Raw genomic sequence first — 144,179 nt, forward strand, 5'->3', positions numbered from 1 at the left:
AGTGTTCTGTTAATTCATCTCACAGAGTTACATCTGTGTTTCGTAGATCTCTTTGCTAGCCTTATTTCTGTGGAATATGAGAACAGATATTTCGGATCCCTTTGGAGACTATAGGGCCAAAGGAAATATCCTCCGATAACAAAGAGAAAGAAGCTTTCTGAGAAACTTCTTTGTGTTCTGTGAAATCATCTCACAGAGTTACAGCTTTCCCCTCAAAAAGCCTTTCGCTAAGACAGTTCCTGTGGAATTGGCAAAGTGATATTTGGAAGCCCATAGAGGGCTATGGTGAAAAAGGAAATATCCTCAGATGAAATCTGGAAAGAAGCTTTCTGAGAAACTGCTTAGTGTTCTGTTAATTCATCTCACAGAGTTACATCTGTGTTTCGTAGATCTCTTTGCTAGCCTTATTTCTGTGGAATCTGAGAACAGATATTTCGGATCCCTTTGGAGACTATAGGGCCAAAGGAAATATCCTCCGATAAAAAAGAGAAAGAAGCTTTCTGAGAAACTTCTTTGTGTTCTGGGAAATCATCTCACAGAGTTACAGCTTTCCCCTCCAGAAGCCTTTCGCTAAGACAGTTCCTGTGGAATTGGCAAAGTGATATTTGGAAGCCCATAAAGGGCTATGGTGAAAAAGGAAATATCCTCAGATGAAATCTGGAAAGAAGCTTTCTGAGAAACTGCTTAGTGTTCTGTTAATTCATCTCACAGAGTTACATCGGTATTTCGTGTATCTCTTCGCTAGCCTTTTTTCTGTGGAATCTGAGAACAGATATTTCGGATCCCTTTGGAGAATATAGGGCCAAAGGAAATATCCTCCGATAACAAAGAGAAAGAAGCTTTCTGAGAAACTTCTTTGTGTTCTGTGAAATCATCTCACAGAGTTACAGCTTTCCCCTCAAGAAGCCTTTCGCTAAGACAGTTCCTGTGGAATTCGCAAAGTGATATTTGGAAGCCCATAGAGGGCTAGAGTGAAAAAGGAAATATCCTCAGATGAAATCTGGAAAGAAGCTTTCTGAGAAACTGCTTAGTGTTCTGTTAATACATCTCACAGAGTTACATCTGTATTTCGTGGATCTCTTTGCTAGCCTTATTTCCGTGGAATCTGAGAACAGATATTTCGGTTCCATTTGGAGACTATAGGGCCAAAGGAAATATCCTCCGATAACAAAGAGAAAGAAGCTTTCTGAGAAACTTCTTTGTGTTCTGTGAAATCATCTCACAGAGTTACAGCTTTCCCCTCAAGAAGCCTTTCGCTAAGACAGTTCTTGTGGAATTGGCAAAGTGATATTTGGAAGCCCATAGAGGGCTATGGTGAAAAAGGAAACATCCTCAGATGAAATCTGGAAAGAAGCTTTCTGAGAAACTGCTTAGTGTTCTGTTAATTCATCTCACAGAGTTACATCTGTATTTCGTGGATCTCTTTGCTAGCCTTATTTCTGTGGAATCTGAGAACAGATATTTCGGATCCCTTTGGAGACTCTAGGGCCAAAGGAAATATCCTCCGATAACAAAGAGAAAGAAGCTTTCTGAGAAAATTCTTTGTGTTCTGGGAAATCATCTCACAGAGTTACAGCTTTCCCCTCCAGAAGCCTTTCGCTAAGACAGTTCCTGTGGAATTGGCAAAGTGATATTTGGAAGCCCATAAAGGGCTATGGTGAAAAAGGAAATATCCTCAGATGAAATCTGGAAAGAAGCTTTCTGAGAAACTGCTTAGTGTTCCGTTAATTCATCTCACAGAGTTACATCGGTATTTCGTGTATCTCTTTGCTAGCCTTATTTCTGTGGAATCTGAGAACAGATATTTCGGATCCCTTTGGAGACTATAGGGCCAAAGGAAATATCCTCCGATAACAAAGAGAAAGAAGCTTTCTGAGAAACTGCTTTGTGTTCTGTATAATCATCTCACAGAGTTACAGCTTTCCCCTCAAGAAGCCTTTCGCTAAGACAGTTCCTGTGGAATTCGCAAAGTGATATTTGGAAGCCCATAGAGGGCTAGGGTGAAAAAGGAAATATCCTCAGATGAAATCTGGAAAGAAGCTTTCTGAGAAACTGCTTAGTGTTCTGTTAATTCATCTCAAAGAGTTACATCTGTATTTCGTGGATCTCTTTGTTAGCCTTATTTCCGTGGAATCTGAGAACAGATATTTCGGTTCCATTTGGAGACTATAGGGCCAAAGGAAATATCCTCCGATAACAAAGAGAAAGAAGCTTTCTGAGAAACTTCTTTGTGTTCTGTGAAATCATCTCACAGAGTTACAGCTTTCCCCTCAAGAAGCCTTTCGCTAAGACAGTTCTTGTGGAATTGGCAAAGTGATATTTGGAAGCCCATAGAGGGCTATGGTGAAAAAGGAAGCATCCTCAGATGAAATCTGGAAAGAAGCTTTCTGAGAAACTGCTTAGTGTTCTGTTAATTCATCTCACAGAGTTACATCTGTATTTCGTGTATCTCTTTGCTAGCCTTATTTCTGTGGAATCTGAGAACAGATATTTCGGATCCCTTTGGAGACTATAGGGCCAAAGGAAATATCCTCCGATAACAAAGAGAAAGAAGCTTTCTGAGAAACTTCTTTGTGTTCTGGGAAATCATCTCACAGTGTTACAGCTTTCCCCTCCAGAAGCCTTTCGCTAAGACACTTCCTGTGGAATTGGCAAAGTGATATTTGGAAGCCCATAAAGGGCTATGGTGAAAAAGGAAATATCCTCAGATGAAATCTGGAAAGAAGCTTTCTGAGAAACTGCTTAGTGTTCTGTTAATTCATCTCACAGAGTTACATCTGTATTTCGTGGATCTCTTTGCTAGCCTTATTTCTGTGGAATCTGAGAACAGATATTTCGGATCCCTTTGGAGACTATCGGGCCAAAGGAAATATCCTCCGATAACAAAGAGAAAGAACTTTCTGAGAAACTTCTTTGTGTTCTGTGAAATCATCTCACAGAGTTACAGCTTCCCCTCAAGAAGCCTTTCGCTAAGACAGTTCTTGTGGAATTGGCAAAGTGATATTTGGAAGCCCATAGAGGGCTATGGTGAAAAAGGAAATATCCTCAGATGAAATCTGGAAAGAAGATTTGTGAGAAACTGCTTAGTGTTCTGTTAATTCATCTCACAGAATTACATCTGTATTTCGTGGATCTCTTTGCTAGCTTTATTTCTGTGGAATCTGAGAACAGATATTTCGGATCCCTTTGGAGACTATAGGGCCAAAGGAAATATCCTCCGATAACAAAGAGAAAGAAGCTTTCTGAGAAACTTCTTTGTGTTCTGTGAAATCATCTCACCGAGTTAGAGCTTTCCCCTCAAGAAGCCTTTCGCTAAGACAGTTCCTGTGGAATTGGCAAAGTGATATTTGGAAACCCATAGAGGGCTATGGTGAAAAAGGAAATATCCTCAGATGAAATCTGGAAATAAGCTTTGTGAGAAACTGCTTAGTGTTCTGTTAATTCAACTCACAGAGTTACATCTGTATTTCGTGGATCTCTTTGCTAGCTTTATTTCTGTGGAATCTGAGAACAGATATTTCGGATCCCTTTGGAGACTATAGGGCCAAAGGAAATATCCTCCGATAACAAAGAGAAAGAAGCTTTCTGAGAAACTTCTTTGTGTTCTGTGAAATCATCTCACAGAGTTACAGCTTTCCCCTCAAGAAGCCTTTCGCTAAGACAGTTCCTGTGGAATTGGCAAAGTGATATTTGGAAACCCATAGAGGGCTATGGTGAAAAAGGAAATATCCTCAGATGAAATCTGGAAAGAAGCTTTGTGAGAAACTGCTTAGTGTTCTGTTAAATCATCTCACAGAGTTACATCTGTATTTCGTGGATCTCTTTGCTAGCCTTATTTCTGTGGAATCTGAGAACAGATATTTCGGATCCCTTTGGAGACAATAGGGCCGAAGGAAATATCCTAGGATAACAAAGAGAAAGAAGCTTTCTGAGAAACTTCTTTGTGTTCTGTGAAATCATCTCACAGAGTTACAGCTTTACCCTCAAAAAGCCTTTCGCTAAGACAGTTCCTGTGGAATTGGCAAAGTGATATTTGGAAGCCCATAGAGGTCTATGGTGAAAAAGGAAATATCCTCAGACGAAATATGGAAAGAAGATTTCTGAGAAACTGCTTAGTGTTCTGTTAATTCATCTCACAGAGTTACATCTGTATATCGTGGATCTCTTTGCTAGCTTTATTTCTGTGGAATCTGAGAAAAGATATTTCGGTTCCCTTTGGAGACTATAGGGCCAAAGGAAATATCCTCCGATAACAAAGAGAAAGAAGCTTTTTGAGAAACTTCTTTGTGTTCTGTGAAATCATCTTACAGAGTTACAGCTTTCCCCTCAAGAAGCCTTTTGCGTAGGCAGTTCTTGTGGAATTGGCAAAGTGATATTTGGAAGCCCGTAGAGGGCTATGGTGAAAAAGGAAATATCCTCAGATGAAATCTGGAAAGAAGCTTTCTGAGAAACTTCTTAGTGTTCTCTTAATTCATCTCACAGAGTTACATCTGTATTTCGTGGATCTCTTTGCTAGCCTTATTTTGTGGAAGATGAGAACAGATATTTCGGATCCCTTTGGAGACTATAGGGCCAAAGGAAGTTTCCTCGGATAACAAAGAGAAAGAAGCTTTCTGAGAAACTTCTTTGTGTTCTGTGAAATCATCTCACAGAGTTACAACTTTCCCCTCAAGAATCCTTTCGCTAAGGCAGTTCTTGTGGAATTGGCAAAGTGATATTTGGAAGCCCATAGACGGCAATGGTGAAAAAGGAAATATCCTCAAATGAAATCTGGAAAGAAGCTTTGTGAGAAACTGCTTAGTGTTCTGTTAATTCATCTCACAGAGTTACATCTTTATTTCGTGGATCTCTTTGCTAGCTTTATTTCTGGGGAATCAGAGAACAGATATTTCGGATCCCTTTGGAGACTATACGGCAAAAGGAAATATCCTCCGATAACAAAGAGAAAGAAGCTTTCTGAGAAACTTCTTTGTGTTCTGGGAAATCATCTCACAGAGTTACAGCTTTCCCCTCAAGAAGCCTTTCGCTAAGACAGTTCCTGTGGAATTGGCAAAGTGATATTTGGAAGCCCATAGACGGCTATGGTGAAAAAGGAAATATCCTCAGATGAAATCTGGAAAGAAGCTTTGTGAGAAACTGCTTAGTGTTCTGTTAATTCATCTCACAGAGTTACATCTGTATTTCGTGGATCTCTTTGCTAGCCTTATTTCTGTGGAATCTGAGAACAGATATTTAGGATCCCTTTCATACTATATGGCCAAAGGAAATTTCATCTGATAACAAAGAGAAAGAAGCTTTCTGAGAAACTTCTTTGTGTTCTGTGAAATCATCTCACAGAGTTACAGCTTTCCCCTCAAGAAGCCTTTCGCTAAGACAGTTCCTGTGAAATTGCAAAGTGATATTTGGAAGCCCATAGAGGGCTATGGTGAAAAAGGAAATATCCTCAGATGAAATCTGGAAAGAAGCTTTCTGAGAAACTGCTTAGTGTTCTGTTAATTCATCTCACAGAGTTACATCTGTATTTCGTGGATCTCTTTGCTAGCCTTATTTCTGTGGAATCTGAGAACAGATATTTCGGATACCTTTGGAGACTATAGGGCCAAAGGAAATATCCTCCGATAACAAAGAGAAAGAAGCTTTCTGAGAAACTACTTTGATTTCTGTGAAATCATCTCAAAGAGTTAGAGCTTTCCCCTCAAGAAGCCTTTCGCTAAGACAGTTCTTGTGGAATTGGCAAAGTGATATTTGGAAGCCCTTAGAGGGCTAGGGTGAAAAAGGAAATATCCTCAGATGAAATCTGGAAAGAAGCTTTCTGAGAAACTGCTTAGTGTTCTGTTAATTCATCTCACAGAGTTACATCTGTATTTCGTGGATCTCTTTGCTAGCCTTATTTCTGTGGAATCTGAGAACAGATATTTCGGATCCCTTTGGAGACTATCGGGCCAAAGGAAATATCCTCCGATAACAAAGAGAAAGAAGCTTTCTGAGAAACTTCTATGTGTTCTGTGAAATCATCTCACAGAGTTACAGCTTTCCCCTCAAGAAGCCTTTCGCTAAGACAGTTCCTGTGGAATTGGCAAAGTGATATTTGGAAACCCATTGAGGGCTATGGTGAAAAAGGAAATATCCTCAGATGAAATCTGGAAAGAAGCTTTGTGAGAAACTGCTTAGTGTTCTGTTAATTCAACTCACAGAGTTACATCTGTATTTCGTGGATCTCTTTGCTAGCTTTATTTCTGTGGAATCTGAGAACAGATATTTCGGATCCCTTTGGAGACTATAGGGCCAAAGGAAATATCCTCCGATAACAAAGAGAAAGAAGCTTTCTGAGAAACTTCTTTGTGTTCTGTGAAATCATCTCACAGAGTTACAGCTTTCCCCTCAAGAAGCCTTTCGCTAAGACAGTTCCTGTGGAATTGGCAAAGTGATATTTGGAAACCCATAGAGGGCTATGGTGAAAAAGGAAATATCCTCAGATGAAATCTGGAAAGAAGCTTTGTGAGAAACTGCTTAGTGTTCTGTTAAATTATCTCACAGAGTTACATCTGTATTTCGTGGATCTCTTTGCTAGCCTTATTTCTTTGGAATCTGAGAACAGATATTTCGGATCCCTTTGGAGACAATAGGGCCGAAGGAAATATCCTAGGATAACAAAGAGAAAGAAGCTTTCTGAGAAACTTCTTTGTGTTCTGTGAAATCATCTCACAGAGTTACAGCTTTACCCTCAAAAAGCCTTTCGCTAAGACAGTTCCTGTGGAATTGGCAAAGTGATATTTGGAAGCCCATAGAGGTCTATGGTGAAAAAGGAAATATCCTCAGACGAAATATGGAAAGAAGCTTTCTGAGAAACTGCTTAGTGTTCTGTTAATTCATCTCACAGAGTTACATCTGTATATCGTGGATCTCTTTGCTAGCTTTATTTCTGTGGAATCTGAGAAAAGATATTTCGGTTCCCTTTGGAGACTATAGGGCCAAAGGAAATATCCTCCGATAACAAAGAGAAAGAAGCTTTTTGAGAAACTTCTTTGTGTTCTGTGAAATCATCTCACAGAGTTACAGCTTTCCCCTCAAGAAGCCTTTTGCGTAGGCAGTTCTTGTGGAATTGGCAAAGTGATATTTGGAAGCCCGTAGAGGGCTATGGTGAAAAAGGAAATATCCTCAGATGAAATCTGGAAAGAAGCTTTCTGAGAAACTGCTTAGTGTTCTCTTAATTCATCTCACAGAGTTACATCTGTATTTCGTGGATCTCTTTGCTAGCCTTATTTCTGTGGAATCTGAGAACAGATATTTCGGATCCCTTTGGAGACTATCGGGCCAAAGGAAATATCCTCCGATAACAAAGAGAAAGAACTTTCTGAGAAACTTCTTTGTGTTCTGTGAAATCATCTCACAGAGTTACAGCTTTCCCCTCAAGAAGCCTTTCGCTAAGACAGTTCTTGTGGAATTGGCAAAGTGATATTTGGAAGCCCATAGAGGGCTATGGTGAAAAAGGAAATATCCTCAGATGAAATCTGGAAAGAAGCTTTGTGAGAAACTGCTTAGTGTTCTGTTAATTCATCTCACAGAGTTACATCTGTATTTCGTGGATCTCTTGGTAGCTTTATTTCTGTGGAATCTGAGAACAGATATTTCGGATCCCTTTGGAGACTATAGGGCCAAAGGAAATATCCTCCGATAACAAAGAGAAAGAAGCTTTCTGAGAAACTTCTTTGTGTTCTGTGAAATCATCTCACAGAGTTACAGCTTTCCCCTCAAGAAGCCTTTCGCTAAGACAGTTCCTGTGGAATTGGCAAAGTGATATTTGGAAACCCAGAGAGGGCTATGGTGAAAAAGGAAATATCCTCAGATGAAATCTGGAAAGAAGCTTTCTGAGAAACTGCTTAGTGTTCTGTTAATTCATCTCACAGAGTTACATCTGTATTTCGTGGATCTCTTTGCTAGCCTTATTTCTGTGGAATCTGAGAACAGATATTTCGGATCCCTTTGGAGACTATAGGGCCAAAGGAAATATCTTCCGATAACAAAGAGAAAGAAGCTTTCTGAGAAACTTCATTGTGTTCTGTGAAATCATCTCACAGAGTTAGAGCTTTCCCCTCAAGAAGCCTTTCGCTAAGACAGTTCTTGTGGAATTGGCAAAGTGATATTTGGAAGCCCATAGAGGGCTATGGTGAAAAAGGAAATATCCTCAGATGAAATCTGGAAAGAAGCTTTGTGAGAAACTGCTTAGTGTTCTGTTAAATCATCTCACAGAGTTACATCTGTATTTCGTGGATCTCTTTGCTAGCCTTATTTCTGTGGAATCTGAGAACAGATATTTCGGATCCCTTTGGAGACAATAGGGCCGAAGGAAATATCCTAGGATAACAAAGAGAAAGAAGCTTTCTGAGAAACTTCTTTGTGTTCTGTGAAATCATCTCACAGAGTTACAGCTTTACCCTCAAAAAGCCTTTCGCTAAGACAGTTCCTGTGGAATTGGCAAAGTGATATTTGGAAGCCCATAGAGGTCTATGGTGAAAAAGGAAATATCCTCAGACGAAATATGGAAAGAAGCTTTCTGAGAAACTGCTTAGTGTTCTGTTAATTCATCTCACAGAGTTACATCTGTATATCGTGGATCTCTTTGCTAGCTTTATTTCTGTGGAATCTGAGAAAAGATATTTCGGTTCCCTTTGGAGACTATAGGGCCAAAGGAAATATCCTCCGATAACAAAGAGAAAGAAGCTTTTTGAGAAACTTCTTTGTGTTCTTTGAAATCATCTCACAGAGATACAGCTTTCCCCTCAAGAAGCCTTTTGCGTAGGCAGTTCTTGTGGAATTGGCAAAGTGATATTTGGAAGCCCGTAGAGGGCTATGGTGAAAAAGGAAATATCCTCAGATGAAATCTGGAAAGAAGCTTTCTGAGAAACTGCTTAGTGTTCTCTTAATTCATCTCACAGAGTTACATCTGTATTTCGTGGATCTCTTTGCTAGCCTTATTTCTGTGGAATCTGAGAACAGATATTTCGGATCCCTTTGGAGACTATCGGGCCAAAGGAAATATCCTCCGATAACAAAGAGAAAGAACTTTCTGAGAAACTTCTTTGTGTTCTGTGAAATCATCTCACAGAGTTACAGCTTTCCCCTCAAGAAGCCTTTCGCTAAGACAGTTCTTGTGGAATTGGCAAAGTGATATTTGGAAGCCCATAGAGGGCTATGGTGAAAAAGGAAATATCCTCAGATGAAATCTGGAAAGAAGCTTTGTGAGAAACTGCTTAGTGTTCTGTTAATTCATCTCACAGAGTTACATCTGTATTTCGTGGATCTCTTGGTAGCTTTATTTCTGTGGAATCTGAGAACAGATATTTCGGATCCCTTTGGAGACTATAGGGCCAAAGGAAATATCCTCCGATAACAAAGAGAAAGAAGCTTTCTGAGAAACTTCTTTGTGTTCTGTGAAATCATCTCACAGAGTTACAGCTTTCCCCTGAAGAAGCCTTTCGCTAAGACAGTTCCTGTGGAATTGGCAAAGTGATATTTGGAAACCCAGAGAGGGCTATGGTGAAAAAGGAAATATCCTCAGATGAAATCTGGAAAGAAGCTTTCTGAGAAACTGCTTAGTGTTCTGTTAATTCATCTCACAGAGTTACATCTGTATTTCGTGGATCTCTTTGCTAGCCTTATTTCTGTGGAATCTGAGAACAGATATTTCGGATCCCTTTGGAGACTATAGGGCCAAAGGAAATATCTTCCGATAACAAAGAGAAAGAAGCTTTCTGAGAAACTTCATTGTGTTCTGTGAAATCATCTCACAGAGTTAGAGCTTTCCCCTCAAGAAGCCTTTCGCTAAGACAGTTCTTGTGGAATTGGCAAAGTGATATTTGGAAGCCCATAGAGGGCTATGGTGAAAAAGGAAATATCCTCAGATGAAATCTGGAAATAAGCTTTGTGAGAAACTGTTTAGTGTTCTGTTAATTCAACTCACAGAGTTACATCTGTATTTCGTGGATCCCTTTGCTAGCTTTATTTCTGTGGAATCTGAGAACAGATATTTCGGATCCCTTTTAGACTATATGGCCAAAGGAAATATCATCTGATAACAAAGAGAAAGAAGCTTTCTGAGAAACTTCTTTGTGTTCTCTGAAATCATCTCACAGAGTTACAGCTTTCCCCTCAAGAAGCCTTTCGCTAAGACAGTTCCTGTGGAATTGGCAAAGTGATATTGGGAAGCCCATAGAGGGCTATGGTGAAAAAGGAAATATCCTCAGATGAAATCTGGAAAGAAGCTTTCTGAGAAACTGCTTAGTGTTCTGTTAATTCATCTCACAGAGTTACATCTGTATTTCGTGGATCTCTTTGCTAGCCTTATTTCTGTGGAATCTGAGAACAGATATTTCGGATACCTTTGGAGACTATAGGGCCAAAGGAAATATCCTCCGATAACAAAGAGAAAGAAGCTTTCTGAGAAACTACTTTGATTTCTGTGAAATCATCTCAAAGAGTTACAGCTTTCCCCTCAAGAACCCTTTCGCTAAGACAGTTCTTGTGGAATTGGCAAAGTGATATTTGGAAGCCCTTAGAGGGCTAGGGTGAAAAAGGAAATATCCTCAGATGAAATCTGGAAAGAAGCTTTCTGAGAAACTGCTTAGTGTTCTGTTAATTCATCTCACAGAGTTACATCTGTATATCGTGGATCTCTTTGCTAGCCTTATTTCTGTGCAATCTGAGAACAGATATTTCGGATCCCTTGGGAGACTATCGGGCCAAAGGAAATATCCTCCGATAACAAAGAGAAAGAACTTTCTGAGAAACTTCTTTGTGTTCTGTGAAATCATCTCACAGAGTTACAGCTTTCCCCTCAAGAAGCCTTTCGCTAAGACAGTTCTTGTGGAATTGGCAAAGTGATATTTGGAAGCCCATAGAGGGCTATGGTGAAAAAGGAAATATCCTCAGATGAAATCTGGAAAGAAGCTTTGTGAGAAACTGCTTAGTGTTCTGTTAATTCATCTCACAGAGTTACATCTGTATTTCGTGGATCTTTTGGTAGCTTTATTTCTGTGGAATCTGAGAACAGATATTTCGGATCCCTTTGGAGACTATAGGGCCAAAGGAAATATCCTCCGATAACAAAGAGAAAGAAGCTTTCTGAGAAACTTCTTTGTGTTCTGTGAAATCATCTCACAGAGTTACAGCTTTCCCCTCAAGAAGCCTTTCGCTAAGACAGTTCCTGTGGAATTGGCAAAGTGATATTTGGAAACCCAGAGAGTTCTATGGTGAAAAAGGAAATATCCTCAGATGAAATCTGGAAAGAAGCTTTCTGAGAAACTGCTTAGTGTTCTGTTAATTCATCTCACAGAGTTACATCTGTATTTCGTGGATCTCTTTGCTAGCCTTATTTCTGTGGAATCTGAGAACAGATATTTCGGATCCCTTTGGAGACTATAGGGCCAAAGGAAATATCTTCCGATAACAAAGAGAAAGAAGCTTTCTGAGAAACTTCATTGTGTTCTGTGAAATCATCTCACAGAGTTAGAGCTTTCCCCTCAAGAAGCCTTTCGCTAAGACAGTTCTTGTGGAATTGGCAAAGTGATATTTGGAAGCCCATAGAGGGCTATGGTGAAAAAAAAATATCCTCAGATGAAATCTGGAAATAAGCTTTGTGAGAAACTGCTTAGTGTTCTGTTAATTCAACTCACAGAGTTACATCTGTATTTCGTGGATCCCTTTGCTAGCTTTATTTCTGTGGAATCTGAGAACAGATATTTCGGATCCCTTTGGAGACTATAGGGCCAAAGGAAATATCCTCCGATAACAAAGAGAAAGAAGCTTTCTGAGAAACTTCTATGTGTTCTGTGAAATCATCTCACAGAGTTACAGCTTTCCCCTCAAGAAGCCTTTCGCTAAGACAGTTCCTGTGGAATTGGCAAAGTGATATTTGGAAACCCATAGAGGGCTATGGTGAAAAAGGAAATATCCTCAGATGAAATCTGGAAAGAAGCTTTGTGAGAAACTGCTTAGTGTTCTGTTAATTCATCTCACAGAGTTACATCTGTATTTCGTGGATCTCTTTGCTAGCCTTATTTCTGTGGAATCTGAGAACAGATATTTCGGATCCCTTTGGAGACAATAGGGCCGAAGGAAATATCCTCGGATAACAAAGAGAAAGAAGCTTTCTGAGAAACTTCTTTGTGTTCTGTGAAATCATCTCACAGAGTTACAGCTTTACCCTCAAAAAGCCTTTCGCTAAGACAGTTCCTGTGGAATTGGCAAAGTGATATTTGGAAGCCCATAGAGGGCTAGGGTGAAAAAGGAAATATCCTCAGATGAAATCTGGAAAGAAGCTTTCTGAGAAACTGCTTAATGTTCTGTTAATTCATCTCACAGAGTTACATCTGTATTTCGTGGATCTCTTTGCTAGCCTTATTTCCGTGGAATCTGAGAACAGATATTTCGATTCCATTTGGAGACTATAGGGCCAATGGAAATATCCTCCGATAACAAAGAGAAAGAAGCTTTCTGAGAAACTTCTTTGTGTTCTGTGAAATCATCTCACAGAGTTACAGCTTTCCTCTCAAGAAGGCTTTCGCTAAGACAGTTCTTGTGGAATTGGCAAAGTGATATTTGGAAGCCCATAGAGGGCTATGGTGAAAAAGGAAACATCCTCAGATGAAATCTGGAAAGAAGCTTTCTGAGAAACTGCTTAGTGTTCTGTTAATTCATCTCACAGAGTTACATCTGTATTTCGTGGATCTCTTTGCTAGCCTTATTTCTGTGGAATCTGAGAACAGATATTTCGGATCCCTTTGGAGACTATAGGGCCAAAGGAAATATCCTCCGATAACAAAGAGAAAGAAGCTTTCTGAGAAACTTCTTTGTGTTCTGGGAAATCATCTCACAGAGTTACAGCTTTCCCCTCCAGAAGCCTTTCGCTAAGACAGTTCCTGTAGAATTGGCAAAGTGATATTTGGAAGCCCATAAAGGGCTATGGTGAAAAAGGAAATATCCTCAGATGAAATCTGGAAAGAAGCTTTCTGAGAAACTGCTTAGTGTTCTGTTATTTCATCTCACAGAGTTACATCGGTATTTCGTGTATCTCTTTGCTAGCCTTATTTCTGTGGAATCTGAGAACAGATATTTCGGATCCCTTTGGAGAATATAGGGCCAAAGGAAATATCCTCCGATAACAAAGAGAAAGAAGCTTTCTGAGAAACTGCTTTGTGTTCTGTGAAATCATCTCACAGAGTTACAGCTTTTCCCTCAAGAAGCCTTTCGCTAAGACAGTTCCTGTGGAATTGGCAAAGTGATATTTGGAAGCCCATAGAGGGCTAGCGTGAAAAAGGAAATATCCTCAGATGAAATCTGGAAAGAAGCTTTCTGAGAAACTGCTTAGTGTTCTGTTAATTCATCTCTCAGAGTTACATCTTTATTTCGTGGATCTCTTTGCTAGCCTTATTTCTGTGGAATCTGAGAACAGATATTTCGGTTCCCTTTGGAGACTATAGGGCCAAAGGAAATATCCTCCGATGACAAAGAGAAAGAAGCTTTCTGAGAAACTTCTTTGTGTTCTGTGAAATCATCTCACAGAGTTACAGCTTTCCCCTCAAGAAGCCTTTCGCTAAGACAGTTCTTGTGGAATTGGAAGGTGATATTTGGAAGCCCTTAGAGGGCTATGGTGAAAAAGGAAATATCCTCAGATGAAATCTGGAAAGAAGCTTTCTGAGAAACTGCTTAGTGTTCTGTTAATTCATCTCACAGAGTTACATCTGTATTTCGTGGATCTCTTTGCTAGCCTTATTTCTGTGGAATCTGAGAACAGATATTTCGGATCCCTTTGGAGACTATCGGGCCAAAGGAAATATCCTCCGATAACAAAGAGAAAGAACTTTCTGAGAAACTTCTTTGTGTTCTGTGAAATCATCTCACAGAGTTACAGCTTTCCCCTCAAGAAGCCTTTCGCTAAGACAGTTCTTGTGGAATTGGCAAAGTGATATTTGGAAGCCCATAGAGGGCTATGGTGAAAAAGGAAATATCCTCAGATGAAATCTGGAAAGAAGCTTTGTGAGAAACTGCTTAGTGTTCTGTTAATTCATCTCACAGAGTTACATCTGTATTTCGTGGATCTCTTTGCTAGCTTTATTTCTGGGGAATCTGAGAACAGATATTTCGGACCCCTTTGGAGACTATACGGCAAAAGGAAATATCCTCCGATAACAAAGAGAAAGAAGCTTTCTGAGAAACTTCTTTGTGTTCTGGGAAATCATCTCACAGAGTTACAGATTTCCCCTCAAGAAGCCTTTCGCTAAGACAGTTCCTGTGGAATTGCAAAGTGATATTTGGAAGCCCATAGAGGGCTATGGTGAAAAAGGAAATATCCTCAGATGAAATCTGGAAAGAAGCTTTCTGAGAAACTGCTTAGTGTTCTGTTAATTCATCTCACAGAGTTACATCTGTATTTCGTGGATCTCTTTGCTAGCCTTATTTCTGTGGAATCTGAGAACAGATATTTCGGATACCTTTGGAGACTATAGGGCCAAAGGAAATATCCTCCGATAACAAAGAGAAAGAAGCTTTCTGAGAAACTTCTTTGATTTCTGTGAAATCATCTCACAGAGTTACAGCTTTCCCCTCAAGAAGCCTTTCGCTAAGACAGTTCTTGTGGAATTGGCAAAGTGATATTTGGAAGCCCTTAGAGGGCTAGGGTGAAAAAGGAAATATCCTCAGCTGAAATCTGGAAAGAAGCTTTCTGAGAAACTGCTTAGTGTTCTGTTAATTCATCTCACAGAGTTACATCTGCATTTCGTGGATCTCTTTGCTAGCCTTATCTCTGTGGAATCTGAGAACAGATATTTCGGATCCCTTTGGAGACAATAGGGCGGAAGGAAATATCCTAGGATAACAAAGAGAAAGAAGCTTTCTGAGAAACTTCTTTGTGTTCTGTGAAATCATCTCACAGAGTTACAGCTTTACCCTCAAAAAGCCTTTCGCTAAGACAGTTCCTGTGGAATTGGCAAAGTGATATTTGGAAGCCCATAGAGGTCTATGGTGAAAAAGGAAATATCCTCAGACGAAATATGGAAAGAAGCTTTGTGAGAAACTGCTTAGTGTTCTGTTAATTCATCTCACAGAGTTACATCTGTATTTCGTGGATCTCTTTGCTAGCTTTATTTCTGTGGAATCTGAGAAAAGATATTTCGGTTCCCTTTGGAGACTATGGGGCCAAAGGAAATATCCTCCGACAACAAAGAGAAAGAAGCTTTTTGAGAAACTTCTTTGTGTTCTGTGAAATCATCTCACAGAGTTACAGCTTTCCCCTCAAGAAGCCTTTTGCTTAGGCAGTTCTTGTGGAATTGGCAAAGTGATATTTGGAAGCCCTTAGAGGGCTATGGTGAAAAAGGAAATATCCTCAGATGATATCTGGAAAGAAGCTTTCTGAGAAACTGCTTAGTGTTCTCTTAATTCATCTCACAGAGTTACATCTGTATTTCGTGGATCTCTTTGCTAGCCTTATTTTGTGGAATCTGAGAACAGATATTTCGGATCCCTTTGGAGACTATAGGGCCAAAGGAAGTATCCTCGGATAACAAAGAGAAAGAAGCTTTCTAGAAACTTCTTTGTGTTCTGTGAAATCCTCTCACAGAGTTACAGCTTTCCCCTCAAGAATCCTTTCGCTAAGACAGTTCTTGTGGAATTGGCAAAGTGATATTTGGAAGCCCATAGAGGGCTATGGTGAAAAAGGAAATATCCTCAAATGAAATCTGGAAAGAATCTTTGTGAGAAACTGCTTAGTGTTCTGTTAATTCATCTATCAGAGTTACATCTTTATTTCGTGGATCTCTTTGCTAGCTTTATTTCTGGGGAATCAGAGAACAGATATTTCGGATCCCTTTGGAGACTATACGGCAAAAGGAAATACCCTCCGATAACAAAGAGAAAGAAGCTTTCTGAGAAACTTCTTTGTGTTCTGGGAAATCATCTCACAGAGTTACAGCTTTCCCTTCCAGAAGCCTTTCGCTAAGACAGTTCCTGTGGAATTGGCAAAGTGATATTTGGAAGCCCATTGACGGCTATGGTGAAAAAGGAAATATCCTCAGATGAAATCTGGAAAGAAACTTTATGAGAAACTGCTTAGTGTTCTGTTAATTCATCTCACAGAGTTACATCTGTATTTCGTGGATCTCTTTGCTAGCCTTATTTCTGTGGAATCTGAGAACAGATATTTCGGATCCCTTTCAGACTATATGGCCAAAGGAAATATCATCTGATAACAAAGAGAAAGAAGCTTTCTGAGAAACTTCTTTGTGTTCTGTGAAATCATCTCACAGAGTTACAGCTTTCCCCTCAAGAAGCCTTTCGCTAAGACAGTTCCTGTGGAATTGCAAAGCGATATTTGGAAGCCCATAGAGGGCTATGGTGAAAAAGGAAATATCCTCAGATGAAATCTGGAAAGAAGCTTTCTGAGAAACTGCTTAGTGTTCTGTTAATTCATCTCACAGAGTTACATCTGTATTTCGTGGATCTCTTTGCTAGCCTTATTTCTGTGGAATCTGAGATCAGATATTTCGGATACATTTGGAGACTATAGGGCCAAAGGAAATATCCTCCGATAACAAAGAGAAAGAAGCTTTCGGAGAAACTTCTTTGTGTTCTGTGAAATCATCTCACAGAGTTACAGCTTTCCCCTCAAGAAGCCTTTCGCTAAGACAGTTCTTGTGGAATTGGCAAAGTGATATTTGGAAGCCCTTAGAGGGCTAGGGTGAAAAAGGAAATATCCTCAGATGAAATCTGGAAAGAAGCTTTGTGTGAAACTGCTTAGTGTTCTGTTAATTCATCTAACAAAGTTACATCTGTATTTCGTGGATCTCTTTGCTAGCTTTATTTCTGTGGAATCCGAGAACAGATATTTCGGATCCCTTTGGAGACTATAGGGCCAAAGGAAATATCCTCCGATAACAAAGAGAAAGAAGCTTTCTGAGAAACTTCTTTGTGTTCTGTGAAATCATCTCACAGAGTTACAGCTTTCCCCTCAAGAAGCCTTTCGCTAAGACAGTTCCTGTGGAATTGGCAAAGTGATATTTGGAAGCCCATAGAGGGCTATGGTGAAAAAGGAAATATCCTCAGATGAAATCTGGAAAGAAGCTTTCTGAGAAACTGCTTAGTGTTCTGTTAATTCAGCTCACAGAGTTACATCTGTATTTCGTGGATCTCTTTGCTAGCCTTATTTCTGTGGAATCTGAGAACAGATATTTCGGATCCCTTTGGAGACTATAGGGCCAAAGGAAATATCCTCCGATAACAAAGAGAAAGAAGCTTTCTGAGAAACTTCTTTGTGTTCTGTGAAATCATCTCACAGAGTTACAGCTTTCCCCTCAAGAAGCCTTTCGCTAAGACAGTTCCTGTGGAATTGGCAAAGTGATATTTGGAAACCCATAGAGGGCTATGGTGAAAAAGGAAATATCCTCAGATGAAATCTGGAAAGAAGCTTTCTGAGAAACTGCTTAGTGTTCTGTTAATTCATCTCACAGAGTTACATCTGTATTTCGTGGATCTCTTTGCTAGCCTTATTTCTGTGGAATCTGAGAACAGATATTTCGGATCCCTTTGGAGACTATAGGGCCAAAGGAAATATCTTCCGATAACAAAGAGAAAGAAGCTTTCTGAGAAACTTCATTGTGTTCTGTGAAATCATCTCACAGAGTTAGAGCTTTCCCCTCAAGAAGCCTTTCGCTAAGACAGTTCTTGTGGAATTGGCAAAGTGATATTTGGAAGCCCATAGAGGGCTATGGTGAAAAAGGAAATATCCTCAGATGAAATCTGGAAATAAGCTTTGTGAGAAACTGCTTAGTGTTCTGTTAATTCAACTCACAGAGTTACATCTGTATTTCGTGGATCCCTTTGCTAGCTTTATTTCTGTGGAATCTGAGAACAGATATTTCGGATCCCTTTGGAGACTATAGGGCCAAAGGAAATATCCTCCGATAACAAAGAGAAAGAAGCTTTCTGAGAAACTTCTTTGTGTTCTGTGAAATCATCTCACAGAGTTACAGCTTTCCCCTCAAGAAGCCTTTCGCTAAGACAGTTCCTGTGGAATTGGCAAAGTGATATTTGGAAACCCATAGAGGGCTATGGTGAAAAAGGAAATATCCTCAGATGAAATCTGGAAAGAAGCTTTGTGAGAAACTGCTTAGTGTTCTGTTAATTCATCTCACAGAGTTACATCTGTATTTCGTGGATCTCTTTGCTAGCCTTATTTCTGTGGAATCTGAGAACAGATATTTCGGATCCCTTTGGAGACAATAGGGCCGAAGGAAATATCCTAGGATAACAAAGAGAAAGAAGCTTTCTGAGAAACTTCTTTGTGTTCTGTGAAATCATCTCACAGAGTTACAGCTTTACCCTCAAAAAGCCTTTCGCTAAGACAGTTCCTGTGGAATTGGCAAAGTGATATTTGGAAGCCCATAGAGGGCTAGGGTGAAAAAGGAAATATCCTCAGATGAAATCTGGAAAGAAGCTTTCTGAGAAACTGCTTAATGTTCTGTTAATTCATCTCAAAGAGTTACATCTGTATTTCGTGGATCTCTTTGCTAGCCTTATTTCCGTGGAATCTGAGAACAGATATTTCGATTCCATTTGGAGACTATAGGGCCAAAGGAAATATCCTCCGATAACAAAGAGAAAGAAGCTTTCTGAGAAACTTCTTTGTGTTCTGTGAAATCATCTCACAGAGTTACAGCTTTCCTCTCAAGAAGCCTTTCGCTAAGACAGTTCTTGTGGAACTGGCAAAGTGATATTTGGAAGCCCATAGAGGGCTATGGTGAAAAAGGAAACATCCTCAGATGAAATCTGGAAAGAAGCTTTCTGAGAAACTGCTTAGTGTTCTGTTATTTCATCTCACAGAGTTACATCGGTATTTCGTGTATCTCTTTGCTAGCCTTATTTCTGTGGAATCTGAGAACAGATATTTCGGATCCCTTTGGAGAATATAGGGCCAAAGGAAATATCCTCCGATAACAAAGAGAAAGAAGCTTTCTGAGAAACTGCTTTGTGTTCTGTGAAATCATCTCACAGAGTTACAGCTTTTCCCTCAAGAAGCCTTTCGCTAAGACAGTTCCTGTGGAATTGGCAAAGTGATATTTGGAAGCCCATAGAGGGCTAGCGTGAAAAAGGAAATATCCTCAGATGAAATCTGGAAAGAAGCTTTCTGAGAAACTGCTTAGTGTTCTGTTAATTCATCTCACAGAGTTACATCTTTATTTCGTGGATCTCTTTGCTAGCCTTATTTCTGTGGAATCTGAGAACAGATATTTCGGTTCCCTTTGGAGACTATAGGGCCAAAGGAAATATCCTCCGATAACAAAGATAAAGAACTTTCTGAGAAACTTCTTTGTGTTCTGTGAAATCATCTCACAGAGTTACAGCTTTCCCCTCAAGAAGCCTTTCGCTAAGACAGTTCTTGTGTAATTGGCAAAGTGATATTTGGAAGCCCATAGAGGGCTATGGTGAAAAAGGAAATATCCTCAGATGAAATCTGGAAATAAGCTTTGTGAGAAACTGCTTAGTGTTCTGTTAATTCATCTCACAGAGTTACATCTGTATTTCGTGGATCTCTTTGCTAGCTTTATTTCTGGGGAATCTGAGAACAGATGTTTCGGATCCCTTTGGAGACTATACGGCAAAAGGAAATATTCTCCGATAACAAAGAGAAAGAAGCTTTCTGAGAAACTTCTTTGTGTTCTGGGAAATCATCTCACAGAGTTACAGATTTCCCCTCAAGAAGCCTTTCGCTAAGACAGTTCTTGTGGAATTGGCAAAGTGATATTTGGAAGCCCATAGAGGGCTATGGTGAAAAAGGAAATATCCTCAGATGAAATCTGGAAAGAAGCTTTGTGAGAAACTGCTTAGTGTTCTGTTAATTCAACTCACAGAGTTACATCTGTATTTCGTGGATCTCTTTGCTAGCTTTATTTCTGTGGAATCTGAGAACAGATATTTCGGATCCCTTTGGAGACTATAGGGCCAAAGGAAATATCCTCCGATAAAAAAGAGAAAGAAGCTTTCTGTGAAACTTCTTTGTGTTCTGTGAAATCATCTCACAGAGTTACAGCTTTCCCCTCAAGAAGCCTTTCGCTAAGACAGTTCCTGTGGAATTGGCAAAGTGATATTTGGAAGCCCATAGAGGGCTATGGTGAAAAAGGAAATATCCTCAGATGAAATTTGGAAAGAAGCTTTGTGAGAAACTGCTTAGTGTTCTGTTAATTCATCTCACAGAGTTATATCTGTATTTCGTGGATCTCTTTGCTAGCCTTATTTCTGTGGAATCTGAGAACAGATATTTCGGATCCCTTTGGAGACTATAGGGCCAAAGGAAATATCCTCCGATAACAAAGACAAAGAAGCTTTCTGAGAAACTTGTTTGATTTCTGTGAAATCATCTCACAGAGTTACAGCTTTCCCCTCAAGAAGCCTTTCGCTAAGACAGTTCTTGTGGAATTGGCAAAGTGATATTTGGAAGCCCATAGAGGGCTATGGTGAAAAAGGAAATATCCTCAGATGAAATCTGGAAAGAAGCTTTCTGAGAAACTGCTTAGTGTTCTGTTAATTCATCTCACAGAGTTACATCTGTATTTGGTGTATCTCTTTGCTGGCCTTATTTCTGTGGAATCTGAGAACAGATATTTCGGTTCGCTTTGGAGACTATAGGGCTAAAGTAAATATCCTCGGATAAAAAAGAGAAAGAAGCTTTCTGAGAAACTTCCTTGTGTTCTGTGAAATCCTCTCACAGAGTTACAGCTTTCCAATCAAGAAGCCTTTCGCTAAGACAGTTCTTGTGGAATTGGCAAAGTGATATTTGGAAGCCCATAGAGGGCTCTGGTGAAAAAGGAAATATCCTCAGATGAAACCTGGAAATAAGCTTTTTGAGAAACTGCTTAGTGTTCTGTTAATTCAACTCACAGAGTTACATCTGTATTTCTTGGATCTCTTTGCTAGCTTTATTTCTGTGGAATCTGAGAACAGATATTTCGGATCCCTTTGGAGACTATAGGGCCAAAGGAAATATCCTCCGATAACAAAGAGAAAGAAGCTTTCTGAGAAACTTCTTTGTGTTCTGTGAAATCATCTCACAGAGTTACAGCTTTCCTCTCAAAAAGCCTATCGCTAAGACAGTTCCTGTGGAATTGGCAAAGTGATATTTGGAAGCCCATAGAGGGCTAGGGTCAAAAAGGAAATATCCTCAGATGAAATCTGGAAAGAAGCTTTCTGAGGAACTGCTAAGCGTTCTGTTAATTCATCTCACAGAGTTACATCGGTATTTCGTGGGTCTCTTTTCTAGCCTTATTTCTGTGAAATCTGAGAACAGATATTTCGGATTCCTTTGGAGACTATCGGGCCAAAGGAAATATCCTCCGATAACAAAGAGAAACAAGCTTTCTGAGAAACTTCCTTGTGTTCTGTGAAATCATCTCACAGAGTTACAGCTTTCTCCTCAAGAAGCCTTTCGCTAAGACAGTTCTTGTGGAATTGGCAAAGTGATATTTGGGAGCCCATAGAGGGCTATGGTGAAAAAGGAAATATCCTCAGATGAAATCTGGAAAGAAGCTTTCTGAGAAAATGCTTAGTGTTCTGATAATGCATCTCACAGAGTTACATCTGTATTTCGTTGATCTCTTTGCTAGCCTTATTTCTGTGGAATCTGAGAACAGATATTTCGGATCCCTTTGGAGACTATAGGGCCAAAGGAAATATCCTCCGATAACAAAGAGAAAGAAGCTTTCTGAGAAACTTCTTTGTGTTCTGTGAAATCATCTCACAGAGTTACAGCTTTCCCCTCAAGAAGCCTTTCGCTAAGACAGTTCTTGTGGAATTGGCAAAGTGATATTTGGAAGCCCAAAGAGGGCTATGGTGAAAAAGGAAATATCCTCAGATGAAATCTGGAAAGAAGCTTTCTGAGAAACTGCTTAGTGTTCTGTTAATTCATCTCACAGAGTTACATCTGTATTTCGTGGATCTCTTTGCTAGCCTTATTTCTGTGGAAACTGAGAACAGATATTTCGGATCACTTTGGATACTATAGGGCCAAAGGAAATATCCACCGATAACAAAGAGAAAGAAGCTGTCTGAGAAACTTCTTTGTGTTCTGTGAAATCATCTCACAGAGTTACAGCTCTCCCCTCAAGAAGCCTTTCACTAAGACAGTTCTTGTGGAATTGGCAAAGTGATATTTGGAAGCCCATAGAGGTCTATGGTGAAAAAGGAACTATCCTCAGATGAAATCTGGAAAGAAGCTTTCTGAGAAACTGCTTAGTGTTCTGTTAATTCAGCTCACAGAGTTACATCTGTATTTCGTGGATCTCTTTGCTAGCCTTATTTCTGTGGAATCTGAGAACAGATATTTCGGATCCCTTTGGAGACTATAGGGCCAAAGGAAATATCCTCCGATGACAAAGAGAAAGAAGCTTTCTGAGAAACTTCTTTGTGTTCTGTGAAATCACCTCACAGAGTTACAGCTTTCCCCTCAAAAAGCCTTTCGCTAAGACAGTTCTTGTGGAATTGGCAAAGTGATTTTTGGAAGCCCAAGGAGGGCTATGGTGAAAAAGGAAATATCCTCAGATGAAATCTGGAAAGAAGCTTTCTGAGAAACTGCTTAGTGTTCTGTTAATTCATCTCACAGAGTTACATCTGTATTTCGTGGATCTCTTTGCTAGCCTTATTTCTGTGGAATCTGAGAAAAGATATTTCGGTTCCCTTTGGAGACTATAGGGCCAAAGGAAATATACTCCGATAACAAAGAGAAAGAAGCTTTCTGATAAACTTCTTTGTGTTCTGTGAAATCATCTCACAGAGTTACAGCTTTCCCCTCAAGAAGCCTTTCGCTAAGACAGTTCTTGTGGAATTGGCAAAGTGATATTTGGAAGCCCATGGAGGGCTATGGTGAAAAAGGAAATATCCTCAAATGAAATCTGGAAAGAAGCTTTCTGAGAAACTGCTTAGTGTTCTGTTAATTCATCTCACAGAGTTACATCTGTATTTCGTTGATCTCTTTGCTACCTTTATTTCTGTGGAATCTGAGAACAGATATTTCGGATCCCTTTGGAGTCTATACGGCCAAAGGAAATATCCTCCGATAACAAAGAGAAAGAAGCTTTCAGAGAAACTTCTTTGTGTTCTGTGAAATCATCTCACAGAGTTACAGATTTCTCCTCAAGAAGCCTTTCGCTAAGACAGTTCTTGTGGAATTGGCAAAGTGATATTTGGAAGCCCATAGAGGGCTATGGTGAAAAAGGAAATATCCTCAAATGAAATCTGGAAAGAAGCTTTCTGAGAAACTGCTTGGTGTTCTGTTAATTCATCTCACAGAGTTACATCTGTATTTCTTGGATCTCTTTGCTACCTTTATTTCTGTGGAATCTGAAAACAGATATTTCGGATCCCTTTGGAGACTATAGGGCCAAAGAAAATATCCTCCGATAACAAAGAGAAAGAAGCTTTCTGAGAAACTTCTTTGTGTTCTGTGAAATCATCTCACAGAGTTACAGCTTTCCCCTCAAGAAGCCTTTCGCTAAGACAGTTCCTGTGGAATTGGCAAAGTGATATTTGGAAGCCCATAGAGGGCTATGGTGAAAAAGGAAATATCCTCAGATGAAATCTGGAAAGAAGCTTTCTGAGAAACTGCTTAGTGTTCTGTTAATTCATCTCACAGAGTTACATCTGTATTTCGTGGATCTCTTTGCTAGCCTTATTTCTGTGGAATCTGAGAACAGATATTTCGGATCCCTTTGGAGACTATAGGGCCAAAGGAAATATCTTCCGATAACAAAGAGAAAGAAGCTTTCTGAGAAACTTCATTGTGTTCTGTGAAATCATCTCACAGAGTTAGAGCTTTCCCCTCAAGAAGCCTTTCGCTAAGACAGTTCTTGTGGAATTGGCAAAGTGATATTTGGAAGCCCATAGAGGGCTATGGTGAAAAAGGAAATATCCTCAGATGAAATCTGGAAATAAGCTTTGTGAGAAACTGTTTAGTGTTCTGTTAATTCAACTCACAGAGTTACATCTGTATTTCGTGGATCCCTTTGCTAGCTTTATTTCTGTGGAATCTGAGAACTGATATTTCGGATCCCTTTTAGACTATATGGCCAAAGGAAATATCATCTGATAACAAAGAGAAAGAAGCTTTCTGAGAAACTTCTTTGTGTTCTCTGAAATCATCTCACAGAGTTACAGCTTTCCCCTCAAGAAGCCTTTCGCTAAGACAGTTCCTGTGGAATTGCAAAGTGATATTTGGAAGCCCATAGAGGGCTATGGTGAAAAAGGAAATATCCTCAGATGAAATCTGGAAAGAAGCTTTCTGAGAAACTGCTTAGTGTTCTGTTAATTCATCTCACAGAGTTACATCTGTATTTCGTGGATCTCTTTGCTAGCCTTATTTCTGTGGAATCTGAGAACAGATATTTCGGATACCTTTGGAGACTATAGGGCCAAAGGAAATATCCTCCGATAACAAAGAGAAAGAAGCTTTCTGAGAAACTACTTTGATTTCTGTGAAATCATCTCAAAGAGTTACAGCTTTCCCCTCAAGAACCCTTTCGCCTAGACAGTTCTTGTGGAATTGGCAAAGTGATATTTGGAAGCCCTTAGAGGGCTAGGGTGAAAAAGGAAATATCCTCAGATGAAATCTGGAAAGAAGCTTTCTGAGAAACTGCTTAGTGTTCTGTTAATTCATCTCACAGAGTTACATCTGTATATCGTGGATCTCTTTGCTAGCCTTATTTCTGTGCAATCTGAGAACAGATATTTCGGATCCCTTTGGAGACTATCGGGCCAAAGGAAATATCCTCCGATAACAAAGAGAAAGAACTTTCTGAGAAACTTCTTTGTGTTCTGTGAAATCATCTCACAGAGTTACAGCTTTCCCCTCAAGAAGCCTTTCGCTAAGACAGTTCTTGTGGAATTGGCAAAGTGATATTTGGAAGCCCATAGAGGGCTATGGTGAAAAAGGAAATATCCTCAGATGAAATCTGGAAAGAAGCTTTGTGAGAAACTGCTTAGTGTTCTGTTAATTCATCTCACAGAGTTACATCTGTATTTCGTGGATCTCTTGGTAGCTTTATTTCTGTGGAATCTGAGAACAGATATTTCGGATCCCTTTGGAGACTATAGGGCCAAAGGAAATATCCTCCGATAACAAAGAGAAAGAAGCTTTCTGAGAAACTTCTTTGTGTTCTGTGAAATCATCTCACAGAGTTACAGCTTTCCCCTCAAGAAGCCTTTCGCTAAGACAGTTCCTGTGGAATTGGCAAAGTGATATTTGGAAACCCAGAGAGTTCTATGGTGAAAAAGGAAATATCCTCAGATGAAATCTGGAAAGAAGCTTTCTGAGAAACTGCTTAGTGTTCTGTTAATTCATCTCACAGAGTTACATCTGTATTTCGTGGATCTCTTTGCTAGCCTTATTTCTGTGGAATCTGAGAACAGATATTTCGGATCCCTTTGGAGACTATAGGGCCAAAGGAAATATCTTCCGATAACAAAGAGAAAGAAGCTTTCTGAGAAACTTCATTGTGTTCTGTGAAATCATCTCACAGAGTTAGAGCTTTCCCCTCAAGAAGCCTTTCGCTAAGACAGTTCTTGTGGAATTGGCAAAGTGATATTTGGAAGCCCATAGAGGGCTATGGTGAAAAAAAAATATCCTCAGATGAAATCTGGAAATAAGCTTTGTGAGAAACTGCTTAGTGTTCTGTTAATTCAACTCACAGAGTTACATCTGTATTTCGTGGATCCCTTTGCTAGCTTTATTTCTGTGGAATCTGAGAACAGATATTTCGGATCCCTTTGGAGACTATAGGGCCAAAGGAAATATCCTCCGATAACAAAGAGAAAGAAGCTTTCTGAGAAACTTCTATGTGTTCTGTGAAATCATCTCACAGAGTTACAGCTTTCCCCTCAAGAAGCCTTTCGCTAAGACAGTTCCTGTGGAATTGGCAAAGTGATATTTGGAAACCCATAGAGGGCTATGGTGAAAAAGGAAATATCCTCAGATGAAATCTGGAAAGAAGCTTTGTGAGAAACTGCTTAGTGTTCTGTTAATTCATCTCACAGAGTTACATCTGTATTTCGTGGATCTCTTTGCTAGCCTTATTTCTGTGGAATCTGAGAACAGATATTTCGGATCCCTTTGGAGACAATAGGGCCGAAGGAAATATCCTCGGATAACAAAGAGAAAGAAGCTTTCTGAGAAACTTCTTTGTGTTCTCTGAAATCATCTCACAGAGTTACAGCTTTCCCCTCAAGAAGCCTTTCGCTAAGACAGTTCCTGTGGAATTGGCAAAGTGATATTTGGAAGCCCATAGAGGGCTAGGGTGAAAAAGGAAATATCCTCAGATGAAATCTGGAAAGAAGCTTTCTGAGAAACTGCTTAATGTTCTGTTAATTCATCTCACAGAGTTACATCTGTATTTCGTGGATCTCTTTGCTAGCCTTATTTCCGTGGAATCTGAGAACAGATATTTCGATTCCATTTGGAGACTATAGGGCCAATGGAAATATCCTCCGATAACAAAGAGAAAGAAGCTTTCTGAGAAACTTCTTTGTGTTCTGTGAAATCATCTCACAGAGTTACAGCTTTCCTCTCAAGAAGGCTTTCGCTAAGACAGTTCTTGTGGAATTGGCAAAGTGATATTTGGAAGCCCATAGAGGGCTATGGTGAAAAAGGAAACATCCTCAGATGAAATCTGGAAAGAAGCTTTCTGAGAAACTGCTTAGTGTTCTGTTAATTCATCTCACAGAGTTACATCTGTATTTCGTGGATCTCTTTGCTAGCCTTATTTCTGTGGAATCTGAGAACAGATATTTCGGATCCCTTTGGAGACTATAGGGCCAAAGGAAATATCCTCCGATAACAAAGAGAAAGAAGCTTTCTGAGAAACTTCTTTGTGTTCTGGGAAATCATCTCACAGAGTTACAGCTTTCCCCTCCAGAAGCCTTTCGCTAAGACAGTTCCTGTAGAATTGGCAAAGTGATATTTGGAAGCCCATAAAGGGCTATGGTGAAAAAGGAAATATCCTCAGATGAAATCTGGAAAGAAGCTTTCTGAGAAACTGCTTAGTGTTCTGTTATTTCATCTCACAGAGTTACATCGGTATTTCGTGTATCTCTTTGCTAGCCTTATTTCTGTGGAATCTGAGAACAGATATTTCGGATCCCTTTGGAGAATATAGGGCCAAAGGAAATATCCTCCGATAACAAAGAGAAAGAAGCTTTCTGAGAAACTTCTTTGTGTTCTGTGAAATCATCTCACAGAGTTACAGCTTTCCCCTCAAGAAGCCTTTCGCTAAGACAGTTCTTGTGGAATTGGAAGGTGATATTTGGAAGCCCTTAGAGGGCTATGGTGAAAAAGGAAATATCCTCAGATGAAATCTGGAAAGAAGCTTTCTGAGAAACTGCTTAGTGTTCTGTTAATTCATCTCACAGAGTTACATCTGTATTTCGTGGATCTCTTTGCTAGCCTTATTTCTGTGGAATCTGAGAACAGATATTTCGGATCCCTTTGGAGACTATCGGGCCAAAGGAAATATCCTCCGATAACAAAGAGAAAGAACTTTCTGAGAAACTTCTTTGTGTTCTGTGAAATCATCTCACAGAGTTACAGCTTTCCCCTCAAGAAGCCTTTCGCTAAGACAGTTCTTGTGGAATTGGCAAAGTGATATTTGGAAGCCCATAGAGGGCTATGGTGAAAAAGGAAATATCCTCAGATGAAATCTGGAAAGAAGCTTTGTGAGAAACTGCTTAGTGTTCTGTTAATTCATCTCACAGAGTTACATCTGTATTTCGTGGATCTCTTTGCTAGATTTATTTCTGGGGAATCTGAGAACAGATATTTCGGACCCCTTTGGAGACTATACGGCAAAAGGAAATATCCTCCGATAACAAAGAGAAAGAAGCTTTCTGAGAAACTTCTTTGTGTTCTGGGAAATCATCTCACAGAGTTACAGATTTCCCCTCAAGAAGCCTTTCGCTAAGACAGTTCCTGTGGAATTGCAAAGTGATATTTGGAAGCCCATAGAGGGCTATGGTGAAAAAGGAAATATCCTCAGATGAAATCTGGAAAGAAGCTTTCTGAGAAACTGCTTAGTGTTCTGTTAATTCATCTCACAGAGTTACATCTGTATTTCGTGGATCTCTTTGCTAGCCTTATTTCTGTGGAATCTGAGAACAGATATTTCGGATACCTTTGGAGACTATAGGGCCAAAGGAAATATCCTCCGATAACAAAGAGAAAGAAGCTTTCTGAGAAACTTCTTTGATTTCTGTGAAATCATCTCACAGAGTTACAGCTTTCCCCTCAAGAAGCCTTTCGCTAAGACAGTTCTTGTGGAATTGGCAAAGTGATATTTGGAAGCCCTTAGAGGGCTAGGGTGAAAAAGGAAATATCCTCAGCTGAAATCTGGAAAGAAGCTTTCTGAGAAACTGCTTAGTGTTCTGTTAATTCATCTCACAGAGTTACATCTGCATTTCGTGGATCTCTTTGCTAGCCTTATCTCTGTGGAATCTGAGAACAGATATTTCGGATCCCTTTGGAGACAATAGGGCGGAAGGAAATATCCTAGGATAACAAAGAGAAAGAAGCTTTCTGAGAAACTTCTTTGTGTTCTGTGAAATCATCTCACAGAGTTACAGCTTTACCCTCAAAAAGCCTTTCGCTAAGACAGTTCCTGTGGAATTGGCAAAGTGATATTTGGAAGCCCATAGAGGTCTATGGTGAAAAAGGAAATATCCTCAGACGAAATATGGAAAGAAGCTTTGTGAGAAACTGCTTAGTGTTCTGTTTATTCATCTCACAGAGTTACATCTGTATTTCGTGGATCTCTTTGCTAGCTTTATTTCTGTGGAATCTGAGAAAAGATATTTCGGTTCCCTTTGGAGACTATGGGGCCAAAGGAAATATCCTCCGACAACAAAGAGAAAGAAGCTTTTTGAGAAACTTCTTTGTGTTCTGTGAAATCATCTCACAGAGTTACAGCTTTCCCCTCAAGAAGCCTTTTGCTTAGGCAGTTCTTGTGGAATTGGCAAAGTGATATTTGGAAGCCCTTAGAGGGCTATGGTGAAAAAGGAAATATCCTCAGATGATATCTGGAAAGAAGCTTTCTGAGAAACTGCTTAGTGTTCTCTTAATTCATCTCACAGAGTTACATCTGTATTTCGTGGATCTCTTTGCTAGCCTTATTTTGTGGAATCTGAGAACAGATATTTCGGATCCCTTTGGAGACTATAGGGCCAAAGGAAATATCCTCGGATAACAAAGAGAAAGAAGCTTTCTAGAAACTTCTTTGTGTTCTGTGAAATCCTCTCACAGAGTTACAGCTTTCCCCTCAAGAATCCTTTCGCTAAGACAGTTCTTGTGGAATTGGCAAAGTGATATTTGGAAGCCCATAGAGGGCTATGGTGAAAAAGGAAATATCCTCAAATGAAATCTGGAAAGAATCTTTGTGAGAAACTGCTTAGTGTTCTGTTAATTCATCTATCAGAGTTACATCTTTATTTCGTGGATCTCTTTGCTAGCTTTATTTCTGGGGAATCAGAGAACAGATATTTCGGATCCCTTTGGAGACTATACGGCAAAAGGAAATACCCTCCGATAACAAAGAGAAAGAAGCTTTCTGAGAAACTTCTTTGTGTTCTGGGAAATCATCTCACAGAGTTACAGCTTTCCCCTCCAGAAGCCTTTCGCTAAGACAGTTCCTGTGGAATTGGCAAAGTGATATTTGGAAGCCCATTGACGGCTATGGTGAAAAAGGAAATATCCTCAGATGAAATCTGGAAAGAAACTTTTTGAGAAACTGCTTAGTGTTCTGTTAATTCATCTCACAGAGTTACATCTGTATTTCGTGGATCTCTTTGCTAGCCTTATTTCTGTGGAATCTGAGAACAGATATTTCGGATCCCTTTCAGACTATATGGCCAAAGGAAATATCATCTGATAACAAAGAGAAAGAAGCTTTCTGAGAAACTTCTTTGTGTTCTGTGAAATCATCTCACAGAGTTACAGCTTTCCCCTCAAGAAGCCTTTCGCTAAGACAGTTCCTGTGGAATTGCAAAGCGATATTTGGAAGCCCATAGAGGGCTATGGTGAAAAAGGAAATATCCTCAGATGAAATCTGGAAAGAAGCTTTCTGAGAAACTGCTTAGTGTTCTGTTAATTCATCTCACAGAGTTACATCTGTATTTCGTGGATCTCTTTGCTAGCCTTATTTCTGTGGAATCTGAGATCAGATATTTCGGATACATTTGGAGACTATAGGGCCAAAGGAAATATCCTCCGATAACAAAGAGAAAGAAGCTTTCGGAGAAACTTCTTTGTGTTCTGTGAAATCATCTCACAGAGTTACAGCTTTCCCCTCAAGAAGCCTTTCGCTAAGACAGTTCTTGTGGAATTGGCAAAGTGATATTTGGAAGCCCTTAGAGGGCTAGCGTGAAAAAGGAAATATCCTCAGATGAAATCTGGAAAGAAGCTTTGTGAGAAACTGCTTAGTGTTCTGTTAATTCATCTAACAAAGTTACATCTGTATTTCGTGGATCTCTTTGCTAGCTTTATTTCTGTGGAATCCGAGAACAGATATTTCGGATCCCTTTGGAGACTATAGGGCCAAAGGAAATATCCTCCGATAACAAAGAGAAAGAAGCTTTCTGAGAAACTTCTTTGTGTTCTGTGAAATCATCTCACAGAGTTACAGCTTTCCCCTCAAGAAGCCTTTCGCTAAGACAGTTCCTGTGGAATTGGCAAAGTGATATTTGGAAGCCCATAGAGGGCTATGGTGAAAAAGGAAATATCCTCAGATGAAATCTGGAAAGAAGCTTTGTGAGAAACTGCTTAGTGTTCTGTTAATTCATCTCACAGAGTTACATCTGTATTTCGTGGATCTCTTTGCTAGCCTTATTTCTGTGGAATCTGAGAACAGATATTTCGGATCCCTTTGGAGACAATAGGGCCGAAGGAAATATCCTAGGATAACAAAGAGAAAGAAGCTTTCTGAGAAACTTCTTTGTGTTCTGTGAAATCATCTCACAGAGTTACAGCTTTACCCTCAAAAAGCCTTTCGCTAAGACAGTTCCTGTGGAATTGGCAAAGTGATATTTGGAAGCCCATAGAGGTCTATGGTGAAAAAGGAAATATCCTCAGATGAAATCAGGAAAGAAGCTTTCTGAGAAACTGCTTAGTGTTCTGTTAATTCATCTCACAGAGTTACATCTGTATTTCGTGGATCTCTTTGCTAGCTTTATTTCTGTGGAATCTGAGAAAAGATATTTCGGTTCCCTTTGGAGACTATAGGGCCAAAGGAAATATCCTCCGATAACAAAGAGAAAGAAGCTTTTTGAGAAACTTCTTTGTGTTCTGTGAAATCATCTCACATAGTTACAGCTTTCCCCTCAAGAAGCCTTTCGCTAAGACAGTTCCTGTGGAATTGCAAAGTGATATTTTGAAGCCCATAGAGGGCTATGGTGAAAAAGGAAATATCCTCAGATGAAATCTGGAAAGAAGCTTTCTGAGAAACTGCTTAGTGTTCTGTTAATTCATCTCACAGAGTTACATCTGTATTTCATGGATCTATTTGCTAGCCTTATTTCTGTGGAATCTGAGAACAGATATTTCGGATCCCTTTGGAGACTATAGGGCCAAAGGAAATATCCTCCGATAACAAAGAGAAAGAAGCTTTCTGAGAAACTTCTTTGTGTTCTGTGAAATCATCTCACAGAGTTACAGCTTTCCCCTCAAGAAGCCTTTCGCTAAGACAGTTCCTGTGGAATTGGCAAAGTGATATTTGGAAACCCATAGAGGGCTATGGTGAAAAAGGAAATATCCTCAGATGAAATCTGGAAAGAAGCTTTCTGAGAAACTGCTTAGTGTTCTGTTAATTCATCTCACAGAGTTACATCTGTATTTCGTGGATCTCTTTGCTAGCCTTATTTCTGTGGAATCTGAGAACAGATATTTCGGATCCCTTTGGAGACTATAGGGCCAAAGGAAATATCTTCCGATAACAAAGAGAAAGAAGCTTTCTGAGAAACTTCATTGTGTTCTGTGAAATCATCTCACAGAGTTAGAGCTTTCCCCTCAAGAAGCCTTTCGCTAAGACAGTTCTTGTGGAATTGGCAAAGTGATATTTGGAAGCCCATAGAGGGCTATGGTGAAAAAGGAAATATCCTCAGATGAAATCTGGAAATAAGCTTTGTGAGAAACTGCTTAGTGTTCTGTTAATTCAACTCACAGAGTTACATCTGTATTTCGTGGATCCCTTTGCTAGCTTTATTTCTGTGGAATCTGAGAACAGATATTTCGGATCCCTTTGGAGACTATAGGGCCAAAGGAAATATCCTCCGATAACAAAGAGAAAGAAGCTTTCTGAGAAACTTCTTTGTGTTCTGTGAAATCATCTCACAGAGTTACAGCTTTCCCCTCAAGAAGCCTTTCGCTAAGACAGTTCCTGTGGAATTGGCAAAGTGATATTTGGAAACCCATAGAGGGCTATGGTGAAAAAGGAAATATCCTCAGATGAAATCTGGAAAGAAGCTTTGTGAGAAACTGCTTAGTGTTCTGTTAATTCATCTCACAGAGTTACCTCTGTATTTCGTGGATCTCTTTGCTAGCCTTATTTCTGTGGAATCTGAGAACAGATATTTCGGATCCCTTTGGAGACAATAGGGCCGAAGGAAATATCCTCGGATAACAAAGAGAAAGAAGCTTTCTGAGAAACTCCTTTGTGTTCTGTGAAATCATCTCACAGAGTTACAGCTTTACCCTCAAAAAGCCTTTCGCTAAGACAGTTCCTGTGGAATTGGCAAAGTGATATTTGGAAGCCCATAGAGGGCTAGGGTGAAAAAGGAAATATCCTCAGATGAAATCTGGAAAGAAGCTTTCTGAGAAACTGCTTAATGTTCTGTTAATTCATCTCACAGAGTTACATCTGTATTTCGTGGATCTCTTTGCTAGCCTTATTTCCGTGGAATCTGAGAACAGATATTTCGATTCCATTTGGAGACTATAGGGCCAATGGAAATATCCTCCGATAACAAAGAGAAAGAAGCTTTCTGAGAAACTTCTTTGTGTTCTGTGAAATCATCTCACAGAGTTACAGCTTTCCTCTCAAGAAGGCTTTCGCTAAGACAGTTCTTGTGGAATTGGCAAAGTGATATTTGGAAGCCCATAGAGGGCTATGGTGAAAAAGGAAACATCCTCAGATGAAATCTGGAAAGAAGCTTTCTGAGAAACTGCTTAGTGTTCTGTTAATTCATCTCACAGAGTTACATCTGTATTTCGTGGATCTCTTTGCTAGCCTTATTTCTGTGGAATCTGAGAACAGATATTTCGGATCCCTTTGGAGACTATAGGGCCAAAGGAAATATCCTCCGATAACAAAGAGAAAGAAGCTTTCTGAGAAACTTCTTTGTGTTCTGGGAAATCATCTCACAGAGTTACAGCTTTCCCCTCCAGAAGCCTTTCGCTAAGACAGTTCCTGTAGAATTGGCAAAGTGATATTTGGAAGCCCATAAAGGGCTATGGTGAAAAAGGAAATATCCTCAGATGAAATCTGGAAAGAAGCTTTCTGAGAAACTGCTTAGTGTTCTGTTATTTCATCTCACAGAGTTACATCGGTATTTCGTGTATCTCTTTGCTAGCCTTATTTCTGTGGAATCTGAGAACAGATATTTCGGATCCCTTTGGAGAATATAGGGCCAAAGGAAATATCCTCCGATAACAAAGAGAAAGAAGCTTTCTGAGAAACTGCTTTGTGTTCTGTGAAATCATCTCACAGAGTTACAGCTTTTCCCTCAAGAAGCCTTTCGCTAAGACAGTTCCTGTGGAATTGGCAAAGTGATATTTGGAAGCCCATAGAGGGCTAGCGTGAAAAAGGAAATATCCTCAGATGAAATCTGGAAAGAAGCTTTCTGAGAAACTGCTTAGTGTTCTGTTAATTCATCTCTCAGAGTTACATCTTTATTTCGTGGATCTCTTTGCTAGCCTTATTTCTGTGGAATCTGAGAACAGATATTTCGGTTCCCTTTGGAGACTATAGGGCCAAAGGAAATATCCTCCGATAACAAAGAGAAAGAAGCTTTCTGAGAAACTTCTTTGTGTTCTGTGAAATCATCTCACAGAGTTACAGCTTTCCCCTCAAGAAGCCTTTCGCTAAGACAGTTCTTGTGGAATTGGAAGGTGATATTTGGAAGCCCTTAGAGGGCTATGGTGAAAAAGGAAATATCCTCAGATGAAATCTGGAAAGAAGCTTTCTGAGAAACTGCTTAGTGTTCTGTTAATTCATCTCACAGAGTTACATCTGTATTTCGTGGATCTCTTTGCTAGCCTTATTTCTGTGGAATCTGAGAACAGATATTTCGGATCCCTTTGGAGACTATCGGGCCAAAGGAAGTATCCTCCGATAACAAAGAGAAAGAACTTTCTGAGAAACTTCTTTGTGTTCTGTGAAATCATCTCACAGAGTTACAGCTTTCCCCTCAAGAAGCCTTTCGCTAAGACAGTTCTTGTGGAATTGGCAAAGTGATATTTGGAAGCCCATAGAGGGCTATGGTGAAAAAGGAAATATCCTCAGATGAAATCTGGAAAGAAGCTTTGTGAGAAACTGCTTAGTGTTCTGTTAATTCATCTCACAGAGTTACATCTGTATTTCGTGGATCTCTTTGCTAGCTTTATTTCTGGGGAATCTGAGAACAGATATTTCGGACCCCTTTGGAGACTATACGGCAAAAGGAAATATCCTCCGATAACAAAGAGAAAGAAGCTTTCTGAGAAACTTCTTTGTGTTCTGGGAAATCATCTCACAGAGTTACAGATTTCCCCTCAAGAAGCCTTTCGCTAAGACAGTTCCTGTGGAATTGCAAAGTGATATTTGGAAGCCCATAGAGGGCTATGGTGAAAAAGGAAATATCCTCAGATGAAATCTGGAAAGAAGCTTTCTGAGAAACTGCTTAGTGTTCTGTTAATTCATCTCACAGAGTTACATCTGTATTTCGTGGATCTCTTTGCTAGCCTTATTTCTGTGGAATCTGAGAACAGATATTTCGGATACCTTTGGAGACTATAGGGCCAAAGGAAATATCCTCCGATAACAAAGAGAAAGAAGCTTTCTGAGAAACTTCTTTGATTTCTGTGAAATCATCTCACAGAGTTACAGCTTTCCCCTCAAGAAGCCTTTCGCTAAGACAGTTCTTGTGGAATTGGCAAAGTGATATTTGGAAGCCCTTAGAGGGCTAGGGTGAAAAAGGAAATATCCTCAGCTGAAATCTGGAAAGAAGCTTTCTGAGAAACTGCTTAGTGTTCTGTTAATTCATCTCACAGAGTTACATCTGCATTTCGTGGATCTCTTTGCTAGCCTTATCTCTGTGGAATCTGAGAACAGATATTTCGGATCCCTTTGGAGACAATAGGGCGGAAGGAAATACCCTAGGATAACAAAGAGAAAGAAGCTTTCTGAGAAACTTCTTTGTGTTCTGTGAAATCATCTCACAGAGTTACAGCTTTACCCTCAAAAAGCCTTTCGCTAAGACAGTTCCTGTGGAATTGGCAAAGTGATATTTGGAAGCCCATAGAGGTCTATGGTGAAAAAGGAAATATCCTCAGACGAAATATGGAAAGAAGCTTTGTGAGAAACTGCTTAGTGTTCTGTTAATTCATCTCACAGAGTTACATCTGTATTTCGTGGATCTCTTTGCTAGCTTTATTTCTGTGGAATCTGAGAAAAGATATTTCGGTTCCCTTTGGAGACTATGGGGCCAAAGGAAATATCCTCCGACAACAAAGAGAAAGAAGCTTTTTGAGAAACTTCTTTGTGTTCTGTGAAATCATCTCACAGAGTTACAGCTTTCCCCTCAAGAAGCCTTTTGCTTAGGCAGTTCTTGTGGAATTGGCAAAGTGATATTTGGAAGCCCTTAGAGGGCTATGGTGAAAAAGGAAATATCCTCAGATGATATCTGGAAAGAAGCTTTCTGAGAAACTGCTTAGTGTTCTCTTAATTCATCTCACAGAGTTACATCTGTATTTCGTGGATCTCTTTGCTAGCCTTATTTTGTGGAATCTGAGAACAGATATTTCGGATCCCTTTGGAGACTATAGGGCCAAAGGAAATATCCTCGGATAACAAAGAGAAAGAAGCTTTCTAGAAACTTCTTTGTGTTCTGTGAAATCCTCTCACAGAGTTACAGCTTTCCCCTCAAGAATCCTTTCGCTAAGACAGTTCTTGTGGAATTGGCAAAGTGATATTTGGAAGCCCATAGAGGGCTATGGTGAAAAAGGAAATATCCTCAAATGAAATCTGGAAAGAATCTTTGTGAGAAACTGCTTAGTGTTCTGTTAATTCATCTATCAGAGTTACATCTTTATTTCGTGGATCTCTTTGCTAGCTTTATTTCTGGGGAATCAGAGAACAGATATTTCGGATCCCTTTGGAGACTATACGGCAAAAGGAAATACCCTCCGATAACAAAGAGTAAGAAGCTTTCTGAGAAACTTCTTTGTGTTCTGGGAAATCATCTCACAGAGTTACAGCTTTCCCCTCCAGAAGCCTTTCGCTAAGACAGTTCCTGTGGAATTGGCAAAGTGATATTTGGAAGCCCATTGACGGCTATGGTGAAAAAGGAAATATCCTCAGATGAAATCTGGAAAGAAACTTTTTGAGAAACTGCTTAGTGTTCTGTTAATTCATCTCACAGAGTTACATCTGTATTTCGTGGATCTCTTTGCTAGCCTTATTTCTGTGGAATCTGAGAACAGATATTTCGGATCCCTTTCAGACTATATGGCCAAAGGAAATATCATCTGATAACAAAGAGAAAGAAGCTTTCTGAGAAACTTCTTTGTGTTCTGTGAAATCATCTCACAGAGTTACAGCTTTCCCCTCAAGAAGCCTTTCGCTAAGACAGTTCCTGTGGAATTGCAAAGCGATATTTGGAAGCCCTTAGAGGGCTATGGTGAAAAAGGAAATATCCTCAGATGAAATCTGGAAAGAAGCTTTCTGAGAAACTGCTTAGTGTTCTGTTAATTCATCTCACAGAGTTACATCTGTATTTCGTGGATCTCTTTGCTAGCCTTATTTCTGTGGAATCTGAGATCAGATATTTCGGATACATTTGGAGACTATAGGGCCAAAGGAAATATCCTCCGATAACAAAGAGAAAGAAGCTTTCGGAGAAACTTCTTTGTGTTCTGTGAAATCATCTCACAGAGTTACAGCTTTCCCCTCAAGAAGCCTTTCGCTAAGACAGTTCTTGTGGAATTGGCAAAGTGATATTTGGAAGCCCTTAGAGGGCTAGGGTGAAAAAGGAAATATCCTCAGATGAAATCTGGAAAGAAGCTTTGTGAGAAACTGCTTAGTGTTTTGTTAATTCATCTAACAAAGTTACATCTGTATTTCGTGGATCTCTTTGCTAGCTTTATTTCTGTGGAATCCGAGAACAGATATTTCGGATCCCTTTGGAGACTATAGGGCCAAAGGAAATATCATCCGATAACAAAGAGAAAGAAGCTTTCTGAGAAACTTCTTTGTGTTCTGTGAAATCATCTCACAGAGTTACAGCTTTCCCCTCAAGAAGCCTTTCGCTAAGACAGTTCCTGTGGAATTGGCAAAGTGATATTTGGAAGCCCATAGAGGGCTATGGTGAAAAAGGAAATATCCTCAGATGAAATCTGGAAAGAAGCTTTGTGAGAAACTGCTTAGTGTTCTGTTAATTCATCTCACAGAGTTACATCTGTATTTCGTGGATCTCTTTGCTAGCCTTATTTCTGTGGAATCTGAGAACAGATATTTCGGATCCCTTTGGAGACAATAGGGCCGAAGGAAATATCCTAGGATAACAAAGAGAAAGAAGCTTTCTGAGAAACTTCTTTGTGTTCTGTGAAATCATCTCACAGAGTTACAGCTTTACCCTCAAAAAGCCTTTCGCTAAGACAGTTCCTGTGGAATTGGCAAAGTGATATTTGGAAGCCCATAGAGGTCTATGGTGAAAAAGGAAATATCCTCAGATGAAATATGGAAAGAAGCTTTCTGAGAAACTGCTTAGTGTTCTGTTAATTCATCTCACAGAGTTACATCTGTATTTCGTGGATCTCTTTGCTAGCTTTATTTCTGTGGAATCTGAGAAAAGATATTTCGGTTCCCTTTGGAGACTATAGGGCCAAAGGAAATATCCTCCGATAACAAAGAGAAAGAAGCTTTTTGAGAAACTTCTTTGTGTTCTGTGAAATCATCTCACATAGTTACAGCTTTCCCCTCAAGAAGCCTTTCGCTAAGACAGTTCCTGTGGAATTGCAAAGTGATATTTGGAAGCCCATAGAGGGCTATGGTGAAAAAGGAAATATCCTCAGATGAAATCTGGAAAGAAGCTTTCTGAGAAACTGCTTAGTGTTCTGTTAATTCATCTCACAGAGTTACATCTGTATTTCGTGGATCTCTTTGCTAGCCTTATTTCTGTGGAATCTGAGAACAGATATTTCGGATCCCTTTGGAGACTATAGGGCCAAAGGAAATATCCTCCGATAACAAAGAGAAAGAAGCTTTCTGAGAAACTTCTTTGTGTTCTGTGAAATCATCTCACAGAGTTACAGCTTTCCCCTCAAGAAGCCTTTCGCTAAGACAGTTCCTGTGGAATTGGCAAAGTGATATTTGGAAACCCATAGAGGGCTATGGTGAAAAAGGAAATATCCTCAGATGAAATCTGGAAAGAAGCTTTCTGAGAAACTGCTTAGTGTTCTGTTAATTCATCTCACAGAGTTACATCTGTATTTCGTGGATCTCTTTGCTAGCCTTATTTCTGTGGAATCTGAGAACAGATATTTCGGATCCCTTTGGAGACTATAGGGCCAAAGGAAATATCTTCCGATAACAAAGAGAAAGAAGCTTTCTGAGAAACTTCATTGTGTTCTGTGAAATCATCTCACAGAGTTAGAGCTTTCCCCTCAAGAAGCCTTTCGCTAAGACAGTTCTTGTGGAATTGGCAAAGTGATATTTGGAAGCCCATAGAGGGCTATGGTGAAAAAGGAAATATCCTCAGATGAAATCTGGAAATAAGCTTTGTGAAAAACTGCTTAGTGTTCTGTTAATTCAACTCACAGAGTTACATCTGTATTTCGTGGATCCCTTTGCTAGCTTTATTTCTGTGGAATCTGAGAACAGATATTTCGGATCCCTTTGGAGACTATAGGGCCAAAGGAAATATCCTCCGATAACAAAGAGAAAGAAGCTTTCTGAGAAACTTCTTTGTGTTCTGTGAAATCATCTCACAGAGTTACAGCTTTCCCCTCAAGAAGCCTTTCGCTAAGACAGTTCCTGTGGAATTGGCAAAGTGATATTTGGAAACCCATAGAGGGCTATGGTGAAAAAGGAAATATCCTCAGATGAAATCTGGAAAGAAGCTTTGTGAGAAACTGCTTAGTGTTCTGTTAATTCATCTCACAGAGTTACATCTGTATTTCGTGGATCTCTTTGCTAGCCTTATTTCTGTGGAATCTGAGAACAGATATTTCGGATCCCTTTGGAGACAATAGGGCCCAAGGAAATATCCTAGGATAACAAAGAGAAAGAAGCTTTCTGAGAAACTTCTTTGTGTTCTGTGAAATCATCTCACAGAGTTACAGCTTTACCCTCAAAAAGCCTTTCGCTAAGACAGTTCCTGTGGAATTGGCAAAGTGATATTTGGAAGCCCATAGAGGGCTAGGGTGAAAAAGGAAATATCCTCAGATGAAATCTGGAAAGAAGCTTTCTGAGAAACTGCTTAATGTTCTGTTAATTCATCTCAAAGAGTTACATCTGTATTTCGTGGATCTCTTTGCTAGCCTTATTTCCGTGGAATCTGAGAACAGATATTTCGATTCCATTTGGAGACTATAGGGCCAAAGGAAATATCCTCCGATAACAAAGAGAAAGAAGCTTTCTGAGAAACTTCTTTGTGTTCTGTGAAATCATCTCACAGAGTTACAGCTTTCCTCTCAAGAAGCCTTTCGCTAAGACAGTTCTTGTGGAACTGGCAAAGTGATATTTGGAAGCCCATAGAGGGCTATGGTGAAAAAGGAAACATCCTCAGATGAAATCTGGAAAGAAGCTTTCTGAGAAACTGCTTAGTGTTCTGTTATTTCATCTCACAGAGTTACATCGGTATTTCGTGTATCTCTTTGCTAGCCTTATTTCTGTGGAATCTGAGAACAGATATTTCGGATCCCTTTGGAGAATATAGGGCCAAAGGAAATATCCTCCGATAACAAAGAGAAAGAAGCTTTCTGAGAAACTGCTTTGTGTTCTGTGAAATCATCTCACAGAGTTACAGCTTTTCCCTCAAGAAGCCTTTCGCTAAGACAGTTCCTGTGGAATTGGCAAAGTGATATTTGGAAGCCCATAGAGGGCTAGCGTGAAAAAGGAAATATCCTCAGATGAAATCTGGAAAGAAGCTTTCTGAGAAACTGCTTAGTGTTCTGTTAATTCATCTCACAGAGTTACATCTTTATTTCGTGGATCTCTTTGCTAGCCTTATTTCTGTGGAATCTGAGAACAGATATTTCGGTTCCCTTTGGAGACTATAGGGCCAAAGGAAATATCCTCCGATTACAAAGAGAAAGAAGCTTTCTGAGAAACTTCTTTGTGTTCTGTGAAATCATCTCACAGAGTTACAGCTTTCCCCTCAAGAAGCCTTTCGCTAAGACAGTTCTTGTGGAATTGGAAGGTGATATTTGGAAGCCCATAGAGGGCTATGGTGAAAAAGGAAATATCCTCAGATGAAATCTGGAAAGAAGCTTTCTGAGAAACTGCTTAGTGTTCGGTTAATTCATCTCACAGAGTTACATCTGTATTTCGTGGATCTCTTTGCTAGCCTTATTTCTGTGGAATCTGAGAACAGATATTTCGGATCCCTTTGGAGACTATCGGGCCAAAGGAAATATCCTCCGATAACAAAGATAAAGAACTTTCTGAGAAACTTCTTTGTGTTCTGTGAAATCATCTCACAGAGTTACAGTTTTCCCCTCAAGAAGCCTTTCGCTAAGACAGTTCTTGTGTAATTGGCAAAGTGATATTTGGAAGCCCATAGAGGGCTATGGTGAAAAAGGAAATATCCTCAGATGAAATCTGGAAATAAGCTTTGTGAGAAACTGCTTAGTGTTCTGTTAATTCATCTCACAGAGTTACATCTGTATTTCGTGGATCTCTTTGCTAGCTTTATTTCTGGGGAATCTGAGAACAGATGTTTCGGATCCCTTTGGAGACTATACGGCAAAAGGAAATATTCTCCGATAACAAAGAGAAAGAAGCTTTCTGAGAAACTTCTTTGTGTTCTGGGAAATCATCTCACAGAGTTACAGATTTCCCCTCAAGAAGCCTTTCGCTAAGACAGTTCTTGTGGAATTGGCAAAGTGATATTTGGAAGCCCATAGAGGGCTATGGTGAAAAAGGAAATATCCTCAGATGAAATCTGGAAAGAAGCTTTGTGAGAAACTGCTTAGTGTTCTGTTAATTCAACTCACAGAGTTACATCTGTATTTCGTGGATCTCTTTGCTAGCTTTATTTCTGTGGAATCTGAGAACAGATATTTCGGATCCCTTTGGAGACTATAGGGCCAAAGGAAATATCCTCCGATAAAAAAGAGAAAGAAGCTTTCTGTGAAACTTCTTTGTGTTCTGTGAAATCATCTCACAGAGTTACAGCTTTCCCCTCAAGAAGCCTTTCGCTAAGACAGTTCCTGTGGAATTGGCAAAGTGATATTTGGAAGCCCATAGAGGGCTATGGTGAAAAAGGAAATATCCTCAGATGAAATTTGGAAAGAAGCTTTGTGAGAAACTGCTTAGTGTTCTGTTAATTCATCTCACAGAGTTATATCTGTATTTCGTGGATCTCTTTGCTAGCCTTATTTCTGTGGAATCTGAGAACAGATATTTCGGATCCCTTTGGAGACTATAGGGCCAAAGGAAATATCCTCCGATAACAAAGACAAAGAAGCTTTCTGAGAAACTTGTTTGATTTCTGTGAAATCATCTCACAGAGTTACAGCTTTCCCCTCAAGAAGCCTTTCGCTAAGACAGTTCTTGTGGAATTGGCAAAGTGATATTTGGAAGCCCATAGAGGGCTATGGTGAAAAAGGAAATATCCTCAGATGAAATCTGGAAAGAAGCTTTCTGAGAAACTGCTTAGTGTTCTGTTAATTCATCTCACAGAGTTACATCTGTATTTGGTGTATCTCTTTGCTGGCCTTATTTCTGTGGAATCTGAGAACAGATATTTCGGTTCGCTTTGGAGACTATAGGGCTAAAGTAAATATCCTCGGATAAAAAAGAGAAAGAAGCTTTCTGAGAAACTTCCTTGTGTTCTGTGAAATCCTCTCACAGAGTTACAGCTTTCCCATCAAGAAGCCTTTCGCTAAGACAGTTCTTGTGGAATTGGCAAAGTGATATTTGGAAGCCCATAGAGGGCTCTGGTGAAAAAGGAAATATCCTCAGATGAAACCTGGAAATAAGCTTTTTGAGAAACTGCTTAGTGTTCTGTTAATTCAACTCACAGAGTTACATCTGTATTTCTTGGATCTCTTTGCTAGCTTTATTTCTGTGGAATCTGAGAACAGATATTTCGGATCCCTTTGGAGACTATAGGGCCAAAGGAAATATCCTCCGATAACAAAGAGAAAGAAGCTTTCTGAGAAACTTCTTTGTGTTCTGTGAAATCATCTCACAGAGTTACAGCTTTCCTCTCAAAAAGCCTATCGCTAAGACAGTTCCTGTGGAATTGGCAAAGTGATATTTGGAAGCCCATAGAGGGCTAGGGTCAAAAAGGAAATATCCTCAGATGAAATCTGGAAAGAAGCTTTCTGAGGAACTGCTAAGTGTTCTGTTAATTCATCTCACAGAGTTACATCGGTATTTCGTGGGTCTCTTTTCTAGCCTTATTTCTGTGGAATCTGAGAACAGATATTTCGGATTCCTTTGGAGACTATCGGGCCAAAGGAAATATCCTCCGATAACAAAGAGAAACAAGCTTTCTGAGAAACTTCCTTGTGTTCTGTGAAATCATCTCACAGAGTTACAGCTTTCTCCTCAAGAAGCCTTTCGCTAAGGCAGTTCTTGTGGAATTGGCAAAGTGATATTTGGGAGCCCATAGAGGGCTATGGTGAAAAAGGAAATATCCTCAGATGAAATCTGGAAAGAAGCTTTCTGAGAAAATGCTTAGTGTTCTGATAATGCATCTCACAGAGTTACATCTGTATTTCGTTGATCTCTTTGCTAGCCTTATTTCTGTGGAATCTGAGAACAGATATTTCGGATCCCTTTGGAGACTATAGGGCCAAAGGAAATATCCTCCGATAACAAAGAGAAAGAAGCTTTCTGAGAAACTTCTTTGTGTTCTGTGAAATCATCTCACAGAGTTACAGCTTTCCCCTTAAGAAGCCTTTCGCTAAGACAGTTCTTGTGGAATTGGCAAAGTGATATTTGGAAGCCCAAAGAGGGCTATGGTGAAAAAGGAAATATCCTCAGATGAAATCTGGAAAGAAGCTTTCTGAGAAACTGCTTAGTGTTCTGTTAATTCATCTCACAGAGTTACATCTGTATTTCGTGGATCTCTTTGCTAGCCTTATTTCTGTGTAAACTGAGAACAGATATTTCGGATCCCTTTGGAGACTATAGGGCCAAAGGAAATATCCTCCGATGACAAAGAGAAAGAAGCTTTCTGAGAAACTTCTTTGTGTTCTGTGAAATCATCTCACAGAGTTACAGCTTTCCCCTCAAAAAGCCTTTCGCTAAGACAGTTCTTGTGGAATTGGCAAAGTGATTTTTGGAAGCCCACGGAGGGCTATGGTGAAAAAGGAAATATCCTCAGATGAAATCTGGAAAGAAGCTTTCTGAGAAACTGCTTAGTGTTCTGTTAATTCATCTCACAGAGTTACATCTGTATTTCGTGGATCTCTTTGCTAGCCTTATTTCTGTGGAATCTGAGAAAAGATATTTCGGTTCCCTTTGGAGACTATAGGGCCAAAGGAAATATACTCCGATAACAAAGAGAAAGAAGCTTTCTGATAAACTTCTTTGTGTTCTGTGAAATCATCTCACAGAGTTACAGCTTTCCCCTCAAGAAGCCTTTCGCTAAGACAGTTCTTGTGGAATTGGCAAAGTGATATTTGGAAGCCCATAGAGGGCTATGGTGAAAAAGGAAATATCCTCAAATGAAATCTGGAAAGAAGCTTTCTGAGAAACTGCTTAGTGTTCTGTTAATTCATCTCACAGAGTTACATCTGTATTTCGTTGATCTCTTTGCTACCTTTATTTCTGTGGAATCTGAGAACAGATATTTCGGATCCCTTTGGAGTCTATACGGCCAAAGGAAATATCCTCCGATAACAAAGAGAAAGAAGCTTTCAGAGAAACTTCTTTGTGTTCTGTGAAATCATCTCACAGAGTTACAGATTTCTCCTCAAGAAGCCTTTCGCTAAGACAGTTCTTGTGGAATTGGCAAAGTGATATTTGGAAGCCCATAGAGGGCTATGGTGAAAAAGGAAATATCCTCAAATGAAATCTGGAAAGAAGCTTTCTGAGAAACTGCTTGGTGTTCTGTTAATTCATCTCACAGAGTTACATCTGTGTTTCTTGGATCTCTTTGCTACCTTTATTTCTGTGGAATCTGAAAACAGATATTTCGGATCCCTTTGGAGACTATAGGGCCAAAGGAAATATCCTCCGATAACAAAGAGAAAGAAGCTTTCTGAGAAACTTCTTTGTGTTCTGTGAAATCATCTCACAGAGTTACAGCTTTCCCCTCAAGAAGCCTTTCGCTAAGACAGTTCCTGTGGAATTGGCAAAGTGATATTTGGAAGCCCATAGAGGGCTATGGTGAAAAAGGAAATATCCTCAGATGAAATCTGGAAAGAAGCTTTCTGAGAAACTGCTTAGTGTTCTGTTAATTCATCTCACAGAGTTACATCTGTATTTCGTGGATCTCTTTGCTAGCCTTATTTCTGTGGAATCTGAGAACAGATATTTCGGATCCCTTTGGAGACTATAGGGCCAAAGGAAATATCCTCCGATAACAAAGAGAAAGAAGCTTTCTGAGAAACTTCTTTGTGTTCTGTGAAATCATGTCACAGAGTTACAGCTTTCCCCTCAAGAAGCCTTTCGCTAAGACAGTTCCTGTGGAATTGGCAAAGTGATATTTGGAAGCCCATAGAGGGCTATGGTGAAAAAGGAAATATCCTCAGATGAAATCCTGAAAGAAGCTTTCTGACAAACTGCTTAGTGTTCTGTTAATTCAGCTCACAGAGTTACATCTGTATTTCGTGGATCTCTTTGCTAGCCTTATTTCTGTGGAATCTGAGAACAGATATTTCGGATCCCTTAGGAGACTATAGGGCCAAAGGAAATATCCTCCGATAACAAAGAGAAAGAAGCTTTCTGAGAAACTTCTTTGTGTTCTGTGAAATCATCTCACAGAGTTACAGCTTTCCCCTCAAGAAGCCTTTCGCTAAGACAGTTCTTGTGGAATTGGCAAAGTGATATTTGGAAGCCCATAGAGGGCTATGGTGAAAAAGGAAATATCCTCAGATGAAATCTGGAAAGAAGCTTTCTGAGAAACTGCTTAGTGTTCTGTTAATTCATCTCACAGAGTTACATCTGTATTTCGTGGATCTCTTTGCTAGCCTTATTTATGTGGAATCTGAGAACAGATATTTCCGATCCCTTTGGAGACTATAGGGCCAAAGGAAATATCCTCCGATAACAAAGAGAAAGAAGCTTTCTGAGAAACTTCTTTGTGTTCTGTCAAATCATCTCACAGAGTTACAGCTTTCCCCTCAAGAAGCCTTTCGCTAAGACAGTTCCTGTGGAATTGGCAAAGTGATATTTGGAAGCCCATAGAGGGCTATGGTGAAAAAGGAAATATCCTCAGATGAAATCTGGAAAGAAGCTTTCTGAGAAACTGCTTAGTGTTCTGTTAATTCATCTCACAGAGTTACATCTGTATTTTGTGGATCTCTTTGCTAGCCTTATTTCTGTGGAATCTGAGAACAGATATTTCGGATCCCTTTGGAGACTATAGGGCCAAAGGAAATATCCTCCGATGACAAAGAGAAATAAGCTTTCTGAGAAACTTCTTTGTGTTCTGTGAAATCATCTCACAGAGTTACAGCTTTCCCCTCAAGAAGCCTTTCGCTAAGACAGTTCCTGTGGAATTGGCAAAGTGATATTTGGAAGCCCATATAGGGCTATGGTGAAAAAGGAAATATCCTCAAATGAAATCTGGAAATAAGCTTTGTGAGAAACTGCTTAGTGTTCTGTTAATTCATCTCACAGAGTTACATCTGTATTTCGTGGATCTCTTTGCTAGCTTTATTTCTGGGGAATCTGAGAACAGATGTTTCGGATCCCTTTGGAGACTATACGGCAAAAGGAAATATCCTCCGATAACAAAGAGAAAGAAGCTTTCTGAGAAACTTCTTTGTGTTCTGGGAAATCATCTCACAGAGTTACAGATTTCCCCTCAAGAAGCCTTTCGCTAAGACAGTTCTTGTGGAATTGGCAAAGTGATATTTGGAAGCCCATAGAGGGCTATGGTGAAAAAGGAAATATCCTCAGATGAAATCTGGAAAGAAGCTTTGTGAGAAACTGCTTAGTGTTCTGTTAATTCAACTCACAGAGTTACATCTGTATTTCGTGGATCTCTTTGCTAGCTTTATTTCTGTGGAATCTGAGAACAGATATTTCGGATCCCTTTGGAGACTATAGGGCCAAAGGAAATATCCTCCGATAAAAAAGAGAAAGAAGCTTTCTGAGAAACTTCTTTGTGTTCTGTGAAATCATCTCACAGAGTTACAGCTTTCCCCTCAAGAAGCCTTTCGATAAGACAGTTCCTGTGGAATTGGCAAAGTGATATTTGGAAGCCCATAGAGGGCTATGGTGAAAAAGGAAATATCCTCAGATGAAATCTGGAAAGAAGCTTTGTGAGAAACTGCTTAGTGTTCTGTTAATTCATCTCACAGAGTTATATCTGTATTTCGTGGATCTCTTTGCTAGCCTTATTTCTGTGGAATCTGAGAACAGATATTTCGGATCCCTTTGGAGACTATAGGGCCAAAGGAAATATCCTCCGATAACAAAGACAAAGAAGCTTTCTGAGAAACTTGTTTGATTTCTGTGAAATCATCTCACAGAGTTACAGCTTTCCCCTCAAGAAGCCTTTCGCTAAGACAGTTCTTGTGGAATTGGCAAAGTGATATTTGGAAGCCCATAGAGGGCTATGGTGAAAAAGGAAATATCCTCAGATGAAATCTGGAAAGAAGCTTTCTGAGAAACTGCTTAGTGTTCTGTTAATTCATCTCACAGAGTTACATCTGTATTTGGTGTATCTCTTTGCTGGCCTTATTTCTGTGGAATCTGAGAACAGATATTTCGGTTCGCTTTGGAGACTATAGGGCCAAAGTAAATATCCTCGGATAAAAAAGAGAAAGAAGCTTTCTGAGAAACTTCTTTGTGTTCTGTGAAATCCTCTCACAGAGTTACAGCTTTCCCATCAAGAAGCCTTTCGCTAAGACAGTTCTTGTGGAATTGGCAAAGTGATATTTGGAAGCCCATAGAGGGCTCTGGTGAAAAAGGAAATATCCTCAGATGAAATCTGGAAATAAGCTTTTTGAGAAACTGCTTAGTGTTCTGTTAATTCAACTCACAGAGTTACATCTGTATTTCTTGGATCTCTTTGCTAGCTTTATTTCTGTGGAATCTGAGAACAGATATTTCGGATCCCTTTGGAGACTATAGGGCCAAAGGAAATATCCTCCGATAACAAAGAGAAAGAAGCTTTCTGAGAAACTTCTTTGTGTTCTGTGAAATCATCTCACAGAGTTACAGCTTTCCTCTCAAAAAGCCTATCGCTAAGACAGTTCCTGTGGAATTGGCAAAGTGATATTTGGAAGCCCATAGAGGGCTAGGGTGAAAAAGGAAATATCCTCAGATGAAATCTGGAAAGAAGCTTTCTGAGAAACTGCTTCGTGTTCTGTTAACTCATCTCACAGAGTTACATCTATATTTCGTGGATCTCTTTGCTAGCCTTATTTCCGTGGAATCTGAGAACAGATATTTCGGTTCCATTTGGAGACAATAGGCCCAAAGGAAATATCCTCCGATAACAAAGAGAAAGAAGCTTTCTGAGAAACTTCTTTGTGTTCTGTGAAATCATCTCACAGAGTTACAGCTTTTCCCTCAAGAAGCCTTTCGCTAAGACAGTTCTTGTGGAATTGGCAAAGTGATATTTGGAAGCCCTTAGAGGGCTATGGTGAAAAAGGAAGTATCCTCAGATGAAATCTGGAAAGAAGCTTTCTGAGGAACTGCTTAGTATTCTGTTAATTCATCTCACAGAGTTACATCTGTATTCCGTGGATCTCTTTGCTAGCCTTATTTCTGTGGAATCTGAGAACAGATATTTCGGATCCCTTTGGAGACTATAGGGCCAAAGGAAATATCCTCGGATAACAAAGAGAAAGAAGCTTTCTGAGAAACTTCTTTGTGTTCTGTGAAATCATCTCACAGAGTTACAGCTTTCCCCTCAAGAAGCCTTTCTCTAAGACAGTTCTTGTGGAATTGGCAAAGTGATATTTGGAAGCCCATAGAGGGCTATGGTGAAAAAGGAAATATCCTCAGATGAAATCTGGAAAGAAGCTTTCTGAGAAACTGCTTCGTGTTCTGTTAATTCATCTCACAGAGTTACATCTGTATTTCGTGGATCTCTTTGCTAGCCTTATTTCTGTGGAATCTGAGAACAGATATTTCGAATCCCATTGGAGACTATAGGGACAAAGGAAATATCCTCCGATAACAAAGAGAAAGAAGCTTTCTGAGAAACTTCTTTGTGTTCTGTGAAATCATCTCACAGAGTTACAGCTTTCCCCTCAAGAAGCCTTTCGCTAAGACAGTTCCTGTGGAATTGGCAAAGTGATATTTGGAAGCCCGTAAAGGGCTAAGGTGAAAAAGGAAATATCTTCAGATGAAATCTGGAAAGAAGCTTTCTGAGAAACTGTTTAGTGTTCTGTTAATTCATCTCACAGGGTTACCTCTGTATTTCGTGGATCTCTTTGCTAGCCTTATTTCTGTGGAATCTGAGAACAGATATTTCGAATCCCTTTGGAGACTATAGGGACAAAGGAAATATCCTCCGATAACAAAGAGAAAGAAGCTGTCTGAGAAACTTCTTTGTGTTCTGTGAAATCATCTCACAGAGTTACAGCTTTCCCCTCAAGAAGCCTTTCGCTAAGACAGTTCTTGTGGAATTGGCAAAGTGATATTTGGAAGCCCATAGAGGGCTATGGTGAAAAAGGAAATATCCTCAAATGAAATCTGGAAAGAAGTTTTCTGAGAAACTGCTTAGTGTTCTGTTAATTCATCTCACAGAGTTACATCTGTATTTGGTGGATCTCTTTGCTAGCCTTATTTCTGTGGAATCTGAGAACAGATATTTCGGATCCCTTGGGAGAATATAGGGCCAAAGGAAATATCCTCCGATAACAAAGAGACAGAAGCTTTCTGAGAAACTTCTTTGAGGTCTCTGAAATCATCTCACAGAGTTACAGCTTTCCCCTCAAGAAGCCTTTCGCTAAGACAGTTCTTGTGGAATTGGCAAAGTGATATTTGGAAGCACATAGAGGGCTATGGTGAAAAAGGAAATATCCTCAGATGAAATCTGGAAAGAAGCTTTCTGAGAAACTGGTTAGTGTTCTGTTAATTCAGCTCACAGAGTTACATCTGTATTTCGTGGATCTCTTTGCTAGCCTTATTTCTGTGGAATCTGAGAAAAGATATTTCGGATCCCTATGGAGACTATAGGGCAAAAGGAAATATCCTCGGATAACAAAGAGAAAGAAGCTTTCTGAGAAACTTCTTTGTGTTCTGTGAAATCATCTCACAGAGTTACAGCTTTCCCCTCAAGAAGCCTTTCGCTAAGACAGTTCTTGTGGAATTGGCAAAGTGATATTTGGAAGCCCATAGAGGGCTATGGTGAAAAAGGAAATATCCTCAAATGAAATCTGGAAAGAAGCTTTCTGAGAAACTGCTTAGTGTTCTGTTAATTCATCTCACAGAGTGACATCTGTTTTTCGTGGATCTCTTTGCTACCTTTATTTCTGTGGAATCCGAAAACAGATATTTCGGATCCCTTTGGAGACTATAGGGCCAAAGGAAATATCCTCCGATAACAAAGAGAAAGAAGCTTTCTGAGAAACTTCTTTGTGTTCTGTGAAATCATCTCACAGAGTTACAGCTTTCCCCTCAAGAAGCCTTTCGCTAAGACAGTTCCTGTGGAATTGGCAAAGTGATATTTGGAAGCCCTTAGAGGGCTACGGTGAAAAAGGAAATATCCTCAGATGAAATCTGGAACGAAGCTTTCTGAGAAACTTCTTAGTGTTCTGTTAATTCATCTCACAGAGTTACATCTGTATTTCGTGGATCTCTTTGCTACCCTTATTTCTGTGGAATCTGAAAACAGATATTTCGGATCCCTTTGGAGACTATAGGGTCAAAGGAAATATCCACCGATAACAAAGAGAAAGAAGCTTTCTGAGAAACTTCTTTCTGTTCTGTGAAATCATCTCACAGAGTTACAGCTTTCCCCTCAGGAAGCCTTTCGCTAAGACAGTTCCTGTGGAATTGGCAAAGTGATATTTGGAAGCCCTTGGAGGGCTATGGTGAAAAAGGAAATATCCTCAAATGAAATCTGGAAAGAAGCTTTCTGAGAAACTGCTTAGTGTTCTGTTAATTCATCTCACAGAGTTACATCTGTATTTCGTGGATGTCCTTGCTAGCCTTATTTCTGTGGAATCTGAGAACAGATATTTCGGATCCCTTTGGATACTATAGGGCCAAAGGAAATATCCCTCGATAACAAAGAGAAAGAAGCTTTCTGAGAAACTTCTTTGTGTTCTGTGAAATCATCTCACAGAGTTACAGCTTTCCCTTCAAGAAGCCTTTCGCTAAGACAGTTCTTGTGGAATTGGCAAAGTGATATTTGGAAGCCCCTAGAGGGCTATGGTGAAAAAGGAAATATCCTCAGATGAAATCTGGAAAGAAGCTATCTGAAAAACTGCTTAGTGTTCTGTTAATTCATCTCACAGAGTTACATCTGTATTTCGTGCATCTCTTTGCTAGCCTTATTTCTGTGGAATCTGAGAACAGATATTTCGGATCCCTTTGGAGACTAACGGGCCAAAGGAAATATCCTCCGATAACAAAGAGAAAGAAGCTTTCTGAGAAACTTCTTTGTGTTCTGTGAAATCATCTCACAGAGTTACAGCTTTCCCCTCAAGAAGCCTTTCGCTAAGACAGTACTTGTGGAATTGGCAAAGTGATATTTGGAAGCCCATAGAGGGCTATGGTGAAAAAGGAAATATCCTCAAATGAAATCTGGAAAGAAGTTTTCTGAGAAACTGCTTAGTGTTCTGTTAATTCATCTCACAGAGTTACATCTGTATTTGGTGGATCTCTTTGCTAGCCTTATTTCTGTGGAATCTGAGAACAGATATTTCGGATCCCTTGGGAGAATATAGGGCCAAAGGAAATATCCTCCGATAACAAAGAGACAGAAGCTTTCTGAGAAACTTCTTTGAGTTCTCTGAAATCATCTCACAGAGTTACAGCTTTCCCCTCAAGAAGCCTTTCGCTAAGACAGTTCTTGTGGAATTGGCAAAGTGATATTTGGAAGCACATAGAGGGCTATGGTGAAAAAGGAAATATCCTCAGATGAAATCTGGAAAGAAGCTTTCTGAGAAACTGGTTAGTGTTCTGTTAATTCAGCTCACAGAGTTACATCTGTATTTCGTGGATCTCTTTGCTAGCCTTATTTCAGTGGAATCTGAGAAAAGATATTTCGGATCCCTATGGAGACTATAGGGCAAAAGGAAATATCCTCGGATAACAAAGAGAAAGAAGCTTTCTGAGAAACTTCTTTGTGTTCTGGGAAATCATCTCACAGAGTTTCAGCTTTCCCCTCAAGAAGCCTTTCGCTAAGACAGTTCTTGTGGAATTGGCAAAGTGATATTTGGAAGCCCATAGAGGGCTATGGTGAAAAAGGAAATATCCTCAAATGAAATCTGGAAAGAAGCTTTCTGAGAAACTGCTTAGTGTTCTGTTAATTCATCTCACAGAGTTAAATCTGTATTTCTTGGATCTCTTTGCTTGCTTTATTTCTATGGAATCTGAAAACAGATATTTCGGATCCCTTTTGGAGACTATAGGGCTAAAGGAAATATCCTCCGATAACAAAGAGAAAGAAGCTTTCTGAGAAACTTCTTTGTGTTCTGTGAAATCATCTCACAGAGTTACAGCTTACCCCTCAAGAAGCCTTTCGCTAAGACAGTTCCTGTGGAATTGGCAAAGTGATATTTGGAAGCCCATAGAGGGCTATGGTGAAAAAGGAAATATCCTCAGATGAAATCTGGAAAGAAGCTTTCTGAGAAACTGCTTAGTGTTCTGTTAATTCATCTCACAGAGTTACATCTGTATTTCGTGGATCTCTTTGCTAGCCTTATTTCTGCGGAATCTGAGAACAGATATTTCGGATCCCTTTGGAGACCATATGGCCAAAGGAAATATCCTCCGATAACAAAGAGAAAGAAGCTTTCTGAGAAACTTCCTTATGTTCTGTGAAATCATCTCACAGAGTTACAGCTTTCCCCTCAAGAAGCCTTTCGCTAAGACAGTTCCTGTGGAATTGGCAAAGTGATATTTGGAAGCCCTTAGAGGGCTATGGTGAAAAAGGAAATATCCTCAGATGAAATCTGGAACGAAGCTTTCTGAGAAACTTCTTAGTGTTCTGTTAATTCATCTCACAGAGTTACATCTGTATTTCGTGGATCTCTTTGCTACCTTTATTTCTGTGGAATCTGAAAACAGATATTTCGGATCCCTTTGGAGACTATAGGGCCAAAGGAAATATCCTCCGATAACAAAGAGAAAGAAGCTTTCTGAGAAACTTCTTTCTGTTCTGTGAAATCATCTCACAGAGTTACAGCTTTCCCCTCAGGAAGCCTTTCGCTAAGACAGTTCCTGTGGAATTGGCAAAGTGATATTTGGAAGCCCATAAAGGGCTAAGGTGAAAAAGGAAATATCTTCAGATGAAATCTGGAAAGAAGCTTTCTGAGAAACTGCTTAGTATTCTGTTAATTCATCTCACAGAGTTACCTCTGTATTTCGTGGATCTCTTTGCTAGCCTTATTTCTGTGGAATCTGAGAACAGATATTTCGAATCCCTTTGGAGACTATAGGGACAAAGGAAATATCCTCCGATAACAAAGAGAAAGAAGCTTTCTGAGAAACTTCTTTGTGTTCTGTGAAATCATCTCACAGAGTTACAGCTTTCCCCTCAAGAAGCCTTTCGCTAAGACAGTTCTTGTGGAATTGGCAAAGTGATATTTGGAAGCCCATAGAGGGCTATGGTGAAAAAGGAAATATCCTCAAATGAAATCTGGAAAGAAGTTTTCTGAGAAACTGCTTAGTGTTCTGTTAATTCATCTCACAGAGTTACATCTGTATTTGGTGGATCTCTTTGCTAGCCTTATTTCTGTGGAATCTGAGAACAGATATTTCGGATCCCTTGGGAGAATATAGGGCCAAAGGAAATATCCTCCGATAACAAAGAGACAGAAGCTTTCTGAGAAACTTCTTTGAGTTCTCTGAAATCATCTCACAGAGTTACAGCTTTCCCCTCAAGAAGCCTTTCGCTAAGACAGTTCTTGTGGAATTGGCAAAGTGATATTTGGAAGCACATAGAGGGCTATGGTGAAAAAGGAAATATCCTCAGATGAAATCTGGAAAGAAGCTTTCTGAGAAACTGGTTAGTGTTCTGTTAATTCAGCTCACAGAGTTACATCTGTATTTCGTGGATCTCTTTGCTAGCCTTATTTCTGTGGAATCTGAGAAAAGATATTTCGGATCCCTATGGAGACTATAGGGCAAAAGGAAATATCCTCGGATAACAAAGAGAAAGAAGCTTTCTGAGAAACTTCTTTGTGTTCTGTGAAATCATCTCACAGAGTTACAGCTTTCCCCTCAAGAAGCCTTTCGCTAAGACAGTTCTTGTGGAATTGGCAAAGTGATATTTGGAAGCCCATAGAGGGCTATGGTGAAAAAGGAAATATCCTCAAATGAAATCTGGAAAGAAGCTTTCTGAGAAACTGCTTAGTGTTCTGTTAATTCATCTCACAGAGTGACATCTGTTTTTCGTGGATCTCTTTGCTACCTTTATTTCTGTGGAATCCGAAAACAGATATTTCGGATCCCTTTGGAGACTATAGGGCCAAAGGAAATATCCTCCGATAACAAAGAGAAAGAAGCTTTCTGAGAAACTTCTTTGTGTTCTGTGAAATCATCTCACAGAGTTACAGCTTTCCCCTCAAGAAGCCTTTCGCTAAGACAGTTCCTGTGGAATTGGCAAAGTGATATTTGGAAGCCCTTAGAGGGCTATGGTGAAAAAGGAAATATCCTCAGATGAAATCTGGAACGAAGCTTTCTGAGAAACTTCTTAGTGTTCTGTTAATTCATCTCACAGAGTTACATCTGTATTTCGTGGATCTCTTTGCTACCTTTATTTCTGTGGAATCTGAAAACAGATATTTCGGATCCCTTTGGAGACTATAGGGCCAAAGGAAATATCCTCCGATAACAAAGAGAAAGAAGCTTTCTGAGAAACTTCTTTCTGTACTGTGAAATCATCTCACAGAGTTACAGCTTTCCCCTCAGGAAGCCTTTCGCTAAGACAGTTCCTGTGGAATTGGCAAAGTGATATTTGGAAGCCCTTGGAGGGCTATGGTGAAAAAGGAAATATCCTCAAATGAAATCTGGAAAGAAGCTTTCTGAGAAACTGCTTAGTGTTCTGTTAATTCATCTCACAGAGTTACATCTGTATTTCGTGGATGTCCTTGCTAGCCTTATTTCTGTGGAATCTGAGAACAGATATTTCGGATCCCTTTGGAGACTATAGGGCCAAAGGAAATATCCCTCGATAACAAAGAGAAAGAAGCTTTCTGAGAAACTTCTTTGTGTTCTGTGAAATCATCTCACAGAGTTACAGCTTTCCCTTCAAGAAGCCTTTCGCTAAGACAGTTCTTGTGGAATTGGCAAAGTGATATTTGGAAGCCCCTAGAGGGCTATGGTGAAAAAGGAAATATCCTCAGATGAAATCTGGAAAGAAGCTATCTGAAAAACTGCTTAGTGTTCTGTTAATTCATCTCACAGAGTTACATCTGTATTTCGTGCATCTCTTTGCTAGCCTTATTTCTGTGGAATCTGAGAACAGATATTTCGGATCCCTTTGGAGACTATCGGGCCAAAGGAAATATCCTCCGATAACAAAGAGAAAGAAGCTTTCTGAGAAACTTCTTTGTGTTCTGTGAAATCATCTCACAGAGTTACAGCTTTCCCCTCAAGAAGCCTTTCGCTAAGACAGTTCTTGTGGAATTGGCAAAGTGATATTTGGAAGCCCATAGAGGGCTATGGTGAAAAAGGAAATATCCTCAATGAAATCTGGAAAGAAGTTTTCTGAGAAACTGCTTAGTGTTCTGTTAATTCATCTCACAGAGTTACATCTGTATTTGGTGGATCTCTTTGCTAGCCTTATTTCTGTGGAATCTGAGAACAGATATTTCGGATCCCTTGGGAGAATATAGGGCCAAAGGAAATATCCTCCGATAACAAAGAGACAGAAGCTTTCTGAGAAACTTCTTTGAGTTCTCTGAAATCATCTACAGAGTTACAGCTTTCCCCTCAAGAAGCCTTTCGCTAAGACAGTTCTTGTGGAATTGGCAAAGTGATATTTGGAAGCACATAGAGGGCTATGGTGAAAAAGGAAATATCCTCAGATGAAATCTGGAAAGAAGCTTTCTGAGAAACTGGTTAGTGTTCTGTTAATTCAGCTCACAGAGTTACATCTGTATTTCGTGGATCTCTTTGCTAGCCTTATTTCAGTGGAATCTGAGAAAAGATATTTCGGATCCCTATGGAGACTATAGGGCAAAAGGAAATATCCTCGGATAACAAAGAGAAAGAAGCTTTCTGAGAAACTTCTTTGTGTTCTGTGAAATCATCTCACAGAGTTACAGCTTTCCCCTCAAGAAGCCTTTCGCTAAGACAGTTCTTGTGGAATTGGCAAAGTGATATTTGGAAGCCCATAGAGGGCTATGGTGAAAAAGGAAATATCCTCAAATGAAATCTGGAAAGAAGCTTTCTGAGAAACTGCTTAGTGTTCTGTTAATTCATCTCACAGAGTGACATCTGTTTTTCGTGGATCTCTTTGCTACCTTTATTTCTGTGGAATCCGAAAACAGATATTTCGGATCCCTTTGGAGACTATAGGGCCAAAGGAAATATCCTCCGATAACAAAGAGAAAGAAGCTTTCTGAGAAACTTCTTTGTGTTCTGGGAAATCATCTCACAGAGTTTCAGCTTTCCCCTCAAGAAGCCTTTCGCTAAGACAGTTCTTGTGGAATTGGCAAAGTGATATTTGGAAGCCCATAGAGGGCTATGGTGAAAAAGGAAATATCCTCAAATGAAATCTGGAAAGAAGCTTTCTGAGAAACTGCTTAGTGTTCTGTTAATTCATCTCACAGAGTTACATCTGTATTTCTTGGATCTCTTTGCTTGCTTTATTTCTATGGAATCTGAAAACAGATATTTCGGATCCCTTTTGGAGACTATAGGGCTAAAGGAAATATCCTCCGATAACAAAGAGAAAGAAGCTTTCTGAGAAACTTCTTTGTGTTCTGTGAAATCATCTCACAGAGTTACAGCTTACCCCTCAAGAAGCCTTTCGCTAAGACAGTTCCTGTGGAATTGGCAAAGTGATATTTGGAAGCCCATAGAGGGCTATGGTGAAAAAGGAAATATCCTCAGATGAAATCTGGAAAGAAGCTTTCTGAGAAACTGCTTAGTGTTCTGTTAATTCATCTCACAGAGTTACATCTGTATTTCGTGGATCTCTTTGCTAGCCTTATTTCTGCGGAATCTGAGAACAGATATTTCGGATCCCTTTGGAGACCATATGGCCAAAGGAAATATCCTCCGATAACAAAGAGAAAGTAGCTTTCTGAGAAACTTCTTTATGTTCTGTGAAATCATCTCACAGAGTTACAGCTTTCCCCTCAAGAAGCCTTTCGCTAAGACAGTTCCTGTGGAATTGGCAAAGTGATATTTGGAAGCCCTTAGAGGGCTATGGTGAAAAAGGAAATATCCTCAGATGAAATCTGGAACGAAGCTTTCTGAGAAACTTCTTAGTGTTCTGTTAATTCATCTCACAGAGTTACATCTGTATTTCGTGGATCTCTTTGCTACCTTTATTTCTGTGGAATCTGAAAACAGATATTTCGGATCCCTTTGGAGACTATAGGGCCAAAGGAAATATCCTCCGATAACAAAGAGAAAGAAGCTTTCTGAGAAACTTCTTTCTGTTCTGTGAAATCATCTCACAGAGTTACAGCTTTCCCCTCAGGAAGCCTTTCGCTAAGACAGTTCCTGTGGAATTGGCAAAGTGATATTTGGAAGCCCTTGGAGGGCTATGGTGAAAAAGGAAATATCCTCAAATGAAATCTGGAAAGAAGCTTTCTGAGAAACTGCTTAGTGTTCTGTTAATTCATCTCACAGTGTTACATCTGTATTTCGTGGATGTCCTTGCTAGCCTTATTTCTGTGGAATCTGAGAACAGATATTTCGGATCCCTTTGGAGACTATAGGGCCAAAGGAAATATCCCTCGATAACAAAGAGAAAGAAGCTTTCTGAGGAACTTCTTTGTGTTCTGTGAAATCATCTCACAGAGTTACAGCTTTCCCTTCAAGAAGCCTTTCGCTAAGACAGTTCTTGTGGAATTGGCAAAGTGATATTTGGAAGCCCCTAGAGGGCTATGGTGAAAAAGGAAATATCCTCAGATGAAATCTGGAAAGAAGCTATCTGAAAAACTGCTTAGTGTTCTGTTAATTCATCTCACAGAGTTACATCTGTATTTCGTGCATCTCTTTGCTAGCCTTATTTCTGTGGAATCTGAGAACAGATATTTCGGATCCCTTTGGAGACTATCGGGCCAAAGGAAATATCCTCCGATAACAAAGAGAAAGAAGCTTTCTGAGAAACTTCTTTGTGTTCTGTGAAATCATCTCACAGAGTTACAGCTTTCCCCTCAAGAAGCCTTTCGCTAAGACAGTTCTTGTGGAATTGGCAAAGTGATATTTGGAAGCCCATAGAGGGCTATGGTGAAAAAGGAAATATCCTCAATGAAATCTGGAAAGAAGTTTTCTGAGAAACTGCTTAGTGTTCTGTTAATTCATCTCACAGAGTTACATCTGTATTTGGTGGATCTCTTTGCTAGCCTTATTTCTGTGGAATCTGAGAACAGATATTTCGGATCCCTTGGGAGAATATAGGGCCAAAGGAAATATCCTCCGATAACAAAGAGACAGAAGCTTTCTGAGAAACTTCTTTGAGTTCTCTGAAATCATCTCACAGAGTTACAGCTTTCCCCTCAAGAAGCCTTTCGCTAAGACAGTTCTTGTGGAATTGGCAAAGTGATATTTGGAAGCACATAGAGGGCTATGGTGAAAAAGGAAATATCCTCAGATGAAATCTGGAAAGAAGCTTTCTGAGAAACTGGTTAGTGTTCTGTTAATTCAGCTCACAGAGTTACATCTGTATTTCGTGGATCTCTTTGCTAGCCTTATTTCAGTGGAATCTGAGAAAAGATATTTCGGATCCCTATGGAGACTATAGGGCAAAAGGAAATATCCTCGGATAACAAAGAGAAAGAAGCTTTCTGAGAAACTTCTTTGTGTTCTGTGAAATCATCTCACAAAGTTACAGCTTTCCCCTCAAGAAGCCTTTCGCTAAGACAGTTCTTGTGGAATTGGCAAAGTGATATTTGGAAGCCCATAGAGGGCTATGGTGAAAAAGGAAATATCCTCAAATGAAATCTGGAAAGAAGCTTTCTGAGAAACTGCTTAGTGTTCTGTTAATTCATCTCACAGAGTGACATCTGTTTTTCGTGGATCTCTTTGCTACCTTTATTTCTGTGGAATCCGAAAACAGATATTTCGGATCCCTTTGGAGACTATAGGGCCAAAGGAAATATCCTCCGATAACAAAGAGAAAGAAGCTTTCTGAGAAACTTCTTTGTGTTCTGGGAAATCATCTCACAGAGTTTCAGCTTTCCCCTCAAGAAGCATTTCGCTAAGACAGTTCTTGTGGAATTGGCAAAGTGATATTTGGAAGCCCATAGAGGGCTATGGTGAAAAAGGAAATATCCTCAAATGAAATCTGGAAAGAAGCTTTCTGAGAAACTGCTTAGTGTTCTGTTAATTCATCTCACAGAGTTACATCTGTATTTCTTGGATCTCTTTGCTTGCTTTATTTCTATGGAATCTGAAAACAGATATTTCGGATCCCTTTTGGAGACTATAGGGCTAAAGGAAATATCCTCCGATAACAAAGAGAAAGAAGCTTTCTGAGAAACTTCTTTGTGTTCTGTGAAATCATCTCACAGAGTTACAGCTTACCCCTCAAGAAGCCTTTCGCTAAGACAGTTCCTGTGGAATTGGCAAAGTGATATTTGGAAGCCCATAGAGGGCTATGGTGAAAAAGGAAATATCCTCAGATGAAATCTGGAAAGAAGCTTTCTGAGAAACTGCTTAGTGTTCTGTTAATTCATCTCACAGAGTTACATCTGTATTTCGTGGATCTCTTTGCTAGCCTTATTTCTGCGGAATCTGAGAACAGATATTTCGGATCCCTTTGGAGACCATATGGCCAAAGGAAATATCCTCCGATAACAAAGAGAAAGAAGCTTTCTGAGAAACTTCTTTATGTTCTGTGAAATCATCTCACAGAGTTACAGCTTTCCCCTCAAGAAGCCTTTCGCTAAGACAGTTCCTGTGGAATTGGCAAAGTGATATTTGGAAGCCCTTAGAGGGCTATGGTGAAAAAGGAAATATCCTCAGATGAAATCTGGAACGAAGCTTTCTGAGAAACTTCTTAGTGTTCTGTTAATTCATCTCACAGAGTTACATCTGTATTTCGTGGATCTCTTTGCTACCTTTATTTCTGTGGAATCTGAAAACAGATATTTCGGATCCCTTTGGAGACTATAGGGCCAAAGGAAATATCCTCCGATAACAAAGAGAAAGAAGCTTTCTGAGAAACTTCTTTCTGTTCTGTGAAATCATCTCACAGAGTTACAGCTTTCCCCTCAGGAAGCCTTTCGCTAAGACAGTTCCTGTGGAATTGGCAAAGTGATATTTGGAAGCCCTTGGAGGGCTATGGTGAAAAAGGAAATATCCTCAAATGAAATCTGGAAAGAAGCTTTCTGAGAAACTGCTTAGTGTTCTGTTAATTCATCTCACAGTGTTACATCTGTATTTCGTGGATGTCCTTGCTAGCCTTATTTCTGTGGAATCTGAGAACAGATATTTCGGATCCCTTTGGAGACTATAGGGCCAAAGGAAATATCCCTCGATAACAAAGAGAAAGAAGCTTTCTGAGGAACTTCTTTGTGTTCTGTGAAATCATCTCACAGAGTTACAGCTTTCCCTTCAAGAAGCCTTTCGCTAAGACAGTTCTTGTGGAATTGGCAAAGTGATATTTGGAAGCCCCTAGAGGGCTATGGTGAAAAAGGAAATATCCTCAGATGAAATCTGGAAAGAAGCTATCTGAAAAACTGCTTAGTGTTCTGTTAATTCATCTCACAGAGTTACATCTGTATTTCGTGCATCTCTTTGCTAGCCTTATTTCTGTGGAATCTGAGAACAGATATTTCGGATCCCTTTGGAGACTATCGGGCCAAAGGAAATATCCTCCGATAACAAAGAGAAAGAAGCTTTCTGAGAAACTTCTTTGTGTTCTGTGAAATCATCTCACAGAGTTACAGCTTTCCCCTCAAGAAGCCTTTCGCTAAGACAGTTCTTGTGGAATTGGCAAAGTGATATTTGGAAGCCCATAGAGGGCTATGGTGAAAAAGGAAATATCCTCAATGAAATCTGGAAAGAAGTTTTCTGAGAAACTGCTTAGTGTTCTGTTAATTCATCTCACAGAGTTACATCTGTATTTGGTGGATCTCTTTGCTAGCCTTATTTCTGTGGAATCTGAGAACAGATATTTCGGATCCCTTGGGAGAATATAGGGCCAAAGGAAATATCCTCCGATAACAAAGAGACAGAAGCTTTCTGAGAAACTTCTTTGAGTTCTCTGAAATCATCTCACAGAGTTACAGCTTTCCCCTCAAGAAGCCTTTCGCTAAGACAGTTCTTGTGGAATTGGCAAAGTGATATTTGGAAGCACATAGAGGGCTATGGTGAAAAAGGAAATATCCTCAGATGAAATCTGGAAAGAAGCTTTCTGAGAAACTGGTTAGTGTTCTGTTAATTCAGCTCACAGAGTTACATCTGTATTTCGTGGATCTCTTTGCTAGCCTTATTTCAGTGGAATCTGAGAAAAGATATTTCGGATCCCTATGGAGACTATAGGGCAAAAGGAAATATCCTCGGATAACAAAGAGAAAGAAGCTTTCTGAGAAACTTCTTTGTGTTCTGTGAAATCATCTCACAGAGTTACAGCTTTCCCCTCAAGAAGCCTTTCGCTAAGACAGTTCTTGTGGAATTGGCAAAGTGATATTTGGAAGCCCATAGAGGGCTATGGTGAAAAAGGAAATATCCTCAAATGAAATCTGGAAAGAAGCTTTCTGAGAAACTGCTTAGTGTTCTGTTAATTCATCTCACAGAGTGACATCTGTTTTTCGTGGATCTCTTTGCTACCTTTATTTCTGTGGAATCCGAAAACAGATATTTCGGATCCCTTTGGAGACTATAGGGCCAAAGGAAATATCCTCCGATAACAAAGAGAAAGAAGCTTTCTGAGAAACTTCTTTGTGTTCTGGGAAATCATCTCACAGAGTTTCAGCTTTCCCCTCAAGAAGCATTTCGCTAAGACAGTTCTTGTGGAATTGGCAAAGTGATATTTGGAAGCCCATAGAGGGCTATGGTGAAAAAGGAAATATCCTCAAATGAAATCTGGAAAGAAGCTTTCTGAGAAACTGCTTAGTGTTCTGTTAATTCATCTCACAGAGTTACATCTGTATTTCTTGGATCTCTTTGCTTGCTTTATTTCTATGGAATCTGAAAACAGATATTTCGGATCCCTTTTGGAGACTATAGGGCTAAAGGAAATATCCTCCGATAACAAAGAGAAAGAAGCTTTCTGAGAAACTTCTTTGTGTTCTGTGAAATCATCTCACAGAGTTACAGCTTACCCCTCAAGAAGCCTTTCGCTAAGACAGTTCCTGTGGAATTGGCAAAGTGATATTTGGAAGCCCATAGAGGGCTATGGTGAAAAAGGAAATATCCTCAGATGAAATCTGGAAAGAAGCTTTCTGAGAAACTGCTTAGTGTTCTGTTAATTCATCTCACAGAGTTACATCTGTATTTCGTGGATCTCTTTGCTAGCCTTATTTCTGCGGAATCTGAGAACAGATATTTCGGATCCCTTTGGAGACCATATGGCCAAAGGAAATATCCTCCGATAACAAAGAGAAAGAAGCTTTCTGAGAAACTTCTTTATGTTCTGTGAAATCATCTCACAGAGTTACAGCTTTCCCCTCAAGAAGCCTTTCGCTAAGACAGTTCCTGTGGAATTGGCAAAGTGATATTTGGAAGCCCTTAGAGGGCTATGGTGAAAAAGGAAATATCCTCAGATGAAATCTGGAACGAAGCTTTCTGAGAAACTTCTTAGTGTTCTGTTAATTCATCTCACAGAGTTACATCTGTATTTCGTGGATCTCTTTGCTACCTTTATTTCTGTGGAATCTGAAAACAGATATTTCGGATCCCTTTGGAGACTATAGGGCCAAAGGAAATATCCTCCGATAACAAAGAGAAAGAAGCTTTCTGAGAAACTTCTTTCTGTTCTGTGAAATCATCTCACAGAGTTACAGCTTTCCCCTCAGGAAGCCTTTCGCTAAGACAGTTCCTGTGGAATTGGCAAAGTGATATTTGGAAGCCCTTGGAGGGCTATGGTGAAAAAGGAAATATCCTCAAATGAAATCTGGAAAGAAGCTTTCTGAGAAACTGCTTAGTGTTCTGTTAATTCATCTCACAGAGTTACATCTGTATTTCGTGGATGTCCTTGCTAGCCTTATTTCTGTGGAATCTGAGAACAGATATTTCGGATCCCTTTGGAGACTATAGGGCCAAAGGAAATATCCCTCGATAACAAAGAGAAAGAAGCTTTCTGAGGAACTTCTTTGTGTTCTGTGAAATCATCTCACAGAGTTACAGCTTTCCCTTCAAGAAGCCTTTCGCTAAGACAGTTCTTGTGGAATTGGCAAAGTGATATTTGGAAGCCCCTAGAGGGCTATGGTGAAAAAGGAAATATCCTCAGATGAAATCTGGAAAGAAGCTATCTGAAAAACTGCTTAGTGTTCTGTTAATTCATCTCACAGAGTTACATCTGTATTTCGTGCATCTCTTTGCTAGCCTTATTTCTGTGGAATCTGAGAACAGATATTTCGGATCCCTTTGGAGACTATCGGGCCAAAGGAAATATCCTCCGATAACAAAGAGAAAGAAGCTTTCTGAGAAACTTCTTTGTGTTCTGGGAAATCATCTCACAGAGTTACAGCTTTCCCCTCAAGAAGCCTTTCGCTAAGACAGTTCCTGTGGAATTGGCAAAGTTATATTTGGAAACCCATAAAGGGCTATGGTGAAAAAGGAAATATCCTCAAATGAAATCTGGAAAGAAGCTTTCTGAGAAACTGCTTAGTGTTCTGTTAATTCATCTCACAGAGTTACATCTGTATTTCGTGGATCTCTTTGCTAGCCTTATTTCTGTGGAAACTGAGAACAGATATTTTGAATCCCATTGGAGACTATAGGGCCAAAGGAAATATCCTCCAATAACAAAGAGAAAGAAGCTTTCTGAGAAACTTCTTTGTGTTCTGTGAAATAATCTCACAGAGTTACAGCTTTCCCCTCAAGAAGCCTTTCGCTAAGACAGTTCTTGTGGAATTGGCAAAGTGATATTTGGAAGCCCATAGAGGGCTATGGTGAAAAAGGAAATATCCTCAGATGAAATCTGGAAAGAAGCTTTCTGAGAAACTGCTTCGTGTTCTGTTAATTCATCTCACAGAGTTACATCTGTATTTCGTGGATCTCTTTGCTAGCCTTATTTCTGTGGAATCTGAGAACAGATATTTCGGTTCCCTTTGGAGACTATAGGGCCAAAGGAAATATCCTCCTTTAACAAAGAGAAAGAAGCTTTCTGAGAAACTTCTTTGTGTTCTGGGAAATCATCTCACAGAGTTACAGCTTTCCCCTCAAGAAGCCTTTCGCTAAGACAGTTCTTGTGGAATTGGCAAAGTGATATTTGGAAGCCCATAGAGGGCTATGGTGAAAAAGGAAGTATCCTCAGATGAAATCTGAAAAAGAAGCTATATGAGAAACTGCTTAGTGTTCTGTTAATTCATCTCACAGAGTTTCATCTGTATTTCGTGGATCTCTTTGCTAGACTTATTTCTGTGGAATCTGAGATCAGATATTTCGGATCCCTTAGGAGACTATAGGGCCAAAGGAAATATCCTCCGATAACAAAGAGAAAGAAGCTTTCTGAGAAACTTCTTTGTGTTCTGTGAAATCATCTCACAGAGTTACAGCTTTCCCCTCCAGAAGCCTTTCGCTAAGACAGTTCTTGTGGAATTGGCAAAGTGATATTTGGAAGCCCGTAGAGGGCTATGGTGAAAAAGGAAATATCCTCAGATGAAATCTGGAAAGAAGCTTTCTGAGAAACTGCTTAGTGTTCTCTTAATTCATCTCACAGAGTTACATCTGTATTTCTTGGATCTCTTTGCTACCTTTATTTCTGTGGAATCTGAAAACAGATATTTCGGATCCCTTTTGGAGACTATAGGGCCAAAGGAAATATCCTCCTATAAAAAAGAGAAAGAAGCTTTCTGAGAAACTTCTTTGTGTTCTGTGAAATCATCTCACAGAGTTACAGCTTTCCCCTCAAGAAGCCTTTCGCTAAGACAGTTCCTGTGGAATTGGCAAAGTGATATTTGGAAGCCCATAGAGGGCTATGTTGAAAAAGGAAATATCCTCAGATGAAATCTGGAAAGAAGCTTTCTGAGAAACTGCTTAGTGTTCTGTTAATTCATCTCACAGAGTTACATCTGTATTTCGTGGATCTCTTTGCTACCCTTATTTCTGTGGAATCTGAGAACAGATATTTCGGATCCCTTAGGAGACTATAGGGCCAAAGGAAATATCCTCCGATAACAAAGAGAAAGAAGCTTTCTGAGAAACTTCTTTGTGTTCTGTGAAATCATCTCACAGAGTTACAGCTTTCCCCTCCAGAAGCCTTTCGCTAAGACAGTTCTTGAGGAATTGGCAAAGTGATATTTGGAAGCCCGTAGAGGGCTATGGTGAAAAAGGAAATATCCTCAGATGAAATCTGGAAAGAAGCTTTCTGAGAAACTGCTTAGTGTTCTGTTAATTCATCTCACAGAGTTACATCTGTATTTCGTGGATCTCTTTGCTAGCCTTATTCCTTTGGAATCTGAGAACAGATATTTCGGATCCCTTTGGAGACTATAGGGCCAAAGGAAATATCCTCCGATAAGAAAGAAGAAGAAGCTTTCTGAGAAACTTCTTTGTGTTCTGTGAAATCATCTCACAGAGTTACAGCTTTCCCCTCAAGAAGCCTTTCGCTAAGACAGTTCTTGTGGAATTGGCAAAGTGATATTTGGAAACCCATAGAGGGCTATGGTGAAAAAGGAAATACCCTCAAATGAAATCTGGAAAGAAGCTTTGTGAGAAACTGCTTAGTGTTCTGTTAATTCATCTCACAGAGTTACATCTGTATTTCGTGGATCTCTTTGCTACCCTTATTTCTGTGGAATCTGAGAACAGATATTTCGCTTCCCTTTGGAGACTATAGGGCCAAAGGAAATATCCTCGGATAACAAAGAGAAAGAAGCTTTCTGAGAAACTTCTTTGTGTTCTGTGAAATCATCTCACAGAGTTACAGCTTTCCCCTCAAGAAGCCTTTCACTAAGACAGTTCTTGTGTAATTGGCAAAGGGATATTTTGAAGCCCTCAGAGGGCTATGGTGAAAAAGGAAATATCCTCAAATGAAATCTGGAAAGAAGATTTCTGAGAAACTGCTTAGTGTTCTGTTAATTCATCTCACAGAGTTACATCTGTATTTCGTGGATCTCTTTGCTACCTTTATTTCTGTGGAATCCGAAAACAGATATTTCGGATCCCTTTGGAGACTATAGGGCCAAAGGAAATATCCTTCGATAACAAAGAGAAAGAAGCTTTCTGAGAAACCTCTTTGTGTTCTGTGAAATCATCTCACAGAGTTACAGCTTTCCCCTGAAGAAGCCTTTCGCTAAGACAGTTCTTTTGGAATAGGCAAAGTGACATTTGGAAGCCCATTGAGGGCTATGGTGAAAAAGGAAATATCCTCAAATGAAATCTGGAAAGAAGCTTTCTGAGAAACTGCTTAGTGTTCTCTTAATTCATCTCACAGAGTACATCTGTATTTCGTGGATCTCTTTGCTAGCCTTGTTTCTGTGGAATCTGAGAACAGATATTTCGGTTCCCTTTGGAGACTATAGGGCCAAAGGAAATATACTACGATAACAAATAGAAAGAAGCTTTCTGAGAAACTTCTTTGTGTTCTGTGAAATCATCTCACAGAGTTACAGATTTCCCCTCAAGAAGCCTTTCGCTAAGACAGTTCTTCTGGAATTGGCAAAGTGATATTTGGAAGCCCATAGAGGGCTATGGTGAAAAAGGAAATATCCTCAGATGAAATCTGGAAAGAAGCTTTGTGAGAAACTGCTTAGTGTTCTGTTAATTCATCTCACAGAGTTACATCTGTATTTCGTGGATCTCTTTGCTAGCCTTGTTTCTGTGGAATCTGAGAACAGATATTTCGGTTCCCTTTGGAGACTATAGGGCCAAAGGAAATATACTACGATAACAAATAGAAAGAAGCTTTCTGAGAAACTTCTTTGTGTTCTGTGAAATCATCTCACAGAGTTACAGCTTTCCCCTCAAGAAGCCTTTCGCTAAGACAGTTCCTGTGGAATTGGCAAAGTGATATTTGGAAGCCCATAGAGCGCTATGTTGAAAAAGGAAACATCCTCAGATGAAATCTGGAAAGAAGCTTTGTGAGAAACTGCTTAGTGTTCTGTTAATTCATCTCACAGAGTTACATCTGTATTTCGTGGATCTCTTTGCTAGCCTTATTTCTGTGGAATCTGAGAACAGATATTTCGGTTCCCTTTGGAGACTGTAGGGCCAAAGGAAATATCCTCCGATAACAAAGAGAAAGAAGCTTTCTGAGAAACTTCTTTGTGTTCTGTGAAATCATCTCACAGAGTTACAGCTTTCCCCTCAAAAAGCCTTTCGCTAAGACAGTTCTTGAAGAATTGGCAAAGTGATATTTGGAAGCCCGTAGAGGGCTATGGTGAAAAAGGAAATATCCTCAGATGAAATCTGGAAAGAAGCTTTCTGAGAAACTGCTTAGTGTTCTGTTAATTCATCTCACAGAGTTACATCTGTATTTCGTGGATCTCTTTGCTAGCCTTATTCCTGTGGAATCTGAGAACAGATATTTCGGATCCCTTTGGAGACTATAGGGCCAAAGGAAATATCCTCCGATAAGAAAGAAGAAGAAGCTTTCTGAGAAACTTCTTTGTGTTCTGTGAAATCATCTCACAGAGTTACAGCTTTCCCCTCAAGAAGCCTTTCGCTAAGACAGTTCTTGTGGAATTGGCAAAGTGATATTTGCAAACCCGTAGAGGGCTATGGTGAAAAAGGAAATACCCTCAAATGAAATCTGGAAAGAAGCTTTGTGAGAAACTGCTTAGTGTTCTGTTAATTCATCTCACATAGTTACATCTGTATTTCGTGGATCTCTTTGCTAGCCTTATTTCTGTGGAATCTGAGAACAGATATTTCGGTTCCCTTTGGAGACTGTAGGGAAAAAGGAAATATCCTCCGATAACAAAGAGACAGAAGCTTTCTGAGAAACTTCTTTGAGTTCTGTGAAATCTTCTCACAGAGTTACAGCTTTCACCTCAACAAGCCTTTCGCTAAGACAGTTCTTGTGGAATTGGCAAAGTGATATTTGGAAGCCCTTAGAGGGCTATGGTGAAAAAGGAAATATCCTCAAATGAAATCTGGAAAGAAGCTTTCTGAGAAACTGCTTAGTGTTCTGTTAATTCATCTCACAGAGTTACATCTGTATTTCTTGGATCTCTTTGCTACCTTTATTTCTGTGGAATCTGAAAACAGATATTTCGGATCCCTTTGGAGACTATAGGGCCAAAGGAAATATCCTTCGATAACAAAGAGAAAGAAGCTTTCTGAGAAACTTCTTTGTGTTCTGTGAAATCATCTCACAGAGTTACAGCTTTCCCCTCAAGAAGCCTTTCGCTAAGACAGTTCCTGTGGAATTGGCAAAGTGTTATTTGGAAGCCCATAAAGGGCTATGGTGAAAAAGGAAATATCCTCAGATGAAGTCTGGAAAGAAGCTTTCTGAGAAACTGCTTAGTGTTCTGTTAATTCATCTCACAGAGTTACATCTGTATTTCGTGGATCTCTTTGCTAGCCTTATTTCTTTGGAATCTGAGAACAGATATTTCGAATCCCTTTGGAGACTATAGGGCCAAAGGAATTATCCTCCGATAACAAAGAGAAAGAAGCTTTCTGAGAAACTTCTTTGTGTTCTGTGAAATCATCTCACAGAGTTACAGCTTTCCCCTCAAGAAGCCTTTCGCTAAGACAGTTCTTGTGGAATTGGCAAAGTGATATTTGGAAGCCCATAGAGGGCTATGGTGAAAAAGGAAATATCCTCAGATGAAATCTGGAAAGAAGCTTTGTGAGAAACTGCTTAGTGTTCTGTTAATTCATCTCACAGAGTTACATCTGTATTTCGTGGATCTCTTTGCTAGCCTTGTTTCTGTGGAATCTGAGAACAGATATTTCGGTTCCCTTTGGAGACTATAGGGCCAAAGGAAATATACTACGATAACAAATAGAAAGAAGCTTTCTGAGAAACTTCTTTGTGTTCTGTGAAATCATCTCACAGAGTTACAGCTTTCCCCTCAAGAAGCCTTTCGCTAAGACAGTTCCTGTGGAATTGGCAAAGTGATATTTGGAAGCCCATAGAGCGCTATGTTGAAAAAGGAAACATCCTCAGATGAAATCTGGAAAGAAGCTTTGTGAGAAACTGCTTAGTGTTCTGTTAATTCATCTCACAGAGTTACATCTGTATTTCGTGGATCTCTTTGCTAGCCTTATTTCTGTGGAATCTGAGAACAGATATTTCGGTTCCCTTTGGAGACTGTAGGGCCAAAGGAAATATCCTCCGATAACAAAGAGAAAGAAGCTTTCTGAGAAACTTCTTTGTATTCTGTGAAATCATCTCACAGAGTTACAGCTTTCCCCTCAAGAAGCCTTTCGCTACGACAGTTCTTGTGGAATTGGCAAAGTGATATTTGGAAGCCCATAGAGGGCTATGGTGAAAAAGGAAATATCCTCAGATGAAATCTGGAAAGAAGCTTTCTGAGAAACTGCTTAGTGTTCTGTTAATTCATCTCACAGAGTTACATCTGTATTTCGTAGATCTCTTTGCTACCCTTATTTCTGTGGAATCTGAGAACAGATATTTCGGTTCCCTTTGGAGACTATAGGGCCAAAGGAAATATCCTCCTTTAACAAAGAGAAAGAAGCTTTCTGAGAAACTTCTTTGTGTTCTGTGAAATCATCTCACAGAGTTACAGCTTTCCCCTCAAGAAGCCTTTCGCTAAGACAGTTCTTGTGGAATTGGCAAAGTGATATTTGGAAGCCCATAGAGGGCTATGGTGAAAAAGGAAATATCCTCAGATGAAATCTGGAAAGAAGCTATCTGAGAAACTGCTTAGTGTTCTGTTAATTCATCTCACAGAGTTACATCTGTATTTCGTGGATCTCTTTGCTAGCCTTATTTCTGTGGAATCTGAGAACAGATATTTCGGATCCCTTTGGAGACTATAGGGCCAAAGGAAATATCCTCCGATAACAAAGAGAAAGAAGCTTTCTGAGAAACTTCTTTGTGTTCTGTGAAATCATCTCACAGAGTTACAGCTTTCCCCTCAAGAAGCCTTTCGCTAAGACAGTTCCTGTGGAATTGGCAAAGTGATATTTGGAAGCCCATAAAGGGCTATGGTGAAAAAGGAAATATCCTCAGATGAAATCTGGAAAGAAGCTTTCTGAGAAACTGCTTAGTGTTCTGTTAATTCATCTCACAGAGTTACATCTGTATTTCGTGGATCTCTTTGCTAGCCTTATTTCTTTGGAATCTGAGAACAGATATTTCGAATCCCTTTGGAGACTATAGGGCCAAAGGAATTATCCTCCGATAACAAAGAGAAAGAAGCTTTCTGAGAAACTTCTTTGTGTTCTGTGAAATCATCTCACAGAGTTACAGCTTTCCCCTCAAGAAGCCTTTCGCTAAGACAGTTCTTGTGGAATTGGCAAAGTGATATTTGGAAGCCCATAGAGGGCTATGGTGAAAAAGGAAATATCCTCAGATGAAATCTGGAAAGAAGCTTTGTGAGAAACTGCTTAGTGTTCTGTTAATTCATCTCACAGAGTTACATCTGTATTTCGTGGATCTCTTTGCTAGCCTTGTTTCTGTGGAATCTGAGAACAGATATTTCGGTTCCCTTTGGAGACTATAGGGCCAAAGGAAATATACTACGATAACAAATAGAAAGAAGCTTTCTGAGAAACTTCTTTGTGTTCTGTGAAATCATCTCACAGAGTTACAGATTTCCCCTCAAGATGCCTTTCGCTAAGACAGTTCTTGTGGAATTGGCAAAGTGATATTTGGAAGCCCATAGAGGGCTATGGTGAAAAAGGAAATATCCTCAGATGAAATCTGGAAAGAAGCTTTGTGAGAAACTGCTTAGTGTTCTGTTAATTCATCTCACAGAGTTACATCTGTATTTCGTGGATCTCTTTGCTAGCCTTATTTCTGTGGAATCTGAGAACAGATATTTCGGTTCCCTTTGGAGACTATAGGGCCAAAGGAAATATCTTCCGATAACAAAGAGAAAGAAGCTTTCTGAGAAACTTCTTTGTGTTCTGTGAAATCATCTCACAGAGTTACAGCTTTCCCCTCAAGAAGTCTTTCGCTAAGACAGTTCTTGTGGAATTGGTAAAGTGATATTTGGAAGCCCATAGAGGGCTATGGTGAAAAAGGAAATATCCTCAGATGAAATCTGGAAAGAAGCTTTCTGAGAAACTGTTTAGTGTTCTGTTAATTCATCTCACAGAGTTACATCTGCATTTCGTGGATCTCTTTGCTAGCCTTATTTCGGTGGAATCTGAGAACAGATATTTCGGATGCCTTTGGAGACTATAGGGCCAAAGGAAATATCCTCCGAAAACAAAGAGAAAGAAGCTTTCTGGGAAACTTCTTTGTGTTCTGGGAAATCATCTCACAGGTTTACAGCTTTCCCCTCAAGAAGCCTTTCGCTAAGACAGTTCCTGTGGAATTGGCAAAGTGATATTTGGAAGCCCATAAAAGGCTATGGTGAAAAAGGAAATATCCTCAGATGAAATCTGCAAAGAAGCTTTCTGGGAAACTGCTTAGTGTTCTGTTCATTCATCTCACAGAGTTACATCTGTATTTCGTGGATCCTTTTGCAGGCCTTGTTCCTGTGGAATCTGAGAACAGATATTTCGGTTCCCTTTGGAGACTATAGGGCCAAAGGAAATATAATCCGATAACAAATAGAAAGAAGCTTTCTGAGAAACTTCTTTGTGTTCTGTGAAATCATCTCACAGAGTTACAGCTTTCCCCTCAAGAAGCCTTTCGCTAAGACAGTTCCTGTGGAATTGGCAAAGTGATATTTGGAAGCCCATAGAGCGCTATGTTGAAAAAGGAAACATCCTCAGATGAAATCTGGAAAGAAGCTTTGTGAGAAACTGCTTAGTGTTCTGTTAATTCATCTCACAGAGTTACATCTGTATTTCGTGGATCTCTTTGCTAGCCTTATTTCTGTGGAATCTGAGAACAGATATTTCGGTTCCCTTTGCAGACTGTAGGGCCAAAGGAAATATCCTCCGATAACAAAGAGAAAGAAGCTTTCTGAGAAACTTCTTTGTATTCTGTGAAATCATCTCACAGAGTTACAGCTTTCCCCTCAAGAAGCCTTTCGCTAGGACAGTTCTTGTGGAATTGGCAAAGTGATATTTGGAAGCCCTTAGAGGGCTATGGTGAAAAAGGAAATATCCTCAGATGAAATCTGGAAAGAAGCTTTCTGAGAAACTGCTTAGTGTTCTGTTAATTCATCTCACAGAGTTACATCTGTATTTCGTGGATCTCTTTGTTACCCTTATTTCTGTGGAATCTGAGAACAGATATTTCGGTTCCCTTTGGAGACTATAGGGCCAAAGGAAATATCCTCCTTTAACAAAGAGAAAGAAGCTTTCTGAGACACTTCTTTGTGTTCTGTGAAATCATCTCACAGAGTTACAGCTTTCCCCTCAAGAAGCCTTTCGCTAAGACAGTTCTTGTGGAATTGGCAAAGTGATATTTGGAAGCCCATAGAGGGCTATGGTGAAAAAGGAAGTATCCTCAGATGAAATCTGAAAAAGAAGCTTTCTGAGAAACTGCTTAGTGTTCTGTTAATTCATCTCACAGAGTTACATCTGTATTTCGTGGATCTCTTTGCTAGCCTTATTTCTGTGGAATCTGAGAACAGATATTTCGAATCCCTTTGGAGACTATAGGGCCAAAGGAATTATCCTCCGATAACAAAGAGAAAGAAGCTTTCTGAGAAACTTCTTTGTGTTCTGTGAAATCATCTCACAGAGTTACAGCTTTCCCCTCAAGAAGCCTTTCGCTAAGACAGTTCTTGTGGAATTGGCAAAGTGATATTTGGAAGCCCATAGAGGGCTATGGTGAAAAAGGAAATATCCTCAGATGAAATCTGGAAAGAAGCTTTGTGAGAAACTGCTTAGTGTTCTGTTAATTCATCTCACAGAGTTACATCTGTATTTCGTGGATCTCTTTGCTAGCCTTGTTTCTGTGGAATCTGAGAACAGATATTTCGGTTCCCTTTGGAGACTATAGGGCCAAAGGAAATATACTACGATAACAAATAGAAAGAAGCTTTCTGAGAAACTTCTTTGTGTTCTCTGAAATCATCTCACAGAGTTACAGATTTCCCCTCAAGATGCCTTTCGCTAAGACAGTTCTTGTGGAATTGGCAAAGTGATATTTGGAAGCCCATAGAGGGCTATGGTGAAAAAGGAAATATCCTCAGATGAAATCTGGAAAGAAGCTTTCTGAGAAACTGCTTAGTGTTCTGTTAATTCATCTCACAGAGTTACATCTGTATTTCGTGGATCTCTTTGCTACCCTTATTTCTGTGGAATCTGAGAACAGATATTTCGGTTCCCTTTGGAGACTATAGGGCCAAAGGAAATATCTTCCGATAACAAAGAGAAAGAAGCTTTCTGAGAAACTTCTTTGTGTTCTATGAAATCATCTCACAGAGTTACAGCTTTCCCCTCAAGAAGCCTTTCGCTAAGACAGTTCTTGTGGAATTGGTAAAGTGATATTTGGAAGCCCATAGAGGGCTATGGTGAAAAAGGAAATATCCTCAGATGAAATCTGCAAAGAAGCTTTCTGGGAAACTGCTTAGTGTTCTGTTCATTCATCTCACAGAGTTACATCTGTATTTCGTGGATCCTTTTGCAGGCCTTGTTCCTGTGGAATCTGAGAACAGATATTTCGGTTCCCTTTGGAGACTATAGAGCCAAAGGAAATATAATCCGATAACAAATAGAAAGAAGCTTTCTGAGAAACTTCTTTGTGTTCTGTGAAATCATCTCACAGAGTTACAGCTTTCCCCTCAAGAAGCCTTTCGCTAAGACAGTTCCTGTGGAATTGGCAAAGTGATATTTGGAAGCCCATAGAGCGCTATGTTGAAAAAGGAAACATCCTCAGATGAAATCTGGAAAGAAGCTTTGTGAGAAACTGCTTAGTGTTCTGTTAATTCATCTCACAGAGTTACATCTGTATTTCGTGGATCTCTTTGCTAGCCTTATTTCTGTGGAATCTGAGAACAGATATTTCGGTTCCCTTTGGAAACTGTAGGGCCAAAGGAAATATCCTCCGATAACAAAGAGAAAGAAGCTTTCTGAGAAACTTCTTTGTATTCTGTGAAATCATCTCACAGAGTTACAGCTTTCCCCTCAAGAAGCCTTTCGCTAGGAGAGTTCTTGTGGAATTGGCAAAGTGATATTTGGAAGCCCATAGAGGGCTATGGTGAAAAAGGAAATATCCTCAGATGAAATCTGGAAAGAAGCTTTGTGAGAAACTGCTTAGTGTTCTGTTAATTCATCTCACAGAGTTACATCTGTATTTCGTGGATCTCTTTGTTACCCTTATTTCTGTGGAATCTGAGAACAGATATTTCGGTTCCCTTTGGAGACTATAGGGCCAAAGGAAATATCCTCCTTTAACAAAGAGAAAGAAGCTTTCTGAGAAACTTCTCTGTGTTCTGTGAAATCATCTCACAGAGTTACAGCTTTCCCCTCAAGAAGCCTTTCGCTAAGACAGTTCTTGTGGAATTGGCAAAGTGATATTTGGAAGCCCATAGAGGGCTATGGTGAAAAAGGAAGTATCCTCAGATGAAATCTGAAAAAGAAGCTTTCTGAGAAACTGCTTAGTGTTCTGTTAATTCATCTCACAGAGTTACATCTGTATTTCTTGGATCTCTTTGCTACCTTTATTTCTGTGGAATCTGAAAACAGATATTTCGGATCCCTTTGGAGACTAGAGGGCCAAAGGAAATATCCTCCGATAACAAAGAGAAAGAAGCTTTCTGAGAAACTTCTTTGTGTTCTGTGAAATCATCTCACAGAGTTACAGATTTCCCCTCAAGAAGCCTTTCGCTAAGACAGTTCCTGTGGAATTGGCAAAGTGATATTTGGAAGCCCATAGAGGGCTATGGTGAAAAAGGAAATATCCTCAGATGAAATCTGGAAAGAAGCTTTCTGAGAAACTGCTTAGTGTTCTGTTAATTCATCTCACAGAGTTACATCTGTATTTCGTGGATCTCTTTGCTACCCTTATTTCTGTGGAATCTGAGAACAGATATTTCGGATCCCTTAGGAGACTATAGGGCCAAAGGAAATATCCTCCGATAACAAAGAGAAAGAAGCTTTCTGAGAAACTTCTTTGTGTTCTGTGAAATCATCTCACAGAGTTACAGCTTTCCCCTCCAGAAGCCTTTCGCTAAGACAGTTCTTGAGGAATTGGCAAAGTGATATTTGGAAGCCCGTAGAGGGCTATGGTGAAAAAGGAAATATCCTCAGATGAAATCTGGAAAGAAGCTTTCTGAGAAACTGCTTAGTGTTCTGTTAATTCATCTCACAGAGTTACATCTGTATTTCGTGGATCTCTTTGCTAGCCTTATTCCTGTGGAATCTGAGAACAGATATTTCAGATCCCTTTGGAGACTATAGGGCCAAAGGAAATATCCTCCGATAAGAAAGAAGAAGAAGCTTTCTGAGAAACTTCTTTGTGTTCTGTGAAATCATCTCACAGAGTTACAGCTTTCCCCTCAAGAAGCCTTTCGCTAAGACAGTTCTTGTGGAATTGGCAAAGTGATATTTGGAAACCCATAGAGGGCTATGGTGAAAAAGGAAATACCCTCAAATGAAATCTGGAAAGAAGCTTTGTGAGAAACTGCTTAGTGTTCTGTTAATTCATCTCACAGAGTTACATCTGTATTTCGTGGATCTCTTTGTTCCCCTTATTTCTGTGGAATCTGAGAACAGATATTTCGCTTCCCTTTGGAGACTATAGGGCCAATGGAAATATCCTCCGATAACAAAGAGACAGAAGCTTTCTGAGAAACTTCTTTGTGTTCTGTGAAATCATCTAACAGAGTTACAGCTTTCCCCTCAAGAAGCCTTTCGCTAAGACAGTTCTTGTGGAATTGGCAAAGTGATCTTTGGAAGCCCATAGAGGGCTATAGTGAAAAAGGAAATATCCTCAGATGAAATCTGGAAAGAAGCTTTCTGAGAAACTGCTTAGTGTTCTGTTTATTCAGCTCACAGAGTTACATCTGTATTTCGTGGATCTCTTTGCTAGCCTTATTTCTGTGGAATCTGAGAACAGATATTTCGGATCCCTTTGGAGACTACAGGGCCAAAGGAAATATCCTCGGATAACAAAGAGAAAGAAGCTTTCTGAGAAACTTCTTTGTGTTCTGGGAAATCATCTCACAGAGTTACAGCTTTCCCCTCAAGAAGCCTTTCACTAAGACAGTTCTTGTGTAATTGGCAAAGTGATATTTTGAAGCCCCCAGAGGGCTATGGTGAAAAAGGAAATATTCTCAAATGAAATCTGGAAAGAAGCTTTCTGAGAAACTGCTTAGTGTTCTGTTAATTCATCTCACAGAGTTACATCTGTATTTCGTGGATCTCTTTGCTACCTTTATTTCTGTGGAATCCGAAAACAGATATTTCGGATCCCTTTGGAGACTATAGGGCCAAAGGAAATATCCTCCGATAACAAAGAGAAAGAAGCTTTCTGAGAAACCTCTTTGTGTTCTGTGAAATCATCTCACAGATTTACAGCTTTCCCCTGAAGAAGCCTTTCGCTAAGACAGTTCTTTTGGAATAGGCAAAGTGATATTTGGAAGCCCATTGAGGGCTATGGTGAAAAAGGAAATATCCTCAAATGAAATCTGGAAAGAAGCTTTCTGAGAAACTGCTTAGTGTTCTCTTAATTCATCTCACAGAGTTACATCTGTATTTCTTGGATCTCTTTGCTACCTTTATTTCTGTGGAATCTGAAAACAGATATTTCGGATCCCTTTTGGAGACTATAGGGCCAAAGGAAATATCCTCCTATAAAAAAGAGAAAGAAGCTTTCTGAGAAACTTCTTTGTGTTCTGTGAAATCATCTCACAGAGTTACAGCTTTCCCCTCAAGAAGCCTTTCGCTAAGACAGTTCCTGTGGAATTGGCAAAGTGATATTTGGAAGCCCGTAGAGGGCTATGGTGAAAAAGGAAATATCCTCAGATGAAATCTGGAAAGAAGCTTTCTGAGAAACTGCTTAGTGTTCTGTTAATTCATCTCACAGAGTTACATCTGTATTTCGTGGATCTCTTTGCTAGCCTTGTTTCTGTGGAATCTGAGAACAGATATTTCGGATCCCTTTGGAGACTATAGGGCCAAAGGAAATATCCTCCGATAACAAAGAGACAGAAGCTTTCTGAGAAACTTCTTTGAGTTCTGTGAAATCATCTCACAGAGTTACAGCTTTCCCCTCAAGAAGCCTTTCGCTAAGACAGTTCCTGTGGAATTGGCAAAGTGATATTTGGAAGCCCTTGGAGGGCTATGGTGAAAAAGGAAATATCCTCAGATGAAATCTGGAAAGAAGCTTTCTGAGAAACTGCTTAGCGTTCTGTTAATTCATCTCACAGAGTTACATCTGTATTTCGTGGATCTCTTTGCTACCTTTATTTCTGTGGAATCTGAAAACAGATATTTCGGATCCCTTTGGAGACTATAGGGCCAAAGGAAATATCCTCCGATAACAAAGAGAAAGAAGCTTTCTGAGAAACTTCTTTGTGTTCTGTGAAATCATCTCACAGAGTTACAACTTTCCCCTCAAGAAGCCTTTCGCTAAACAGTTCTTGTGGAATTGGCAAAGTGATATTTGGAAGCCCCTAGAGGGCTATGGTGAAAAAGGAAATATCCTCAGATGAAATCTGGAAAGAAGCTTTGTGAGAAACTGCTTAGTGTTCTGTTAATTCATCTCACAGAGTTACATCTGTATTTCTTGGATCTCTTTGCTACCTTTATTTCTGTGGAATCTGAAAACAGATATCTCGGATCCCTTTGGAGACTATCGGGCCAAAGGAAATATCCTCCGATAACAAAGAGAAAGAAGCTTTCTGAGAAACTTCTATGTGTTCTGTGAAATCATCTCACAGAGTTACAGCTTTCCCCTCAAGAAGCCTTTCGCTAAGACAGTTCCTGTGGAATTGGCAAAGTGATATTTGGAAGCCCATAAAGGGCTATGGTGAAAAAGGAAATATCCTCAGATGAAATCTGGAAAGAAGCTTTCTGAGAAACTGCTTAGTGTTCTGTTAATTCATCTCACAGAGTTACATCTGTATTTGGTGGATCTCTTTGCTAGCCTTATTTCTGTGGAATCTGAGAACAGATATTTCGAATCCCTTTGGAGACTATAGGACCAAAGGAAATATCCTCCGATAACAAAGAGAAAGAAGCTTTCTGAGAAACTTCTTTGTGTTCTGTGAAATCGTCTCACAGAGTTAAAGCTTTCCCCTCAAGAAGCCTTTCGCTAAGACAGTTCTTGTGGAATTGGCAAAGTGATATTTGGAAGCCCATAGAGGGCTATGGTGAAAAAGGAAATATCCTCAGATGAAATCTGGAAAGAAGCTTTCTGAGAAACTGCTTAGTGTTCTGTTAATTCATCTCACAGAGTTACATCTGTATTTCGTGGATACCCATGCTAGACTAATTTCTGTTGAAACTGAGAACAGATATTTCGGATCCCTTTGGATACTATGGGGCCAAAGGAAATATCCTCGGATAACAAAGAGAAAGAAGCTTTCTGAGAAACTTCTTTGTGTTCTGTGAAATCATCTCACAGAGTTACAGCTTTCCCCTCAAGAAGCCTTTCGCTAAGACAGTTCTTGTGGAATTGGCAAAGTGATATTTGGAAGCCCATAGAGGGCTATGGTGAAAAAGGAAATATCCTCAGATGAAATCTGGAAAGAAGCTTTCTGAGAAACTGCTTAGTGTTCTGTTAATTCATCTCACAGAGTTACATCTGTATTTCGTGGATCTCTTTGCTAGCCTTATTTCTGTGGAATCTGAGAACAGATATTTCGGTTCGCTTTGGAGACTATAGGGCCAAAGTAAATATCCTCGGATAAAAAAGAGAAAGAAGCTTTCTGAGAAACTTCTTTGTGTTCTGTGAAATCCTCTCACAGAGTTACAGCTTTCCCCTCAAGAAGCCTTTCGCTAAGACAGTTCTTGTGGAATTGGCAAAGTGATATTTGGAAGCCCATAGAGGGCTATGGTGAAAAAGGAAATATCCTCAGATGAAATCAGGAAATAAGCTTTGTGAGAAACTGCTTAGTGTTCTGTTAATTCAACTCACAGAGTTACATCTGTATTTCGTGGATCTCTTTGCTAGCTTCATTTCTGTGGAATCTGAGAACAGATATTTCGGATCCCTTTGGAGACTATAGGGCCAAAGGAAATATCCTCCGATAACAAAGAGAAAGAAGCTTTCTGAGAAACTTCTTTGTGTTCTGTGAAATCATCTCACAGAGTTACAGCTTTCCCCTCAAGAAGCCTTTCGCTAAGACAGTTCCTGTGGAATTGGCAAAGTGATATTTGGAAGCCCATAGAGGGCTATGGTGAAAAAGGAAATATCCTCAGATGAAATCTGGAAAGAAGCTATCTGAGAAACTGCTTCGTGTTCTGTTAATTCATCTCACAGAGTTACATCTGTATTTCGTGGATTTCTTTGCTAGCCTTATTTCTGTGGAATCTGAGAACAGATATTTCGGATCCCTTTGGAGACTATAGGGCCAAAGGAAATATCCTCCGATAACAAAGAGAAAGAAGCTTTCTGAGAAACTTCTTTGTGTTCTGGGAAATCATCTCACAGAGTTACAGCTTTCCCCTCAAGAAGCCTTTCGCTAAGACAGTTCCTGTGGAATTGGCAAAGTGATATTTGGAAGCCCATAAAGGGCTAAGGTGAAAAAGGAAATATCTTCAGATGAAATCTGGAAAGAAGCTTTCTAAGAAACTGCTTAGTGTTCTGTTAATTCATCTCACAGAGTTACCTCTGTATTTCTTGGATCTCTTTGCTAGCCTTATTTCTGTGGAATCTGAGAACAGATATTTCGAATCCCTTTGGAGACTATAGGGACAAAGGAAATATCCTCCGATAACAAAGAGAAAGAAGCTTTCTGAGAAACTTCTTTGTGTTCTGTGAAATCATCTCACAGAGTTACAGCTTTCCCCTCAAGAAGCCTTTCGCTAAGACAGTTCTTGTGGAATTGGCAAAGTGATATTTGGAAGCCCATAGAGGGCTATGGTGAAAAAGGAAATATCCTCAGATGAAATCTGGAAAGAAGTTTTCTGAGAAACTGCTTAGTGTTCTGTTAATTCATCTCACAGAGTTACATCTGTATTTGGTGGATCTCTTTGCTAGCCTTATTTCTGTGGAATCTGAGAACAGATATTTCGGATCCCTTGGGAGACTATAGGGCCAAAGGAAATATCCTCCGATAACAAAGAGACAGAAGCTTTCTGAGAAACTTCTTTGAGTTCTGTGAAATCATCTCACAGAGTTACAGCTTTCCCCTCAAGAAGCCTTTCGCTAAGACAGTTCTTGTGGAATTGGTAAAGTGATATTTGGAAGCCCATAGAGGGCTATGGTGAAAAAGGAAATATCCTCAGATGAAATCTGGAAAGAAGCTCTCTGAGAAACTGGTTAGTGTTCTGTTAATTCAGCTCACAGAGTTACATCTGTATTTCGTGGATCTCTTTGCTAGCCTTATTTCTGTGGAATCTGAGAACAGATATTTCGGATCCCTATGGAGACTATAGGGCCAAAGGAAATATCCTCGGATAACAAACAGAAAGAAGCTTTCTGAGAAACTTCATTGTGTTCTGTGAAATCATCTCACAGAGTTACAGCTTTCCCCTCAAGAAGCCTTTCGCTAAGACAGTTCTTGTGGAATTGGCAAAGTGATATTTGGAAGCCCATAGAGGGCTATGGTGAAAAAGGAAATATCCTCAAATGAAATCTGGAAAGAAGCTTTCTGAGAAACTGCTTAGTGTTCTGTTAATTCATCACACAGAGTTACATCTGTATTTCGTGGGTCCCTTTGCTAGCCTTATTTCTGTGGAATCTGAGAACAGATATTTCGGATCCCTTTGGAGACTATAGGGCCAAAGGAAATATCCTCCGATAACAAAGAGAAAGAAGCTTTCTGAGAAACTTCTTTGTGTTCTGTGAAATCATCTCACAGAGTTAAAGCTTTCCCCTCAAGAAGCCTTTCGCTAAGACAGTTCTTGTGGAATTGGCAAAGTGATATTTGGAAGCCCATAGAGGGCTATGGTGAAAAAGGAAATATCCTCAGATGAAATCTGGAAAGAAGCTTTCTGAGAAACTGGTTAGTGTTCTGTTAATTCAGCTCACAGAGTTACATCTGTATTTCGTGGATCTCTTTGCTAGCCTTTTTTCTGTGGAATCTGAGAACAGATATTTCGGATCCCTATGGAGACTATAGGGCCAAAGGAAATATCCTCGGATAACAAACAGAAAGAAGCTTTCTGAGAAACTTCATTGTGTTCTGTGAAATCATCTCACAGAGTTACAGCTCTCCCCTCAAGAAGCCTTTCACTAAGACCGTTCTTGTGGAATTGGAAAAGTGATATTTGGAAGCCCATAGAGGTCTATGGTGAAAAAGGAAATATCCTCAGATGAAATCTGGAAAGAAGCTTTCTGAGAAACTGCTTAGTGTTCTGTTAATTCAGCTCACAGAGTTATATCTGTATTTCGTGGATTTCTTTGCTAGCCTTGTTTCTGTGGAATCTGAGAACAGATATTTCGGATCCCTTTGGAGACTATAGGGCCAAAGGAAATATCCTCCGACAACAAAGAGAAAGAAGCTTTCTGAGAAACTTCTTTGTGTTCTGTGAAATCATCTCACAGAGTTACAGATTTCCCCTCAAAAAGCCTTTCGCTAAGACAGTTCTTGTGGAATTGGCAAAGTGATTTTTGGAAGCCCACAGAGGGCTATGGTGAAAAAGGAAATATCCTCAGATGAAATCTGGAAAGAAGCTTTCTGAGAAACTGCTTAGTGTTCTGTTAATTCATCTCACAGAGTTACATCTGTATTTCCTGGATCTCTTTGCTAGCCTTATTTCTGTGGAATCTGAGAACAGATATTTCTGTTCCCTTTGGAGACTATAGGGCCAAAGGAAATATACTCCGATAACAAAGAGAAAGAAGCTCTGAGAAACTTCTTTGTGTTCTGTGAAATCATCTCACAGAGTTACAGCTTTCCCCTCAAAAAGCCTTTCGCTAAGACAGTTCCTGTGGAATTGGCAAAGTGATATTTGGAAGCCCATAGAGGGCTAGGGTGAAAAAGGAAATATCCTCAGATGAAATCTGGAAAGAAGCTTTCTGAGAAACTGCTTAGTGTTCTGTTAACTCATCTCACAGAGTTACATCTGCATTTCGTGGATCTCTTTGCTAGCCTTTTTTCCGTGGAATCTGAGAACAGATATTTCGGTTCCATTTGGAGACTATAGGGCCAAAGGAAATATCCTCAGATGAAATCTGGAAAGAAGCTTTCTGAGAAACTGCTTAGTGTTCTGTTAATTCATCTCACAGAGTTACATCTGTATTTGGTGGATCTCTTTGCTAGCCTTATTTCTGTGGAATCTGAGAACAGATATTTCGAATCCCTTTGGAGACTATAGGGCCAAAGGAAATATCCTCCGATAACAAAGAGAAAGAAGCTTTCTGAGAAACTTCTTTGTGTTCTGTGAAATCATCTCACAGAGTTAAAGCTTTCCCCTCAAGAAGCCTTTCGCTAAGACAGTTCTTGTGGAATTGGCAAAGTGATATTTGGAAGCCCATAGAGGGCTATGGTGAAAAAGGAAATATCCTCAGATGAAATCTGGAAAGAAGCTTTCTGAGAAACTGCTTAGTGTTCTGTTAATTCATCTCACAGAGTTACATCTGTATTTCGTGGATACCCATGCTAGACTAATTTCTGTTGAAACTGAGAACAGATATTTCGGATCCCTTTGGATACTATGGGGCCAAAGGAAATATCCTCGGATAACAAAGAGAAAGAAGCTTTCTGAGAAACTTCTTTGTGTTCTGTGAAATCATCTCACAGAGTTACAGCTTTCCCCTCAAGAAGCCTTTCGCTAAGACAGTTCTTGTGGAATTGGCAAAGTGGTATTTGGAAGCCCATAGAGGGCTATGGTGAAAAAGGAAATATCCTCAGATGAAATCTGGAAAGAAGCTTTCTGAGAAACTGCTTAGTGTTCTGTTAATTCATCTCACAGAGTTACATCTGTATTTCGTGGATCTCTTTGCTAGCCTTATTTCTGTGGAATCTGAGAACAGATATTTCGGTTCGCTTTGGAGACTATAGGGCCAAAGGAAATATCCTCGGATAAAAAAGAGAAAGAAGCTTTCTGAGAAACTTCTTTGTGTTCTGTGAAATCCTCTCACAGAGTTACAGCTTTCCCCTCAAGAAGCCTTTCGCTAAGACAGTTCTTGTGGAATTCGCAAAGTGATATTTGGAAGCCCATAGAGGGCTATGGTGAAAAAGGAAATATCCTCAGATGAAATCTGGAAATAAGCTTTGTGAGAAACTGCTTAGTGTTCTGTTAATTCAACTCACAGAGTTACATCTGTATTTCGTGGATCTCTTTGCTAGCTTCATTTCTGTGGAATCTGAGAACAGATATTTCGGATCCCTTTGGAGACTATAGGGCCAAAGGAAATATCCTCCGATAACAAAGAGAAAGAAGCTTTCTGAGAAACTTCTTTGTGTTCTGTGAAATCATCTCACAGAGTTACAGCTTTCCCCTCAAGAAGCCTTTCGCTAAGACAGTTCCTGTGGAATTGGCAAAGTGATATTTGGAAACCCATAGAGGGCTATGGTGAAAAAGGAAATATCCTCAGATGAAATCTGGAAAGAAGCTTTGTGGAAACTGCTTAGTGTTCTGTTAATTCAGCTCACAGAGTTACATCTGTATTTCGTGGATCTCTTTGCTAGCCTTATTTCTGTGGAATCTGAGAACAGATATTTCGGATCCCTTTGGAGACAATAGGGCCAAAGGAAATATCCTCCGATAACAAAGAGAAAGAAGCTCTGAGAAACTTCTTTGTGTTCTGTGAAATCATCTCACAGAGTTACAGCTTTCCCCTCAAAAAGCCTTTCGCTAAGACAGTTCCTGTGGAATTGGCAAAGTGATATTTGGAAGCCCATAGAGGGCTAGGGTGAAAAAGGAAATATCCTCAGATGAAATCTGGAAAGAAGCTTTCTGAGAAACTGCTTAGTGTTCTGTTAACTCATCTCACAGAGTTACATCTGTATTTCGTGGATCTCTTTGCTAGCCTTTTTTCCGTGGAATCTGAGAACAGATATTTCGGTTCCATTTGGAGACTATAGGGCCAAAGGAAATATCCTCCGATAACAAAGAGAAAGAAGCTTTCTGAGAAACTTCTTTGTGTTCTGTGAAATCATCTCACAGAGTTACAGCTTTCCCCTCAAGAAGCCTTTCGCTAAGACAGTTCTTGTGGAATTGGCAAAGTGATATTTGGAAGCCCTTAGAGGGCTATGGTGAAAAAGGAAGTATCCTCAGAGGAAATCTGGAAAGAAGCTTTCTGAGGAACTGCTTAGTGTTCTGTTAATTCATCTCACAGAGTTACATCTGTATTTCGTGGATCTCTTTGCTAGCCTTATTTATGTGGAATCTGAGAACAGATATTTCGGATCCCTTTGGAGACTATAGGGCCAAAGGAAATATCCACCGATAACAAAGAGAAACAAGCTTTCCGAGAAACTTCCTTGTGTTCTGTGAAATCATCTCACAGAGTTACAGCTTTCTCCTCAAGAAGCCTTTCGCTAAGACAGTTCTTGTGGAATTGGCAAAGTGATATTTGGAAGCCCATAGAGGGCTATGGTGAAAAAGGAAATATCCTCAGATGAAATCTGGAAAGAAGCTTTCTGAGAAACTGCTTAGTGTTCTGATAATGCATCTCACAGAGTTACATCTGTATTTCGTGGATCTCTTTGCTAGCCTTATTTCTGTGGAATCTGAGAACAGATATTTCGGATCCCTTTGGAGACTATAGGGGCAAAGGAAATATCCTCCGATAACAAAGAGAAAGAAGCTTTCTGAGAAACTTCTTTGTGTTCCGTGAAATCATCTCACAGAGTTACAGCTTTCCCCTCAAGAAGCCTTTCGCTAAGACAGTTCTTGTGGAATTGGCAAAGTGATATTTGGAAGCCCATAGAGGGCTATGGTGAAAAAGGAAATATCCTCAGATGAAATCTGGAAAAAAGCTTTCTGAGAAACTGCTTAGTGTTCTGTTAATTCATCTCACAGAGTTACATCTGTATTTCGTGGATCTCTTTGCTAGCCTTATTTCTGTGGAATCTGAGAACAGATATTTCTGATCCCTTTGGAGACTATAGGGCCAAAGGAAATATCCTCCGATAACAAAGAGAAAGAAGCTTTCTGAGAAACTTCTTTGTGTTCTGGGAAATCATCTCACAGAGTTACAGCTTTCCCCTCAAGAAGCCTTTCGCTAAGACAGTTCTTGTGGAATTGGCAAAGTGATATTTGGAAGCCCATAGAGGGCTATGGTGAAAAAGGAAATATCCTCAGATGAAATCTGGAAAGAAGCTTTCTGAGAAACTGCTTAGTGTTCTGTTAATTCATCTCACAGAGTTACATCTGTATTTCGTGGATCTCTTTGCTAGCCTTATTTTTGTGGAAACTGAGAACAGATATTTCGAATCCCTTTGGATACTATAGGGCCAAAGGAAATATCCACCAATAACAAAGAGAAAGAAGCTGTCTGAGAAACTTCTTTGTGTTCTGTGAAATCATCTCACAGAGTTACAGCTCTCCCCTCAAGAAGCCTTTCACTAAGACAGTTCCTGTGGAATTGGCAAAGTGATATTTGGAAGCCCATAGAGGTCTATGGTGAAAAAGGAAATATCCTCAGATGAAATCTGGAAAGAAGCTTTCTGAGAAACTGCTTAGTGTTCTGTTAATTCAGCTCACAGAGTTACATCTGTATTTCGTGGATCTCTTTGCTAGGCTTGTTTCTGTGGAATCTGAGAACAGATATTTCGGATCCCTTTGGAGACTATAGGGCCAAAGGAAATATCCTCCCATAACAAAGAGAAAGAAGCTTTCTGAGAAACTTCTTTGTGTTCTGTGAAATCATCTCACAGAGTTACAGCTTTCCCCTCAAAAAGCCTTTCGCTAAGACAGTTCTTGTGGAATTGGCAAAGTGATTTTTGGAAGCCCACAGAGGGCTATGGTGAAAAAGGAAATATCCTCAGATGAAATCTGGAAAGAAGCTTTCTGAGAAACTGCTTAGTGTTCTGTTAATTCATCTCACAGAGTTACCTCTGTATTTCGTGGATCTCTTTGCTAGCCTTATTTCTGTGGAATCTGAGAACAGATATTTCGAATCCCTTTGGAGACTATAGGGACAAAGGAAATATCCTCCGATAACAAAGAGAAAGAAGCTTTCTGAGAAACTTCTTTGTGTTCTGTGAAATCATCTCACAGAGTTACAGCTTTCCCCTCAAGAAGCCTTTCGCTAAGACAGTTCTTGTGGAATTGGCAAAGTGATATTTGGAAGCCCATAGAGGGCTATGGTGAAAAAGGAAATATCCTCAAATGAAATCTGGAAAGAAGTTTTCTGAGAAACTGCTTAGTGTTCTGTTAATTCATCACACAGTGTTACATCTGTATTTGGTGGATCTCTTTGCTAGACTTATTTCTGTGGAATCTGAGAACAGATATTTCGGATCCCTTGGGAGACTATAGGGCCAAAGGAAATATCCTCCGATAACAAAGAGACAGAAGCTTTCTGAGAAACTTCTTTGAGTTCTCTGAAATCATCTCACAGAGTTACAGCTTTCCCCTCAAGAAGCCTTTCGCTAAGACAGTTCTTGTGGAATTGGCAAAGTGATATTTGGAAGCCCATAGAGGGCTATGGTGAAAAAGGAAATATCCTCAGATGAAATCTGGAAAGAAGCTTTCTGAGAAACTGGTTAGTGTTCTGTTAATTCAGCTCACAGAGTTACATCTGTATTTCGTGGATCTCTTTGCTAGCCTTTTTTCTGTGGAATCTGAGAACAGATATTTCGGATCCCTATGGAGACTATAGGGCCAAAGGAAATATCCTCGGATAACAAACAGAAAGAAGCTTTCTGAGAAACTTCACTGTGTTCTGTGAAATCGTCTCACAGAGTTACAGCTTTCCCCTCAAGAAGCCTTTCGCTAAGACAGTTCTTGTGGAATTGGCAAAGTGATATTTGGAAGCCCATAAAGGGCTATGGTGAAAAAGGAAATATCCTCAAAAAAAATCTGGAAAGAAGCTTTCTGAGAAACTGCTTAGTGTTCTGTTAATTCATCTCACAGAGTTACATCTGTTTTTCGTGGATCTCTTTGCTACCTTTATTTCTGTGGAATCCGAAAACAGATATTTCGGATCCCATTGGAGACTATAGGGCCAAAGGAAATATCCTCCGATAACAAAGAGAAAGAAGCTTTCTGAGAAACTTCTTTGTGTTCTGTGAAATCATCTCACAGAGTTTCAGCTTTCCCCTCAAGAAGCCTTTCGCTAAGACAGTTCTTGTGGAATTGGCAAAGTGATATTTGGAATCCCATAGAGGGCTATGGTGAAAAAGGAAATATCCTCAAATGAAATCTGGAAAGAAGCTTTCTGAGAAACTGCTTAGTGTTCTGTTAATTCAGCTCACAGAGGTACATCTGTATTTCGTGGATCTCTTTGCTAGCCTTATTTCTGTGGAATCTGAGAACAGATATTTCGGATTCCTTTGGACACTATAGGGCCAAAGGAAATGTCCTCCGATAACAAAGAGAAAGAAGCTTTCTGAGAAACTTCTTTGTGTTCTGTGAAATCATCTCACAGAGTTACAGCTTTCTCCTCAAGAAGCCTTTCTCTAAGACAGTTCTTGTGGAATTGGCAAAGTGATATTTGGAAGCCCATAGAGGTCTATGGTGAAAAAGGAAATATCCTCAGATGAAATCTGGAAAGAAGCTATCTGAGAAACTGCTTCGTGTTCTGTTAATTCATCTCACAGAGTTACATCTGTATTTCGTGGATCTCTTTGCTAGCCTTATTTCTGTGGAATCTGAGAACAGATATTTCGGATCCCTTTGGATACTATAGGGTCAAAGGAAATATCCTCCGATAACAAAGAGAAAGAAACTTTCTGAGAAACTTCTTTGTGTTCTGGGAAATCATCTCACAGAGATTCAGCTTTCCCCTCAAGACGCCTTTCGGTAAGACAGTTCCTGTGGAATTGGCAAAGTGATATTTGGAAGCCCATAAAGGGCTATGGTGAAAAAGGAAATACCCTCAAATGAAATCTGGAACGAAGCTTTCTGAGAAACTTCTTAGTGTTCTGTTAATTCATCTCACAGAGTTACATCTGTATTTCGTGGATCTCTTTGCTACCTTTATTTCTGTGGAATCTGAAAACAGATATTTCGGATCCCTTTGGAGACTATAGGGCCAAAGGAAATATCCTCCGATAACAAAGAGAAAGAAGCTTTCTGAGAAACTTCTTTGTGTTCTGTGAAATCATCTCACAGAGTTACAGCTTTCCCTTCAAGAAGCCTTTCGCTAAGACAGTTCTTGTGGAATTGGCAAAGTGATATTTGGAAGCCCCTAGAGGGCTATGGTGAAAAAGGAAATATCCTCAGATGAAATCTGGAAAGAAGCTATCTGAAAAACTGCTTAGTGTTCTGTTAATTCATCTCACAGAGTTACATCTGTATTTCGTGGATCTCTTTGCTAGCCTTATTTCTGTGGAATCTGAGAACAGATATTTCGGATCCCTTTGGAGACTATCGGGCCAAAGGAAATATCCTCCGATAACAAAGAGAAAGAAGCTTTCTGAGAAACTTCTTTGTGTTCTGGGAAATCATCTCACAGAGTTACAGCTTTCCCCTCAAGAAGCCTCTCGAAAAGACAGTTCCTGTGGAATTGGCAAAGTGATATTTGGAAGCCCATAAAGGGCTATGGTGAAAAAGGAAATATCCTCAGATGAAATCTGGAAAGAAGCTTTCTGAGAAACTGCTTAGTGTTCTGTTAATTCATCTCACAGAGTTACATCTGTATTTCGTGGATCTCTTTGCTAGCCTTATTTCTGTGGAATCTGAGAACAGATATTTCGGATCCCTTTGGAGACTATAGGGCCAAAGGAAATATCCTCCGATAACAAAGAGAAAGAAGCTTTCTGAGAAACTTCTTTGTGTTCTGGGAAATCATCTCACAGAGTTACAGCTTTCCCCTTAAGAAGCCTTTCGCTAAGACAGTTCCTGCGGAATTGGCAAAGTGATATTTGGAAGCCCATAAAGGGCTAAGGTGAAAAAGGAAATATCTTCAGATGAAATCTGGAAAGAAGTTTTCTGAGAAACTGCTTAGTGTTCTGTTAATTCATCTCACAGAGTTACATCTGTATTTGGTGGATCTCTTTGCTAGACTTATTTCTGTGGAATCTGAGAACAGATATTTCGGATCCCTTGGGAGACTATAGGGCCAAAGGAAATATCCTCCGATAACAAAGAGACAGAAGCTTTCTGAGAAACTTCTTTGAGTTCTCTGAAATCATCTCACAGAGTTACAGCTTTCCCCTCAAGAAGCCTTTCGCTAAGACAGTTCTTGTGGAATTGGCAAAGTGATATTTGGAAGCCCATAGAGGGCTATGGTGAAAAAGGAAATATCCTCAGATGAAATCTGGAAAGAAGCTTTCTGAGAAACTGGTTAGTGTTCTGTTAATTCAGCTCACAGAGTTACATCTGTATTTCGTGGATCTCTTTGCTAGCCTTTTTTCTGTGGAATCTGAGAACAGATATTTCGGATCCCTATGGAGACTATAGGGCCAAAGGAAATATCCTCGGATAACAAACAGAAAGAAGCTTTCTGAGAAACTTCATTGTGTTCTGTGAAATCATCTCACAGAGTTACAGCTTTCCCCTCAAGAAGCCTTTCGCTAAGACAGTTCTTGTGGAATTGGCAAAGTGATATTTGGAAGCCCATAAAGGGCTATGGTGAAAAAGGAAATATCCTAAAATGAAATCTGGAAAGAAGCTTTCTGAGAAACTGCTTAGTGTTCTGTTAATTCATCTCAAAGAGTGACATCTGTTTTTCGTGGATCTCTTTGCTACCTTTATTTCTGTGGAATCCGAAAACAGATATTTCGGATCCCTTTGGAGACTATAGGGCCAAAGAAATATCCTCCGATAACAAAGAGAAAGAAGCTTTCTGAGAAACTTCTTTGTGTTCTGTGAAATCATCTCACAGAGTTTCAGCTTTCCCCTCAAGAAGCCTTTCGCTAAGACAGTTCTTGTGGAATTGGCAAAGTGATATTTGGAAGCCCATAGAGGGCTATGGTGAAAAAGGAAATATCCTCAAATGAAATCTGGAAAGAAGCTTTCTGAGAAACTGCTTAGTGTTCTGTTAATTCAGCTCACAGAGTTACATCTGTATTTCGTGGATCTCTTTGCTAGCCTTATTTCTGTGGAATCTGAGAACAGATATTTCGGATACCTTTGGACATTATAGGGCCAAAGGAAATATCCTCCGATAACAAAGAGAAAGAAGCTTTCTGAGAAACTTCTTTGTGTTCTGGGAAATCATCTCACAGAGTTTCAGCTTTCCCCTCAAGAAGCCTTTCGGTAAGACAGTTCCTGTGGAATTGGCAAAGTGATATTTGGAAGCGCATAAAGGGCTATGGTGAAAAAGGAAATATCCTCAAATGAAATCTGGAACGAAGCTTTCTGAGAAACTTCTTAGTGTTCTGTTAATTCATCTCACAGAGTTACATCTGTATTTCGTGGTTCTCTTTGCTACCTTTATTTCTGTGGAATCTGAAAACAGATATTTCGGATCCCTTTGGAGACTATAGGGCCAAAGGAAATATCCTACGATAACAAAGAGAAAGAAGCTTTCTGAGAAACTTCTTTCTGTTCTGTGAAATCATCTCACAGAGTTACAGCTTTCCCCTCAAGAAGCCTTTCGCTAAGACAGTTCCTGTGGAATTGGCAAAGTGATATTTGGAAGCCCTTGGAGGGCTATGGTGAAAAAGGAAATATCCTCAGATGAAATCTGGAAAGAAGCTTTCTGAGAAACTGCTTAGTGTTCTGTTAATTCATCTCACAGAGTTACATCTGTATTTCGTGGATGTCCTTGGTAGCCTTATTTCTGTGGAATCTGAGAACAGATATTTCGGATCCCTTTGGAGACTATAGGGCCAAAGGAAATATCCTCCGATAACAAAGAGAAAGAAGCTTTCTGAGAAACTTCTTTGTGTTCTGTGAAATCATCTCACAGAGTTACAGCTTTCCCTTCAAGAAGCCTTTCGCTAAGACAGTTCTTGTGGAATTGGCAAAGTGATATTTGGAAGCCCCTAGAGGGCTATGGTGAAAAAGGAAATATCCTCAGATGAAATCTGGAAAGAAGCCATCTGAAAAACTGCTTAGTGTTCTGTTAATTCATCTCACAGAGTTACATCTGTATTTCGTGGATCTCTTTGCTAGCCTTATTTCTGTGGAATCTGAGAACAGATATTTCGGATCCCTTTGGAGACTATCGGGCCAAAGGAAATATCCTCCGATAACAAAGAGAAAGAACCTTTCTGAGAAACTTCTTTGTGTTCTGGGAAATCATCTCACAGAGTTACAGCTTTCCCCTCAAGAAGCCTCTCGCTAAGACAGTTCCTGTGGAATTGGCAAAGTGATATTTGGAAGCCCATAAAGGGCTATGGTGAAAAAGGAAATATCCTCAGATGAAATCTGGAAAGAAGCTTTCTGAGAAACTGCTTAGTGTTCTGTTAATTCATCTCACAGAGTTACATCTGTATTTCGTGGATCTCTTTGCTAGCCTTATTTCTGTGGAATCTGAGAAGAGATATTTCGAATCCCTTTGGAGACTATAGGGCCAAAGGAAATATCCTCCGATAACAAAGAGAAAGAAGCTTTCTGAGAAACTTCTTTGTGTTCTGGGAAATCATCTCACAGAGTTACAGCTTTCCCCTCAAGAAGCCTTTCGCTAAGACAGTTCCTGCGGAATTGGCAAAGTGATATTTGGAAGCCCATAAAGGGCTAAGGTGAAAAAGGAAATATCTTCAGATGAAATCTGGAAAGAAGCTTTCTGAGAAACTGCTTAGTGTTCTGTTACTTCATCTCACAGAGTTACCTCTGTATTTCGTGGATCTCTTTGCTAGCCTTATTTCTGTGGAATCTGAGAACAGATATTTCGAATCCCTTTGGAGACTATAGGGACAAAGGAAATATCCTCCGATAACAAAGAGAAAGAAGCTTTCTGAGAAACTTCTTTGTGTTCTGTGAAATCATCTCACAGAGTTACAGCTTTCCCCTCAAGAAGCCTTTCGCTAAGACAGTTCTTGTGGAATTGGCAAAGTGATATTTGGAAGCCCATAGAGGGCTATGGTGAAAAAGGAAATATCCTCAAATGAAATCTGGAAAGAAGTTTTCTGAGAAACTGCTTAGTGTTCTGTTAATTCATCTCACAGAGTTACATCTGTATTTGGTGGATCTCTTTGCTAGACTTATTTCTGTGGAATCTGAGAACAGATATTTCGGATCCCTTGGGAGACTATAGGGCCAAAGGAAATATCCTCCGATAACAAAGAGACAGAAGCTTTCTGAGAAACTTCTTTGAGTTCTCTGAAATCATCTCACAGAGTTACAGCTTTCCCCTCAAGAAGCCTTTCGCTAAGACAGTTCTTGTGGAATTGGCAAAGTGATATTTGGAAGCCCATAGAGGGCTATGGTGAAAAAGGAAATATCCTCAGATGAAATCTGGAAAGAAGCTTTCTGAGAAACTGGTTAGTGTTCTGTTAATTCAGCTCACAGAGTTACATCTGTATTTCGTGGATCTCTTTGCTAGCCTTATTTCTGTGAAATCTGAGAACAGATATTTCGGATACCTTTGGACACTATAGGGCCAAAGGAAATATCCTCCGATAACAAAGAGAAAGAAGCTTTCTGAGAAACTTCTTTGTGTTCTGTGAAATCATCTCACAGAGTTACAGCTTTCTCCTCAAGAAGCCTTTCTCTAAGACAGTTCTTGTGGAATTGGCAAAGTGATATTTGGAAGTCCATAGAGGTCTATGGTGAAAAAGGAAATATCCTCAGATGAAATCTGGAAAGAAGCTATCTGAGAAACGGCTTCGTGTTCTTTTAATTCATCTCACAGAGTTACATCTGTATTTCGTGGATCTCTTTGCTAGCCTTATTTCTGTGGAATCTGAGAACAGATATTTCGGATCCCTTTGGATACTATAGGGTCAAAGGAAATATCCTCCGATAACAAAGAGAAAGAAGCTTTCTGAGAAACTTCTTTGTGTTCTGGGAAATCATCTCACAGAGTTTCAGCTTTCCCCTCAAGAAGCCTTTCGGTAAGACAGTTCCTGTGGAATTGGCAAAGTGATATTTGGAAGCCCATAAAGGGCTATGGTGAAAAAGGAAATATCCTCAAATGAAATCTGGAACGAAGCTTTCTGAGAAACTTCTTAGTGTTCTGTTAATTCATCTCACAGAGTTACATCTGTATTTCGTGGATCTCTTTGCTACCTTTATTTCTGTGGAATCTGAAAACAGATATTTCGGATCCCTTTGGAGACTATAGGGCCAAAGGAAATATCCTCCGATAACAAAGAGAAAGAAGCTTTCTGAGAAACTTCTTTGTGTTCTGTGAAATCATCTCACAGAGTTACAGCTTTCCCTTCAAGAAGCCTTTCGCTAAGACAGTTCTTGTGGAATTGGCAAAGTGATATTTGGAAGCCCCTAGAGGGCTATGGTGAAAAAGGAAATTTCCTCAGATGAAATCTGGAAAGAAGCTGTCTGAAAAACTGCTTAGTGTTCTGTTAATTCATCTCACAGAGTTACATCTGTATTTCGTGGATCTCTTTGCTAGCCTTATTTCTGTGGAATCTGAGAACAGATATTTCGGATCCCTTTGGAGACTATCGTGCCAAAGGAAATATCCTCCGATAACAAAGAGAAAGAAGCTTTCTGAGAAACTTCTTTGTGTTCTGGGAAATCATCTCACAGAGTTACAGCTTTCCCCTCAAGAAGCCTCTAGAAAAGACAGTTCCTGTGGAATTGGCAAAGTGATATTTGGAAGCCCATAAAGGGCTATGGTGAAAAAGGAAATATCCTCAGATGAAATCTGGAAAGAAGCTTTCTGAGAAACTGCTTAGTGTTCTGTTAATTCATCTCACAGAGTTACATCTGTATTTCGTGGATCTCTTTGCTAGCCTTATTTCTGTGGAATCTGAGAACAGATATTTCGGATCCCTTTGGAGACTATAGGGCCAAAGGAAATATCCTCCGATAACAAAGAGAAAGAAGCTTTCTGAGAAACTTCTTTGTGTTCTGGGAAATCATCTCACAGAGTTACAGCTTTCCCCTCAAGAAGCCTTTCGCTAAGACAGTTCCTGCGGAATTGGCAAAGTGATATTTGGAAGCCCATAAAGGGCTAAGGTGAAAAAGGAAATATCTTCAGATGAAATCTGGAAAGAAGCTTTCTGAGAAACTGCTTAGTGTTCTGTTACTTCATCTCACAGAGTTACCTCTGTATTTCGTGGATCTCTTTGCTAGCCTTATTTCTGTGGAATCTGAGAACAGATATTTCGAATCCCTTTGGAGACTATAGGGACAAAGGAAATATCCTCCGATAACAAAGAGAAAGAAGCTTTCTGAGAAACTTCTTTGTGTTCTGTGAAATCATCTCACAGAGTTACAGCTTTCCCCTCAAGAAGCCTTTCGCTAAGACAGTTCTTGTGGAATTGGCAAAGTGATATTTGGAAGCCCATAGAGGGCTATGGTGAAAAAGGAAATATCCTCAAATGAAATCTGGAAAGAAGTTTTCTGAGAAACTGCTTAGTGTTCTGTTAATTCATCTCACAGAGTTACATCTGTATTTGGTGGATCTCTTTGCTAGACTTATTTTTGTGGAATCTGAGAACAGATATTTCGGATCCCTTGGGAGACTATAGGGCCAAAGGAAATATCCTCCGATAACAAAGAGACAGAAGCTTTCTGAGAAACTTCTTTGAGTTCTCTGAAATCATCTCACAGAGTTACAGCTTTCCCCTCAAGAAGCCTTTCGCTAAGACAGTTCTTGTGGAATTGGCAAAGTGATATTTGGAAGCCCATAGAGGGCTATGGTGAAAAAGGAAATATCCTCAGATGAAATCTGGAAAGAAGCTTTCTGAGAAACTGGTTAGTGTTCTGTTAATTCAGCTCACAGAGTTACATCTGTATTTCGTGGATCTCTTTGCTAGCCTTTTTTCTGTGGAATCTGAGAACAGATATTTCGGATCCCTATGGAGACTATAGGGCCAAAGGAAATATCCTCGGATAACAAACAGAAAGAAGCTTTCTGAGAAACTTCATTGTGTTCTGTGAAATCATCTCACAGAGTTACAGCTTTCCCCTCAAGAAGTCTTTCGCTAAGACAGTTCTTGTGGAATTGGCAAAGTGATATTTGGAAGCCCATAAAGGGCTATGGTGAAAAAGGAAATATCCTCAAATGAAATCTGGAAAGAAGCTTTCTGAGAAACTGCTTAGTGTTCTGTTAATTCATCTCACAGAGTGACATCTGTTTTTCGTGGATCTCTTTGCTACCTTTATTTCTGTGGAATCCGAAAACAGATATTTCGGATCCCTTTGGACTATAGGGCCAAAGGAAATATCCTCCGATAACAAAGAGAAAGAAGCTTTCTGAGAAACTTCTTTGTGTTCTGTGAAATCATCTCACAGAGTTTCAGCTTTCCTCTCAAGAAGCCTTTCGCTAAGACAGTTCTTGTGGAATTGGCAAAGTGATATTTGGAAGCCCATAGAGGGCTATGGTGAAAAAGGAAATATCCTCAAATGAAATCTGGAAAGAAGCTTTCTGAGAAACTGCTTAGTGTTCTGTTAATTCAGCTCACAGAGTTACATCTGTATTTCGTGGATCTCTTTGCTAGCCTTATTTCTGTGGAATCTGAGAACAGATATTTCGGATACCTTTGGACACTATAGGGCCAAAGGAAATATCCTCCGATAACAAAGAGAAAGAAGCTTTCTGAGAAACTTCTTTGTGTTCTGTGAAATCATCTCACAGAGTTACAGCTTTCTCCTCAAGAAGCCTTTCTCTAAGACAGTTCTTGTGGAATTGGCAAAGTGATATTTGGAAGCCCATAGAGGTCTACGGTGAAAAAGGAAATATCCTCAGATGAAATCTGGAAAGAAGCTATCTGAGAAACTGCTTCGTGTTCTGTTAATTCATCTCACAGAGTTACATCTGTATTTCGTGGATCTCTTTGCTAGCCTTATTTCTGTGGAATCTGAAAACAGATATTTCGGATCCCTTTGGATACTATAGGGTCAAAGGAAATATCCTCCGATAACAAAGAGAAAGAAGCTTTCTGAGAAACTTCTTTGTGTTCTGTGAAATCATCTCACAGAGTTACAGCTTTCCCCTCAAGAAGCCTTTCGCTAAGACAGTTCTTGTGGAATTGGCAAAGTGATATTTGGAAGCCCATAGAGGGCTATGGTGAAAAAGGAAATATCCTCAAATGAAATCTGGAAAGAAGTTTTCTGAGAAACTGCTTAGTGTTCTGTTAATTCATCTCACAGAGTTACATCTGTATTTGGTGGATCTCTTTGCTAGACTTATTTCTGTGGAATCTGAGAACAGATATTTCGGATCCCTTGGGAGACTATAGGGCCAAAGGAAATATCCTCCGATAACAAAGAGACAGAAGCTTTCTGAGAAACTTCTTTGAGTTCTCTGAAATCATCTCACAGAGTTACAGCTTTCCCCTCAAGAAGCCTTTCGCTAAGACAGTTCTTGTGGAATTGGCAAAGTGATATTTGGAAGCCCATAGAGGGCTATGGTGAAAAAGGAAATATCCTCAGATGAAATCTGGAAAGAAGCTTTCTGAGAAACTGGTTAGTGTTCTGTTAATTCAGCTCACAGAGTTACATCTGTATTTCGTGGATCTCTTTGCTAGCCTTTTTTCTGTGGAATCTGAGAACAGATATTTCGGATCCCTATGGAGACTATAGGGCCAAAGGAAATATCCTCGGATAACAAACAGAAAGAAGCTTTCTGAGAAACTTCATTGTGTTCTGTGAAATCATCTCACAGAGTTACAGCTTTCCCCTCAAGAAGTCTTTCGCTAAGACAGTTCTTGTGGAATTGGCAAAGTGATATTTGGAAGCCCATAAAGGGCTATGGTGAAAAAGGAAATATCCTCAAATGAAATCTGGAAAGAAGCTTTCTGAGAAACTGCTTAGTGTTCTGTTAATTCATCTCACAGAGTGACATCTGTTTTTCGTGGATCTCTTTGCTACCTTTATTTCTGTGGAATCCGAAAACAGATATTTCGGATCCCTTTGGACTATAGGGCCAAAGGAAATATCCTCCGATAACAAAGAGAAAGAAGCTTTCTGAGAAACTTCTTTGTGTTCTGTGAAATCATCTCACAGAGTTTCAGCTTTCCCCTCAAGAAGCCTTTCGCTAAGACAGTTCTTGTGGAATTGGCAAAGTGATATTTGGAAGCCCATAGAGGGCTATGGTGAAAAAGGAAATATCCTCAAATGAAATCTGGAAAGAAGCTTTCTGAGAAACTGCTTAGTGTTCTGTTAATTCAGCTCACAGAGTTACATCTGTATTTCGTGGATCTCTTTGCTAGCCTTATTTCTGTGGAATCTGAGAACAGATATTTCGGATACCTTTGGACACTATAGGGCCAAAGGAAATATCCTCCGATAACAAAGAGAAAGAAGCTTTCTGAGAAACTTCTTTGTGTTCTGTGAAATCATCTCACAGAGTTACAGCTTTCTCCTCAAGAAGCCTTTCTCTAAGACAGTTCTTGTGGAATTGGCAAAGTGATATTTGGAAGCCCATAGAGGTCTATGGTGAAAAAGGAAATATCCTCAGATGAAATCTGGAAAGAAGCTATCTGAGAAACTGCTTCGTGTTCTGTTAATTCATCTCACAGAGTTACATCTGTATTTCGTGGATCTCTTTGCTAGCCTTATTTCTGTGGAATCTGAAAACAGATATTTCGGATCCCTTTGGATACTATAGGGTCAAAGGAAATATCCTCCGATAACAAAGAGAAAGAAGCTTTCTGAGAAACTTCTTTGTGTTCTGTGAAATCATCTCACAGAGTTACAGCTTTCCCCTCAAGAAGCCTTTCGCTAAGACAGTTCTTGTGGAATTGGCAAAGTGATATTTGGAAGCCCATAGAGGGCAATGGTGAAAAAGGAAATATCCTCAAATGAAATCTGGAAAGAAGTTTTCTGAGAAACTGCTTAGTGTTCTGTTAATTCATCTCACGGAGTTACATCTGTATTTGGTGGATCTCCTTGCTAGACTTATTTCTGTGGAATCTGAGAACAGATATTTCGGATCCCTTGGGAGACTATAGGGCCAAAGGAAATATCCTCCGATAACAAAGAGACAGAAGCTTTCTGAGAAACTTCTTTGAGTTCTCTGAAATCATCTCACAGAGTTACAGCTTTCCCCTCAAGAAGCCTTTCGCTAAGACAGTTCTTGTGAAATTGGCAAAGTGATATTTGGAAGCCCATAGAGGGCTATGGTGAAAAAGGAAATATCCTCAGATGAAATCTGGAAAGAAGCTTTCTGAGAAACTGGTTAGTGTTCTGTTAATTCAGCTCACAGAGTTACATCTGTATTTCGTGGATCTCTTTGCTAGCCTTTTTTCTGTGGAATATGAGAACAGATATTTCGGATCCCTATGGAGACTATAGGGCCAAAGGAAATATCCTCGGATAACAAACAGAAAGAAGCTTTCTGAGAAACTTCATTGTGTTCTGTGAAATCATCTCACAGAGTTACAGCTTTCCCCTCAAGAAGGCTTTCGCTAAGACAGTTCTTGTGGAATTGGCAAAGTGATATTTGGAAGCCCGTAAAGGGCTATGGTGAAAAAGGAAATATCCTCAAATGAAATCTGGAAAGAAGCTTTCTGAGAAACTGCTTAGTGTTCTGTTAATTCATCTCACAGAGTGACATCTGTTTTTCGTGGATCTCTTTGCTACCTTTATTTCTGTGGAATCCGAAAACAGATATTTCGGATCCCTTTGGAGACTATAGGGCCAAAGGAAATATCCTCCGATAACAAAGAGAAGGAAGCTTTCTGAGAAACTTCTTTGTGTTCTGTGAAATCATCTCACAGAGTTTCAGCTTTCCCCTCAAGAAGCCTTTCGCTAAGACAGTTCTTGTGGAATTGGCAAAGTGATATTTGGAAGCCCATAGAGGGCTATGGTGAAAAAGGAAATATCCTCAAATGAAATCTGGAAAGAAGCTTTCTGAGAAACTGCTTAGTGTTCTGTTAATTCAGCTCACAGAGTTACATCTGTATTTCGTGGATCTCTTTGCTAGCCTTATTTCTGTGGAATCTGAGAACAGATATTTCGGATACCTTTGGACACTATAGGGCCAAAGGAAATATCCTCCGATAACAAAGAGAAAGAAGCTTTCTGAGAAACTTCTTTGTGTTCTGTGAAATCATCTCACAGAGTTACAGCTTTCCCCTCAAGAAGCCTTTCGGTAAGACAGTTCCTGTGGAATTGGCAAAGTGATATTTGGAAGCCCATAAAGGGCTATGGTGAAAAAGGAAATATCCTCAAATGAAATCTGGAACGAAGCTTTCTGAGAAACTTCTTAGTGTTCTGTTAATTCATCTCACAGAGTTACATCTGTATTTCGTGGATCTCTTTGCTACCTTTATTTCTGTGGAATCTGAAAACAGATATTTCGGATTCCTTTGGAGACTATAGGGCCAAAGGAAATATCCTCCGATAACAAAGAGAAAGAAGCTTTCTGAGAAACTTCTTTCTGTTCTGTGAAATCATCTCACAGAGTTACAGCTTTCCCCTCAAGAAGCCTTTCGCTAAGACAGTTCCTGTGGAATTGGCAAAGTGATATTTGGAAGCCCTTGGAGGGCTATGGTGAAAAAGGAAATATCCTCAGATGAAATCTGGAAAGAAGCTTTCTGAGAAACTGCTTAGTGTTCTGTTAATTCATCTCACAGAGTTACATCTGTATTTCGTGAATGTCCTTGGTAGCCTTATTTCTGTGGAATCTGAGAACAGATATTTCGGATCCCTTTGGAGACTATAGGGCCAAAGGAAATATCCTCCGATAACAAAGAGAAAGAAGCTTTCTGAGAAACTTCTTTGTGTTCTGTGAAATCATCTCACAGAGTTACAGCTTTCCCTTCAAGAAGCCTTTCGCTAAGACAGTTCTTGTGGAATTGGCAAAGTGATATTTGGAAGCCCATAGAGGGCTATGGTGAAAAAGGAAATATCCTCAGATGAAATCTGGAAAGAAGCTATCTGAAAAACTGCTTAGTGTTCTGTTAATTCATCTCACAGAGTTACATCTGTATTTCGTGGATCTCTTTGCTAGCCTTATTTCTGTGGAATCTGAGAACAGATATTTCGGATCCCTTTGGAGACTATCGGGCCAAAGGAAATATCCTCCGATAACAAAGAGAAAGAAGCTTTCTGAGAAACTTCTTTGTGTTCTGGGAAATCATCTCACAGAGTTACAGCTTTCCCCTCAAGAAGCCTCTCGCTAAGACAGTTCCTGTGGAATTGGCAAAGTGATATTTGGAAGCCCATAAAGGGCTATGGTTAAAAAGGAAATATCCTCAGATGAAATCTGGAAAGAAGCTTTCTGAGAAACTGCTTAGTGTTCTGTTAATTCATCTCACAGAGTTACATCTGTATTTCGTGGATCTCTTTGCTAGCCTTATTTCTGTGGAAACTGAGAACAGATATTTCGGATCCCTTTGGAGACTATAGGGCCAAAGGAAATATCCTCCGATAACAAAGAGAAAGAAGCTTTCTGAGAAACTTCTTTGTGTTCTGTGAAATAATCTCACTGAGTTACAGCTTTCCCCTCAAGAAGCCTTTCGCTAAGACAGTTCTTGTGGAATTGGCAAAGTGATATTTGGAAGCCCATAGAGGGCTATGGTGAAAAAGGAAATATCCTCAAATGAAATCTGGAAAGAAGCTTTCTGAGAAACTGCTTAGTGTTCTGTTAATTCATCTCACAGAGTTACATCTGTATTTCGTGGATCTCTTTGCTAGCCTTATTTCTGTGGAATCTGAGAACAGATATTTCGCTTCCCTTTGGAGACTACAGGGACAAAGGAAATATGCTCCGATAACAAAGAGACAGAAGCTTTCTGAGAAACTTCTTTGAGTTCTGTGAAATCATCTCACAGAGTTACATCTTTCCCCTCAAGAAGCCTTTCGCTAAGACAGTTCCTCTGGAATTGGCAAAGTGATATTTGGAAGCCATTAGACGGCTATGGTGAAAAAGGAAATATCCTCAGATGAAATCTGGAAAGAAGCTTTCTGAGAAAATGCTTAGTGTTCTGTTAATTCATCTCACAGAGTTACATCTGTATTTCGTGGATCTTTTTGCTAGCCTTATTTCTGTGGAACCTGAGAACAGATATTTCGGATCCCTTTGGAGACTATAGAGCCAAAGGAAATATCCTCCGATAACAAAGAGAAAGAAGCTTTCTGAGAAACTTCTTTGTGTTCTGTGAAATCATCTCACAGAGTTACAGCTTTCCCCTCAAGAAACCTTTCGCTAAGACAGTACTTGTGGAATTGGAAAAGTGATATTTGGAAGCCCTTAGAGGGCTATGGTGAAAAAGGAAATATCCTCAGATGAAATCTGGAAAGAAGCTTTCTGAGAAACTGCTTAGTGTTCTGTTAATTCATCTCACAGAATTACATCTGTATTTCGTGGATCTCTTTGCTAGCCTTATTTCTGTGGAATCTGAGAACAGATATTTCGGATGCTTTGGAGACTATAGGGCCAAAGGAAATATCCTCCGATAACAAAGAGAAAGAAGCTTTTTGAGAAACTTCTTTGTGTTCTGTGAAATCATCTCACAGAGTTACAGGTTTCTACTCAAGAAGGCTTTCGCTAAGACAGTTCTTGTGGAATTCGCAAAGTGATATTTGGAAGCCCATAGAGGGCTAAGGTGAAAAAGGAAATATCCTCAGATGAAATCTGGAAAGAAGCTTTCTGAGAAACTGCTTAGTGTTCTGTTAATGCATCTCACAGAGTTACAGCTGTATTTCGTGGATCTCTTTGCTAGCATTATTTCTGTGGAATCTGAGAACAGATATTTCGGATCCCTTTGGAGACTATAGGGCCAAAGGAAATATCCTCCGATAACAAAGAGAAAGAAGCTTTCTGAGAAACTTCTTTGTGTTCTGTGAAATCATCTCACAGAGTTACAGCTTTCCCCTCAAGAAGCCTTTCGCTAAGACAGTTCCTGTGGAATTGGCAAAGTGATATTTGGAAGCCCATAGAGGGCTATGGTGAAAAAGGAAATATCCTCAGATGAAATCTGGAAAGAAGCTTTCTGAGAAACTGCTTAGTGTTCTGTTAATTCATCTCACAGAGTTACATCTGTATTTCGTGGATCTCTTTGCTAGCCTTATTTCTGGGGAATCTGAGAACAGATATTTCGGATCCCTTTGGAGACTATAGGGCCAAGGGAAATATCCTCCGATAACAAAGAGAAAGAAGCTTTCTGAGAAACTTCTTTGTGTTCTGTGAAATCATCTCACAGAGATACAGCTTTCCCCTCAAGAAGCCTTTCGCTAAGACAGTTCTTGTGGAATTGGCAAAGTGATATTTGGAAGCCCATAGAGGTCTATGGTGAAAAAGGAAATATCCTCAGATGAAATCTGGAAAGAAGCTTTCTGAGAAACTGCTTAGTGTTCTGTTAATTCATCTCACAGAGTTACATCTGTATTTCGTGGAACTCTTTGCTAGCCTTATTTCTGTGGAATCTGAGAACAGATATTTCGGATCCCTTTGGAGACTATAGGGCCAAAGGGAATATCCTCCGATAACAAAGAGAAAGAAGCTTTCTGAGAAACTTCTTTGTGTTCTGGGAAATCATCTCACAGAGTTACAGCTTTCCTCTCAAGAATCCTTCCGTTAAGACAGTTCTTGTAGAATTCGCAAAGTGATATTTGGAAGCCCATAGAGGGCTATGGTGAAAAAGGAAATATCCTCAGATGAAATCTGGAAAGAAGCTTTCTGAGAAACTGCTTAGTGTTCTGTTAATTCACCTCACAGAGTTACATCTGTATTTCATGGATCTCTTTGCTAGCCTTATTTTGGTGGAATCTGAGAACAGATATTTCGGATCCCTTTGGAGACTATAGGGCCAAAGGAAATATCCTCCGATAACAAAGAGAAAGAAGCTTTCTGAGAAACTTCTTTGTGTTCTGTGGAATCATCTCACAGAGTTACAGCTTTCCCCTCAAGAAGTCTTTCGCTGAGACAGTTCTTGTGGAATTGGCAATGTGATATTTGGAAGCCCATAGAGGGCTATGCTGAAAAAGGAAATATCCTCAGATGAAATCTGGAAAGAAGCTTTCTGAGAAACTGCTTAGTGTTCTGTTAATTCATCTCACAGAGTTACATCTGTATTTCGTGGATCTATTTGCTAGCCTTATTTCTGTGGAATCTGAGAACAGATATTTCGGATCCCTTTGGAGACTATAGGGCCAAAGGAAATATCCTCTGATAACAAAGAGAAAGAAGCTTTCTGAGAAACTTCTTTGTGTTCTGTGGAATCATCTCACAGAGTTACAGCATTCCCCTCAAGAAGCCTTTCGCTAAGATAGTTCTTGTGGAATTGGCAAAGTGATATTTGGAAGCCCCTAGAGGGCTATGGTGAAAGAGGAAATATCCTCAGATGAAATCTGGAAAGAAGCTTTCTGAGAAACTGCTTAGTGTTCTGTTAATTCATCTCACAGAGTTACATCTGTATTTCATGGATCTCTTTGCTAGCCTTATTTCTGTGGAATCTGAGAACAGATATTTCGGATCCCTTTGGAGACTATAGGGCCAAAGGAAATATCCTCCGATAACAAAGAGAAAGAAGCTTTCTGAGAAACTTCTTTGTGTTCTGTGAAATCATCTCACAGAGTTACAGCTTTCCCCTCAAGAAGCCTTTCGCTAAGACAGTTCTTGTGGAATTCGCAAAGTGATATTTGGAAGCCCATAGAGGGCTATGGTGAAAAAGGAAATATCCTCAAATGAAATCTGGAAAGAAGCTTTCTGAGAAACTGCTTAGTGTTCCTTAATTCATCTTACAGAGTTACATCTGTATTTCGTGGATCTCTTTGCTAGCTTTATTTCTGTGGAATCTGAGAACAGATATTTCGGATCCCTTTGGATACTATTGGGCCAAAGGAAATATACTCCGATAACAAAGAGAAAGAAGCTTTCTGAGAAACTTCTTTGTATTCTGTGAAATCGTCTCACAGAGTTACAGCTTTCCCCTCAAGAAGACTTTCGCTAAGACAGTTCCTGTGGAATTGGCAAAGTGATATTTGGAAGACCATAGAGGGCTATGGTGAAAAAGGAAATATCCTCAGATGAAATCTGGAAAGAAGCTTTCTGAGAAACTGTTTAGTGTTCTGTTAATTCATCTCACAGAGTTACATCTGTATTTCGTGGATCTCTATGCTAGCCTTATTTGTGGTATCTGAGAAAAGATATTTCGGATTCCTTTGGATACTATAGGGCCAAAGGAAATATCCACCGATAACAAAGAGAAAGAAGCTGTCTGAGAAACTTCTTTGTGTTCTCTGAAATCACCTCACAGAGTTACAGCTCTCCCTTCAAGAAGCCTTTCGCTAAGACAGTTCTTGTGGAATTGGCAAAGTGATATTTGGAAGCCCATAGAGGGCTAAGGTGAAAAAGGAAATATCCTCAGATGAAATCGGGAAAGAAGCTTTCTGAGAAAATGCTTAGTGTTCTGTTAATTAATCTCACAGAGTTACATCTGTATTTCGTGGATCTTTTTGCTAGCCTTATTTCTGTGGAATCTGAGAACAGATATTTCGGATCCCTTTGGAGACTATAGAGCCAAAGGAAATATCCTCCGATAACAAAGAGAAAGAAGCTTTCTGAGAAACATCTTTGTGTTCTGTGAAATCATCTCACAGAGTTACAGCTTTCCCCTCAAGAAGCCTTTCGCTAAGACATTTACTGTGGAATTGGCAAAGTGATATTTGGAAACCCATAGAGGGCTATGGTGAAAAAGGAAATATCCTCAGATGAAATCAGGAAAGAAGCTTTCTGAGAAACTGCTTAGTGTTCTGTTAATTCATCTCACAGAGTTACATCTGTATTTCGTGGATCTCTTTCCTAGCCTTATTTCTGTGGAATCTGAGAACAGATATTTCGGATCCCTTTGGAGACTATAGGGCCAAAGGAAATATCCTCCGATAACAAAGAGAAAGAAGCTTTCTGAGAAACTTCTTTGTGTTCTGTGAAATCATCTCACAGAGTTACAGCTTTCCCCTCAAGAAGCCTTTCGCTAAGACAGTTCCTCTGGAATTGGCAAAGTGATATTTGGAAGCCCATAGAGGGCTATGGTGAAAAAGGAAATATCCTCAGACGAAATCTGGAAAGAAGCTTTCTGAGAAACTGCTTAGTGTTCTGTTAATTCATCTCAGAGAATTACATCTGTATTTCGTGGATCTCTTTGCTAGCCTTATTTCTGTGGAATCTGAGAAAAGATATTTCGGATCCCTTTGAAGACTATAGGGCCAAAGGAAATATCCTCCGATAACAAAGAGAAAGAAGCTTTCTGAGAAACTTCTTTGTGTTCTGTGAAATCATCTCACACAGTTACAGCTTTCCCCTCAAGAAGCCTTTCACTAAGACAGTTCTTGTGGAATTGGCAAAGTGATATTTGGAAGCCCATAGAGGGCTACTGTGAAAAAGGAAATATCCTCAAATGAAATCTGGAAAGAAGCTTTCTGAGAAACTGCTTAGTGTTCTGATAATTCATCTCACAGAGTTACATCTGTATTTCGTGGGTCTCTTTGCTAGCCTTATTTCTGTGGAATCTGAGAACAGATATTTCGGATCCCTTTGGAGACTATAGGGCCAAAGGAAATATCCTCCGATAACAAAGAGAAAGAAGCTTTCTGAGAAACTTCTTTGTGTTCTGTGAAATCATCTCACAGAGTTACAGCTTTACCCTCAAGAAACCTTTCGCTAAGACAGTTCTTGTGGAATTGGCAAAGTGATATTTGGAAGCCCATAGAGGGCTATGGTGAAAAAGGAAATATCCTCAGATGAAATTTGGAAATAAGCTATCTGAGAAACTGCTTAGTGTTCTGTTAATTCATCTCACAGAGTTACATCTGTATTTCGTGGATCTCTTTGCTAGCCTTATTGCTGTGGAATCTGAGAACAGATATTTCGGATCCCTTTGGAGACTATAGGGCCAAAGGAAATATCCTCCGATAACAAAGAGAAAGAAGCTTTCTGAGAAACTTCTTTGTGTTCTGGGAAATCATCGCACAGAGTTACAGCTTTCCCCTCAAGAAGCCTTTCCCTAAGACAGTTCTTGTGGAATTGGCAAAGTGATATTTGGAAGCCCTTAGAGGGCTATGGTGAAAAAGGAAATATCCTCAAAAGAAATCTGGAAAGAAGCTTTCTGAGAAACTGCTTAGTGTTCTGTTAATTCATCTCACAGAGTTACATCTGTATTTCTTCGATCTCTTTGCTACCTTTATTTCTGTGGAATCTGAAAACAGATATTTCGGATCCCTTTGGAGACTATATGGCCAAAGGAAATATCCCCCGATAACAAAGATAAAGAAGCTTTCTGAGAAACTTCTTTGTGTTCTGTGAAATCATCTCACAGAGTTACAGCTTTCCCCTCAAGAAGCCTTTCGCTAAGACAGTTCCTGTGGAATTGGCAAAGTGATATTTGGAAGCCCATAGAGGGCTAGGGTGAAAAAGGAAATATCCTCAGATGAAATCTGGAGAGAAGCTTTCTCAGAAACTGCTTAGTGTTCTGTTAATTCATCTCACAGAGTTACATCTGTATTTCGTGGATCTCTTTGCTAGCCTTATTTCTGTGGAATCTGAGAAAAGATATTTCGGATCCCTTTGAAGACTATAGGGCCAAAGGAAATATCCTCCGATAACAAAGAGAAAGAAGCTTTCTGAGAAACTTCTTTGTGTTCTGTGAAATCATCTCACACAGTTACAGCTTTCCCCTCTAGAAGCCTTTCGCTAAGACAGTTCTTGTGGAATTGGCAAAGTGATATTTGGAAGCCCATAGAGGGCTACTGTGAAAAAGGAAATATCCTCAAATGAAATCTGGAAAGAAGCTTTCTGAGAAACTGCTTAGTGTTCTGATAATTCATCTCACAGAGTTACATCTGTATTTCGTGGATCTCTTTGCTAGCCTTATTTCTGTGGAAACTGAGAACAGATATTTCTGATCCCTTTCGATACTATAGGGCCAAAGGAAATATCCACCGATAACAAAGAGAAAGAAGCTTTCTGAGAAACTTCTTTGTGTTCTGTGAAATCACCTCACAGAGTTACAGCTTTCCCCTCCAGAAGCCTTTCGCTAAGACAGTTCTTGAGGAATTGGCAAAGTGATATTTGGAAGCCCGTAGAGGGCTATGGTGAAAAAGGAAATATCCTCAGATGAAATCTGGAGAGAAGCTTTCTGAGAAACTGCTTAGTGTTCTGTTAATTCATCTCACAGAGTTACATCTGTATTTCGTGGATCTCTTTGCTAGCCTTATTTCTGTGGAATCTGAGAACAGATATTTCGGATCCCTTTGGAGACTATAGGGCCAAAGGAAATATCCTCCGATAACAAAGAGAAAGAAGCTGTCTGAGAAACTTCTTTGTGTTCAGTGAAATCATCTCACAGAGTTACAGCTTTCTCCTGAAGAAGCCTTTCGCTAAGACAGTTCTTGTGGAATTGGCAAAGTGATATTTGGAAGCCCATAGAGGGCTATGGTGAAAAAGGAAATATCCTCAGATAAAATCTGGAAAGAAGCTTTCTGAGAAACTGCTTAGTGTTCTGTTAATTCATCTCACAGAGTTACATCTGTATTTCGTGGATCTCTTTGCTAGCCTTATTTCTGTGGAATCTGAGAAAAGATATTTCGGATCCCTTTGAAGACTATAGGGGCAAAGGAAATATCCTCCGATAACAAAGAGAAAGAAGCTTTCTGAGAAACTTCTTTGTGTTCTGTGAAATCATCACACAGAGTTACAGCTTTACCCTCAAGAAGCCTTTCGCTAAGACAGTTCTTGTGGAATTGGCAAAGTGATATTTGGAAGCCCATAGAGGGCTATGGTGAAAAAGGAAATATCCTCAGATGAAATCTGGAAAGAAGCTATCTGAGAAACTGCTTAGTGTTCTGTTAATTCATCTCACAGAGTTACATCTGTATTTCGTGGATCTCTTTGCTAGCCTTAATGCTGTGGAATCTGAGAACAGATATTTCGGATCCCTTTGGTGACTATAGGGCCAAAGGAATTATCCTCCGATAACAAAGAGAAAGAAGCTTTCTGAGAAACTTCTTTGTGTTCTGGGAAATCATCGCACAGAGTTACAGCTTTCCCCTCAAGAAGCCTTTCGCTAAGACAGTTCTTGTGGAATTGGCAAAGTGATATTTGGAAGCCCTTAGAGGGCTATGGTGAAAAAGGAAATATCCTCAAATGAAATCTGGAAAGAAGCTTTCTGAGAAACTGCTTAGTGTTCTGTTAATTCATCTCACAGAGTTACATCTGTATTTCTTCCATCTCTTTGCTACCTTTATTTCTGTGGAATCTGAAAACAGATATTTCGGATCCCTTTGGAGACTATAGGGCCAAAGGAAATATCCTCCGATAACAAAGAGAAAGAAGCTTTCTGAGAAACTTCTTTGTGTTCTGTGAAATCATCTCACAGAGTTACAGCTTTCCCCTCAAGAAGCCTTTCGATAAGACAGTTCCTGTGGAATTGGCAAAGTGATATTTGGAAGCCCATAGAGGGCTATGGTGAAAAAGGAAATATCCTCAGGTGAAATCTGGAAAGAAGCTTTCTGAGAAACTGCTTAGTGTTCTGTTAATTCATCTCACAGAGTTACATCTGTATTTCGTGGATCTCTTTGCTAGCCTTATTTCTGTGGAATCTGAGAACAGATATTTCGGATCCCTTTGGAGACTATAGGGCCAAAGGAAATATCCTCCCATAACAAAGAGAAAGAAGCTTTCTGAGAAACTTCTTTGTGTTCTGTGAAATCATCTCACAGAGTTACAGCTTTCCCCTCAAGAAGCCTTTCGCTAAGACAGTTCTTGTGGAATTGGCAAAGTGATATTTGAAAGCCCTTAGAGGGCTATGGTGAAAAAGGAAATATCCTCAGATGAAATCTGGAAAGAAGCTTTCTGAGAAACTACTTAGTGTTCTGTTAATTCATCTCACAGAGTTACATCTGTATTTCGTGGATCTCTTTGCTAGCCTTATTTCTGTGGAAACTGAGAACAGATATTTCGGATACCTTTGGATACTATAGGGCCAACGGAAATATCCACCGATAACAAAGAGAAAGAAGCTTTCTGAGAAACTTCTTTGTGTTCTGTGAAATCACCTCACAGAGTTACAGCTTTCCCCTCCAGAAGCCTTTGGCTAAGACAGTTCTTGAGGAATTGGCAAAGTGATATTTTTAAGCCCGTAGAGGGCTATGGTGAAAAAGGAAATATCCTCAGATGAAATCTGGAGAGAAGCTTTCTGAGAAACTGCTTAGTGTTCTGTTAATTCATCTCACAGAGTTACATCTGTATTTCCTGGATCTCTTTGCTAGCCTTATTTCTGTGGAATCTGAGAAAAGATATTTCAGATCCCTTTGGAGACTATAGGGCCAAAGGAAATATCCTCCGATAACAAAGAGAAAGAAGCTTTCTGAGAAACTTCTTTGTGTTCTGTGAAATCATCTCCCAGAGTTACAGCTTTCCCCTCCAGAAGTCTTTCGCTAAGATAGTTCTTGAGGAATTGGCAAAGTGATATTTGGAAGCCCTTAGAGGGCTATGGTGAAAAAAGAAATATCCTCAGATGAAATCTGGAGAGAAGCTTTCTGAGAAACTGCTTAGTGTTCTGTTAATTCATCTCACAGAGTTACATCTGTATTTCGTGGATCTCTTTGCTAGCCTTATTGCTGTGGAATCTGAGAACAGATATTTCGGATCCCTTTGGAGACTATAGGGCCAAAGGAAATATCCTCCGATAACAAAGAGAAAGAAGCTTTCTGAGAAACTTCTTTGTCTTCTGTGAAATCATCTCACAGAGTTACAGCTTTCCCCTCAAGAAGCCTTTCGATAAGAAAGTTCCTGTGGAATTGGCAAAGTGATGTTTGGAAGCCCATAGAGGGCTATGGTGAAAAAGGAAATATCCTCAGATGAAATCTGGAAAGAAGCTTTCTGAGAAACTGCTCAGTGTTCTGTTAATTCATCTCACAGAGTTACATCTGTATTTCGTGGATCTCTTTGCTAGCCTTATTTCTGTGGAATCTGAGAACAGATATTTCGGATCCCTTTGGATACTAAAAGGCCAAAGGAAATATCTACCGATAACAAAGAGAAAGAAGCTGTCTGAGAAACTTCTTTGTGTTCTGTGAAATCATCTCACAGAGTTACATCTCTCCCCTCAAGAAGCCTTTCGCTAAGACAGTTCTTGTGGAATTGGCAAAGTGATATTTGGAAGCCCATAGAGGGCTATGGTGAAAGAGGAAATATCGTCACATGAAATCTGGAAAGAAGCTTTCTGGGAAACTGCTTAGTGTTCTGTTAATTCAGCTCACAGAGTTACATCAGTATTTCGTGGATCTCTTTGCTAGCCTTATTACTGTGGAATCTGAGAACAGATATTTCGGATCCCTTTGGAGACTATAGGGCCAAAGGAAATATCCTCTGATAAAAAAGAGAAAGAAGCTTTCTGAGAAACTTCTTTGTGTTCTGTGAAATCATCTCACAGAGTGACAGCTTTCCCCTTAAGAAGCCTTTCGCTAAGACAGTTCTTGTGGAATTGGCAAAGTGATATTTGGAAGCCCATAGAGGGCTATGTTTAAAAAGGAAATATCTTCAGATGAAATCTGGAAAGAAGCTTTCTGAGAAACTGCTTAGCGTTCTGATAATTCATCTCACAGAGTTACATCTGTATTTCGTGGATCTCTTTGCTAGCCTTATTTCTGTGGAATCTGAGAACAGATATTTCGGATCCCTTTGGAGACTATAGGGCCAAAGGAAATATCCTCCGATAACAAAGAGAAAGAAGCTTTCTGAGAAACTTCTTTGTGTTCTGTGAAATCATCTCACAGAGTTACAGCTTTCCCCTCAAGAAGCCTTTCGCTAAGACAGTTCTTGTGGAATTGGCAAAGTGATATTTGGAAGCCCATAGAGGGCTATTGTGAAAAAGGAAATATCCTCAGATGAAATCTGGAAAGAAGCTATCTGAGAAACTGCTTAGTGTTCTGTTAATTCATCTCACAGAGTTACATCTGAATTTCGTGGATCTCTTTGCTAGCCTTATTTCTGTGGAATCTGAGAACAGATATTTCGGATCCCGTTGGAGACTATAGGGCCAAAGGAAATATCCTCCGATAACAAAGAGAAAGAAGCTTTCTGAGAAACTTCTTTGTGCTCTGGGAAATCATCTCACAGAGTTACAGCTTTCCCCTCAAGAAGCCTTTAGCTAAGACAGTTCTTGTGGAATTGGCAAAGTGATATTTGGAAGCCCTTAGAGGGCTATGGTGAAAAAGGAAATATCCTCAAATGAAATCTGGAAAGAAGCTTTCTGAGAAACTGCTTAGTGTTCTGTTAATTCATCTCACAGAGATACATCTGTATTTCTTGGATCTCTTTGCTAGCCTTATTTCTGTGGAATCTGAGAACAGATATTTCGGATCCCTTTGGAGACTATAGGGCCAAAGGAAATATCCTCGGATAACAAAGAGAAAGAGGCTGTCTGAGAAACTACTTTGTGTTCTGTGAAATCATTTCACAGAGTTACAGCTTTCCCCTCAAGAAGCCTTTCGCTAAGACAGTTCTTGTGGAATTGGCAAAGTGATATTTGGAAGCCCATAGAGGGCTATGGTGAAAAAGGAAATATCGTCACATGAAATCTGGAAAGAAGCTTTCTGAGAAACTGCTTAGTGTTCTGTTAATTCATCTCACAGAGTTACATCTGTATTTCGTGGATCTCTTTTCTAGCCTTATTTCTGTAGAATCTGAGAACAGATATTTCGGATCCCTTTGGAGACTATAGGGCCAAAGGAAATATCCTCCGATAACAAAGAGAAAGAAGCTTTCTGAGAAACTTCTTTGTGTTCTGTGAAATCATCTCACAGAGTTTCAGCTTTCCCCTCAAGAAGACTTTCGCTTAGACAGTTCTTGTGGAATTGGCAAAGTGATATTTGGAAGCCCATAGAGGGCTATGGTGAAAAAGGAAATATCCTCAGATGAAATCTGGAAAGAAGCTTTCTGAGAAACTGCTTAGAGTTCTGTTAATTCATCTCACAGAGTTACATCTGTATTTCGTGGATCTGTTTGCTAGCCTTATTTCTGTGGAAACTGAGAACAGATATTTCGGATCCCTTTGGAGACTATAGGGCCAAAGGAAATATCCACCGATAACAAAGAGAAAGAAGCTGTCTGAGAAACTTCTTTGTGTTCTGTGAAATCATCTCACAGAGTTACAGCTCTCCCCTCAAGAAGCCTTTCGATAAGACAGTTCTTGTGGAATTGGCAAAGTGATATTTGGAAGCCCATAGAGGGCGATGGTGAAAAAGGAAATATCCTCAGATGAAATCTGGAAAGAGGCTACCTGAGAAACTGCTTAGTGTTCTGTTAATTCATCTCACAGAGTTACATCTGTATTTCGTGGATCTCTTTGCTAGCCTTATTGCTGTGGAATCTGAGAACAGATATTTCGGATCCCTTTGGAGACTATAGGGCCAAAGGAAATATCCTCCGATTACAAAGAGAAAGAAGCTTTCTGAGAAACTTCTTTGTGTTCTGGGAAATCATCTCACAGAGTTACAGCTTTCCCCTCAAGAAGCCTTTCGCTAAGACAGTTCTTGTGGAATTGGCAAAGTGATATTTGGAAGCCCATAGAGGGCGATGGTGAAAAAGGAAATATCCTCAGATGAAATCTGGAAAGAAGCTTTCTGAGAAACTGCTTAGTGTTCTGTTAATTCATCTCACAGAGTTACATCTGTATTTCGTGGATCTCTTTGCTAGCCTTATTTCAGTGGATTCTGAGAACAGATATTTCGGATCCCTTTGGATACTATAGGGCCAAAGGAAATATCCACCGATAACAAAGAGAAAGAAGCTGTCTGAGAAACTTCTTTGTGTTCTTTGAAATCATCTCACAGAGTTACAGCTCTCCCCTCGAGAAGCCTTTCGCTAAGACAGTTCTTGTGGAATTCGCAAAGTGATATTTGGAAGCCCGTAGAGGGCTATGGTGAAAGAGGAAATATCGTCACATGAAATCTGGAAAGAAGCTTTCTGGGAAACTGCTTAGTGTTTCTGTTAATTCAGCTCACAGAGTTACATCAGTATTTCGTGGATCTCTTTGCTAGCCTTATTATTGTGGAATCTGAGAACAGATATTTCGGATCCCTTTGGAGACTATAGGGCCAAAGGAAATATCCTCTGATAACAAAGAGAAAGAAGCTTTCTGAGAAACTTCTTTGTGTTCTGTGAAATCATCTCACAGAGTTACAGCTTTCCCCTTAAGAAGCCTTTCGCTAAGACAGTTCTTGTGGAATTGGCAAAGTGATATTTGGAAGCCCATAGAGGGCTATGTTTAAAAAGGAAATATCTTCAGATGAAATCTGGAAAGAAGCTTTCTGTGAAACTGCTTAGTGTTCTGTTAATTCACCTCACAGAGTTACATCTGTATTTCGTGGATCTCTTTGCTAGCCTTATTTCTGTGGAATCTGAGAACAGATATTTCGGATCCCTTTGGAGACTATAGGGCCAAAGGAAATATCCTCCGATAACAAAGAGAAAGAAGCTTTCTGAAAAACTTCTTTGTGTTCTGGGAAATCATCTCACAGAGTTACAGCTTTCCCCTCAAGAAACCTTTCGCTAAGACAGTTCTTGTGGAATTGGCAAAGTGATATTTGGAAACCCATAGAGGGCTATGGTGAAAAAGGAAATATCCTCAGATGAAATCTGGAAAGAAGCTTTCTGAGAAACTGCTTAGTGTTCTGTTAATTCATCTCACAGAGTTACATCTGTATTTCGTGGATCTCTTTGCTAGCCTTATTTCTGTGGAATCTGAGAAAAGAGATTTCGGATCCCTTTGAAGACTACAGGGCCAAAGGAAATATCCTCCGATAACAAAGAGAAAGAAGCTTTCTGAGAAACTTCTTTGTGTTCTGTGAAATCATCTAACAGAGTTACAGCTTTCCCCTCAAGAAGCCTTTCGCTAAGACAGTTCTTGTGGAATTGGCAAAGTGATATTTGGAACCCCTAGAGGGCTACGGTGAAAAAGGAAATATCTTCAGATGAAATCTGGAAAGAAGCTTTCTGAGAAACTGCTTAGTGTTCTGATAATTCATCTCACAGAGTTACATCTGTATTTCGTGGATCTCTTTGCTAGCCTTATTTCTGTGGAATCTGAGAACAGATATTTCGGATCCCTTTGGAGACTATAGGGCCAAAGGAAATATCCTCCGATAACAAAGAGAAAGAAGCTTTCTGAGAAACTTCTTTGTGTTCTGTGAAATCATCTCACAGAGTTACAGCTTTCCCCTCAAGAAGCCTTTCGCTAAGACAGTTCTTGTGGAATTGGCAAAGTGATATTTGGAAGCCCATAGAGGGCTATTGTGAAAAAGGAAATATCCTCAGATGAAATCTGGAAAGAAGCTATCTGAGAAACTGCTTAGTGTTCTGTTAATTCATCTCACAGAGTTACATCTGTATTTCGTGGATCTCTTTGCTAGCCTTATTGCTGTGGAATCTGAGAACAGATATTTCGGATCCCTTTGGAGACTATAGGGCCAAAGGAAATATCCTCCGATAACAAAGAGAAAGAAGCTTTCTGAGAAACTTCTTTGTGCTCTGGGAAATCATCTCACAGAGTTACAGCTTTCCCCTCAAGAAGCCTTTCGCTAAGACAGTTCTTGTGGAATTGGCAAAGTGATATTAGGAAGCCCTTAGAGGGCTATGGTGAAAAAGGAAATATCCTCAAATGAAATCTGGAAAGAAGCTTTCTGAGAAACTACTTAGTGTTCTGTTAATTCATCTCACAGAGTTACATCTGTATTTCGTGGATCTCTTTGCTAGCCTTATTTCTGTGGAATCTGAGAACAGATATTTCGGTTCCCTTTGGAGACTATAGGGCCAAAGGAAATATCATCCGATAACAAAGAGACAGAAGCTTTCTGAGAAACTTCTTAGATTTCTGTGAAATCATCTCACAGAGTTACAGCTTTCCCCTCCAGAAGCCTTTCGCTAAGACAGTTCTTGAGGAATTGGCAAAGTGATATTTGGAAGCCCGTAGAGGGCTATGGTGAAAAAGGAAATATCCTCAGATGAAATCTGGAGAGAAGCTTTCTGAGAAACTGCTTAGTGTTCTGTTAATTCATCTCACAGAGTTACATCTGTATTTCGTGGATCTCTTTGCTAGCCTTATTTCTGTGGAATCTGAGAACAGATATTTCGGATCCCTTTGGAGACTATAGGGCCAAAGGAAATATCCTCCGATAACAAAGAGAAAGAAGCTGTCTGAGAAACTTCTTTGTGTTCAGTGAAATCATCTCACAGAGTTACAGCTTTCCCCTGAAGAAGCCTTTCGCTAAGACAGTTCTTGTGGAATTGGCAAAGTGATATTTGGAAGCCCATAGAGGGCTATGGTGAAAAAGGAAATATCCTCAGATGAAATCTGGAAATAAGCTTTCTGAGAAACTGCTTAGTGTTCTGTTAATTCATCTCACAGAGTTACATCTGTATTTCGTGGATCTCTTTGCTAGCCTTATTTCTGTGGAATCTGAGAAAAGATATTTCGGATCCCTTTGAAGACTATAGGGCCAAAGGAAATATCCTCCGATAACAAAGAGAAAGAAGCTTTCTGAGAAACTTCTTTGTGTTCTGTGAAATCATCACACAGAGTTACAGCTTTACCCTCAAGAAGCCTTTCGCTAAGACAGTTCTTGTGGAATTGGCAAAGTGATATTTGGAACCCCTAGAGGGCTATGGTGAAAAAGGAAATATCCTCAGATGAAATCTGGAAAGAAGCTATCTGAGAAACTGCTTAGTGTTCTGTTAATTCATCTCACAGAGTTACATCTGTATTTCGTGGATCTCTTTGCTAGCCTTAATGCTGTGGAATCTGAGAACAGATATTTCGGATCCCTTTGGTGACTATAGGGCCAAAGGAATTATCCTCCGATAACAAAGAGAAAGAAGCTTTCTGAGAAACTTCTTGGTGTTCTGGGAAATCATCGCACAGAGTTACAGCTTTCCCCTCAAGAAGCCTTTCGCTAAGACAGTTCTTGTGGAATTGGCAAAGTGATATTTGGAAGCCCTTAGAGGGCTATGGTGAAAAAGGAAATATCCTCAAATGAAATCTGGAAAGAAGCTTTCTGAGAAACTGCTTAGTGTTCTGTTAATTCATCTCACAGAGTTACATCTGTATTTCTTCCATCTCTTTGCTACCTTAATTTCTGTGGAATCTGAAAACAGATATTTCGGATCCCTTTGGAGACTATAGGGCCAAAGGAAATATCCTCCGATAACAAAGAGAAAGAAGCTTTCTGAGAAACTTCTTTGTGTTCTGTGAAATCATCTCACAGAGTTACAGCTTTCCCCTCAAGAAGCCTTTCGATAAGACAGTTCCTGTGGAATTGGCAAAGTGATATTTGGAAGCCCATAGAGGGCTATGGTGAAAAAGGAAATATCCTCAGGTGAAATCTGGAAAGAAGCTTTCTGAGAAACTGCTTAGTGTTCTGTTAATTCATCTCACAGAGTTACATCTGTATTTCGTGGATCTCTTTGCTAGCCTTATTTCTGTGGAATCTGAGAACAGATATTTCGGATCCCTTTGGAGACTATAGGGCCAAAGGAAATATCCTCCCATAACAAAGAGAAAGAAGCTTTCTGAGAAACTTCTTTGTGTTCTGTGAAATCATCTCACAGAGTTACAGCTTTCCCCTCAAGAAGCCTTTCGCTAAGACAGTTCTTGTGGAATAGGCAAAGTGATATTTGGAAGCCCTTAGAGGGCTATGGTGAAAAAGGAAATATCCTCAGATGAAATCTGGAAAGAAGCTTTCTGAGAAACTACTTAGTGTTCTGTTAATTCATCTCACAGAGTTACATCTGTATTTCGTGGATCTCTTTGCTAGCCTTATTTCTGTGGAAACTGAGAACAGATATTTCGGATACCTTTGGATACTATAGGGCCAAAGGAAATATCCACCGATAACAAAGAGAAAGAAGCTTTCTGAGAAACTTCTTTGTGTTCTGTGAAATCACCTCACAGAGTTACAGCTTTCCCCTCCAGAAGCCTTTCGCTAAGACAGTTCTTGAGGAATTGGCAAAGTGATATTTGGAAGCCCGTAGAGGGCTATGGTGAAAAAGGAAATATCCTCAGATGAAATCTGGAGAGAAGCTTTCTGAGAAACTGCTTAGTGTTCTGTTAATTCATCTCACAGAGTTACATCTGTATTTCGTGGATCACTTTGCTAGCCTTATTTCTGTGGAATCTGAGAAAAGATATTTCAGATCCCTTTGGAGACTATAGGGCCAAAGGAAATATCCTCCGATAACAAAGAGAAAGAAGCTTTCTGAGAAACTTCTTTGTGTTCTGTGAAATCATCTCCCAGAGTTACAGCTTTCCCCTCCAGAAGCCTTTCGCTAAGATAGTTCTTGAGGAATTGGCAAAGTGATATTTGGAAGCCTTTAGAGGGCTATGGTGAAAAAAGAAATATCCTCAGATGAAATCTGGAGAGAAGCTTTCTGAGAAACTGCTTAGTGTTCTGTTAATTCATCTCACAGAGTTACATCTGTATTTCGTGGATCTCTTTGCTAGCCTTATTGCTGTGGAATCTGAGAAAAGATATTTCGGATCCCTTTGAAGACTACAGGGTCAAAGGAAATAATCTCCGATAACAAAGAGAAAGAAGCTGTCTGAGAAACTTCTTTGTGTTCTGTGAAATCATCTCACAGAGTTACAGCTTTCCCCTCAATAAGCCTTTCGCTAAGACAGTTCTTGTGGAATTGGCAAAGTGATATTTGGAACCCCACGAGGGCTACGGTGAAAAAGGAAATATCCTCAGATGAAATCTGGAAAGAAGCTTTCTGAGAAACTGCTTAGTGTTCTGATAATTCATCTAACAGATTTACATCTGTATTTCGTGGATCTCTTTGCTAGCCTTATTGCTGTGGAATCTGAGAACAGATATTTCGGATCCCTTTGGAGACTATAGGGCCAAAGGAAATATCCTCCGATAACAAAGAGAAAGAAGCTTTCTGAGAAACTTCTTTGTCTTCTGTGAAATCATCTCACAGAGTTACAGCTTTCCCCTCAAGAAGCCTTTCGATAAGAAAGTTCCTGTGGAATTGGCAAAGTGATGTTTGGAAGCCCATAGAGGGCTATGGTGAAAAAGGAAATATCCTCAGATGAAATCTGGAAAGAAGCTTTCTGAGAAACTGCTCAGTGTTCTGTTAATTCATCTCACAGAGTTACATCTGTATTTCGTGGATCTCTTTGCTAGCCTTATTTCTGTGGAATCTGAGAACAGATATTTCGGATCCCTTTGGATACTAAAAGGCCAAAGGAAATATCTACCGATAACAAAGAGAAAGAAGCTGTCTGAGAAACTTCTTTGTGTTCTGTGAAATCATCTCACAGAGTTACATCTCTCCCCTCAAGAAGCCTTTCGCTAAGACAGTTCTTGTGGAATTGGCAAAGTGATATTTGGAAGCCCATAGAGGGCTATGGTGAAAGAGGAAATATCGTCACATGAAATCTGGAAAGAAGCTTTCTGGGAAACTGCTTAGTGTTCTGTTAATTCAGCTCACAGAGTTACATCAGTATTTCGTGGATCTCTTTGCTAGCCTTATTACTGTGGAATCTGAGAACAGATATTTCGGATCCCTTTGGAGACTATAGGGCCAAAGGAAATATCCTCTGATAAAAAAGAGAAAGAAGCTTTCTGAGAAACTTCTTTGTGTTCTGTGAAATCATCTCACAGAGTGATAGCTTTCCCCTTAAGAAGCCTTTCGCTAAGACAGTTCTTGTGGAATTGGCAAAGTGATATTTGGAAGCCCATAGAGGGCTATGTTTAAAAAGGAAATATCTTCAGATGAAATCTGGAAAGAAGCTTTCTGAGAAACTGCTTAGCGTTCTGATAATTCATCTCACAGAGTTACATCTGTATTTCGTGGATCTCTTTGCTAGCCTTATTTCTGTGGAATCTGAGAACAGATATTTCGGATCCCTTTGGAGACTATAGGGCCAAAGGAAACATCCTCCGATAACAAAGAGAAAGAAGCTTTCTGAGAAACTTCTTTGTGCTCTGGGAAATCATCTCACAGAGTTACAGCTTTCCCCTCAAGAAGCCTTTAGCTAAGACAGTTCTTGTGGAATTGGCAAAGTGATATTTGGAAGCCCTTAGAGGGCTATGGTGAAAAAGGAAATATCCTCAAATGAAATCTGGAAAGAAGCTTTCTGAGAAACTGCTTAGTGTTCTGTTAATTCATCTCACAGAGTTACATCTGTATTTCGTGGATCTCTTTGCTAGCCTTATTTCTGTGGAATCTGAGAACAGATATTTCGGATCCCTTTGGAGACTATAGGGCCAAAGGAAATATCCTCGGATAACAAAGAGAAAGAGGCTGTCTGAGAAACTACTTTGTGTTCTGTGAAATCATTTCACAGAGTTACAGCTTTCCCCTCAAGAAGCCTTTCGCTAAGACAGTTCTTGTGGAATTGGCAAAGTGATATTTGGAAGCCCATAGAGGGCTATGGTGAAAAAGGAAATATCGTCACATGAAATCTGGAAAGAAGCTTTCTGAGAAACTGCTTAGTGTTCTGTTAATTCATCTCACAGAGTTACATCTGTATTTCGTGGATCTCTTTTCTAGCCTTATTTCTGTAGAATCTGAGAACAGATATTTCGGATCCCTTTGGAGACTATAGGGCCAAAGGAAATATCCTCCGATAACAAAGAGAAAGAAGCTTTCTGAGAAACTTCTTTGTGTTCTGTGAAATCATCTCACAGAGTTTCAGCTTTCCCCTCAAGAAGACTTTCGCTTAGACAGTTCTTGTGGAATTGGCAAAGTGATATTTGGAAGCCCATAGAGGGCTATGGTGAAAAAGGAAATATCCTCAGATGAAATCTGGAAAGAAGCTTTCTGAGAAACTGCTTAGTGTTCTGTTAATTCATCTCACAGAGTTACATCTGTATTTCGTGGATCTGTTTGCTAGCCTTATTTCTGTGGAAACTGAGAACAGATATTTCGGATCCCTTTGGAGACTATAGGGCCAAAGGAAATATCCACCGATAACAAAGAGAAAGAAGCTGTCTGAGAAACTTCTTTGTGTTCTGTGAAATCATCTCACAGAGTTACAGCTCTCCCCTCAAGAAGCCTTTCGATAAGACAGTTCTTGTGGAATTGGCAAAGTGATATTTGGAAGCCCATAGAGGGCGATGGTGAAAAAGGAAATATCCTCAGATGAAATCTGGAAAGAGGCTACCTGAGAAACTGCTTAGTGTTCTGTTAATTCATCTCACAGAGTTACATCTGTATTTCGTGGATCTCTTTGCTAGCCTTATTGCTGTGGAATCTGAGAACAGATATTTCGGATCCCTTTGGAGACTATAGGGCCAAAGGAAATATCCTCCGATAACAAAGAGAAAGAAGCTTTCTGAGAAACTTCTTTGTGTTCTGGGAAATCATCTCACAGAGTTACAGCTTTCCCCTCAAGAAGCCTTTCGCTAAGACAGTTCTTGTGGAATTGGCAAAGTGATATTTGGAAGCCCATAGAGGGCGATGGTGAAAAAGGAAATATCCTCAGATGAAATCTGGAAAGAAGCTTTCTGAGAAACTGCTTAGTGTTCTGTTAATTCATCTCACAGAGTTACATCTGTATTTCGTGGATCTCTTTGCTAGCCTTATTTCTGTGGAATCTGAGAAAAGATATTTCGGATCACTTTGAAGACTACAGGGCCAAAGGAAATATCCTCCGATAACAAAGAGAAAGAAGCTTTCTGAGAAACTTCTTTGTGTTCTGTGAAATCATCTAACAGAGTTACAGCTTTCCCCTCAAGAAGCCTTTCGCTAAGACAGTTCTTGTGGAATTGGCAAAGTGATATTTGGAACCCCTAGAGGGCTACGGTGAAAAAGGAAATATCTTCAGATGAAATCTGGAAAGAAGCTTTCTGAGAAACTGCTTAGTGTTCTGATAATTCATCTCACAGAGTTACATCTGTATTTCGTGGATCTCTTTGCTAGCCTTATTTCTGTGGAATCTGAGAACAGATATTTCGGATCCCTTTGGAGACTATAGGGCCAAAGGAAATATCCTCCGATAACAAAGAGAAAGAAGCTTTCTGAGAAACTTCTTTGTGTTCTGTGAAATCATCTCACAGAGTTACAGCTTTCCCCTCAAGAAGCCTTTCGCTAAGACAGTTCTTGTGGAATTGGCAAAGTGATATTTGGAAGCCCATAGAGGGCTATTGTGAAAAAGGAAATATCCTCAGATGAAATCTGTAAAGAAGCTATCTGAGAAACTGCTTAGTGTTCTGTTAATTCATCTCACAGAGTTACATCTGTATTTCGTGGATCTCTTTGCTAGCCTTATTGCTGTGGAATCTGAGAACAGATATTTCGGATCCCTTTGGAGACTATAGGGCCAAAGGAAATATCCTCCGATAACAAAGAGAAAGAAGCTTTCTGAGAAACTTCTTTGTGCTCTGGGAAATCATCTCACAGAGTTACAGCTTTCCCCTCAAGAAGCCTTTCGCTAAGACAGTTCTTGTGGAATTGGCAAAGTGATATTAGGAAGCCCTTAGAGGGCTATGGTGAAAAAGGAAATATCCTCAAATGAAATCTGGAAAGAAGCTTTCTGAGAAACTGCTTAGTGTTCTGTTAATTCATCTCACAGAGTTACATCTGTATTTCGTGGATCTCTTTGCTAGCCTTATTTCTGTGGAATCTGAGAACAGATATTTCGGTTCCCTTTGGAGACTATAGGGCCAAAGGAAATATCATCCGATAACAAAGAGACAGAAGCTTTCTGAGAAACTTCTTAGATTTCTGTGAAATCATCTCACAGAGTTACAGCTTTCCCCTCAAGAAGCCTTTCGCTAAGACAGTTCTTGTGGAATTGGCAAAGTGATATTTGGAAGCCCATAGAGGGCTATGGTGAAAAAGGAAATATCCTCAGATGAAATCTGGAAAGAAGCTTTCTGAGAAACTGCTTAGTGTTCTGTTAATTCAGCTCACAGAGTTACATCTGTATTTCGTGGATCTCTTTGCTAGCCTTATTTCTGTGGAATCTGAGAACAGATGTTTCGGATCCCTTTGGAGACTATAGGGCCAAAGGAAATATCCTCGGATAACAAAGAGAAAGAAGCTTTCTGAGAAACATCTTTGTGTTCTGTGAAATTATCTCACAGAGTTACAGCTTTCCCCTCAAGAAGCCTTTCGCTAAGACAGTTCTTGTGGAATTGGCAAAGTGATATTTGGAAGCCCAAAGAGGGCTACGGTGAAAAAGGAAATATCCTCAAATGAAATCTGGAAAGAAGCTTTCTGAGAAACTGCTTAGTGTTCTGTTAATTCATCTCACAGAGTTACATCTGCATTTCGTGGATATCTTTTCTAGCCTGATTTCTGTGGAATCTGAGAACAGATATTTCGGATCCCTTTGGATACTATAGGGCCATAGGAAATATCCTCGGATAACAAAGAGAAAGAGGCTGTCTGAGAAACTTCTTTGTGTTCTGTGAAATCATTTCACAGAGTTACAGCTTTCCCCTCAGAAGCCTTTCGCTAAGACAGTTCTTGTGGAATAGGCAAAGTGATATTTGGAAGCCCATAGAGGGCTATGGTGAAAAAGGAAATATCCTCAGATGAAATCTGGAAAGAAGCTTTCTGAGAAACTGCTTAGTGTTCTGTTAATTCATCTCACAGAGTTACATCTGTATTTCGTGGATCTCTTTGCTAGCCTTATTTATGTGGAATCTGAGAACAGATATTTCGGTTCCCTTTGGAGACTATAGGGCCAAAGGAAATATACTCCGATAACAAAGAGAAAGAAGCTTTCTGAGAAACTTCTTTGTGTTCTGTGAAATCATCTCACAGAGTTACAGCTTTCCCCTCAAGAAGCCTTTCGCTAAGACAGTTCTTGTGGAATTGGCAAAGTGATATTTGGAAGCCCATAGAGGGCTACGGTGAAAAAGGAAATATCCTCAAATGAATCTGGAAAGAAGCTTTCTGAGAAACTGCTTAGTGTTCTGTTAATTCATCTCACAGAGTTACATCTGTATTTCGTGGATCTCTTTGCTACCTTTATTTCTGTGGAATCTGAAAACAGATATTTCGGATCCCGTTGGAGACTATAGGGCCAAAGGAAATATCCTCCGATAACAAAGAGAAAGAAGCTTTCTGAGAAACTTCTTTGTGTTCTGGGAAATCATCTCACAGAGTTACAGCTTTCCCCTCAAGAAGCCTTTCGCTAAGACAGTTCCTGTGGAATTGGCAAAGTGATATTTGGAAGCCCCTATAGGGCTATGGTGAAAAAGGAAATATCCTCAGATGAATCTGGAAAGAAGCTTTCTGAGAAACTGCTTAGTGTTCTGTTAATTCAGCTCACAGAGTTACATCTGTATTCGTTGGATCCCTTTGCTAGCCTTATTTCTGTGGAATCTGAGAACAGATATTTCGGATCCCTTTGGAGACTGTAGGGCCAAAGGAAATATCCTCCGATAACAAAGAGACAGAAGCTTTCTGAGAAACTTCTTTGTGTTCTGTGAAATCATCTCACAGAGTTACAGCTTTCCCCTCAAGAAGCCTTTCGCTAAGACAGTTCTTGTGGAATTGTCAAAGTGATATTTGGAAGCCCATAGAGGGCTATGTTGAAAAAGGAAATATCCTCAGATGAAATCTGGAAAGAAGCTTTCTGAGAAACTGCTTAGTTTTTCTGTTAATTCATCTCACAGAGTTACATCTGTATTTCGTGGATCTCTTTGCTAGCCTTATTTCTGTGGAATCTGAGAACAGATATTTCGGATCCCTTTGGAGACTATACGGCCAAAGGAAATATCCTCTGATAACAAAGAGAAGAAGCTTTCTGAGAAACTTCTTTGTGTTCTGTGAAATCATCTCCCAGAGTTACAGCTTTCCCCTTAAGAAGCCTTTCGCTTAGACAGTTCTTGTGGAATTGGCAAAGTGATATTTGGAAGCCCATAGAGGGCTATGTTGAAAAAGGAAATATCTTCAGATGAAATCTGGAAAGAAGTTTTCTGAGAAACTGCTTAGTGTTCTGTTAATTCATCTCACAGAGTTACATCTGTATTTCGTGGATCTCTTTTCTAGCCTTATTTCTGTGGAATCTGAGAACAGATATTTCGGATCCCTTTGGAGACTATAGGGCCAAAGGAAATATCCTCCGATAACAAAGAGAAAGAAGCTATCTGAGAAACTTCTTTGTGTTCTTTGAAATCATCTCACAGAGTTACAGCTTTCCTCTCAAGGAGCCTTTCTCTAAGACAGTTCTTGTGGAATTGACAAAGTGATATTTGGAAGCCCATAGAGGGCTATGGTGAAAAAGGAAATATCCTCAGATGAAATCTGGAAAGAAGCTTTCTGAGAAACTGCTTAGTGTTCTGTTAATTCATCTCACAGAGTTACATCTGTATTCGTTGGATCTCTTTGCTAGCCTTATTTCTGTGGAATCTGAGAACAGATATTTCGGATCCCTTTGGAGACTATAGGGCCAAAGGAAATATCCTCGGATAACAAAGAGACAGAAGCTTTCTGAGAAACCTCTTTGTGTTCTGTGAAATCATCTCACAGAGTTACAGCTTTCCCCTCAAGAAGCCTTTCGCTAAGACAGTTCTTGTGGAATTGGCAAAGTGATATTTGGAAGCCCATAGAGGGCTATGTTGAAAAAGGAAATATCCTCAGATGAAATCTGGAAAGAAGCTTTCTGAGAAACTGCTTAGTGTTCTGTTAATTCATCTCACAGTGTTACATCTGTATTTCGTGGATCTCTTTGCTAGCCTTATTTCTGTGGAATCTGAGAACAGATATTTCGGTTCCCTTTGGAGACTATAGGGCCAAAGGAAATATACTCCGATAACAAAGAGAAAGAAGCTTTCTGAGAAACTTCTTTGTGTTCTGTGAAATCATCTCACAGAGTTACAGCTTGCCCCTCAAGAAGCCTTTCGCTAAGACAGTTCTTGTGGAATTGGCAAAGTGATATTTGGAAGCCCTTAGAGGGCTATGGTGAAAAAGGAAATATCCTCAGATGAAATCTGGAAAGAAGCTTTTTGAGAAACTGCTTAGTGTTCTGTTAATTCATCTCACAGAGTTACATCTGTATTTCGTGGATCTCTTTGCTACCTTTATTTCTGTGGAATCTGAAAACAGATATTTCGTATCCCTTTGGAGACTATAGGGCCAAAGGAAATATCCTCCCATAACAAAGAGAAAGAAGCTTTCTGAGAAACTTCTTCGTGTTCTGTGAAATCATCTCACAGAGTTACAGCTTTCCCCTCAAGAAGCCTTTCGCTAAGACAGTTCTTGTGGAATTGGCAAAGTGATATTTGGAAGCCTATAGAGGGCTATGGTGAAAAAGGAAATATCCACAGATGAAATCTGGAAAGAAGCTTTCTGAAAAACTGCTTAGTGTTCTGTTAATTCATCTCACAGAGTTACATCTGTATTTCGTGGATCTCTTTGCTAGCCTTATTTCTGTGGAATCTGAGAACAGATATTTCGGATCCCTTTGGAGACTATAGGGCCAAAGGAATTATCCTCGGATAACAAAGAGAAAGAAGCTTTCTGAGAAACTTCTTTGTGTTCTGTGAAATCATCTCACAGAGTTACAATTCTCCCCTAAAGAAGCCTTTCGCTAAGACAGTTCTTGTGGAATTGGCAAAGTGATATTTGGAAGCCCTTAGAGGGCTATGGTGAAAAAGGAAATATCCTCAGATGAAATCTGGAAAGAAGCTTTCTGAGAAACTGCTTAGTGTTCTGTTAATTCAGCTCACAGAGTTACATCTGTATTTCGTGGATCTCTTTGCTAGCCTTATTTCTGTGGAATCTGAGAACAGATATTTCGGATCCCTTTGGAGACTATAGGGCCAAAGGAATTATCCTCGGATAACAAAGAGAAAGAAGCTTTCTGAGAAACTTCTTTGTGTTCTGTGAAATCATCTCACAGAGTTACAGCTTTCCCCTCAAGAAGCCTTTCGCTAAGATAGTTCTTGTGGAATTGGCAAAGTGATATTTGGAAGCCTATAGAGGGCTATGGTGAAAAAGGAAATATCCACAGATGAAATCTGGAAAGAAGCTTTCTGAGAAACTGCTTAGTGTTCTGTTAATTCATCTCACAGAGTTACATCTGTATTTCGTGGATCTCTTTGCTAGCCTTATTTCTGTGGAATCTGAGAACAGATATTTCGGATCCCTTTGGAGGCTACAGGGCCAAAGGAAATATCCTCCGATAACAAAGAGAAAGAAGCTTTCTGAGAAACTTCTTTGTGTTCTGTGAAATCATCTCACAGAGTTACAATTCTCCCCTCAAGAAGCCTTTCGCTAAGACAGTTCTTGTGGAATTGGCAAAGTGATATTTGGAAGCCCTTAGAGGGCTATGGTGAAAAAGGAAATATCCTCATATGAAATCTGGAAAGAAGCTTTCTGAGAAACTGCTTAGTGTTCTGTTATTTCAGCTCACAGAGTTACATCTGTATTTCGTGGATGTCTTTGCTAGCCTTATTTCTGTGGAATCTGAGAACAGATATTTCGGATCCCTTTGGAGACTATAGGGCCAAAGGAAATATCCTCGGATAACAAAGAGAAAGAAGCTTTCTGAGAAACTTCTTTGTGTTCTGTGAAATCATCTCACAGAGTTACAGCTTTCCCCTCAAGAAGCCTTTCGCTAAGACAGTTCTTGTGGAATTGGCAAAGTGATATTAGGAAGCCCTTAGAGGGCTATGGTGAAAAAGGAAATATCCTCAGATGAAATCTGGAAAGAAGCTTTTTGAGAAACTGCTTAGTGTTCTGTTAATTCATCTCACAGAGTTACATCTGTATTTCGTGGATCTCTTTGCTACCTTTATTTCTGTGGAATCTGAAAACAGATATTTCGGATCCCTTTGGAGACTATTGGGCCAAAGGAAATATCCTCCGATAACAAAGAGAAAGAAGCTTTCTGAGAATCTTCTTTGTGTTCTGTGAAATCATCTCACAGAGTTACAGCTTTCCCCTCAAGAAGCCTTTCGCTAAGACAGTTCCTGTGGAATTGGAAAAGTGATATTTGGAAGCCCATAGAGGGCTATGGTGAAAAAGGAAATATCCTCAGATGAATTCTGGAAAGAAGCTATCTGAGAAACTGCTCAGTGTTCTGTTAATTCATCTCACAGAGTTACATCTGTATTTCGTGGATCTATTTGCTAGCCTTATTTCTGTAGAATCTGAGAACAGATATTTCGGATCCCTTTGGAGACTATAGGGAAAAAGGAAATATCCTCCGATAACAAAGAGAAAGAAGCTTTCTGAGAAACTTCTTTGTGTTCTGGGAAATCATCTCACAGAGTTACAGCTTTCCCCTCAAGAAGCCTTTCGCTAAGACAGTTCCTGTGGAATTGGCAAAGTGATATTTGGAAGCCCATAAAGGGCTATGGTGAAAAAGGAAATATCTTCAGATGAAATCTGGAAAGAAGCTTTCTGAGAAACTGCTTAGTGTTCTGTTAATTCAGCTCACAGAGTTACATCTGTATTTCGTGGATCTCTTTGCTAGCCTTATTTCTGTGGAATCTGAGAACAGATATTTCGGATCCCTTTGGAGACTATAGGGCCAAAGGAAATATCTTCCGATAACAAACAGAAGGAAGCTTTCTGAGAAACTTCTTTGTGTTCTGTGAAATCATCTCACAGAGTTACAGCTTTCCCCTCAAGAAGCCTTTCGCTAAGACAGTTCTTGTGGAATTGGCAAAGTGATATTTGCAAGCCCATAGAGGGCTATGGTGAAAAAGGAAATATCCTCAAATGAAATCTGGAAAGAAGCTTTCTGAGAAACTGCTTGGTGTTCTGTTAATTCATCTCACAGAATTACATCTGTATTTCTTGGATCTCTTTGCTACCTTTATTTCTGTGGAATCTGAAAAAAGATATTTCGGATCCCTTTGGAGACTATAGGGCCAAAGGAAATATCCTCCGATAACAAAGAGAAAGAAGCTTTCTGAGAAACTTCTTTGTGTTCTGTGAAATCATCACACAGAGTTACAGCTTTCCCCTCAAGAAGCCTTTCGCTAAGACAGTTCCTGTGGAATTGGCAAAGTGATATTTGGAAGCCCATAGAGGGCTATGGTGAAAAAGGAAATATCCTCAGATGAAATCTGGAAAGAAGCTTTCTGAGAAACTGCTTAGTGTTCTGTTAATTCATCTCACAGAGTTACATCTGTATTTCGTGGATCTCTTTGTTAGCCTTATTTCTGTGGAATCTGAGAACAGATATTTCGGATCCCTTTGGAGACTGTAGGGCCAAAGGAAATATCCTCCGATAACAAAGAGAAAGAAGCTTTCTGAGAAACTTCTTTGTGTTCTGTGAAATCATCTCACAGAGTTACAGCTTTCCCCTCAAGAAGCCTTTCGCTAAGACAGTTCCTGCGGAATTGGCAAAGTGATATTTGGAAGCCCATAGAGGGCTATGCTGAAAAAGGAAATATCCTCAGATGAAATCTTGAAAGAAGCTATCTGAGAAACTGCTTAGTGTTCTGTTAATTCATCTCACAGAGTTACATCTGTATTTCGTGGATCTCTTTGTTAGCCTTATTTCTGTGGAATCTGAGAACAGATATTTCGAATCCCTTTGGAGACTATAGGGCCAAAGGAATTATCCTCCCATAACAAAGAGAAAGAAGCTTTCTGGGAAACTTCTTTGTGTTCTGTGAAATCATCTCACAGAGTTACAGCTTTCCCCTCAAGAAGCCTTTCGCTAAGACAGTTCTTGTGGAATTGGCAAAGTGATATTTGGAAGCCCATAGACGGCTGTGGTGAAAAAGGAAATATCCTCAAATGAAATCTGGAAAGAAACTTTCTGAGAAACTGCTTAGTGTTCTGTTAATTCATCTCACAGAGTTACATCTGTATTTGGTGGATCTCTTTGCTAGCCTTATTTCTGTGGAATCTGAGAACAGATATTTCGGATCCCTTCGGAGACTATAGGGCCAAAGGAAATATCCTCCGATAACAAAGAGACAGAAGATTTCTGAGAAACTTCTTTGAGTTCTGTGAAATCATCTCACAGAGTTACAGCTTTCCCCTCAAGTAGCCTTTCGCTAAGACAGTTCTTGTGGAATTGGCAAAGTGATATTTGGAAGCCCATAGAGGGCTATGGTGAAAAAGGAAATATCCTCAGATGAAATCTGGAAAGAAGCTTTCTGAGAAACTGGTTAGAGTTCTGTTAATTCAGCTCACAGAGTTACATCTGTATTTCGTGGATCTCTTTGCTAGCCTTATTTCTGTGGAATCTGAGAACAGATATTTCGGATCCCTTTGAGACTATAGGGCCAAAGGAAATATCCTCCGATAACAAAGAGAAAGAAGCTGTCTGAGAAACTTCTTTGTGTTCTGTGAAATCATCTCACAGAGTTACAGCTTTCCCCTCAAGAAGCCTTTCGCTAAGACAGTTCCTGTGGAATTGGCAAAGTGATATTTGGAAGCCCATATAGGGCAATGGTGAAAAAGGAAATATCCTCAGATGAAATCTGGAAAGAAGCTTTCTGAGAAACTGCTTAGTGTTCTGTTAATTCAGTTCACAGAGTTACATCTTTATTTCGTCGGTCTCTTTGCTAGCCTTATTTCTGTGGAATCTGAGAACAGATATTTCGGATCCCTTTGGAGACTATAGGGCCAAAGGAAATATCCTCCGATAACAAAGAGACAGAAGCTTTCTGAGAAACTTCTTTGAGTTTTGTGAAATCATCTCACAGAGTTACAGCTTTCCCTCAAGAAGCCTTTCGCTAAGACAGTTCTTGTGGAATTGGCAAAGTGATATTTGGAAGCCCATAGAGGGCTATGGTGAAAAAGGAAATATCCTCAGATGAAATCTGGAAAGAAGCTTTCTGAGAAACTGGTTAGTGTTCTGTTAATTCAGCTCACAGAGTTACATCTGTATATCGTGGATCCCTTTGCTAGCCTTATTTCTGTGGAATCTGAGAACAGATATTTCGGATCCCTTTGGAGACTATAGGGCCAAAGGAAATATCCTCCGATAACAAAGAGAAAGAAGCTTTCTGAGAAACTTCTTTGTGTTCTGTGAAATCATCTCACAGAGTTACAGCTTTCCCCTCAAGAAGCCTTTCGCTAAGACAGTTCCTGTGGAATTGGCAAAGTGATATTTGGAAGCCCATAGAGGGCTATGGTGAAAAAGGAAATATCCTCAGATGAAATCTGGAAAAAGCTATCTGAGAAACTGCTTAGTGGTCTGTTAATTCATCTCACAGAGTTACATCTGTATTTCGTGGATCTCTTTGCTAGCCTTATTTCTGTGGAATCTGAGAACAGATATTTCGGATCCCTTTGGAGACTCGAGGGCCAAAGGAAATATCCTCCGATAACAAAGAGAAAGAAGCTTTCTGAGAAACTTCTTTGTGTTCTGGGAAATCATCTCACAGAGTTACAGCTTTCCCCTCAAGAAGCCTTTCGCTAAGACAGTTCCTGTGGAATTGGCAAAGTGATATTTGGAAGCCCATAAAGGGCTATGGTGAAAAAGAAAATATCTTCAGATGAAATCTGGAAAGAAGCTTTCTGAGAAACTGCTTAGTGTTCTGTTAATTCATCTCACAGAGTTACATCTGTATTTCGTGGATCTCTTTGCTAGCCTTATTTCTGTGGAATCTGAGAACAGATATTTCGAATCCCTTTGGAGACTATAGGGCCAAAGGAAATATCCTCGGATAACAAAGAGAAAGAAGCTTTCTGAGAAAATTCTTTGTGTTCTGTGAAATCATCTCACAGAGTTACAGCTTTCCCCTCAAGAAGCCTTTCGCTAAGATAGTTCTTGTGGAATTGGCAAAGTGATATTTGGAAGCCCATAGAGGGCTATGGTGAAAAAGGAAATATCCTCAAATGAAATCTGGAAAGAAGCTTTCTGAGAAACTGCTTAGTGTTCTGTTAATTCATCTCACAGAGTTACATCTGTATTTGGTGGATCTCTTTGCTAGCCTTATTTCTGTGGAATTTGAGAACAGATATTTCGGATCCCTTTGGAGACTATAGGGCCAAAGGAAATATCCTCCGATAACAAAGAGAAATAAGCTTTCTGAGAAACTTCTTTGAGTTCTGTGAAATCATCTCACAGAGTTACAGCTTTCCCCTCAAGAAGCCTTTCGCTAAGACAGTTCTTGTGGAATTGTCAAAGTGATATTTGGAAGCCCATAGAGGGCTATGGTGAAAAAGGAAATATCCTCAGATGAAATCTGGAAAGAAGCTTTCTAAGAAACTGGTTGGTGCTCTGTTAATTCAGCTCACAGAGTTACATCTGTATTTCGTGGATCTTTTGCTCGACTTATTTCTGTGGAATCTGAGAACAGATATTTCGGATCCCTTTGGAGACTATTGGGCCAAAGGAAATATCCTCCCATAACAAAGAGAAAGAAGCTTTCTGAGAAACTTCTTTGTGTTCTGTGAAATCATGTCACAGAGTGACAGCTTTCCCCTCAAGAAGCCTTTCGCTAAGACAGTTCCTGTGGAATTGGCAAAGTGATATTTGGAAGCCCATAGAGAGCTATGGTGAAAAAGGAAATATCCTCAGATGAAATCTGGAAAGAAGCTATCTGAGAAACTGCTTAGTGTTCTGTTAATTCATCTCACAGAGTTACATCTGTATTTCGTGGATCTCTTTGCTAGCCTTATTTCTGTGGGATCTCAGAACAGATATTTCGGATCCCTTTGGAGACTATAGGGCCAAAGGAAATATCCTCCGATAACAAAGAGAAAGAAGCTTTCTGAGAAACTTCTTTGTGTTCTGTGAAATCATCTCACAGAGTTACAGCTTTCCCCTCAAGAAGCCTTTCGCTAAGACAGTTCCTGTGGAATTGGCAAAGTGATATTTGGAACCCCATAGAGGGCTATGGTGAAAAAGGAAATATCCTCAGATGAAATCTGGAAAGAAGCTTTCTGAGAAACTGCTTAGTGTTCTGTTAATTCATCTCACAGAGTTACATCTGTATTTCGTGGATCTCTTTGCTAGCCTTATTTCTGTGGAATCTGAGAACAGATATTTCGGATCCCTTTGGAGACTATAGGGCCAAAGGAAATATCCTCCGATAACAAAGAGACAGAAGCTTTCTGAGAAACTTCTTTGAGTTCTGTGAAATCATCTCACAGAGTTACAGCTTTCCCCTCAAGAAGCCTTTCGCTAAGACAGTTATTGTGGAATTGGCAAAGTGATATTTGGAAGCCCATAGAGGGCTATGGTGAAAAAGGAAATATCCTCAGATGAAATCTGGAAAGAAGCTTTCTGAGAAACTGGTTGGTGCTCTGTTAATTCAGCTCACAGAGTTACATCTGTATTTCGTGGATCTCTTTGCTCGCCTTATTTCTGTGGAATCTGAGAACAGATATTTCGGATCCCTTTGGAGACTATTGGGCCAAAGGAAATATCCTCCCATAACAAAGAGAAAGAAGCTTTCTGAGAAACTTCTTTGTGTTCTGTGAAATCATCTCACAGAGTTACAGCTTTCCCCTCAAGAAGCCTTTCGCTAAGACAGTTCTTGTGGAATTGGCAAAGTGATATTTGGAAGCCCATAGAGGGCTATGGTGAAAAAGGAAATATCCTCAAATGAAATCTGGAAAGAAGCTTTCTGAGAAACTGCTTGGTGTTCTGTTAATTCATCTCACAGAGTTACATCTGTATTTCTTGGATCTCTTTGCTACCTTTATTTCTGTGGAATCTGAAAACAGATATATCGGATCCCTTTGGAGACTATAGGGCCAAAGGAAATATCCTCCCATAACAAAGAGAAAGAAGCTTTCTGAGAAACTTCTTTGTGTTCTGTGAAATCATCTCACAGAGTTACAGCTTTCCCCTCAAGAAGCCTTTCGCTAAGACAGTTCCTGTGGAATTGTAAAAGTGATATTTGGAAGCCCTTAGAGGGCTATGGTGAAAAAGGAACTATCCTCACATGAAATCTGGAAAGAAGCTTTCTGAGAAACTGCTTAGTGTTCTGTTAATTCATCTCACAGAGTTACATCTGCATTTCGTGGATCTCTTTGCTAGCCTTATTTCTGTGGAATCTGAGAACAGATATTACGGATCCCTTTAGAGACTATAGGGCCAAAGGAAATATCCTCCGATAACAAAGAGAAATAAGCTTTCTGAGAAACTTCTTTGTGTTCTGTGAAATCATCTCACAGAGTTACAGCTTTCCCCTCAAGAAGCCTTTCGCTAAGACAGTTCCTGTGGAATTGGCAAAGTGATATTTGGAAGCCCATATAGGGCAATGGTGAAAAAGGAAATATCCTCAGATGAAATCTGGAAAGAAGCTTTCTGAGAAACTGCTTAGTGTTCTGTTAATTCATCTCACAGAGTTACATCTGTATTTCGTGGGTCTCTTTGCTAGCCTTATTTCTGTGGAATCTGAGAACAGATATTTCGGATCCCTTTGGAGACTATTGGGCCAAAGGAAATATCCTCCGATAACAAAGAGAAAGAAGCTTTCTGAGAAACTTCTTTGTGTTCTGTGAAATCATCTCACAGAGTTACAGCTTTCCCCTCAAGAAGCCTTTCGCTAAGACAGTTCCTGTGGAATTGGCAAAGTGATATTTGGAAGCCCATAGAGGGATAGGGTGAAAAAGGAAATATCCTCAGATGAAATCTGGAAAGAAGCTATCTGTGAAACTGCTTAGTGTTCTGTTAATTCATCTCACAGAGTTACATCTGTATTTCGTGGATCTCTTTGCTAGCCTTATTTCTGTGGAATCTGAGAACAGATATTTCGGATCCCTTGGAGACTCGAGGGCCAAAGGAAATATCCTCCGATAACAAAGAGAAAGAAGCTGTCTGAGAAACTTCTTTGTGTTCTGTGAAATCATCTCACAGAGTTACAGCTTTCCCCTCAAGAAGCCTTTCGCTAAGACAGTTCCTGTGGAATTGGCAAAGTGATATTTGGAAGCCCATATAGGGCAATGGTGAAAAAGGAAATATCCTCAGATGAAATCTGGAAAGAAGCTTTCTGAGAAACTGCTTAGTGTTCTGTTAATTCAGTTCACAGAGTTACATCTTTATTTCGTCGGTCTCTTTGCTAGCCTTATTTCTGTGGAATCTGAGAACAGATATTTCGGATCCCTTTGGAGACTATAGGGCCAAAGGAAATATCCTCCGATAACAAAGAGACAGAAGCTTTCTGAGAAACTTCTTTGAGTTTTGTGAAATCATCTCACAGAGTTACAGCTTTCCCTCAAGAAGCCTTTCGCTAAGACAGTTCTTGTGGAATTGGCAAAGTGATATTTGGAAGCCCATAGAGGGCTATGGTGAAAAAGGAAATATCCTCAGATGAAATCTGGAAAGAAGCTTTCTGAGAAACTGGTTAGTGTTCTGTTAATTCAGCTCACAGAGTTACATCTGTATTTGGTGGATCTCTTTGCTAGCCTTATTTCTGTGGAATCTGAGAACAGATATTTCGGATCCCTTTGGAGACTATAGGGCCAAAGGAAATATCCTCCGATAACAAAGAGAAAGAAGCTTTCTGAGAAACTTCTTTGTGTTCTGTGAAATCATCTCACAGAGTTACAGCTTTCCCCTCAAGAAGCCTTTCGCTAAGACAGTTCCTGTGGAATTGGCAAAGTGATATTTGGAAGCCCATAGAGGGCTATGGTGAAAAAGGAATTATCCTCAGATGAAATCTGGAAAAAGCTATCTGAGAAACTGCTTAGTGGTCTGTTAATTCATCTCACAGAGTTACATCTGTATTTCGTGGATCTCTTTGCTAGCCTTATTTCTGTGGAATCTGAGAACAGATATTTCGGATCCCTTTGGAGACTCGAGGGCCAAAGGAAATATCCTCCGATAACAAAGAGAAAGAAGCTTTCTGAGAAACTTCTTTGTGTTCTGGGAAATCATCTCACAGAGTTACAGCTTTCCCCTCAAGAAGCCTTTCGCTAAGACAGTTCCTGTGGAATTGGCAAAGTGATATTTGGAAGCCCATAAAGGGCTATGGTGAAAAAGGAAGTATCTTCAGATGAAATCTGGAAAGAAGCTTTCTGAGAAACTGCTTAGTGTTCTGTTAATTCATCTCACAGAGTTACATCTGTATTTCGTGGATCTCTTTGCTAGCCTTATTTCTGTGGAATCTGAGAACAGATATTTCGGATCCCTTTGGAGACTATAGGGCCAAAGGAAATATCCTCGGATAACAAAGAGAAAGAAGCTTTCTGAGAAACTTCTTTGTGTTCTGTGAAATCATCTCACAGAGTTACAGCTTTCCCCTCAAGAAGCCTTTCGCTAAGACAGTTCTTGTGGAATTGGCAAAGTGATATTTGGAAGCCCATAGAGGGCTATGGTGAAAAAGGAAATATCCTCAAATGAAATCTGGAAAGAAGCTTTCTGAGAAACTGCTTGGTGTTCTGTTAATTCATCTCACAGAGTTACATCTGTATTTGGTGGATCTCTTTGCTAGCCTTATTTCTGTGGAATCTGAGAACAGATATTTCGGATCCCTTTGGAGACTATAGGGCCAAAGGAAATATCCTCCGATAACAAAGAGAAATAAGCTTTCTGAGAAACTTCTTTGAGTTCTGTGAAATCATCTCACAGAGTTACAGCTTTCCCCTCAAGAAGCCTTTTGCTAAGACAGTTCTTGTGGAATTGGCAAAGTGATATTTGGAAGCCCATAGAGGGCTATGGTGAAAAAGGAAATATCCTCAGATGAAATCTGGAAGGAAGCTTTCTGAGAAACTGGTTGGTGCTCTGTTAATTCAGCTCACAGAGTTACATCTGTATTTCGTGGATCTCTTTGCTCGCCTTATTTCTGTGGAATCTGAGAACAGATATTTCGGATCCCTTTGGAGACTATTGGGCCAAAGGAAATATCCTCCCATAACAAAGAGAAAGAAGCTTTCTGAGAAACTTCATTGTGTTCTGTGAAATCATCTCACAGAGTTACAGCTTTCCCCTCAAGAAGCCTTTCGCTAAGACAGTTCCTGTGGAATTGGCAAAGTGATATTTGGAAGCCCATAGAGGGCTATGGTGAAAAAGGAAATATCCTCAGATGAAATCTGGAAAGAAGCTATCTGAGAAACTGCTTAGTGTTCTGTTAATTCATCTCACAGAGTTACATCTGTATTTCGTGGATCTCTTTGCTAGCCTTATTTCTGTGGAATCTGAGAACAGATATTTCGGATCCCTTTGGAGACTCGAGGGCCAAAGGAAATATCCTCCGATAACAAAGAGAAAGAAGCTTTCTGAGAAACTTCTTTGTGTTCTGGGAAATCATCTCACAGAGTTACAGCTTTCCCCTCAAGAAGCCTTTCGCTGAGACAGTTCCTGTGGAATTGGCAAAGTGATATTTGGAAGCCCATAAAGGGCTATGGTGAAAAAGAAAATATCTTCAGATGAAATCTGGAAAGAAGCTTTCTGAGAAACTGCTTAGTGTTCTGTTAATTCATCTCACAGAGTTACATCTGTATTTCGTGGATCTCTTTGCTAGCCTTATTTCTGTGGAATCTGAGAACAGATATTTCGAATCCCTTTGGAGACTATAGGGCCAAAGGAAATATCCTCGGATAACAAAGAGAAAGAAGCTTTCTGAGAAAATTCTTTGTGTTCTGTGAAATCATCTCACAGAGTTACAGCTTTCCCCTCAAGAAGCCTTTCGCTAAGATAGTTCTTGTGGAATTGGCAAAGTGATATTTGGAAGCCCATAGAGGGCTATGGTGAAAAAGGAAATATCCTCAAATGAAATCTGGAAAGAAGCTTTCTGAGAAACTGCTTAGTGTTCTGTTAATTCATCTCACAGAGTTACATCTGTATTTGGTGGATCTCTTTGCTAGCCTTATTTCTGTGGAATTTGAGAACAGATATTTCGGATCCCTTTGGAGACTATAGGGCCAAAGGAAATATCCTCCGATAACAAAGAGAAATAAGCTTTCTGAGAAACTTCTTTGAGTTCTGTGAAATCATCTCACAGAGTTACAGCTTTCCCCTCAAGAAGCCTTTCGCTAAGACAGTTCTTGTGGAATTGGCAAAGTGATATTTGGAAGCCCATAGAGGGCTATGGTGAAAAAGGAAATATCCTCAGATGAAATCTGGAAAGAAGCTTTCTAAGAAACTGGTTGGTGCTCTGTTAATTCAGCTCACAGAGTTACATCTGTATTTCGTGGATCTCTTTGCTCGCCTTATTTCTGTGGAATCTGAGAACAGATATTTCGGATCCCTTTGGAGACTATTGGGCCAAAGGAAATATCCTCCCATAACAAAGAGAAAGAAGCTTTCTGAGAAACTTCATTGTGTTCTGTGAAATCATCTCACAGAGTTACAGCTTTCCCCTCAAGAAGCCTTTCGCTAAGACAGTTCCTGTGGAATTGGCAAAGTGATATTTGGAAGCCCATAGAGGGCTATGGTGAAAAAGGAAATATCCTCAGATGAAATCTGGAAAGAAGCTATCTCAGAAACTGCTTAGTGTTCTGTTAATTCATCTCACAGAGTTACATCTGTATTTCGTGGATCTCTTTGCTAGCCTTATTTCTGTGGAATCTGAGAACAGATATTTCGGATCCCTTTGGAGACTCGAGGGCCAAAGGAAATATCCTCCGATAACAAAGACAAAGAAGCTTTCTGAGAAACTTCTTTGTGTTCTGGGAAATCATCTCACAGAGTTACAGCTTTCCCCTCAAGAAGCCTTTCGCTAAGACAGTTCCTGTGGAATTGGCAAAGTGATATTTGGAAGCCCATAAAGGGCTATGGTGAAAAAGAAAATATCTTCAGATGAAATCTGGAAAGAAGCTTTCTGAGAAACTGCTTAGTGTTCTGTTAATTCATCTCACAGAGTTACATCTGTATTTCGTGGATCTCTTTGCTAGCCTTATTTCTGTGGAATCTGAGAACAGATATTTCGAATCCCTTTGGAGACTATAGGGCCAAAGGAAATATCCTCGGATAACAAAGAGAAAGAAACTTTCTGAGAAAATTCTTTGTGTTCTGTGAAATCATCTCACAGAGTTACAGCTTTCCCCTCAAGAAGCCTTTCGCTAAGACAGTTCTTGTGGAATTGGCAAAGTGATATTTGGAAGCCCATATAGGGCTATGGTGAAAAAGGAAATATCCTCAAATGAAATCTGGAAAGAAGCTTTCTGAGAAACTGCTTAGTGTTCTGTTAACTCATCTCACAGAGTTACATCTGTATTTGGTGGATCTCTTTGCTAGCCTTATTTCTGTGGAATCTGAGAACAGATATTTCGGATCCCTTTGGAGACTATAGGGCCAAAGGAAATATCCTCCGATAACAAAGAGACAGAAGCTTTCTGAGAAACTTCTTTGAGTTCTGTGAAATCATCTCACAGAGTTACAGCTTTCCCCTCAAGAAGCCTTTCGCTAAGACAGTTCTTGTGGAATTGGCAAAGTGATATTTGGAAGCCCATAGAGGGCTATGGTGAAAAAGGAAATATCCTCAGATGAAATCTGGAAAGAAGCTTTCTGAGAAACTGGTTGGTGCTCTGTTAATTCAGCTCACAGAGTTACATCTGTATTTCGTGGATCTTTTGCTCGACTTATTTCTGTGGAATCTGAGAACAGATATTTCGGATCCCTTTGGAGACTATTGGGCCAAAGGAAATATCCTCCCATAACAAAGAGAAAGAAGCTTTCTGAGAAACTTCTTTGTGTTCTGTGAAATCATGTCACAGAGTGACAGCTTTCCCCTCAAGAAGCCTTTCGCTAAGACAGTTCCTGTGGAATTGGCAAAGTGATATTTGGAAGCCCATAGAGAGCTATGGTGAAAAAGGAAATATCCTCAGATGAAATCTGGAAAGAAGCTATCTGAGAAACTGCTTAGTGTTCTGTTAATTCATCTCACAGAGTTACATCTGTATTTCGTGGATCTCTTTGCTAGCCTTATTTCTGTGGGATCTCAGAACAGATATTTCGGATCCCTTTGGAGACTATAGGGCCAAAGGAAATATCCTCCGATAACAAAGAGAAAGAAGCTTTCTGAGAAACTTCTTTGTGTTCTGTGAAATCATCTCACAGAGTTACAGCTTTCCCCTCAAGAAGCCTTTCGCTAAGACAGTTCCTGTGGAATTGGCAAAGTGATATTTGGAACCCCATAGAGGGCTATGGTGAAAAAGGAAATATCCTCAGATGAAATCTGGAAAGAAGCTTTCTGAGAAACTGCTTAGTGTTCTGTTAATTCATCTCACAGAGTTACATCTGTATTTCGTGGATCTCTTTGCTAGCCTTATTTCTGTGGAATCTGAGAACAGATATTTCGGATCCCTTTGGAGACTATAGGGCCAAAGGAAATATCCTCCGATAACAAAGAGACAGAAGCTTTCTGAGAAACTTCTTTGAGTTCTGTGAAATCATCTCACAGAGTTACAGCTTTCCCCTCAAGAAGCCTTTCGCTAAGACAGTTATTGTGGAATTGGCAAAGTGATATTTGGAAGCCCATAGAGGGCTATGGTGAAAAAGGAAATATCCTCAGATGAAATCTGGAAAGAAGCTTTCTGAGAAACTGGTTGGTGCTCTGTTAATTCAGCTCACAGAGTTACATCTGTATTTCGTGGATCTCTTTGCTCGCCTTATTTCTGTGGAATCTGAGAACAGATATTTCGGATCCCTTTGGAGACTATTGGGCCAAAGGAAATATCCTCCCATAACAAAGAGAAAGAAGCTTTCTGAGAAACTTCTTTGTGTTCTGTGAAATCATCTCACAGAGTTACAGCTTTCCCCTCAAGAAGCCTTTCGCTAAGACAGTTCCTGTGGAATTGGCAAAGTGATATTTGGAAGCCCATAGAGGGCTATGGTGAAAAAGGAAATATCCTCAGATGAAATCTGGAAAGAAGCTTTCTGAGAATCTGGTTAGTGTTCTGTTAATTCAGCTCACAGAGTTACATCTGTATTTCGTGGATCTCTTTGCTAGCCTTATTTCTGTGTAATCTGAGAACAGATATTTCGGATCCCTTTGGAGACTATAGGGCCAAAGGAAATATCCTCCGATAACAAAGAGAAAGAAGCTTTCTGAGAAACTTCTTGGAGTTCTGTGAAATCATCTCACAGAGTTACAGCTTTCCCCTCAAGAAGCCTTTCGCTAAGACAGTTCTTGTGGAATTGGCAAAGTGATATTTGGAAGCCCATAGAGGGCTATGGTGAAAAAGGAAATATCCTCAGATGAAATCTGGAAAGAAGCTTTCTGAGAAACTGGTTGGTGCTCTGTTAATTCAGCTCACAGAGTTACATCTGTATTTCGTGGATCTCTTTGCTCGCCTTATTTCTGTGGAATCTGAGAACAGATATTTCGGATCCCTTTGGAGACTATTGGGCCAAAGGAAATATCCTCCCATAACAAAGAGAAAGAAGCTTTCTGAGAAACTTCTTTGTGTTCTGTGAAATCATCTCACAGAGTTACAGCTTTCCCCTCAAGAAGCCTTTCGCTAAGACAGTTCTTGTGGAATTGGCAAAGTGATATTTGGAAGCCCATAGAGGGCTATGGTGAAAAAGGAAATATCCTCAAATGAAATCTGGAAAGAAGCTTTCTGAGAAACTGCTTGGTGTTCTGTTAATTCATCTCACAGAGTTACATCTGTATTTCTTGGATCTCTTTGCTACCTTTATTTCTGTGGAATCTGAAAACAGATATTTCGGATCCCTTTGGAGACTATAGGGCCAAAGGAAATATCCTCCCATAACAAAGAGAAAGAAGCTTTCTGAGAAACTTCTTTGTGTTCTGTGAAATCATCTCACAGAGTTACAGCTTTCCCCTCAAGAAGCCTTTCGCTAAGACAGTTCCTGTGGAATTGGCAAAGTGATATTTGGAAGCCCTTAGAGGGCTATGGTGAAAAAGGAACTATCCTCAGATGAAATCTGGAAAGAAGCTTTCTGAGAAACTGCTTAGTGTTCTGTTAATTCATCTCACAGAGTTACATCTGCATTTCGTGGATCTCTTTGCTAGCCTTATTTCTGTGGAATCTGAGAACAGATATTACGGATCCCTTTAGAGACTATAGGGCCAAAGGAAATATCCTCCGATAACAAAGAGAAATAAGCTTTCTGAGAAACTTCTTTGTGTTCTGTGAAATCATCTCACAGAGTTACAGCTTTCCCCTCAAGAAGCCTTTCGCTAAGACAGTTCCTGTGGAATTGGCAAAGTGATATTTGGAAGCCCATATAGGGCAATGGTGAAAAAGGAAATATCCTCAGATGAAATCTGGAAAGAAGCTTTCTGAGAAACTGCTTAGTGTTCTGTTAATTCATCTCACAGAGTTACATCTGTATTTCGTGGGTCTCTTTGCTAGCCTTATTTCTGTGGAATCTGAGAACAGATATTTCGGATCCCTTTGGAGACTATTGGGCCAAAGGAAATATCCTCCGATAACAAAGAGAAAGAAGCTTTCTGAGAAACTTCTTTGTGTTCTGTGAAATCATCTCACAGAGTTACAGCTTTCCCCTCAAGAAGCCTTTCGCTAAGACAGTTCCTGTGGAATTGGCAAAGTGATATTTGGAAGCCCATAGAGGGATAGGGTGAAAAAGGAAATATCCTCAGATGAAATCTGGAAAGAAGCTATCTGTGAAACTGCTTAGTGTTCTGTTAATTCATCTCACAGAGTTACATCTGTATTTCGTGGATCTCTTTGCTAGCCTTATTTCTGTGGAATCTGAGAACAGATATTTCGGATCCCTTTGGAGACTCGAGGGCCAAAGGAAATATCCTCCGATAACAAAGAGAAAGAAGCTTTCTGAGAAACTTCTTTGTGTTCTGGGAAATCATCTCACAGAGTGACAGCTTTCCCCTCAAGAAGCCTTTCGCTAAGACAGTTCCTGTGGAATTGGCAAAGTGATATTTGGAAGCCCATAGAGGGCTATGGTGTAAAAGGAAATATCCTCAGATGAAATCTGGAAAGAAGCTTTCTGAGAAAGTGGATGGTGCTCTGTTAATTCAGCTCACAGAGTTACATCTCTATTTCGTGGATCTTTTGCTCGACTTATTTCTGTGGAATCTGAGAACAGATATTTCGGATCCCTTTGGAGACTATTGGGCCAAAGGAAATATCCTCCCATAACAAAGAGAAAGAAGCTTTCTGAGAAACTTCTTTGTGTTCTGTGAAATCATCTCACAGAGTTACAGCTTTCCCCTCAAGAAGCCTTTCGCTAAGACAGTTCCTGTGGAATTGGCAAATTGATATTTGGAAGCCCATAGAGGGCTATGGTGAAAAAGGAAATATCCTCAGATGAAATCTGGAAAGAAGCTATCTGAGAAACTGCTTAGTGTTCTGTTAATTCATCTCACAGTGTTACATCTGTATTTCGTGGATCTCTTTGCTAGCCTTATTTCTGTGGGATCTCAGAACAGATATTTCAGATCCCTTTGGAGACTATAGGGCCAAAGGAAATATCCTCCGATAACAAAGAGAAAGAAGCTTTCTGAGAAACTTCTTTGTGTTCTGTGAAATCATCTCACAGAGTTACAGCTTTCCCCTCAAGAAGCCTTTCGCTAAGACAGTTCCTGTGGAATTGGCAAAGTGATATTTGGAAGCCCATAGAGGGCTATGGTGAAAAAGGAAATATCCTCAGATGAAATCTGGAAAGAAGCTTTCTGAGAAACTGCTTAGTGTTCTGTTAATTCATCTCACAGAGTTACATCTGTATTTCGTGGATCTCTTTGCTAGCCTTATTTCTGTGGAATCTGAGAACAGATATTTCGGATCCCTTTGGAGACTATAGGGCCAAAGGAAATATCCTCCGATAACAAAGAGAAACAAGCTTTCTGAGAAACTTCTTTGTGTTCTGTGAAATCATCTCACAGAGTTACAGCTTTCCCTTCAAGAAGCCTTTCGCTAAGACAGTTCTTGTGGAATTGGCAAAGTGATATTTGGAAGCCCATAGAGGGCTATGGTGAAAAAGGAAATATCCTCAGATGAAATCTGGAAAGAAGCTTTCTGAGAAACTGCTTAGTGTTCTGTTAATTCATCTCACAGAGTTACATCTGTATTTCGTGGATCTCTTTGCTAGCCCTATTTCTGTGGAATCTGAGAACAGATATTTCGGATCCCTTTGGAGACTATAGGGCCAAAGGAAATATCCTCCGATAACAAAGAGAAAGAAGCTTTCTGAGAAACTTCTTTGTGTTCTGTGAAATCATCTCACAGAGTTACATCTTTCCCCTCAAGAAGCCTTTCGCTAAGACAGTTCCTGTGGAATTGGCAAAGTGATATTTGGAAGCCCATATAGGGCAATGGTGAAAAAGGAAATATCCTCAGATGAAATGGGAAAGAAGCTTTCTGAGAAACTGCTTAGTGTTCTGTTAATTCATCTCACAGAGTTACATCTGTATTTCGTGGGTCTCTTTGCTAGCCTTATTTCTGTGGAATCTGAGAACAGATATTTCGGATCCCTTTGGAGACTATTGGGCCAAAGGAAATATCCTCCGATAACAAAGAGAAAGAAGCTTTCTGAGAAACTACTTTGTGTTCTGTGAAATCATATCACAGAGTTACAGCTTTCCCCTCAAGAAGCCTTTCGCTAAGACAGTTCCTGTGGAATTGGCAAAGTGATATTTGGAAGCCCATAGAGGGCTATGGTGAAAAAGGAAATATCCTCAGATGAAATCTGGAAAGAAGCTGTCTGACAAACTGCTTAGTGTTCTGTTAATTCATCTCACAGAGTTACATCTGTATTTCGTGGATCTCTTTGCTAGCCTTATTTCTGTGGAATCTGAGAACAGATATTTCGGATCCCTTTGGAGACTATAGGGCCAAAGGAAATATCCTCCGATAACAAAGAGAAAGAAGCTTTCTGAGAAACTTCTTTGTGTTCTGTGAAATCATCTCACAGAGTTACAGCTTTCCCCTCAAGAAGCCTTTCGCTAAGACAGTTCCTGTGGAATTGGCAAAGTGATATTTGGAAGCCCATAGAGGGATAGGGTGAAAAAGGAAATATCCTCAGATGAAATCGGGAAAGAAGCTATCTGAGAAACTGCTTAGTGTTCTGTTAATTCATC

Source organism: Macaca mulatta, chromosome 4 (genome assembly GCF_049350105.2).
Source record: "Macaca mulatta isolate MMU2019108-1 chromosome 4, T2T-MMU8v2.0, whole genome shotgun sequence".
In the NCBI taxonomy this organism is placed as follows: Eukaryota; Metazoa; Chordata; class Mammalia; order Primates; family Cercopithecidae; genus Macaca; species Macaca mulatta.